At 43.2% G+C, this 136,559-nt stretch overlaps 1 protein-coding gene across 1 annotated transcript; it reads right to left on the bottom strand.

The window, feature by feature from the left end:
- Window positions 1-30,699: 30,699 nt before the first annotated feature.
- LOC124712516 lies at window positions 30,700-116,079 on the bottom strand. The gene is made up of 6 exons (XM_047242826.1): window positions 115,990-116,079; window positions 98,015-98,107; window positions 90,552-90,696; window positions 51,794-51,927; window positions 41,792-41,947; window positions 30,700-30,938 (listed from the first exon to the last, which is right to left on the bottom strand). Exons 1-6 carry the CDS (start codon window positions 116,060-116,062, stop codon window positions 30,787-30,789), a joined length of 753 nt encoding a protein of 250 aa, XP_047098782.1. The 5' UTR covers window positions 116,063-116,079; the 3' UTR covers window positions 30,700-30,786.
- Window positions 116,080-136,559: the final 20,480 nt, after the last annotated feature.

The following is a 136,559-nucleotide window of genomic DNA, read 5'->3' as shown; positions in this document are numbered from 1 at the left end:
TCATTACCTCCCTTTCCTGTTCCAGTCGCGTATGGTTCGCGGGAAGAACGACTGTCTGAAAGCCTCCGTGCGCGCTCTAATCTCTCTAATTTTACATTCGTGATCTCCTCGGGAAGTATAAGTAGGGGGAAGCAATATATTCGATACCTCATCCAGAAACCCACCCTCTCGAAACCTGGCGAGCAAGCTACACCGCGATGCAGAGCGCCTCTCTTGCAGAGTCTGCCACTTGAGTTTGCTAAACATCTCCGTAACGCTATCACGGTTACCAAATAACCCAGTGACGAAACGCGCCGCTCTTCTTTGGATCTTCTCTATCTCCTCCGTCAACCCGACCTGGTACGGATCCCACACTGATGAGCAATACTCAAGTATAGGTCGAACGAGTGTTTTGTAAGCCACCTCCTTTGTTGATGGACTACATTTTCTAAGCACTCTCCCAATGAATCTCAACCTGGTACCCGCCTTACCAACAATTAGTTTTATATGATCATTCCACTTCAAATCGTTCCGTACGCATACTCCCAGATATTTTACAGAAGTAACTGCTACCAGTGTTTGTTCCGCTATCATATAATCATACAATAAAGGATCCTTCTTTCTATGTATTCGCAATACATTACATTTGTCTATGTTAAGGGTCAGTTGCCACTCCCTGCACCAAGTGCCTATCCGCTGCAGATCTTCCTGTATTTCGCTACAATTTTCTAATGCAGCAACTTCTCTGTATACTACAGCATCATCCGCGAAAAGCCGCATGGAACTTCCGACACTATCTACTAAGTCATTTATATATATTGTGAAAAGCAATGGTCCCATAACACTCCCCTGTGGCACGCCAGAGGTTACTTTAACGTCTGTAGACGTCTCTCCATTGATAACAACATGCTGTGTTCTGTTTGCAATGTGACGTTTGTATGTGACGTAGTGGTTCACAATTGATTTTAAATGGCGTACGATATGTTTTATCGTTCTGCCATGCAACTCAATTTATTTCCAACGTATGATACGATCGTTCGGCTACGTAATTCGGAAGCATGGGGTCACCAAATGCAGTGTTACAATGCAATTTATTCAAGCACACAGCATAACAGTTAATTATAATGAGTAATAGTAATCGTAAGACTGCTAAGACGTCTATATCCACACCTTGATTTTAGCTTGGAGGCAGCACAGAGAATCAAAGAGTTTAAACTGCACACTTGAAATATTTAGCAGACGATTCGATGTTCATATAACTGCCCACAGTTTCACTGAGAAAGAAAAAAAAAATAGGAAGCAGTTCTTAATAAGTTTGTTCCATGTCAAGCTCAGGTTTTACTCATAAGTACAGTTGACGAGAACAAAACACTGTATCAAGTTTTGCAACTGAAGAACTCAGACAACAATTGAAAAGTTTATAATTAGGTCACAGATCTGTCACTACCAGATGGTTACATGCTCAAGTGATCGTGACTGTTGCTGTTGTTCATACAGTAAGTAGTGCTTTCAAATAATTTGGAAGTACATAGTTTTTTTAAGCCTCAAGGTATAGATAAGTTCAGTAAATAAAATAGCTCAGTAATATAGTATTTCCATATCTAGGATGTAATACACTTTCTCATGAATCTTGTTAAATTTAACAGCTTCTGTTCAAGATAATATTGAGAAACTGTCTCACAAAACAATGATTGGAAAACTGAAAAAAATGAAGAGATGATCAAACAATATAAAGTCTGTATGCATCTTCAAAGTTTACTAGGATGTAATATGGTGTGATTTAAGAGTACCATTTATTTGGAATTTAAAGTACAAAAACTTTTTTAGAGGTGGTGACAAATAAAAGTAAAAATTCTGATGTTCCTGGAGCACTTTCACATAGTAAAAATTACAATTTTAATGGTGACATTCTTGACTTACAAGTAGAAAACAGTATAATAAGCCTAAGATATGCATTTATAATTCCCATACAGGAAGAATTCTGGTAAGAGTAATATTGAAATTTGTAGAATAGGTAATATTTAACATAGGCCGAGAACTATTCTACCATATCTGGTGGCAGTAGTCTTAACACACAGAATAAATGACAATAGTGTTTCATGAGAATTGCACAAACTATTAGTGTTCTAGGTTTGTTTATCTACAGCTGTATTACGGTCTTCTCTATTATGTTTTGCAATTACTTCAGCTGCGATCCTATTTACTGTTTTTCCATTCAATTTCTCATTAGCTTATAACAGTTCTTTACAATATCCATTGATTATAGTAACCTTCTGTACTCATTTTATATATTTCGTTAGCCAATCTGAATGATTAAATTTTTGTGCCTTCACTCTTACTGTTAAGCACTACTCCATATACATAAGTACAGAGATCAATCTGCAAAGTCTTACTACATCTCCTGGCAGTAGATAAACTCAATGTACCATTCATAAATTTGTTATATGTAACTAAAGGCTCATTTATGAATAAACTGAGCCTTTACTTGAAATACTCGAAATGAAATTATGGAGTATGTTCACAATTGCTACTATCATTCACATTTAATATGTCTCTCTCCTATAAATTCAGCTTATATTCTGGATACTTGATCCACTGAAAGTACTTGAATGAGGAAACTGAAATACTTCTTAACCATTTTTCATGTTAAAATATGTCAATCTCATTGATTGAATCCAGTTGTTTACCTCATTCTTTTCCATGTCTTTAGAGTTTTATTTACATTACGCTTAAAATTTTGAAATAATTTATTTCTTGTTTCCAATAATAGTACTGTTTTAAACAATCAGTATTTGCACTGGTTACTTAATTACTGCCCTCATTATATCAGAGCAATCAAAGTATTAGCATATCCAACCTTCTTGATAAATAAGCATGCATAGATCCAAATAATTTATTGTGGTTGTATGGAAAAAAGTGAAACTCTCATTTTGAAATTCCCATCACTGGAGAGTGAAGGCATAAATTTTCAGTTATATTTCTGATGTACTTTTTTGGTATGTGTTGTACATGTACTGTACCAAGCTTCCCTACTTTCATATTCATTGTCCCAGCAATTGTGGTTGACCACTTGATCCATAACATGAAGCAAAAACACTGTTATATATATATGATTCCAAACAATGTAACTAAATAATGTTAGATAAATGTTTATGGTATTTTGTCATAATGCTCTGTCTTTTCTGGTTTTCGCCTGTATCAGTTTTTCTTAGATTCTCTCGAAATAAGCATCAATGTTGAAAACTAGATCTTCTCTGTGTTTTAACAAACACTCTACAAGGGTTTTATCAAAATTTGCTTCTAGTGTAAACTAGTATTATCAGGCTTCATATAAAGTGCCTCAGTATCGCTTTTAAATAGCGCAACAATATATCAAGCATGAACTTCACCCTTGTTTGTTCTTGTATTCTTCCATGCATGTAATTTATTGCACAGGTACGTTTTTGCTAAAAGACAATAGTTAACTTCCATTTATGGGTGAGCTTATCAAGCAAGACCAGATGGCACACTAAGACACAGCGTGTGTCATAAACCGATGCATACAGATTTGCACTTGCATACCTTCACAACGGGAAGTGCAGTAAAGAAAATGGTGCACAGAACCCGCGAAATTTCGATCCAAGGAAGTATAGCAGCCGAAATGCAACACCTGCAGCCCGTGTTCGTGTGAACGTTTACAACAACTGCCAAATCCAACGTGCCAAAGACCTAAGATGCCGGGACCACAGCCTACTGATAATTAAAGTTTGACGTCTCGTCAATTAGATAATTTTTTTATTGAACGACCTCTGCCAACAAGCTGAAACACGCCGCCAGCATCCCAAGGCTCCACATAAATTCGCTCATCAAATTAATTTGATTGATTTTCTGCTACCAAATCTGCCAGACAAAAATGTTTGCCATTGACTATGTACTTGGTAAGCCCAATAGTGCCTATCTTATTTCATCACATTATACATCGCTTCTATTTTCTCCAATTCACTTTATAGTGTAGGTATGTTCCTTCGTAACCGTTGCACAGAATCCATTTGGTGCGCCAATTCTCCTCTTCTGCATCCTAAGCTGCCAAATTGTGTCCTATCACAATACCATTCGCAATTTTCGTGCAGCACCCGATCTACAGTTGCATCTAAATCTGTATAGATACTCTGAAAATCACACTTACGTGCCTGCACAATAATTCTCTATTACTCCACTCTCCAAGAGAACGCAGAAAAAAGAACACCTATATATCTCCGTGCGAGCTCTGATTTATCTTATTGTACTATGATGATCGTTTATCCCAAAGTAGGTCCCCCGTCAACAAAATATTTTCGCATTCGGAGGAGAAATCTGGTGATTGAAATTTCGTGTGAAAGTCTCGCCGTACCGAAGGACGCCTTTGTTTTAATGATGTGCATCGCAAATCCTGTATCATGTCAGTGACACTCTCTCTTCTATTTGTCGATAATACAAAACGAGCTGCCCTTCTTTGAGCTTTCTCGATGTACTTCGTTAACCTTATCTGGTAAGGATCCCACACCGTGCAGCAGTACTCCAAAATAGGACGGACAAGCAGTCTCTTTGGTGGATCAGTTACGTCTTCTAAGTGCTTTGCCACTGAAACGCAATCTTAGGTTCGCCTTCCTCCACAACATTTTCTCTGCTTTCTTTCCAATTTAAGTTGTTCAGAATTGTAATTCCTAGATATTCAGTTGAATTTACGGCATTTAGATTTGATTGATCGTGTAACGGAAGTTTAACGGATTCCTTACAGCACTCATGTGGATGACCTCACACTTTTAATTATTTAGGGTCAATTGCCAATTTTCACACCATACAGATTTCTTTTCTAAATCTTTTGCAATTTTTTTGATCTTCTGATGACTTTTCTCGGCAATAAACGACACCATTATCTGCAAACAATCTAAGATGGCTGCTCACATTGTCTCCTAATTCTTTTATGTAGATAAGGAAACGCAGAGGGCGTGTAAGACTACCTTGGCGAACGCCAGAAGTCACTTCTATTTTACTCGATGACTTTTCGTCAGTTACTACGAACTGCTACCTCCCGAGCAGGAAACCACTCATCGAGTCGTATAACTGAGACGATATTCCATAAACACGCAATTTGGTAACAAGCTGCTTGTGAGGTACGGTGTCAAAAGCCTTCTGGAGATCTAGAAGTATGGAATCGATTTGAAATCCCTTGTCCATAGCATTCAACACTTTGTGTGAGTAAAGAGCTAATTGTGTTTCACAAGAACGATATTTTCTAAATCCATATTGATTCTGTCAACAGACCGATCTCTTTGAGATAACTCATGACGTTCGAACACAATATGAGTTCCAGAATACTGCTGCGTATCGACGTTAATGATACTAGCCTGTAATTTAGCCAAAATTGGTGTGACCTCTGCAACTTCCCACACATACAAACATTCTTCGAACTCTCCTGTAATTGCTGACACGTAATCTCCTGCTCTACTGCTTAGTGTTCGTTACTGATGGTCTCTGCCACTTGATTACTAAGCTGTTTTAAACAAGTATTGTTTGCCATGGCAAATGAAGTGTGTTGATTCAGTCACCTTTGCTTTGGATCACGTATTTTTGACATCGATTACGAGAGAGCTCTTTGCCTTTGTTTTCCTACACATGATGATCGATTTCGACATGTGTCTGTGCTACGTGGGAAGTACTTAAGAGCTATTTGCGGTGTTTGTAATCGGTAGCTCGGCCACTGAACGACCAGCGCATGATCGTGCGGCGTGAGCACGGTGAATTTGAAAGGAAGAAAGGGAGACATTCGTACATTGTCAGCCTGTTGTGGTCAGAGGTGGGAAGTCCTACGTCGTTTCGCCATGTAGTACATTACATTTTATTGAGAATTAGTCGGTGCTGAGCAGTTTTACTTACAAAGTGCCTCTTATTATGAGTTTGTGCGGGTAGGAAGTGCTGAGCCGGAAAGGACCGATTGAAAATTATTTGTATCAGACAAGCTGTGGTCAATTTCTATTGCTGCTCAGTTAAAGAGGAGGAGTGCATAATACTGGAATGGGTACTGCAATGGCTGTTATATCTTGAGAGAGCGAGCTATATTTTTCTGAACTGATTATGACAAGCACATGTTGCTCCTTTCTTTATTCTGCTCAGTGATACGAGATAAGGTGTTACTGTATTCCTCACGGTTTGGTGTGTTATGTAATGGCAGTGTGGCTGATTGGGCTTTCCAACGGAACGTGTAGCAGAGTGACGATTAGACTCACATCAATACACAGCATCTTTATTACGTTCGCGTCCCACGTTTAAGCCGTAATTGGGAGTTAGTAAGTCGTTGTTTCATTCGCCAAACGAGATTGGTAATATTTCTGTGTTTTTTTTTTTTTCATGTTGCCAATTCAGGAATCGAGAAGAATGTGAATGTGGTAAGTTTGCGTTGTATTAATATATGTGAGGGTTTGTCACAGTAATTATTCTAATAAATCAGAAGTTTATTTGAATTTTCCATTGTCATTTCATTAGTCAGACTGATGATCCCATCTCATGCCTTTCCGAAGTAATAACAAATAAAAGTTTTGTGATTAACGCTATTTCTGATTTTTTGCTTATTTCTGCCTAAGTAAGGTGTCACCGTTGTATAATAGGAAACAATTCTGTAAATGTGTCATAAGCCAGGCTCCAGAATGACGAAACTGGGCCTGCCGAGCTCTTATGTTATTCTTTTCAAGTAATGTGGCATTGTCAGTCCCTGTTTGAGAAAATGTATTGCTGGGGTTCAAAAATAGAGCAACAAGCGGAAATTTTGGAAGGTTCCCTTTATTTTGCCATAAAACAGTACAAACAAGTGATAATAAAGTAGAAACAATGTAAATAATACAGAACGTAAAGAAATGCAATATTGACAACGATAGACAAAATCGCTCTTTTTTTCCAACTTAACGGATTTGCACACACATTCAGAGAACTGGTTAATGTCCGCCTCTGGCGGAAATACAGTCATGACAACGACGGGGCGTGCTGTGAATGATGTCATCGACTTCATTTTGAGGCAGCAACGCCCGTTCCTCCTGCAGAGCTGCTCGCAAGTCCTGGAGAGTGGTTGGCTAAAGGTCAGGTAATGCAACTCCTCTTCCCAAGCAACCCAGACATGCTCTATGGGATTCAAATCGTGAGAGCGAGCAGGGTACGCCATGCGTGCAGTATCTTCCGTTTTCAAGAGAACATCAACCACCCATGCTCTATGAGGTCGAGCGTTATCGTCCATCGTACGAAGTCTGGACCCACAACACCTGGCAACAACCGCACATGAGGTCCCAAGATCTCGTGACGATATCCGACAGTAGTTAAACCTTGCCAATTTACCCGCACAAATTCGTAAAAAGGTGTTAGTGTGGTTAACATAATCCCCGCCCACACCATTAGGGACCCTCCTCGATATCGATCTCTTTCCACAGTGCTTGGCTTCCGAAATCGATTTCCACATTACCTCCAGATGCGAATCTGTCGAGAATCACACTCCGGGCCATATCAAGTGCTGACAACGTAAATTTATTCCAACAGTTTTTGAAATGTAAAAAAGTTTAGCTTTTTTATTTAATTTGAGAATATTCAACATTGTTGTAAATTGTTAACTGCACTGAAATACTGCAGGATGTTTATAACTGCGTTCTTGTACACACGGTCTGCTGTTGACTTTTTGATATGGCAGTTTCAAATATGTAAATTTGGACTCTTCCTACCTGAGGTAGTTGTAATTGCTGGCTGCGGAAGATAGTTTCTGCAACCTCCTGTGGTCAAGTTTCACCATTGCTCAGGGTTCTGGCAATGTGGTGATATATCCTATCAAAGATCAAATAATTTTGCTGAAAATTAGCATAACTCAAAACGTCTCTCGTCACACTGTCAGCCAACAAGAAACACTTTAAACACTTTATGTAGGACATATGGATGGTATGCAGTCAGTTATTTTGTAAAACAAATGACTGTTGTAGTCAATAATCAACACTCACACAACTATATATTTTAACTGGTCGGGCGTGACTTTATTAAAAGAAACTTTCACTTTCTACATTTGTGTGTGCTATGCACTTACAATAATGGTTTTGACTTGCTTGCACAGTTCCGAATTCACCACAAAAGTTTATGTAACAGTCATTTTTCTATCGCTATCGGAACGTTCACTCATTTGGCGCAGTCAGACTATGCTTTTCTTCTCTCCATTGAATAAGTAACTATTAACTTCTCTACTCGTTGTCTCTTCTATTATTCCGCTCACCTACACTTCTTTAACGAAAGTCCAAATAATTCTTGCCATTCTGACGTCTTCTTTGCTTCTTTTCTAACATATAAACTCCTGCATTGATAAATGTTAGCTAGTTCTTCTTTATTCCATCAGATGCTGACCTTCTCTCCTGTTCTGCACTTCCCTTCATCAAATACTTCAGAAAATTAATGTTCCATCGAAAAGTTCATCCACTTATCATAATATGAAGCCGTTACACCATCTAAGAGTACTGCTTCGTTACGCTGATACGCTCACCGAAAAAATAACATCAGTTCTGTACATCTACTGCCACAAAATACTTCTTCCTCCCAGTTAATACAACCAGTTCTTCTCTTAACAAACTTCCATGTCTCAGTTTTTTTACTTAGTGACATGCCGACAATCATTGGTCCCTCACACGTTTCGCGAACGCTACAGGGAAGAGGGAATTAGTACCCCTCTGGCACACACTGTCAAGTGGGTTACGGTGTATTGATATAGCTAGATGTACTTCCCACTCTAATCTTCAACTGACTTTCGTTTCATGTTTAACTACAGAGATAATTTTAATTTTTACTTTTATTTTTATTTTTTTTGATTGATACATAAAATTTACATTCAGTTTAAATAAAACATAACAAAAAGTTTATTTACAGATTACATTCATAGATATATGTATTCTGTGTGGGAATTTCGATTTTTATAATCACAATAGGCTTTCGTGTGTGTGTGTGTGTGTATATATGTGTGTGTATGTATTGTATGTGCCTTCGTCTTCAGATAATCCTATTACAGCTGAAAACAGGGTTCCATTCCAGAGTTGTGTGTGTGTGTGTGTGTGTGTATGTGTGTATTCCTAAGGGACCAAACGGCTGAGATCATCGGATCCTAGACTTACACACAACTTAAACTAACTTATGTTAAGAACAACACACACACCCATGCCCGAGGGAGGACTCGAACCTCCGGCGGGAGGGGCCGCGCAATCCGTAACATTGCGCCTCAAACCGCGCGGCCACTCCGCACGGCCCAGAGTAGCGTATATTCAGCCTTATTTCTTTTACTTCTGGTACAGTGTTTTTGTATGTAGTAAGTATCTTCTACTTTGAGTTTCTGTCGACGCTTGTAGCTGTATTTAATAACTTTTAGGTCAATGTTTATGTTTGTTGATCTATGTTTCGTGTCCAGCATATAAATTCACTGGCTTAAAAATACTTAATTACAGCCCTCCACGGTAACTTACATCAGAAGAAAATTACAAAAAGCTATAGTAGAAGGAAAAGAAACAGTGAATGAATACATATTATCTTGCAATGGAGGAAGCCTGTTCTCAGCTCTAAGAGAACTATCAGAAGATCAGCGCACATATCACACGCACACACACACACATACACACACACACACACACACACACACACAAAGACGCACACTCTGAAGCCTAATGTCATTACAAAATTCGAAATTTCCATCTACAACACATAAATAAAAATGGTGGAACAAGTGGACTTATGATAATCAGTGATAGTGCATATTAGAGAGCACAGGTTACGTACCTTGTAGAGGCATGAAAAAGTGTAATCAACAATTGGTAAGCACACTCAATTTACATACAGGGTACCCCTCCCCCTCTTGCACTCAGCAATTTACAAAGCAAATTCATAATCAACATATCCCCACAACACATTCCAAAACTACTGCTTTAACCAAGTAAACGATAGTTAAATGATGAAAGTACGGATCAGTGTTGAGAAAAGAATATAATGTAATAAGAATACTATAATATAACGTTAGAAAACTGGAAAAACGCATTAGTTTATTTTAGGCGTAACATTTTTGTAAAGATACGTAACGTAATGCTGAAAAATCATCGTTAAATCCAGACGAAAAACTGTAGCAAAATACCAGCTGTAGTGAAAACATCAGTGCGAACTGCTAACGTATGTATTTTTCTGTTAATTCAGGGCTACTATACATAATTCATTCGTTTTGATAGCTCTATATTTCCGTGGTATTACATTACAAACATGATTAATGCATGAGTAGAACAGTTAAGTCACCAAGTTTACATTTTAAACTCTACAAATATTGTAGGGGTGTCCCTCAGATCAGGCGACACGCGTTCGGGCGGTAGTGAAGTTCGTTCCCTATGTAGCAACATCTTGTCAGTGGTCATCACAGCAGTATTCTCTGATCTGTGCTAATTTTCTTAGCATTGGGGGTACGTAAACACGATCCTTAATGTAACCCAAAAGGGAAAAGTCACAAGGCATGGGGTCAGGCGACCTGGGGGCCCAAGGGGACAGAGCCACATCATCTTCACCACGCCCAATGCAGCGATGCGGAAGTTTGTCGTTTGGATAGCGACGAACATCGATGGTCCAGTTAGGCGTACCGGATCTTGTCGGAAGACGAAAACAACTACAACTGCGACGTATCAAGGTAAGAGATACCCGTAACAATCTTCTCATAGAAGAAAAACGACCGACACACGTTGATGTGGGCCATTGCGCAGAAAATATTAACCCTCGGCGGATCTCGTTCATGCACCACGGTTTCACGAATATTTTCAGTGCATCACCCTCTCACATTGTGGTGGTTTATCTTTCCAGACACATGGAACGTTGGTTCGTCGCTGAATATCCGCTTGGAGGAGAAATTTTTAGCCTAAAGTGCTTACTGAATTGTGATGCAAAAGTGGAAGCACCGGCCATAGTCTTCCGATTTTAATTGTTGCGCGAGTTGCAGACAGTATGAATTGAAGTGTAACCGTAGTCGCTGAATCTTCCACACAGTTTTATGCGGGTTTTCGAGTTCGTTGCTTGCGCGGACCGTTGAATGCATCGTGGCACAGCTGGTTGACCGGTACTTTCTGTTTACAGAGACAACAAGAGCTCCTAAATTGTCGACAACAATGCACAGTGCTCTGTTGACAGGGCGTTTTTTTTTCATAATTCCTCTTGAATGCACGCCGCATTGTTGTGCCAGATAGAAATATCGCATACACAATATGTCCCAGTTCCATTAGGACCGCTTGTGTGAAATTTCAAACTGCAGCACTACATTATCTTGTGGCTAACTGCGTCCTTACGACCCTCGAAGTTTCAAAAACAGCCGTTAGAAGCTTAAGCTGGCGTCCTCGCCGCGAATGTAACAGTATGTGTCTTAACACTCGTCGGAGAATGACGATGGAGCAATGCGGCAACGTGAAGTTTTTTAGTCCTCCACCGTTTATGGGTGAGAACTCGTCGAATTCGATCCGAATCCGAAAGGCAGTTTCCTGGACACTCTTCCACGACAAGTCCCAACTCACAAAGCGAAGACCGTGCGCGAGTGTTTGGACAGTAAAAGAATCACAGTCCTGGATCAGCTGCCGTATTTCTCAGATTTGGCCATAGCCGACTTTTGTTTGTTCCTCAAATTCAAGATGGCAAAGAAAGGGCACCATTACGATGCATTTAAGGGCATCCAAGAAAAGTGTACTGCAGTACTAAATTGCAAAGAAGGACTACAGTGACAGTTTCAAAACACTCTTAAAACGATTTCAACTGTTTATTAATTCAGGAGGAGACTATTTTGAATAAATACAGTGATTTTGGGGATATAATCCATGATCTTTATTTTCCATAGCCACAGTCCTGAAAGAACTGAGACGCACCATGTAGTCTAACACAAAAAACTCTTATCTCGCTTTTTCGCCATACTGTCAAAGCAGTGTACTTGGAATGACAAACGGTGGGCACAATGCAAAATCAGTGAGGTTTGTAGATTTAATATGTTGGAAAACACAGAACTTTGAATCATTTATAATAGCCTTGTATGTTTCTATTAATAACTTTATAAATGTAAATACCATAATCAATAATATATTTTGTCGTGCAAAATTTCTTTAGATGTAATTTTACAGAGAAAACATATTCAGCCGTTAATGCGACACATTTTTCCCAGTGATGAATAACTTGGTAAAGACGTTGGTTGCAGGCATCTGTGTTTTGGTCATTCCGGAAGCGATCCACCCCGAAAATCACCGCATCGTCATTCCGGAAATACCTACCACCATAATGTCTCCTTCATCTGTGCATAAAGCAAGAACAGGGAAGCAAGAGGGAGGGGAGGTGTGGTACAAAACGTGAGGGCTCAGGGAAGCAGCCATGCGTAACAGCGTCATTTGCATAATGAGCTCAGGCGATGCTGTAGAGCAAAAACACTCGCTATGCTTCATATTGACAGCCTCCCATTGACCAGAGATTGCAGTAGTGTACTCCTATTATGGATGCCTCTTATGGTTATTATCTGTTGTTAGTCCTAAAAAAACTTGGCATCACCTTACCTGACGATTTTTGTATGTCCATCCTTTTGACAGGAGGTCTTTGGGACGACGGCCATTTACTATCGTGAGAAAATGAAGCGCCTGTAGCCGTACTTGTAGTTTTATTTCTTTTGTTGCAACCAGTTCGGCGCTTCACTACACCATGTTCGGGCTGTAGTTGATGCGGAAGGTCCCTATATATATCGCATCAGTGGCCAGCATAACTGGTTACGCATACTGTCTGAAAACTTTGCTGTCAGCACTCTGACCATCAATTGATGATTGAAGTGTGATACAGGTGCACATTCAGCCTGTTCGGCAATATGTAAAGGCCCAAAAGCTCTCCTCCCACTATACCAATCCACAGGTTTACGCAGAAGCGTGCCTGAAGCCATGTTCACAGATGACATGTGGGCTGTGTTTTGACAAATAATGGCTGTTGTGGAGTTTGAAAATGTTTTCATGAGTGAAGCTAAATTCGTCAGTCCATATCACGTTATTTATAAAATGTTCGTCATTTTCCACTTGGTGCAAAAGCCATTCACAAAACTGTAGTCGTCGAATGCGGTCATCTGACCAATGGTGTTGACTTGTGTAATGATGTGGATACAGTTCTTCAATGTGCAACACTCAACAACCAGTCTCTGAGAGATCTTGCGCTATCACAGGTAGTTCAGTGACGTTTTTGTGAACGGTTTCAAGAATCATGTCCTCTGTTTGTGGAGTACGCCTACTCTTTGGACGACCTCTGTCCATTACTTTTGAACGAAGATTACCTGTTTCCTGAAGACTTTGCTCCAGGAAGCGAAGAACACTCTCAGCGCAATGAGACCTTTAAGAGCACCGTGAATCATACGCACGGGCAGCAGCATCAGTTTACTAATCAGATGTACCCAGCACCAAAAGCATACCAACGTATTCATCGTGTTTTTGTATCCCATCAGGAAGCCACCCTACATGAACTTGACTGGACTAGTTGTGCAGTTAGCAGACACATCCATGCGGCCTAATGGATCGCATTGTCATGTAATGGGCTACTGTCAGGTGAAAAAATAATGAACTGCTTGTAAACGATGAGAACTGGGGAACGGACGTCTAAGAAATAAAGGAAACTGATGAATATTCGAACTGTAGCTCCATGGCGAGTGTGGGTTTGATGGCCCAGCAGTCTACTCAGTGATCTGTGACGGCTGGTACGGTCGTACGGTAGTGCACCGTGATAAAGTTTCTCTGTACATTCAGACGTGCAGTATCAGAATGCACCCAATCTGATTTTGCTGGCTAAACTTTTGTCTTGAAGCTGGATGAGGAATCGCATGCCGACCTCCAAGTACGGCACTTTTCTTCAAGCTATACAGGGTGGTCCATTGATAGTGAACGGGCCAAATATCTCACGAAATAAGCATCAAACGAAAAAGCTACAAACAACGAAACTCGTCTAACTTGAAGGGGGAAAACAGATGGCGCTATGTTTGGCCCGCTAGATGGCGCTGCCATAGGTCAAACGGATATCACCTACGTTTTTTTTTAAAAAGGAACCCCCATTTTTATTACATATTCGTGTAGTACGTAAAGAAATATGAATGTTTTAGTTAGACCACTTTTTTCGCTTTGTGATAGATGGCGCTGTAATAGTCACAAACGTATAAGTACGTGGTATCACGTAACATTCCGCCAGTGCGGACGGGATGTGCTTCGTGATACATTACCCGTGTTAATATCGTGTTGATGTATGGCTATTGTAATCAAAATGCCCAAGGGGCGTGTCCTATGTATGCTGATCGGTATCCTGGACGACGTCATCCAAGTGTCCGGACCGTTCGCCGGATAGTTACGTTATTTAAGGTTCAAATGGCTCTGAGCACTATGGGACTTAACAGCTATGGTCATCAGTCCCCTAGAACTTAGAACTACTTAAACCTAACTAACCTAAGGACATCACACAACACCCAGTCATCACGAGGCAGAGAAAATCCCTGACCCCGCCGGGAATCGAACCCGGGAACCCGGGCGCGGGAAGCGAGAACGCTACCGCACGACCACGAGCTGCGGACGTTATTTAAGGAAACAGGAAGTGTTCTGCCACATGTGAAACGTCAACCACAACCTGCAACAAATGATGATGCCCAAGTAGGTGTTTTAGCTGCTGTCGCGGCTAATCCGCACATCACTAGCGGACAAATTGCGCGAGAATCTGGAATCTCAAAAACGTCAGTGTTGAGAATGCTACATCAACATCGGTTGCACCCGTACCATATTTCTGTGCACCAGGAATTGCATGGCGACGACTTTGAACGTCGTGTACAGTTCTGACACTGGGCACAAGAGAAATTACGGGACGATGACAGATTTTCTGCACGCGTTCTATTTATCGACGAAGCGTCATTCACCAACAGCGGTAACGTAAAGCGGCATAATATGCACTATTGGGCAGCGGAAAATCCACGATGGCTGCGACAAGTGGAACTTCAGCGAACTTGGTGGGTTAATGTATGGTGCGGCGCTATGGGAAGAAGGATAATTGGCCCCCATTTTATCGATGGTAATGTAAATGGTGCAATGTATGTTGATTTCCTACGTAATGTTCTACCGATGTTACTACAAGATGTTTCACTGCATGACAGAATGGCGATGTACACTCCTGGAAATTGAAATAAGAACACCGTGAATTCATTGTCCCAGGAAGGGGAAACTTTATTGACACATTCCTGGGGTCAGATACATCACATGATCACACTGACAGAACCACAGGCACTTAGACACAGGCAACAGAGCATGCACAATGTCGGCACTAGTACAGTGTATATCCACCTTTCGCAGCAATGCAGGCTGCTATTCTCCCATGGAGACGATCGTAGAGATGCTGGATGTAGTCCTGTGCAACGGCTTGCCATGCCATTTCCACCTGGCGCCTCAGTTGGACCAGCGTTCGTGCTGGACGTGCAGACCGCGTAAGACGACGCTTCATCCAGTCCCAAACATGCTCAATGGGGGACAGATCCGGAGATCTTGCTGGCCAGGGTAGTTGACTTACACCTTCTAGAGCACGTTGGGTGGCACGGGATACATGCGGACGTGCATTGTCCTGTTGGAACAGCAAGTTCCCTTGCCGGTCTAGGAATGGTAGAACGATGGGTTCGATGACGGTTTGGATGTACCGTGCACTATTCAGTGTCCCCTCGACGATCACCAGTGGTGTACGGCCGGTGTAGGAGATCGCTCCCCACACCATGATGCCGGGCGTTGGCCCTGTGTGCTTCGGTCGTATGCAGTCCTGATTGTGGCGCTCACCTGCACGGCGCCAAACACGCATACGACCATCATTGGCACCAAGGCAGAAGCGACTCTCATCGCTGAAGACGACACGTCTCCATTCGTCCCTCCATTCACGCCTGTCGCGACACCACTGGAGGCGGGCTGCACGATGTTGGGGCGTGAGCGGAAGACGGCCTAACGGTGTGCGGGACCGTAGCCCAGCTTCATGGAGACGGTTGCGAATGGTCCTCGCCGATACCCCAGGAGCAACAGTGTCCCTAATTTGCTGGGAAGTGGCGGTGCGGTCCCCTACGGCACTGCGTAGGATCCTACGGTCTTGGCGTGCATCCGTGCGTCGCTGCGGTCCGGTCCCAGGTCGACGGGCACGTGCACCTTCCGCCGACCACTGGCGACAACATTGATGTACTGTGGAGACCTCACGCCCCACGTGTTGAGCAATTCGGCGGTACGTCCACCCGGCCTCCCGCATGCCCACTATACGCCCTCGCTCAAAGTCCGTCAACTGCACATACGGTTCACGTCCACGCTGTCGCGGCATGCTACCAGTGTTAAAGACTGCGATGGAGCTCTGTATGCCACGGCAAACTGGCTGACACTGACGGCGACGGTGCACAAATGCTGCGCAGCTAGCGCCATTCGACGGCCAACACCGCGGTTCCTGGTGTGTCCGCTGTGCCGTGCGTGTGATCATTGCTTGTACAGCCCTCTCGCAGTGTCCGGAGCAAGTATGGTGGGTCTGACACACCGGTGTCAATGTGTTCTTTTTTCCATTTCCAGGAGTGTACTTCCAACATGATGGATGTCCGGCACATAGCTCGCGTGCGGTTGAAGCGACATTGAATAGCATATTTCATGAAAGATGGATTGGTCGTCGAAGCACCATACCATGGCCCGCACGTTCACCGGATCCGACGTCCCCGGATTTCTTTCTGTGGGGAAAGTTGAAGGATCTTTGCTATCGTGATCGACGGACAACGCCTGACAACATGCGTCAGCGCATTGTCAATGCATGTGCGAACATTACGGAAGGCGAACTACTCGTTTTTGAGAGGAATGTCGTTATAAGCATTGTCAAATGCATTGAGGTTGACGGACATCATTTTGAGCATTTATTGCATTAATGTGGTATTTACAGGTAATCACCCTGTAACAGCATGCGTTCTCAGAAATGATAAGTTCACGAAGGTACGGTATATGTATCACATTGGAACAACCGAAATAAAATGTTCAAACGTACCTACGTTCTGTATTTTAATTTAAAAAACATACCTGTTACCAACTGTTCGTCTAAAATCGTGAGCCGTATGTTTGCGGCTATTACAGTGTTATCGCAAAGCGAAAAAAGTGGTCCAACTAAAACATTCATATTTCTTGACGTACTACACGATTATGTAATTAAAAAAATGGAGGTACCTATTTAAAAAAAACGTAGTTGATATCCGTTTGACCTATGGCAGCGCCATCTAGCAGACCAACCATAGCACCATCTGGTTTCCCCCTTCAAGCTAGACAAGTTTCGTTCTTTGCAGTTTTTTCGTTTGATGCTTATTTCGTGAGATATTTGGCCCGGTCACGATCAGTGGACCACCCTGTATATATAAGAGACGAAGATGCTATGTAATCACAAGGCACAGACGTCACTTTAACTTCAAGTTTATAATTACACTACTGTTTGGAAAAAGTTAAACACAGAGACCAAGAGATGTGATCAAAATGAGATTTATGACACTGAATAGGGACATAACACTACACAAATGATTTGCATTTCAGACTTATACATGCACTGTGACTGTGGGAATTCAGTATGGATTTGCGCCTCCATATGGCATGGAGCGCCTGAATTTGCTGTTGGGGAATAACTTGCCACACGGTTTGTACGTGCGTTTACAAAGCATCAACTGTGGCGGCAAGAGGACCTGAACATCCCAAACATTTTCGATGGACTGACAACATCTCAGGCGAAAAGGCAGGCCAGTGAAGCAGTTGTATCCATCGTTCTTCACAGAAGGCTTGCGTATTCCTTGCTATATGTGGCCCCACGTTGTCTTGCTGAAATATGGCATGTGGAACGGTCTGCAGGAGAGGCGGCGCCTCGGACTCTAAAACCTTCCTAATGTAGCAGTAGCTGTTCGGACTTTCCCTCAAGACGGAGGAGGCGAGATCACGTGTTATAGGGAACGGTGCCCCAAATCATCACACTTGGTGTTTGTCCGCTATGCTGCTCAACAATATAGCCCGCCAGATTACATTCACCATGGCGTCGTCGAGCGTGTATGCGGCCGTCACTGCCTAACAAATTGAAGCGGGACTCATACGAAAACACTTCATTTTGCCACTCAGTACGCCAGTGTCGGCATTAGTGGGTTCTGGTAAATGCGAGCCAACGCAATGGCTTCCGTGCCACCAGTCCAGTCCGCAGAAGGCGTTGACGCAGACCTGCCCAAACCTGTTGCAGTGCTCCAATGTCGCTCCAACACTATGTACGAAGCTGTTGTGTTCGTTACGGCCACGTGGACAAGATGGCGGCCTCCTCGCGCTGTGGTCATATTGCGCCTGTCTGCACTGTGCACGGCCCTCTTCTCCCCATTGGTGCCACATACGCCTCACTGCTGAAGCAGCGTGTCCTGTACGAGTCATAATGTCACTGGGCAACATACCCTCCTCCAAGAGAAAAATCGTTATGCCCCGTTTGAACGCACTCGAGTGCAGATACTCCATTCTGTGTTGTCAGCAAGGCATGATGGCACTTGGTTACGCGATACCACTTCGTATGACGGTTCCTTGCCGTAACACCTGTCTGGTCAGTCAAAGGACGGCCCACGTTTCTTTCTGTTTTGCACGTCCTCTTACTGTGACGTGCTGCAGATCACTGCTTCTGAATTTTTCACGTTTTACGAACAATAGTGTATTTAACACTATTGTAAATTGTGTGCCATATCCACTATTAAACTGGAGAAACATTCTTCGGCACAAATTAACACTATTTTGTAGTGAAATACGCGTCACAGAAGACACGCATCTGCCCTACTCACAAGGGGAGCACCGCAACTGGAACAGTTAAAAGCGAGGAAAAACTCTGCTAACACCCACCAAAGTTATTTATCTGTGGTTTTCTGTACAGTCGGTATTTGAAGGTTAACGATTCTAAAGATTGAAAAAGCACAGTCGCTAAATAAGCAGTATCGGTACCGCCTTGCACGCAACTAAAGCCGACGAATTCACAGCAACGGTAAATGAGGTCCTATTTGGCAAAAGGCTTGTCCACCTTGTGTCTGTTTCATTCTGCTATGTTTTAATCATTTCGTTGAGGCTGTGATGTACACGTCGATGACACAGAGCCTTGACGCTATGCACTACGATGCCGCGCCGTGGTGCAGGCGAGGGCGACTTTGACACATAGCACTCACATGTGTCCGTCTGCGCATCTGTGTGAAGCATAACATTGCCCAGCAACACAGTTCTGCCGGATAAACACCTCATACTCATAGCATTGCACTCCACAGTGTCACACCACGTCCTGTGTTGACCAAACCAGTTTTCATCCTATCCCGTCTTATATCGACAGTCAAGTGTGATTATAACATGCATTCAATGACAGTTGCGTCAAATAGATGTCCGATGTTGCAGTACCTATGTTTTCCAGAAATAGGATACAATGTCCTTCGGACATGCATACATGTCCGAAGGAACAGGCACTACAGCGATTACAGCCGTTATAAAATATAAGAAATGTATTTGTAGTTCCAAATATGGCATCAGCCGTATGACGGAATGACGACAGTGAAAACTGTTGCCGAACCGGTACTCGAACCCGGATTGCCCGCTTATCACAAGCGGTATATACTCATTATGTATACTGCCATACGGGGGAGACGTCACAGTAGGAAGTCGCCTGCTCGGTGTCCGCTGATGAAGGCGATATTAAATTTTTAGACAACATTGTTGTATGGAGATAAACAGCGATTAATTTACTTATAATCAATTATTCAAAATGACAGTTACCAAAGATGCACAGGCAGGGTGACGACTCCAGCGAGCGACCAAATGGTGTAAATTGCCCTGAAGATGACCCCATCGCGCGTTCGAACCGGTTGGCGGCAAAATAAATAATGCGATTGTGACTGTCATTTTGAATAAATGCGGTATTGCAGTTTCTGTCTTGTTCGGATATACGATGCAGTCTTCCCTCGGTCATGCACGTATGGCCATGAAGTGTTCTCGAATAGCCGAATGGTAAGACTGCCGCTCGCGGTAAGCGGGAAATCCGGGTTCGAGTCCCAGCCCAGCACAAATTTTCATCGTCGTCATTCCGTTATATAGCTGACGGTTGTCCATATTAGCAACTACGAATACATTTCATGTAAAAAGATGCCCTTCAGACAAGCTCTCCTCTGAGCAACAAATGTTGATAGCACACACTGAGATAACAAAAGTCATGGGGTAGCGGTATGCACATATACACACGGCGGCAGTATCGCGTACACTAGGTATAGAAGGGCAGTGCATTGGCGGAACTGTCATTTGTACTCAGGTGAGTCATGTGAAAAGGATTCCGACGTTATTGTGGCCACATGAAGGGAATGAACGATTATCCAATGGCAGTTAGAGACAGGCGCATGCTCCCCAAACAGCAAAACTCCTTTACTACTTTAAGCGTCTCATTTCTAAATCTAATTTCCTAGGCATCACCCGATTTAATTAGACTACATTCCCTTATCCTCAATTTGTTTTTATTGATGTTCATCCTATATCCTCCTTTCAAGACACTGTCCATTCCGTTCAGCTGCTCTTCCAGGTCCTTTGCTGTCTCTGATAGAGATACAATGTCATCGGCGAACCTCAAAGTTTTTATTCCTTCTCCATGGATTTTTAATACCTACTCCGAATTTTTCTTTTGTTTCCTTTACTGCTTGTTCAATATACAGATTGAATAACATCGGGGATGGGCTAAAGCCCTGTATCACTCCCTTCCCAACCACTGCTTCCCTTTCATGTCCCTCAACTCTTATAACTGCCATATGGTTTCTGTACAAATTGTAAGTAGCCTTTCGCGCCCTGTATTTTAGCCCTGCCACCTTCAGAATTTGAAAGCGAGTATTCCAGTCAACATTGTCAAAAGCTTTCTCTAAGTCTACAAATTCTAGAATCGGAGGTTTGCCTTTCCTTAATCTATTTTCTAAGATAAGTCGTAGGGTCAGTATTGCCTCACGTGCTCCAACATTTCTACGGAATCCAAACTGATCTTCCCCGAGGTCGTCTTCTATCAGTTTTTCCATTCGTCTGTAAAGAATTCGTGTTAGTATTTTGCAGCCGTGGCTTATTAAACTGATAATTCGGTAATTTTCACATCTGTCAATACCTGCTTTCTTTGGGATTGGAATTATTATTCTTGAAGTCTGAGGGTATTTTGCCTCTCTCATACATTTTGCTCACCAGATGGTAGAATTTTGTCAGGCCTGGCTCTCCCAAGGCTATCACTAGTTCTAATGGAATGTTCTCTACTCCTGGGGCCTTGTTTTGACTTAGGTCTTTCAGTGCTCTGTCAAACTCTTCACGGAGTATCATATCTCCCATTTCATCTTCATCTACATCCTCTTCCACTTCCATAATATTGTCCTCAAGAACCTCGCCCTTGTATAGACTCTCTATATATTCCTTCCACCTTTCTGTTTCCCGTTCTTTGCTTAGAACCGAGTTTCCATCTGAGCTCTTGACATTCATGCAAGTCGTTCTCTTTTCTCAAAAAGTCTCTTTAATTTTCCTGTAGGCAGCATCTATCTTACACCTAGTGCTATACGCCTCTACATCCTTACATTTGCCTTCTAGCCATCCCTGCTTAGCTATTTTGCACTTCCTGCCGATATCATTTTTGAGACGTTTGTATTCCTTTTTGCCTGCTTCATTTACTGCATTTTTGTATTTTCCCCTTTCATCAATTAAATTCAATATTTCTTCTTTTACCCAAGAATTTCTATTAGTGCTCGTCTTTTTACGAGCTTGATCCTCTGCTGCCATCACTATTTCATGTCTCAAAGCTACCTATTCTTCTTCTACTGTACTTCTTTCCCCAATTCTTGTCAATCGTTCCCTTATGCTTTCCCTGAAACTCTGTACAACCTCCAGTTCTTTCAGTTTATCCAGGTCCCATCTCCTTAAATTCCCAGCTTTTTTGCAGTTTCTTCAGTTTTAATCTGGTGTAACCAATAGATTGTGGTCAGAGTCCACATCTGCCCCTGGCGGCTTCCTCTTTCATTCCTTACCCCCATTTCATATTCAGCTACTACGTTTCCTTCTCTTCCATTTCTTCTATCGAATTCGTCACCCATGACTATTAAATTTTCGTCTCCCTTCACTATCTGAATAATTTCTTTTATCTATCATACATTTCATCAATCTCTTCGCCATTTGCGAAGCTAGTTGGCGTATAGACTTGTACTACTGTGGTAGGCGTGGGCTTCGTGTCTATCTTGGCCTCAATAATGTGTTCACTATGCTGTTTGTAGTAGCTTACCCGCTCTTCTATTTTTTTTCATTTTTAAACCTACTCCTGCATTACCCCTAATTGATTTTGTATTTATAACCCTGTATTCCTTATTCCTCTCCCTCCCCCCCCCCCCCCCGAACCACGGACCTTGGCGTTGGTGGGGAGGCTTGCGTGCCTCAACGATACAGATAGCCGTACCGTATGTGCAAACACAACGGAGGGGTATCTGTTGAGAGGCCAGACAAACGTGTGGTTCCTGAAGAGGGGCAGCAGCCTTTTCAGTAGTTGCAGGGGCAACAGTCTGGATGATTGACTGATCTGGCCTTGTAACACTAACCAAAATAGCCTTGCTGTTCTGGTACTGCGAACGGCTGAAAGCAAGGGGAAACTACAGCCGTAACTTTTCCCGAGGGCATGCAGCTTTACTGTATGATTAAATGATGATGGCGCCCTCTTGGGTAAAATATTCCGGAGGTAAAATAGTCCCCAATTCGTATCTCCGGGCGGGGACTACTCAGGACGTTCTTATCAGGGAAAGAAAACTGGCGTTCTATGGATTGGAGCGTGGAATGTCAGATCCCTTAATCGGGCAGGTAGGTTAGAAAATTTAAAAACGGAAATGGATAGGTTGGAGTTAGATATAGTGGGAATTAGTGAAGTTCGGTGGCAGGAGGAACAAGACTTTTGGTCAGGTGAATACAGGGTTATAAATACAAAATCAAATAGGGGTAATGCAGGAGTAGGTTTAATAATGAATAAAAAAATAGGAGTGCGGGTAAGCTACTACAAACAGCATAGTGAACGCGTTATTGTGGCCAAGATAGACACGAAGTCCACGCCTACTACAGTAGTACAAGTTTATATGCCAACTAGCTCTGCAGATGACAAAGAAATTGATGAAATGTATGATGAGATAAAATAAATTATTCAGGTAGTGAGGGGAGACGAAAATTTAATAGTCGTGGGTGACTGGAATTCAAGCGTAGGAAAAGGGAGGGAAGGAAACATAGTAGGTGAATATGGATTGGGGCTAAGAAATGAAAGAGGAAGCCGCCTGCGCAGAGCATAACTTAATCATAGGTAACACTTGGATAAGAATCATGAAAGAAGGTTGTATACATGGAAGAACCCTGGACATAGTAAAAGGTATCAGATAGATATATAATGGTAAGACAGAGATTTAGGAACCAGGTTTTAAATTGTAAGACGCTTCCAGGGGCAGATGTAGACTCTGACCACAATCTATTGGTTATGAACTGTAGGTTAAAACTGAAGAAACTGCAAAAAGACGGGAATTTAAGGAGATGGGACCTGGATAAACTAAGCGAAGCGGAGGTTGTACAGAGTTTTAGGGAGAGCATAAGGGAACAATTGACAGGAATGGGGCAAAGAAATACAGTAGAAGAAGAATGGGTAACTTTGAGGGATGAAATAGTGAAGGCAGCAGAGGATCAACTAGGTAAAAAGACGAGGGCTAGTAGAAACCCTTTGGTAACAGAAGAAATATTGAATTTAATTGACGAAAGGAGAAAATATAAAAATGCGGTAAATGAAGCAGGCAAAAAGAAATACAAACGTCTCAAAAACGATATCGACACGAAGTGCAAAATGGTTAAGCAGGGATGGCTAGAGGCTTATCTCACTAGGGGTAAAATAGATACTGCCTACAGGAAAATTAAAGAGACCTTTGGAGAAAGGAGAACCACTTGCATGAATATCAAGAGCTTTGATGGAAACTCAGTTCTAAGCAAAGAAGGGAAAGTAGTAAGGTGGAAGGAGTATATAGAGGGTCTATACAAAGGCGATGCACTTGAGGACAATATTATGGAAATGGAAGAGGATGTAGATGAAGATGAAATGGGAGATATGATACTGTGTGAAGAGTTTGACAGAGCACTGAAAGTCCTGAGTCGAAACAAGGCCCCCGGAGTAGACAACGTTCCATTAGAACTACTGACAGCCTTAGGAGAGCCAGTCATGACAGAACTCTACCATCTGGTGAGCAAGATGTATGAGACAGGCGAAATACCCTCAGAATTCAAGAAGAATAATTCCAATCCCAAAGAAAGCAGGTGTTGACAGATGTGGAAATTACCGAACTATCAGTTTAATAAGTCACAGCTGCAAAATACTAACGCGAATTCTTTACAGACGAATGGAAAAATTGGTAGAAGCCGACCTCGGGGAAGATCAGTTTGGATTCCGTAGAAACGTTGGAACACGTGAGGCAATACTGACCCTACGACTTATCTTAGAAAATAGATTAAGGAAAGGCAAACCTCCTATTCTAGCATTTGTAGACTTAGAGAAAGCTTTTGACAATGTTGACTGGAATACTCTCTTTCAAATTCTGAAGGTGGCAGGGGTAAAATACAGGGAGCGAAAGGCTATTTACAATTTGTACAGAAAGCAGATGGCAGTTATAAGAGTTGAGGGACATGAAAGGGAAGCAGTGGTTGGGAAGGGAGTGAGACAGGGTTGTAGCCTATCCCCGATGTTATTCAATCTGTATATTGAGAAAGCAATAAAGGAAACAAAAGAAAAGTTCGGAGCAGGTATTAAAATCCATGGAGAAGAAATAAAAACTTTTGAGGTTCGCCGATGACATTGTAATTCTGTCAGAGACAGCAAAGGAATTGGAAGAGCAGTTGAACGGAATGGACAGTGTCTTGAAAGAAGGGTATAAGATGAACATCAACAAAAGCAAAACGAGGATAATGGAATGTAGTCGAACTAAGTCGGGTGATGCTGAGAGAATTAGATAAGGAAAAGTTACACTTAAAATAGTTAAGGAGTTTTGCAATTTGGGTAGCAAAATAACTGATGGTGGTCGAAGTAGAGAGGATATAAAATGTAGACTGGCAATGGGAAGGAAAGCGTTTTTGAAGAAGAAAAATTTGTTAACATCGAGTATAGATTTAAATGTCAGGAAGTCGTTTCTGAAAGTATTTTTACGGAGTGTAGCCATGTATGGAAGTGAAACGTGGGCGATAAATAGTTTATACAAGAAGAGAATAGAAGCTTTCGAAATGTGGTGCTGCAGAAGAATGCTGAAGATTAGGTGGGTAGATCACATAACTAATGAGGAGGTATTGAATTGAATTGGGGAGAAGAGGAGCTTGTGTCACAACTTGACTAAAAGAAGGGATCGGTTGGTAGGACATGTTCTGAGACATCGGGGGATCACCAATTTAGTACTGGAGGGCGGCGTGGAGGGTAAAAATCGTAGAGGGAGCCCAAGAGATGAATACACTAAGCAGATTCAGAAGGATGTAGGCTGCAGTAGGTACTGGGAGATGAAGAAGCTTGCACAGGATAGAGTAGCATGGAGAGCTGCATCAAACCAGTCTCAGGACTGAAGGTCACAACAACAACCACCATTCATAAAACAGAACATAAATTCTACGCAAATCATACTGTATACTCCTGCAATGATTTAACCTTAGTTACTGTGCTGGGATTTCACAGGCCCCGGTTGAAGTATTTCTCGACGTTGTCATGCGATGGTGCATGATTTGTACTTGAACGCTTCGGAAGCGTACTTTCACAAGTTGTAGATGGCGTTATTGTAATTAAGATCAGTTAAGGTTAAGCCTTAAGCTTGGTTTGTGGAGAAAACAGACGCCTTTTCCGTCACCGGGTGTTATCAAACGCCACAACAATAGTGCAATCTCTCTGTTTCGACAAATATGGTAAGCTGAAACTGTAAAATAAATTGTATTGTGTGTAGTTTACAGCTTGATTACTTGAAACTCAGTATGTACTTTTCAACCGCTGACATCTCAGAAAAGTTGTGTTCCACGAAATTTCCCTGGTATACGAAATTTACCTCTAAATCTTCAACTGAAATTGAAACGGAAATGTAGGTCAAGTTTGAATGAAATTGCCGCCTCCTCCCCCCCCCCCAAAAAAAAAAAAAAAAAAAAAAAATCAGCACAGTGCGGGTGCATGATATCTGCTAGATACAAAGATACGAAAACAAAACTTCGGTGTCATAAATGTGGTGAATTTTTGTGCTTACAATTTCAACGAGTGAATGAGGTTTCAACTATGATGAAGACACTGATTGAACATCATTTACTCCAAATATTACGCTCAAACAAGCTATTCATTACAGATAAAATAAGGATACTATAAGTGTAATACTATTTCGATTATTCCTGACAATGTGAACCTTATGAATGAAAACTAAAAGACTTTTCAGAAATTAAGGAAAATTACGAGCATGTTGTTATGGAAAAATCGAAACTTTTGTAATTGATGTACGCTGTCAGGGTAACTTCTCACCAATTTTTGGAACAAAACGTGTCATTTTTTAATTCCAGATAAATTTAATATGGGGTTACACAAACTCTGCCACACTAATAACGTGAAATAGGTTGACCACAAGAAGGTAAGGTAAAAGACGACGACACTTTCCCGTGCACTACAGCGCAGAAGTAAAAAGCCGCAGACCGCTGCTCACATCATGCTTCAAACAGTGTATGTGTATACAGAACAACGGCGGTCTAGCACACTCCCTTAGGACACACCGATTGACACTTGCCATCCAGGCCAAAGTAATGTGTTCAGCTACTGAAGAAGTCTTCCAGCCACTCACATAGCTGACAACCTGTTCCGTTTGTCCGGAACTTCGTAAACATTGTGCAATGTGGTACTGTACCATATAGTTTCCGGAAATCTAAGAATACGGAAACTCCTTGATGCCCTTCATCCATGGTTCACAGGATACTGTGGGAGAGAAGAGAAAACTAAATTTCACATGAGTGATGCTTTCTAAATCCCTGTTGATCTGTAAATATAAGCTTCTCTATTCAAGGAAATTTCTTATACACTGTGGGTCAAAAATCAAGAAGAGATTATAGCAGAGAATATTTTTTTTATTTAATTCTCTCCCTTTACTTCTGTTTCAAATTTTGGCACACATAAGCGTACACAATCTTCGATCACTGGTCTTGAAGCTTGTGAAATATGAATGGAAACTAATGACAAACAAGGAAGTTATTTTCAGTTACAGCTCCTTTCTAACTTTTGGCCCACCCTGGATTATTACATTGTCGTCAGAACCAGGAGAAACGAGATAATATTGTACTTCAGACGATGTTAACGTTATATGTGTTGGCGAATCGAACCGTACGTTTCTGAACGCTACATTTCTATACGGATAAGTAGAGGTCTCTGCGGAGAAAGGTCTGCACCGATGCAGACATCATCTAATATTCGCAATAATACTTACTTTGTGGTTAAAAGTTAAGAATAGTGTCAGTATTACGAGTTTCGTCGTTCCGCGTAACTTTAATATCTAATAATAACTATTTTTGTTTTGAGTGACTATTATTACTTATTGGAGACGAAGTGCTACTACATTAGGTTGAATATACAATGTCCTGGATGGCGTAGATACGCGTTGTTGTCATCTGCAACAAATAGGGATAGCGATATGCCCTTCCTCCTAGTTTTCTTTTCCGCAACTTTCACACATACATCATGCTTCCGTTCTACCGAAAGCTGCCTTACGCCTGTGCCATTACTGTGTCGTATGCAGCAGCAGTAATCTGAACGCTTTTCCAGGATACTCCATCCATTAGCTTCGCTTCATTCTGTGACTACTGTTTGTGTATCACATACGACACCAATAAAGCTGGCCCTGAAATCTGTAAATCTATCAGCGATCCTCTAAATATATTTACAAGTGCTGAATAGAATGATTATAAACAATATGCAAAATGTGACGAAAATTTGTAATACCATTTCATTTCCCTTGCTAATGTTGCGGAAATATTCTGCAGAACATTTCACAAAATTCTTTCCAATAATTACGACAAACAGTCGATACTTAAGAACGTATAAATAATATGAGAGGCTGTGTTGTAGAGTAAGCTGTTAACGGTCAGATGTTGCCTCCCTATAATCTGTGGAATGTTTTATTACTGCATTAGACTTCACTAGACTAAAATTCAGGCTCGGGGAAATCCTACTGTCAGAGTTCCGGCGTGCCAAAAAGGTTAAAGTGGTGTACAGTATTTTAATATCTACGGGTGTGCACATGGATGCAACTCGTTGTTGTTGTAGTGTTCAGTCCGAAGACTGGCTTAATTCAGCTACCTATACTACTCTATCCTCCGTAAGCCTCTTCATCTACGAATAACTACTGCAAAATGCACCCTTCTCAGTATGCTTACTGTACTCATCCCTTGGTATCCCTTTACAATTTTTATCCCCCACACTTGCCACCAATACTAAATCGGTGATCTCTTGACTTCTCTGATTGGGTCCTACCGACCGATTCCTTCTTCTAGTCATATTGTGCCACAAATTTCTCTTCTCCCTCTTTCTGTTCAGTACCACCTCATGTGATCAACACATATAATCTTTATCATTCTTGTGTAGCACCATATATCGAAAGCTTCTTTTCTCTTCTTGCCTAAACTATTTATCGTCCATGTTTCACTTCGGACATGGCTACACATCAAATAAATACAGCATTATCAGAAATGATTTCCTAGTACTGAAATCTATATTTCGTGTTATCAAATTTTTCTTCTTCAGAAACGCTTTTCTTGACATTGTCACTCTACATTTTAAATCTTCTCTATTTAGGTCATCATCAGTTAATACCTACGGATATGCATATGGATGCTACTTGTTGTTGTGATCTTCAGTCCGAAGACTGGCTTAATTCAGGTTTCTATGCTGCTCTATCCTACTCATCTACTACTTATAGTGTCTCGTTTCCGTATCTAATGCCCTCAACATCAAATTATTTTATTCGACTAAATTCCATTATCCTTATTTGCTTTTGTTGATGTTCACCTTATATCCTTCTTTCAAGACACCATCCATTCCGTTCAACTGTTCTTCCAAGTCCTTTTCTATCTCTGACAGAACTGCAATGTCATCAGCAAGCTGAACTTCAATTCCTTCTCAAAATTTTTCTTTTGTTTTCTTTACTGCTTGCTCATTGTACAGATTGAATAACGTAGGGGATAGGCTACAACCCTGTCTCACTCCATTCTCAACCACTGCTTCCCTTTCAGCCCCTCGACTATTGCAACTGCCATTTGTTTTCTGTGCAAGTTATAAATAGCCTTTCGCCCCCTGGATTTTACTCCTTTAAAATTTCAAAGAGAAGTGTTCCAGTCAATACTGTCAAAAGCTTTCCCTACGTCTAAAAATGCGATAACCGTGGGTTTGCCTTTCCTTAACCTGTCTTCTACGATAAGTCGTAGGATCAGTATTGCCTCGCATGTTCGTACATTTCGCTCGAATCCAAACTGATCTTCCCCGAGGTCAGCTTCTACAAGTTTTTTCCCGTTCCTCTGCAAAACATTCGTGTCAGCGTTTTGCAACTATGACTTTTTAAATTGGTAGTTCGGTATATTCACACAGTCCGGCACCTGATTTCTTTAAAACTGTAATTATTACTTTCTTTTTGAAGTCTGCGGGTATTTCACCAGTCTCATACATCTTTCAGGCCAGATGAAAGAGATTTGTCATGGGTGGTTCTCCAAAGACGGTCAGTAGTTCTGACGGAGGTCATCTGCTTCCAGGGCTGTGTTTCGACTTTGGTCTTTCACTGCCCTGTCAAATTTTTCACGCAGTATCAAATTTTTCCCATCTCATCTTCATTTACATCCTCTTCTATTTCTTTAATACTGCCTTCAATTTCTTCTCCCTTGCATAAATCCTCTATATACTCCTTCCATATTTCAGACTTCCCTTCTTTGTTCGGTACCGGTTTTCCATCTGAGCTCTTGATAGTCATTGAGCTGCTTCTCTTTTCTCCAAAGGTCTCTTTTATTTTCCTGTAGGCGGTATCTATCTTTCCCCTAGTGGAATATGCTTCTAAATCCCAGATGTACGATTCAAATTCTTAATCCGCGCAGTCTTCTAACTATGGCTGAAAATCACCATAGGAAACCTGCGATCGATGAAAGAGTGTGATACCTTTATATATTCAACCCACGTTTCCAATAAGCATTTGACGATATGGAACATAAAAATATTAATGATCTTTCTTTTTTCTTTTACTGGAGCAACAGACATGCAATATCATCCGACTTGTGTGAAGTACAAGTCATCATCGAAAAATACATATCAGGTTAAATAAACTAGTTGTCTCGTAAGTACATGTAAATATGTTTTGAACGTCTAATTTACATCACAGCTTCACTACAGGTGTTTGGACGTCTAGTTTACATCACAGCTTCACTGACTACACGCTTCCAATAAGCATCCGTCGATATTAAACATAAAAATGTTATGTTAACGGAATCTTCCGACGCTTCTTGGTAGAACAACATTATAATAAATGAAAAGCACCAGTTTGCTTTTCATTTATTATAAAAATGTTAGTTACAGAATGTACGCCTTCTGGTGGGTTTCACGCGATCTCAAAACAGTAAAGACAAACAGCTCGGAAATTAGCTTTATTGAAGATACGTACAGTGCAGGAGCCACAGAGGACCTGTTACACTTGGCGCTGCCAGTCGGCTCCTCTTACCGCGGGCAGACGTCGTCCAGTGGGACTTTCTGGAAGACCTTGACGGCGAATTCCAGGAAGAGCAGTCCGAACCTCTCCTGGAAGGTGGGCTTCAGCACCGTCCAAAACTCTCTCCAATTGTCGTTCACCAGCTGGCTGAAGTTGGAGCCTAGTCGAAAGAAAAGGCGTCGTTACTGATTATCGGAAAGATCTGCCTCTTTGTAATATGAGGTGAGTGCTCACTCCCTCTGCCTCACTACATCACAAGAAGCATCTATAGGATGTTCCCCAATGCGGCACCGCCCATTCCATAGCGCGTTTTTTAAATTAGTGGCAGTGCAGCGTTCAGATACTCCCAGGAGTGCATATTTTCCACACAGAAATTAGTAGCTACACTAACTAAAGAGAAGTATATCAAGAAGTTCTACATATATCACCGCTTGCTGCAGTGTACTGCTGGACGGGACACAGATCCTTGGTCATCCTGTTCGACAGGTAAGGCGTTCTTCCGAGAAATGTCACTTCCACCACCACAAGCACTGCTGTGTCTTCAGTTTGTACTCAGACTGCTACTTGATGTAAGTGATATGAAAGCTCACTAATATTAGTACTAATGTTCAGTTAGAAATATAACTGCTGTTCATAAAAGGTAAACATTACGTTTCTCTGGTGGCTCCCCATTACCAGGCACCTCTCTAAATGAAGTCACAAATAGTAATAAAGTTGTTGGCATGGCAATAACCTGCCACGATGTCTGCCGTAGCTTGGATTACTCATAGACTATCCTTTTAGCTCGTCATTTCTATCGTTGCACAGCTCTAGCTATGTAGCTATATTCACGTGTCTGAAATACATACAAGACGTCATATCGTTAAAATATTAGCTCTTGAACTTTTCTTCCACCGTTTTGCAATAGATGGCAGCATCGGCAATTGGTGGTGCAGAAGATACGTAGTAATTTCCATACAATAAGCTTACACATTTGTAAATTAAATCCATCAGAATATTAATCGACTTGTGATTGCGTCGTAAAGTTATTCTAGATTGAATGTGTCAACTTACGAGCCCAATTCTCATCTTTTGTGCAGAGTTTTAATTTTCTGCTTTAACATGAAGAAATCTGCGGCTGAGGCTCATAAAATTCTGTGTAAGATCTATGGTGAGGAACCTATTATCGTATTTTACAGACTATAAGACGCATTTTTTCCTTCGAAAAATTGACTCCAGAATTCACATATATCTTAGACTCGAAATTAATATAAAAATGTCCACTGTTTGATTTAAAATTTCCACCAGTATTAAAAATGGACAAACAGGGTGTTTCACTAAATGTGTTTGCCTCTGTAAGTTACGAAGTAATAGGCGACGGTAATATTTACTGCGGTAGGTCACCATAAGAAACGTTACACTGTCTGTGGGGCTATGAACATAGTTTATTGTTATTATCCAAAGAGTTACAGCAAAAAGATACAATTTTTAAAATGGAACAATAGTTGTTTCTATCATGCACTGGAATCAGTAACACCAGCTGTATATACATCAGTTTAAATTACATTCCTATCACTTTTAGTTTGGGAGCTACAACCCTTCAAAGTTTCAGGGACAGATACCACACGCTGTACATAATATATGGCTGTGTGGTGGGTGATGGATGTTCTGGCGGTGGGAAGTTGATGTAAATGAGATGTTCAAATGTGTGTCCATGTTTCTGAATGCACAGTGCAATGCACCATCTAAAAGGTCTGCGGACGAGGTGTAACATCGCCGGTGTCACGGAGCAACATGCGCCCTCGATGCGCCGTTTTCATCTGGGGATGTGATCTCAGTGACATGCACACGGTCCTTTAGATATCCCCACATTAAGAGATCCAATGGTGTTAAATCGGGCGACCTTGAGGGCCATGAATGAGGAACATTGGCGCCCCAACCACCTTCCTGCAAACCTGTTGTTTAGTTCTTCCACAACAGCACGCGCAGAATGGGCTGAGTGACCATTGTGATGCATCCACATATGGAGTCTCGTGTGTAGACACACATGTTCAAGGAGACCACCCAAACTGTCTACTATAAGCGCGCGATGTAACTCACGTGTCAGTGTATCTGGAAAGTAGTGTGGACCGATGATTTCATCCTCAAGGATTCCACACCATACATTAATAGACCATCTACGCTGACGGTCGACAGGTCGTACCCACCGAGGAGTGTCTGCGGCCCAATAGTGCACGTTATGGCGAGTTACTGCACCATAATTTGTGAACGTGGACTCATCAGAGACCCCAGCGTGAAATTACGCATGACCCATTCACAGAATGTAGCACTCGCACGGAAATCGTTCCCATGCAGCTCCTGGGTCAGTGACAGGCGGTACGGGTGAAACCTGTGGCCGTGTGCTATACGCCACACAGATGCGAGACTGACACCAGCGACTGCAGCAACAGCTCGTAAGCTGACATGAGGATCGTGGTGTACTGCAGCTAAAACAAACACCACCGTTTCCTCACTTTTTGCAGTTTTTCGTCTGTTACTGCGGCGCATTACCAAGCTGTCTGTTTTCCGGAGTCGTTGTTCGGCACGTAAGAACGTAACGGCTGCCGGAGCTCTTCGCCTAGGATATCTCACGGCGTACGCCATGGCTGTGTCTTGTTTGGGTTGAAAGTTAGCCACCCAGTCGCCAAGCTGATTTATCACAATCTGAAGTGTTCGTTCGAGTATATGTGCCTTATGAGTTTTGGTGCGCAGGGCTGTTAAGTTAGGAAAATTAGCGAGGTCCGCAGAGAGACGTTCTTGAAATAGTTCACATTTGGTGTTCTTTGTGTTAGTGATCGTCCTTGCAATGAAGACGGCTTCGGCGTCAATACGAAATCTTACCGATAAATGGTCAGATCTGAAAACGTTCGTTACTTCCGCTGTGATGATGTGCAGAAGCCCTTTCTTTGACCATGCACACATGGAGCACTTTTGGTTGTCTTCGAGATGCGCAGAATGTTGGCTCATGGAGGCCAACAACAGTCAATTGTTGTTGCTCCAAGACATATAGTAATCTCCTGCCACTGGCGTTCGTAATCCCTGAATGCCATGCAGCAGTTTTGCTTTGAATTTTCTCCGATAACAATAATGCATGGAAGGGATAACAACACTGCAAAATCGTTGATCTCGAGTTTGTCATGTGGCGCCTTGAAAGGGACTAAAGATTTTTCGTCTCGGTGTGTTTCGACGTTGCCGCAGCAGTCATCAGGACGTAAGTTTAGCTGATGATATCGTAGGGTGCGGTGTGTGTAACAATCAATACAAGCCACACGGTGATGAGTTCCCCATCACCAACTGTTGCTGGCTTTCAGACTGACCCCTGGGGCCAAGTGTGTTTTCCCTAAAAAGCACACGTAGATGTAAAACTAAAATAATAACAGCCCTCGGTCGCAAAAATGTAGTCTTTTGGCCTAGGTTTCGGCAACTACTAAGTGTGCCTTCATCAGAAGTAAAACATTCAAACTGGCATGTCCCGTATAAAATAATATCAAGCGATAAAGCTTTAGTCACAAAATTTTAAAACAGAGGAACAATCGAAAGTATTCTTGCTGTGTGTGCATGCCGTGTATGATACACACCCGTACCCTGAGATGTGATTCGAGGTCCAGGTTTTAGTTGACTGGGTTTTGGGTAACGGATCTGGGGTCCTTTCAGTGCTGTTGATGCGATGAGCTGCAGCTGTCAGAAGGGGAGGTGTCAACCCGGCAGTACGAGACCCGTTATCAGTATGACACAGCACCCTCTCTAGTCCCGATGCACGACTTGATCCAGTTCGGAAGACTATCACGAAACCATTACTTCCTCTTCTGAGGCAAGCAGGCTTACAACTGTTCTAACTGGCCCTGGAATGCTGAGACCAGAACGGAGTTGACGTCCGAGCTGATACCACACATTTTCTATCGGGGACAAATTTTGGCATCTTGCTGGTCATGAGAGGATCTCATCATCATGCAGCCTCTTCATAGAGACACGATCTATGTGTTCTAAGTCTGCGTAAGCAGAAGAAACTAACGATCAAGTCCAAAAACAATTTATTGGACTGGTCAATTAACCAAAACAAATTCTCCAAGTATAACACCGACACAAAACTGTGATCCGTCTTCGAATCACAACTACATACAAGAATAATATACAAAACAACTGAAATAATTTCCTGCTAGTCTCCGCCAGAGACTTCTCCGATATACCAAGCCAAATCCAGAGATCAGCGAGAGGATACAAGCCGGGCTGCCGGGGCGGCAGCTATCCAGGTCTGCTGGCGATCGAAGAATTGCCGGTGTGCGGCCGGGCGCCGGCCTTTATAGCGCTTTGGCGGATGAGTACCTCGGAACTATTTTCCATCACGTGGTTTGACGTGTGAAAATAGTTCCAGGATCTTCAGCGACCTCTTCCTTATGTTTACGTGGGCCGGTAGTGGCCCCTGGTGGCCGCTGGTGTCTTTGCTGTTGTTGTTGTGGTTGTTGTTGTGGCCGTTCATCAATATTGCCTGTCGGTTGTGTAGTTCTTCGGTGTGCCTGCGAGGCGGGCAACCCACGGCTGCAGGCTGTCAGTTTGGTTACTGATACTTTAGGCGCCGTGATGTCTGGTGGAGAAGGCCACAGCACATGTGTGTACTAGACTAGTTGTACTGGAAAACAGCAGCATGATACAGTCTCATGAAAGATAGCAGCATGAGGACGGAGGAGTTCTGTGATGTACCGTTGCACCGTCAGAATTCTCTGAATTCCTGCCACCCCTAACTTGAAGTATCAAGGCATGCCCAATGCTTCACCACACCAGCGCCAGGAACTACGCTGCTGTACCTCTCCAAAACACTGGAAGAATGACTCATTGCCGTGGACGCCGACGACGCTCCTCTGTATTACGTTTCCATGCTCGTCGTCAAATATGTGGCGTCTAGGAAACCTGCCTACTCGGTTCGTAGACAAACACATAAAACAAATCGTATTAGTGAGTTTTATTACAATAATAATAGATACAATACTTAATTTTTGCAACTGCACAGATGTGTCGCAAGCAAAGTGCGACATATGAAATAAGCAGTCACAAGTTTGTGCTACGTAGACAGCGCAAGCGTAGTATCTAGGGTTGATGCTTCTATACAAGTGCCTAACCTGAAGCTGCTTTTCAACTGGGGCGTCGCCAGTGGGTCGCGGCGCTCATGTCCTCTTCACGAAGGGGCCGCTGCTGTTGCGTTGTCGTCCTGGAGAGTGGTCGGTCAGCGTGCGATTGGCTGAAGTCTTCTCACAGCCGTCTCTTCTCTATCGTTCCCGACTGGCGTGCCGGCGCTTGACTTTACGCCGTAAACACTCTGGGGCTGTGCAGAAGTGCGATTCATCACTGAACACAGTGCGACGTTACTCATCAGCAGTCCATGCTACCCGGTCATCGCACGACTCCAAATGCAGGCGTTTGTGTTGTAGTGTTAACAGCAGCCTACACGTGGGACAGTGATTCCCTAGTGTGGCTACTGCTGGTCTCACACCAACGACGCGGGATGGCACAAAATGTTGCACCACTGGTCAGAGACTGGCAGTAGCCACACTACGGACTTACTGTCCCATGCTTGGGCTGCTGACAGCACTACAAGTCAAACGCCTCCGCTTCTCATCAGGCCAACGACTGTAATACACACAGTTCTTAATATTGAGATTCCTGGCTTACACGTATATTCTATTTTATTGTCTGGAAAATGAAGATTTCCTTAATAGTTGCCTATATGATTGCCTCAGATAAAAATGCTGTAATATTAAGGAATAGAATGAGAGCCTGCTATTAGTCGGAAGTGGCACATGAGTCTTACAATTATTTTATAGTCAGTATTCACACTGAAACAGTAGATGCAGCAGTTCTATGACACATCATGATACAACGCTACTAGCCACAATGATAGTTAAACTCCTCTGATTCAGTCTTGAGCTTAAATAGAAACAAAAATGTTACCGGTATTCTTTACTTTTATTACTTTTCGCCGCTTAACACGTGTAACGATAACTCCTAATTACATGGTAAATGCGTGACTCACTGCACTTAAGAAGAGTTTAAAGAAAGCGTTGGTTTAGAATTATTCTAATTAATCGTGTGCTTCCGAGTGTTCTGCCAACTTGTCTTTTTCATTTTATGCATTCATATTTCGACACCCGACTCAAATGCTGAGAGTTGAGCTATTTGCGTCCTTTCTGCCTGGATGGCCTCCAGGCAACGAGTACAGATAACTCCAAAGCAGCACCTGGATCGCCTGTGGAAAAATGAATGCGTAAATCTGAAACAATAACACGGCAGCTCACCCGACAACACACTATTAATCAACTGCGCCGAAAAAACCTGACAGATAACATTATTATAAGCATCTGAGTTGTTGCAATACCGCTTTACTCAATAGCACCGCAAAGCGTGATTTTCTTATAAGGCAAGCGGCCCTGTAGTCACGTTGAAACGCACAATGAAATTCAAATCCGAAGGCAGTGTCGTGAGTGAAGTACAACACTTAGAATTCAAATGACGTTTTTTACAAAAACTACCGTACAACCACAACAAACATCGAATACCCCAGAATACTGGTCTTTAGAGACACTTCGAGTACTTCTGAATCAGAAAACTTTGCAAACGTAAGATATTTCAACAACAATGTGGTGGTCGGCTTTACACTGGCTACCCGCAGCACGTCAGCCAGCGGTGGCAACCAGCACACCGCCCTGCGTTCGGCGTAACACATCGCACGTTACTCCTGCTGCGCAAGCATCAATCCGTTGTTTCAGAAATTCTCATTGGAGCCGACTGCAGCACCAAGTCAAGTGGGTGGGTTTGCTATAATACCGAGAAACAGTGCCTTGCAATTGTGTGGACCATCACAAGCATGTCCGAAGGAGGACTCGAACATCCGATGGGGGTAGCAGCGCGAACCGTGGCAAGGAGCCTCAGACAGCGCGGCTGCCCCGTGCGGCCCTGTGTTGACATGGTATTCTACCAAGGGCTGCTTGGTCTGTCGTTTCGCCACTCCTGATCTGAAAGCATCTGATAATTGACGCAGTGCAGCTGTCATCCGCCGACGTTGCTCCTCTGTCAGGCCAGTTCCTATTGGCAGTTCGACTCTAGCTTCCTTCCTTGTATTGTCTGTTGTGGTAGCGGAGGACAATTCTTTGTTGATGACACTAAGTTACCCTATCCGGCTTTTTCGCCTGTCACTACGCACAAATGTTTAGGGATGAGTCGTGGCTGTTCACCTTCTGTCACGGAATGTAGTCTGGTTTATCTGGCGACAATAAGCGTTCAATATTATGCAAAAATAAGCCCCGGAATCAGCTAGGTTGCGCGTCGACGATGACATCAGGCCGATTTAGTGAGATGTTGGTGACTCTCGCCCATGGGGGATTTTCACACAGGTCAATATCACCTTCATACGTTGTAGCCTCTCTCAGTTTTCTTGAAGTCGGCGAGTGACTTCTACCACAGTACAGTGTCGGGAAATGACTGTGACCTTATTGGGAGCGAAATCATCCAGGGTACGGCAGTGGACTTTCTCCCACATGGTGACTATAATCGTCTGCAGTCGACTGGCATGGATAGGACTGTTGTGATGGTTGACGTCTAGCAGAATAATAGTCGTCAAACACTCGTCTCGTCTATCTGGAGTGGCGGACGACGTGTCCAGGATGCCTGCAGTGAAAACGTATCAGCCTGTTGTTATCTGTGCTACAAATCCGTATTCTTTTGCGAGCGTTTTACTCGATAGGGGAGTTGTACCTGAGTTGGCCGACGCTGGGTTGTCATTTGATGGCGCTTTCTGCTAGTGGCGGAGATTGGTGTCATAGATCGATACCCTTCTTCAACATTCTATACAGGGTGTTACAAAAAGGTACGGCCAAACTTTCAGGAAACATTCTTCACACACAAATAAAGAAAAGATGTTATGTGGACATGTGTCCGGAAACGCTTAATTTCCATGTTAGAGCTCATTTTAATTTCGTCAGTATGTACTGTACTTCCTAGATTCACGGCCAGTTGGCCCAATTGAAGGAAGGTAATGTTGACTTCGGTGCTTGTGTTGACATGCGACTCATTGCTCTACAGTACTAGCATCAAGCACATCAGTACGTAGCATCAACAGGTTACTGTTCATCACGAACGTGGTTTTGCAGTCAGTGCAATGTTTACAAATGCGGAGTTGGCAGATGCCCATTTGATGTATGGATTAGCACGGGGCAATAGCCGTGGCGCGGTACGTCTGTATCGCGACAGCTTTCCAGAACGAAGGTGTCCCGACAGGAAGACGTTCGAAGCAATTGATCGGCGTTTTAGGGAGCACGGAATATTCCAGCCTATGACTCGCGACTGGGGATGACCTAGAACGACCAGGACACCTGCAATGGACGAGGCAGTTCTTCGTGCAGTTGACGATAACCCTAATGTCATCGTCAGAGAAGTTGCTGCTGTACAAGGTAACGTTGACCACGTCACTGTATGGAGAGTGCTACGGGAGAAGCAGTCGTTTCCGTACCATGTACAGCGTGTGCAGCCACCATCAGCAGCTGACTGGCCTCCACGGGTACACTTCTGCGAATGGTTCATCCGACAATGTGTCAATCCTCATTTCAGTGCAAATGTTCTCTTTACGGATGAGGCTTCATTCCAACGTAATCAAATTGTAAATTTTCACAATCAACATGTGTGGGCTGACGAGAATTCACACGCAATTGTGCAACACGTCATCAACACAGATTTTCTGTGAACGTTTGGGCAGGCATTGTTGGTGATGTCTTGATTGGGCCCCATGTTTTTCCACCTATGCTCAAGGCAGCACGTTATCGTGATTTCATACGGGATACTCTATCTGTGCTGCTAGAACATGTGCCTTTACAAGTACGACACAACATGTGGTTCATGCACGATGGAGCTCCTGCATATTTCAGTCCAAGTGTTCGTACGCTTCTCAACAACAGATTCGGTGACCGATGGATTGGTAGAGGCGGACCAATTCCATGGCCTCCTAGCTCTCCTGACGTCAACCCTCTAGACTTTCATTTATGGGGGCATTTGAAAGCTCTTGTCTACGCAACCCCGGTACCAAATGTAGAGATTCTTCGTGCTCGTATTGTGGACGGCTGTGACACAATACGCCATTCTCCAGGGCTGCATCAGCGCGTCAGGGATTCCATGCGACGGAGGGTGGATGCATGTATCCTCGCTAACGGGTGACATTTTGAACATTTCCTGTAACAAAGTGTTTTAAGTCACGCTCGTACGTTCTGTTGCTGTGTGTATCCATTCCATGATTAATGTGATTTGAAGAGTAGTAATAAAATGAGCTCTAACATGGAAAGTAAGCGTTTCCTGACACATGTCCACATAACATATTTTCTGTCTTTGTGTGTGAGCAATGTTTCCTGAAAGTTTGGCCGTACCTTTTTGTAACACCTTGTATTACCTGCTGATGTCTGGTGTCGACGTTGGTGACTGTTATCTCTCGCGTACTCGGTCCGACATTTCTGGCGGCCATACACTGGTTGTATCTCTTCCCTTTCCATCTGAAGTCAGAGAGGTGAGCTCTTGGTAGTCGTCCACAACTGCCATAGGGGTCACATTCGGCAGTCCGTAATATCTCAAAACAAAAAAGGTTCAAATGGCTCTGAGCACTATGCGACTTAACTTCTGAGGTCATCAGTCTCTTAGAACTTAGAACTAATTAAACCTAACTAACCTAAGGTCATCACAAACATCCATGCCCAAGGCAGGATTCGAACCTGCGACCGTAGCGGTCGCGCGGTTCTAGACTGCAGCGCCCAGAACCGCACGGCCACTCCGGCCGGCCGTAATATCTCGTTCATGGGAATGTCTTCTATTGTATTTCTGCGATTCGCTGGCACCACTAGATGAATTCTTCTGTCGTCGTGCCGTACTTTACCAGGAAAGCTTGGTAGACATCTTCTGTGACTCCTTCCACCCTGCGTGAAATTTTGTCGGTTTCTTTCATACTTCAAGACGAGGCAAAGTGCCGAACCACTGTGCGACTGTGTCGTTTGCACATGATGTTGGGCTTTGTTCTTCAACTGTTCTTCCGTTAAGCGGACTTGCTTCTTTCTTCATTGTTCTCGAACCACTGTTGGGCTGTGGCGTCCAAGTTGAAGTATACGTCTGGTAAACAGATCATGTCATCCAACCTGTCATATTTGACAACTTGGTCGACTTTCAGTCATTTCGTTGGATGCTGCCGAGTATCCGCGGAAAACACCGCTGGATGCCTGATGTGAAACTGACTTACTGTCTTGGAATGCACAGGTCTTCAGAGTATAAGTATCTCAATATTTCGGCTTTAGTCCATGTAGGCGACGGCTTTCACATAGCCTAACTGGAATGTAGATAGTAATGTAGATGTTTTGAAGTACCTGGCGTGTCGAGCAAACAGTACTACGCCGAAGCCGGCCGCGGTGGTCTCGCGGTTCTAGGCGCGCAGTCCGGAACCGTGCGACTGCTACGGTCGCAGGTTCGAATCCTGCCTCGGGCATGGATGTGTGTGATGTCCTTAGGTTAGTTAGGTTTGAGTAGTTCTAAGTTCTAGGGAACTGATGACCACAGCTGTTAAGTCCCATAGTGCTCAGAGCCATTTGAACCGTTTTGAACTACGCCGAAACTACAAGCAAGTCAGAATCCGAAGGCAGGGTCGCCAGTGGAGAACGACACTTAGGACTGAATGCACGTTTATTACTGACACCAAGGTACCGCCAGAATAGAACTGAGCTCCTGGATGTTTGCAGCTGTTCATGCGAACATCGAACATTCCCGAATGCTGGTATTTAATAACTTCGAATATTTCAGAACAAAGAAACTTTACAAATGTAAGAAATTCAAGAGAATTCGAGAAACGATGAATAGTAGTTAGCTGCTGGTAATCGGGTTTGAACCGGCGACCCGCATTACGCCGCAGCAGTATCATTGTGAAGTACAGTTACGTTGCGTTGTACGAGGATGGCTGGATAATTGAGGGTGTATGAAACGTACCCAGACTCAGTGCGCCGATCATGAGGGGGTCGCCGAAGTTGAGCTGCGCGGAGCCCAGGCTGAGGACCTCCAGCGCAAAGCGCTGGGGTCTCCAGTGGACGTGGCACTCCCTCTGCACGCGCTCTGACTCCAGCCGCAGCTGCGCCGTCACGTTACCTGCCAACAGCAAAGTCCTGAGTGCACGAGCGGCCGGGGCTACAGCAAACTAGCATAAAGTACTATCAGCGAAGCTGAACACATATGGCAGGGACACCTGTGGCGTGAGCGTAGCGTACAACGGATGACGCCATCAAACGGAAATTGTGACATCACTTCACCGTAACGTTGTTCGTTTGGGTTCTGCACTCACAAGAAAATATCACCAACTTCATATTTTAATGAGAATAAAGCACACTAGCAAGTTACCTTCTCCTGCAGTCGCTGCCCCGTAAAAAATAATTGTCACAGTACGGAGTTGTGACCTTCTGAAAGTACAGCTTTTAAACTTTCGTGCCCAAAGTTTGTTTGAGATGCGCTCCACCCCACTGCTGCCACCCGAGCGCGAAGTACTGTACAGCCGAACGAGTAAGAGTTTTGTGCAGCACTACCTACAGTGGTCAAAATAAATGATGGATATGGCTTTATTGTCAATACTTGACACGACAGGTAACAAAACTGATTTTGTCTGTCGTCATAGTCAACTAAGAAGACAAAAATAACGAAAATAAACACATTTACATTTGACAGAAAAAAAAACACAAATGGCTCCAGGGCAAACACGACAGTTTCTTCTGTCACCTAGTGTGATACATTGGTTATGAACCAATTGGCCTTCCTTGCAACTGGATACATTTTTGAACGCAGCTAGGCATTCGGTTTACCAAATTGTCTAGATAAGCCTGTCGATATTGCCCGATTCATCCACAACGGCCTCTATGAGGCACTTGAGGTCCTGGTGGGGCAGAACGATTGTAAACAGCTCGGTTTATATTTGCGCCTATGCAATCTCAATGCATCTACGATCTGGAGGATATGGAGCCCGTTCGTCCTACTTATTCTGTGCTCTACTAGACAGGTGTCCACAATATTCTGACGATGGGGACGTGCACTGCCGTCCATCAGCGTGTATCCCGCTCCAATATATTCACACCATGGAGCCACAACCCGTGCAAAGATGTCGTCCCGATACTTCACACCAGTCATACTCCAACGTATTGACACAAGAGGAATGCTGCGGCCATTAGTGATTCCACCCCAAAACACGACTGAACCACCTTGATAAGGGCACCACTCTACCAAGCTTGTCCTCGTTGCTCTCACACATGAGTATCAGTAGTGTCAGGGAGGCCCCCCCCCCCCCCCTCCCCATGAACCATGGACCTTGCCGTTGGTGGGGAGGCTTGCGTGCCTCAGCGATACAGATGGCCGTACCGTAGGTGCAACCACAACGGAGGGGTATCTGTTGAGAGGCCAGACAAACATGTGGTTCCAGAAGAGGGGTAGCAGCCTTTTCAGTAGTTGCAGGGGCAACAGTCTGGATGATTGACTGATCTGGCCTTGTAACATTAACCAAAACGGCCTTGCTGTGCTGGTACTGCGAACGGCTGAAAGCAAGGGGAAACTACAGCCGTAATTTTTCCCGAGGGCATGCAGCTTTACTGTATGATTAAATGATGATGGCGTCCTCTTGGGTAAAATATTCCGGAGGTAAAATAGTCCCCCATTCGGATCTCCGGGCGGGGACTACTCAAGACGACGTCGTTATCAGGAGAAAGAAAACTGGCGTTCTACGGATCGGAGCGTGGAATGTCAGATCCCTTAATCGAGCAGGTAGGTTAGGAAATTTAAAAAGGGAAATGGATAAGTTAAAGTTAGATATAGTGGGAATTAGTGAAGTTCGGTGGCAGGAGGAACAAGACTTTTGGTCAGGTGAATACAGGGTTATAAATACAAAATCAAATAGGGGTAATGCAGGAGTAGGTTTAATAATGAATAAAAAAATAGGAGTGCGGGTTAGCTACTACAAACAGCATAGCGAACGCATTATTGTGGCCAAGATAGACACAAAGCCCATGCCTACTACAGTAGTACAAGTTTATATGCCAACTAGCTCTGCAAATGATGAAATAGATGAAATGTATGACGAGATAAAAGAAATTATTCAGGTAGTGAAGGGAGACGAAAATTTAATAGTCATGGGTGACTGGAATTCGTCAGTAGGAAAAGGGAGAGAAGGAAACATAGTAGGTGAATGTGGGTTGGGGGGAAGAAATGAAAGAGGAAGCCGCCTTGTAGAATTTTGCACAGTGCATAACTTAATCATAGCTAACACTTGGTTCAAGAATCATAAAAGAAGGTTGTATACCTGGAAGAATCCTGGAGATACTAAAAGGTATCAGATAGATTATATAATGGTAAGACAGAGATTTAGGAACCAGGTTTTAAATTGTAAGACATTTCCAGGGGCAGATGTGGATTCTGACCACAATCTATTGGTTATGAACTGCAGATTGAAACTGAAGAAACTGCAAAAAGGTGGGAATCTAAGGAGATGGGACCTGGATAAACTGAAAGAACCAGAGGTTGTAGAGAGTTTCAGGGAGAGCATACGGGAACAAATGACAGGAATGGGGGAAAGAAATACAGTAGAAGAAGAATGGGTAGCTCTGAGAGATGAAGTAGTGAAGGCAGCAGACGATCAAGTAGGTAAAAAGGCGAGGGCTAATAGAAATCCTTGGGTAACAGAAGAAATATTGAATTGAATTGATGAAAGGAGAAAATATAAAAATGCAGTAAATGAAGCAGGCAAAAACGAATACAAACGTCTCAAAAATGAGATCGACAGGAAGTGCAAAATGGCTAAGCAGGGATGGCTGGAGGACAAATGTAAGGATGTAGAGGCTTGTCTCACTAGGGGTAAGATAGATACTGCCTACAGGAAAATTAAAGAGACCTTTGGAGAGAAGAGAACCACTTGTATGAATATCATGAGCTCAGATGGCAACCCAGTTCTAAGCAAAGAAGGGAAAGCAGAAAGGTGGAAGGAGTATATAGAGGGTTTATACAAGGGCGATGTACTTGAGGACAATATTGTGGAAATGGAAGAGGATGTAGATGAAGACGAAATGGGAGATAAGATACTGCGTGAAGAGTTTGACAGAGCACTGAAAGACCTGAGTCGAAACAAGGCCCCGGGAGTAGACAACATTCCATTAGAACTACTGATGGCCTTGGGAGAGCCAGTCATGACAGAACTCTACCATCTGGTGAGCAAGATGTATGAGACAGGCGAAATACCCTCAGACTTCAAGAAGAATATAATAATTCCAATCCCAAAGAAAGCAGGTGTTGACAGATGTGAAAATTACCGAACTATCAGTTTAATAAGTCACAGCTGCAAAATACTAACGCGAATTCTTTACAGACGAATGGAAAAACTGGTAGAAGCGGACCTCGGGGAAGATCAGTTTGGATTCCGTAGAAATGTTGGAACACGCGAGGCAATACTAACCTTACGACTTATCTTAGAAGAAAGATTAAGAAACGGCAAACCTACGTTTCTAGCATTTGTAGACTTAGAGAAAGCTTTTGACAATGTTAACTGGAATACTCTCTTTCAAATTCTGAAGGTGGCAGGGGTAAAATACAGGGAGCGAAAGGCTATTTACAGTTTGTACAGAAACCAGATGGCAGTCATAAGAGTCGAGGGGCATAAAAGGGAAGCAGTGGTTGGGAAAGGAGTGAGACAGGGTTGTAGCCTCTCCCCGATGTTATTCAATCTGTAAATTGAGAAAGCAGTAAAGGAAACAAAAGAAAAATTCGGAGTAGGTACTAAAATTCATGGAGAAGAAGTAAAAACTTTGAGGTTCGCCGATGACATTGTAATTCTGTCAGAGACAGCAAAGGACTTGGAAGAGCAGTTGAACGGAATGGACAGTGTCTTGAAAGGAGGATATAAGATGAACATCAACAAAAGTAAAACGAGGATAGTGGAATGTAGTCAAATTAAATCGGGTGATGCTGAGGGAATTAGATTAGGAAATGAGACACTTAAAGTAGTAAAGGAGTTTTGCTATTTAGGGAGTAAAATAACTGATGATGGTCGAAGTAGAGAGGATATAAAATGTAGACTGGCAATGGCAATGAAATCGTTTCTGAAGAAGAGAAATTTGTTAACATCGAGTATAGATTTAAGTGTCAGGAAGTCGTTTCTGAAAGTATTTGTATGGAGTGTAGCCATGTATGGAAGTGAAACATGGACGATAACTAGTTTGGACAAGAAGAGAAGCTTTCGAAATGTGGTGCTACAGAAGAATGCTGAAGATAAGGTGGGTAGATCACGTAACTAATGAGGAGGTATTGAATAGGATTGGGGAGAAGAGGAGCTTGTGGCACAACTTGACTAAAAGAAGGGATCGGTTGGTAGGACATGTCCTGAGGCATCAAGGGATCACCAATTTAGTATTGGAGGGCAGGGTGGAGGGTAAAAATCGTAGAACGAGACCGAGAGATGAATACACTAAACAGATTCAGAAGGATGTAGGTTGCAGTAGGTACTGGGAGATGAAGAAGATTGCACAGGATAGAGTAGCATGGAGAGCTGCATCAAACCAGTCTCAGGACTGAAGACCACCACAACAGGGAGGAGACCGACATTGGTCTCATCAGGAAAGAGCGTTGTGCCCCACTGCTGCCTAGTCCGAAAAGACTGGTTTCGTGCCGATGCGACACGAGGCATTCTCCGAACCCAATGTAGAGGAGAACCCTTGAGAGACGTTCTGGTACGTTATCCCAGCTCATGGAGCCTATTTCGCACCGTTTATGTTCACGCCTGCACTCCTGTTGCTGTTTCGAACTGCTGCCATAGACGTGTCGCATTGTGTTGAGGGTGTCTATTTGCTGTCATACGCAGATATCGGTCCTGCACACCTAGTCTTTTACTTCCGTGGCCACTTCTGTAATGATTCTCAACTGATTCTTTCGCTAGAAATTTGTTCCGTTGTTCCATTGATTCATAGTGAGATTCCCTGCTCCTATTACAATGGGTATACGGAGTCTCTGGTCGTACGTTATTGTTTTCAGAACCATCCTATTGCAACACAGCTCTCGAAATGAGACACAGCACAAGTGCTGCAATGTTTTACAAGTGACACGGTTGCCACAGACTGCACATACTGCCCCATCACCGTGGAAACATGGACTATTTCTGCAAGAATGGCATTGCAAACAAACCGATATATTGGTATCATAACATATTTCTGGTTCACAACATTCAGTATTAAGTTTCGGCAATATCCAACGTTTATTCTGACTATTGTATTTTTACACCGGTAATATGCTTCATTTAATTATGTAAAGTGCGTGGTGTCTAGCCTGTGGCTGGTGCCAGAGATTTATTTGCTCTGAACATGTTTGTGTTGGATTCACAAATGCAGTGTAAATGAATGAAAAAGGCGACTGTGTCATTAAAGACGTAGGATAGCGCTACTGAATTATTAACATCGCTGTAGTGCTCTATTTTCTGTTTGGGTTTTAAAGGTGGCGCTGTTAAAGTGAAGTACATTTGCAGCAGATGCTTCATCGTGTTTGGCATGATTAAATTATAAATCGGAAATCGTTAACTTCATTTGATGATAATTCTAAAGTTGCTGAAGTTTATCCATTTCGATTTTGTAGTTTATATTGAGCGGTCAGGAACAATGTGGACAGCTTGTAAAGGTGCTGCAGGGCAGGTCGTGCTGCAATATAACGGTTAAGAAAAAAATTCTATACGGTACGCTGTTTCTGAGTTGATTAGCATTGAAGTTAGCCAGTCAGGCCGTTGCTTGTGCAGGTTCAAGCGGCCCGCCAGGGACGGTGTCGCCAAACCTGTTCTTAGCTTGGTTTCCTAAGACAGAAAAAGAGACCGATACAAAAACTGAACGTGAGGCGACAGCAAAGATGGAGGACGAGCCAAAGGCTGAGCAGTGTCGTGCGTTTGTCATCTACGCTATCAGAACAACTGACACAATTGTATCTGGCTGGCCGCTTGAAATTTCAGGTGCAATGGCCTGACCGGCTGACGTCAATGCCAATTAACTCGGAAACGGAGCACCGTATCGAGTTTTTTCTTAACAACTATCTTTCAGCATAACCTACGCTGAACACTCTTACAAGCATTTCAGGCGTTTCATGACCATCGTGTGTTCAGGGTGGTCCATTGATAGTGGCCGGGTCAAATATCTCACGAAATAACCATCAAACGAAAAACTACAACGAACGAAACTCGTCTATCTTGAAGGGGGAAACCAGACGGCACTATGGTTGGCCCGCTAGATGGCGCTGCCGTAGGCCAAACGGATATCAACTGCGTTTTTTTTTTAATAGGAACCCCATTTTTTTATTACATATTCGTGTAGTACGTAAAGAAATATGAATTTCGCTTTGTGATAAATGGCTCTGTAATAGTCACAAACGTATAAGTACGTGGTATCACGTAACATTCAGCCAGTGCGGACGGTATTTGCTTCGTGATACATTACCCGTGTTAAAATGGACCGTTTACGACTTGCGGAAAAGGTCGATATCGTGTTGATGTATGGCTATTGTGATCAAAATGCCCAACGGTCGTGTGCTATGTATTCTGCTCAGTATCCTGGACGACATCATCCAAGTGTCCGGATCGTTCGCCGGATAGTTACGTTATTTAAGGAAATAGGAAGTGTTCAGCCACATGTGAAACATCAGCCACGACCTGCAACAAATGATGATGCCCAAGTAGGTGTTTTAGCTGCTGTCGCGGCTAACCCGCACATCACTAGCAGACAAATTGCGCCAGAATCTGGAATCTCAAAAACGTCGGTCTTGAGAATGCTACATCAACATCAATTGCACCCGTAGCATATATCTATGCACCAGTAATTGCATGGCGACGACTTTGAACGTCGTGTACAGTTCTGCCACTGGGTACAAGAGAAATTACGGGACGATGAAAGATTTTTTGCACGCGTTCTATTTAGCGACGAAGCGTCATTCGGCACATAGTTCGCGTGCGGTTGAAGCGGTTTTGAATAGCATATTTCATGACAGGTGGACTCGTCGTCGAAGCACCATACCATGGCCCGCACATTCACCGGATCTGACGCCCCATATTTCTTTCTGTGGGGAAAGTTGAAGGATACTTGCTATCGTGATCCACCGATAACGCCTGACAACATGCGTCAGCGCATTGTCAATGCATGTGCGAACATTACGGAAGGCGAACTACTCGCTGATGAGAGGAATGTCGTTACACGCATTGCCAAATGCATTGAGGTTGAAGGACATCATTTTGAACATTTATTGCATCAATGTGGTATTTACAGGTAATCACGCTGTAACAGCATGTGTTCTCAGAAATGGTAAGTTCACGAAGGTACATGTATCACATTGAAACAACCGAAATAAAATCATCAAACGTACCTACGTTCTGTATTTTAATTTAAAAAACCTACCTGTTACCAACTGTTCGTCTAAAATTGTGATCCATATGTTTGTGACTATTACAGCGCCATCTATCACAAAGCGAAAAGAGTGGTCCAACTAAAACATTCATATTTTTTACGAACTACACGAATATGTAATAAAAAATGGGGGTTCCTATTAAAAAAAACGCAGTTCCAACCATAGCTCCATCTGGTTTCCCCCTTCAAGCTAGACAAGTTTCGTTCTTTGTAGCTTTTCGTTTGACGCTTATTTCGTGAGATATTTGGCCAGGTCTCCATCAATGGACCACCCTGTTTATACAAGGGTATGCTGTAAAGTAACGCCAATTTATTTGAAAACTCTTCAAGCTTTTTAAATAAGACAAACATTATTAACAATCTACTTCTTCATTCTTCATGTATGAATACATTCACCCCGGCGACGAATACATTTCTCCCAACACGATGTCAGTTTGTCTAAACTGTCAATATAGAATGTTTGACTTGTTGACGGACCCACAACCTCACCTCTGCGTGGACCGCTTCATCAGTAGAGAAGTGAGGTCCTCGAAGATATGTTTTCAGTTTTCGAAACAGATGAAAATTAGTTGGGGCGAAGTCGGACTGTATGGAGGATTGGCGATGACAGTGAAACCCAGCGCGTTGCATTGCTGGAGATGTCGCACATTACTGATGTTGATACAATCGTCACCGTACACAGCGCTCATCCTTCTATGGATTTCAATTGGAAGCACGTTTTCTGAAGTTAGAAACTCGATTACAGCGCGATGTTTTTCACGCACCGACATAGTTACACCAACAATTCGGAGACCTCTAGCGTTAGATGATTGCAACCTGAGCCAACGAAGCGAAAAAATTGGCCAAGTAGCAGTGTAATACATCAACTGACATTGAAAACAGTATAAAAAATTCGAAGGCATCACATTTCAGCAAGCATGATGTCAGTGCAAGACTATGGTTCAAATAATATTGAACATATAAGTGTGTGGGGTTGACATAGTAAGTTCTCATATTACGTACGAATTTTCACGTAAAATAACATGTGTTCTCAAATAATATTTCAAAACACCTTGGAAAAATGTGTCCATCTTCCCCCTCCTCTTCCCTAGCCATCAATATCATTCGAATCGGAGGCCTCTGGTTGTCATCCTAAAGTAGACCCATTTCCCGCTCGGGCATTAGGCGGCTGCAGTGAGGAGGAGTGAGTGACATACAACCGGTGTGCGTGAAAGTCTGGAAGCTCTACTTCTAGAAGATCGTATTTCCTTACTGATAGAATCTGGCTCATATTTTCGAGCGATATCCGTTGCTAGGGCTGCTATCAAGTATATGTGTCTGTGGTTTTTTTTCTCGTTAAAATATGAATTTAAGTTGGTGATGTTACCTCGTAAGACTGGAACTAAAATATTGCATGTATGCCTTGTTTTTACAGATTTATCAGCAGGGATAGTGAATAATCGTTGCTGCTACTGATGCAAATAGAGATAAGGCAAGGTATGAAAAATTACATTACGTAGTTAAGTAACACGAAGCTCACAAAGCTCTGCTTATAATCATACTAGATGCATGACCTCTACGTGTTCCCAAATATGGAGATGCAATGCAAGAAAGAGATAAAGTTGTAGGGCTGATTTACAAGACTGCACGTATATATGTTTATAGACAAGTGCCAGACAAATTCTGTTGCGTGCTGCCAGTCTGCACTTCAATCTCTATACGTTTCTAGCAATTTTATCTGCAAATAAGATTTATACGTGACAGTCTGAGTCATTTCCCCTACATTACACAGATTTCCAAACTCGAACCCGGTAATGGGTGGAACAGTTACTATCTTCATATATAGTTAAAGTCTACCCGGCTATTGACCTTCGTGTGTGCGAATGCGCACAGGTTGCCAAAAATCTTACGGGAATCGTCACCTTAGTGTGCACGAGTAATGAGTGGATCGGCAAATATCTATTAGGAACATTACGTATGTACATTGTGGACAGTTGGGAATGTGGGTCTCACGGGAAGCGTGCAAGGGATAAGTCTCTGCAGTTGCGCTATTCATCTGTGTCCTGGGTGGCTCAGATGGACAGAGCGTCTGCCATGTAAGCAGGAAATCCCGGGTTCGAGTACCGGGCGGGGCACACATTTTCAGCTGTCCCCAACGAGATATATCAACAACACCTGTCGGCTGCTGAAGGTTTCAATGAATTATCACTTGAAACGTTTAGGTTGCGTATTTTACTTATTCTTTACGTATTTATTACAAAGTTTGTTCCTCAGCGATACTACTATGGATGTTTAAAGTTGGTGTGTAGGATACGTCTGGCCGATTTCCGTAAGAGTTCGAGCCTGGTGTGCATCTGAAGAGATTATTGGCTGTCATGCCTTATATTTATGTATAAAGTTTCATAGCCTTGTTTAATTCATTCTTTTGGAGCCATATTAAAATTTAAGGCGGTGACACTCCCCCTTCCCCCCCCCCCCCCCTCCCCGTCGCCACCTAGAGCCGGTGTTGGCTGGTACAGGAATCCACTTACAACGATCAAGAACCAAAGACAGCAGTGCTTACCGAAGACGAACTTGCACTTGCCGGATCCCACTACAAAGACCTCGATGAACTTGCCAAGCATATCGTAGTCGCTCTCGAACAGGATGTGCGGCGCTTCTCCCACCAGCGAGAGCTTGTCGGTCTTCACGTCGGCTCTGGAACAGCATGGACCACCCTTAATACCACGGCTCCATCCTTATTACGTAGGCGGGATTTCGGACACAAATCCTGCTTTTTTTCTTACACAGAGAAACTATATTAAGCTAAATTCATTCTAATACATTTCCAGTAGAAAACATATGGAACTGGTAGATCTTCTTTCTGTCCAATCGCCCATCCTTTGACGTAATGAACGACACCGATTCCTGTGTCTTCCATTCCAGCACAGGAGTGCCGCAGTGCTCTGTTCTCTCCCTTCTTCTATGCGCTTCACACTGTTGACATGAGGAGGCCACCACCTGCTGCCCCTTTGCTGCTTTACGACGACAACACTGGATTTCTAGCCCTTGATCCAAACCTTAAAGAAATCTCACCAGTCTGTTCATGTCTACCTCAAACCATTTAATTTTAAGTACTGGCGCAACCAGTGGCTCCTCAAACAAACTTGTCCGAAACCCAGGCAATAATTACAGCAGGAACTACTCACAGCTTTTGTTTCCATGACCTTTCCCTAATCGTTCATCGCCGTCCTATCCAATTAATTTACTAAAAATACCTCAGACTAATTTTCTACTAAAAATCAAAGTCAAATTTCCACCTACTAACCATTTAATGGTAAGCCCACAGTGCACTAAAACTACTAAAACCAACAACCGGCCAACTGTGAGGATTGCATATCTCCATCAACCACCACATTTATCAAGGCTTCATGTGCCTCGTCCTCTGCTAGTCCAGTATGTCCTGGATATCCTCTCAACCAATCTTCTGTCACTCTTTTCAAATCCTTGAACGCCATGCACCCCACCTCGCTTTCCATATCCGCTTACCCTCTCCTATAAGAAGCTTTTACTAGCTCATACTTTCCCTTCCCGCATCATGCACAATGGACACCTCTGTGTGCCCTATACACTGACCTAACAAATGTCGTGGGATATGTGTTACGGCGTAAAGTCAAGCGCCGGCACCCCATTCAGAAACGACAGGGAAGAGAAGGCTGTGAGAAGAAGTCAGCCAATCGCATGCGACCAACTTCCATTCCCGGACGACCACACGATAGCTGCGGTTCCGCGCAAGAATGGTGGCGGCCCACTTACATAGCAGTATCTATAAGTTTCTTATTGTAATAAAACTCATTAATACGAGTTGTTTGATTGTTTGTCTAGCGAACCTAGTAGGCAGGATTCCTAAACACAACAGTATGCAACAACATGCACCTAATATCGCGTGGAGCCTCCTCTGGCCCTGCGGATTGCAATGAGACGCCGTGGAAGTATGTCTGCAAGTTTCCTCTGGAAGCAGCTGACACCAAATCGCAATTCTCGTCTATTCGTGGGTGCTCGATCCAAGGCACGAAAGCCTACATTCCATGAGATCCCAGATATGCTCGGTGGGGTTCAAGCCTGGGCTACAAGGTAGCTACTCAGTCCTTGACGCTCCCCTGCATGTTGCTGGAACCATTCCTGGGTGACGTTGGAGCGATGTGGCGGCGTGGTGTCATCTTGAAACACCGTAGAACCGTCAGGGTATTGGAAGGTCAAAAGTGGGTGGAAATAGTCCCCGAGCCACTCAACATACGGCGAACCATTCAAAATCCCATCCAAAACAACTAGGAGCCCCATTCCACACTCCATACCAGGAAAATATACCTCAGACCATAGCAGAGACACCGTCGCCTTGGACCACACCTTCTTGGTAGGCGGGATCCATCGACGCATGTGCCCTGCGCCACACAGGATGCCGCCTCTTATAATGGTGCACTTGAAATCGTGATTCGTCCGACCATATCACATTACGACATTGTTGTAGTGTCCATTTCTCGTGACTGGCGACCCACTACAAGCCGTTGCGCCCAGTGACGTTGCATTAACAGTGGAACCCGTGTGCGGTGCCGGCTCCCATACTTCATGGAACCCATTATCTTGCTGACTGCCCACTGGGAAATGTGTCTAACACGTTCTGCATGAATTCAGCCGTGATTTGTTGCACTGTGGCCCATCCGTCGCAATTGTCGACCCGTCTCAGATGTCGTCGGTCACAATTATCGAGGCCAGTAATTCGTCTGTTGTGAGCTGTGACATCCTCATTCAGCAATTCACGATACATCCTGGACACGGTTGAACATGTGAAGCAGAATTCCTGCACCACTGCCAAAATCGAAAGTCCCATCTATAGGGCAATGATCGTCGTACCCCGTTCGAATGGCGTCAGCTCGCGACGACGTCATGTGTTACACAAATCACTTGGAGAACCACTTTTCAGAAGGTCTCCTATATAACTTCAGCTGGCACAGGGGACGTTTGCTGCACATAAAACACACCTGCGACATCTGTACCCCGCTGTTCCATGACATTTGCTACGTCAGTGTACATCCTTCTAATTCGATTTTATCAAATTCATAGTTTTGCCTCTAATTTCCATTCCTCGTACACTGGTGCGTCCATACGAACACACCCGACCAAACAAGCACTTACACACTCCCCATATCGTCTCCCCACGCTACAGACTCCATGTCCTTCCTGTGGTGATGAAATCCACCCAGACATTTATCCCCCTCCCCCTCCCGTCCTACCAGATTCAACCCACTCCATATCATCCGCCATGTCAAGGCTACTTCTTCTCTGCTCATTCTCCACTGCTCTTTTCTTCACATGGTCATGGCCTGGCCTCCAACCTAGTGACACATATCCTATATCCCATGTTTCCTATCACTCAGTTTTCTACATTGCACTCATTCCCCAGTACCAACCTACTGCATCCCTGTAGCCTCTATGCCAGACATTTTGATGATACGTTTTCAATCTGGTCGCCTGGTGGCGAGGTTCAGTTGCAGTTCATCGACCATATGAACAGTGTAAAGCCAAACACAAGACTTACAGCGGAGATGGAGAAGGACTTGTCTTTTGTAGATATATTGTTCGAACTGAAACTAGATGGACAGTTCAGCCATTCTGTGTATTGAAAACAGACGCATACGGACTTATATCCTAACGGCGTAATTTTTCCATTCAGCTCAGAGGAGAAGTATGCTGAAAACCTTATACAAAGAGCTCATGACATGTTTTTAATAACGAATAGATATTCAGTCCATGACGTTAAGAAACGAATACGTGATGTCGCTCAACCAGTGTAGGAGGACCAACACATGATGCGACTTCTTTCGTGAGACAACGAATAGTAAGATAGGTGGAGACCTACTGGCAAGGAAAGATACCGAAATGTAATAATACCGTACAACAGCAGTTATTTTGATATTGTTTCATTAGGCAACCGCTTTCGACTTTCAGATCACGTCATCTTCCGGGCTATCGTATAAATGACACCAAGTACCACTGATGCATGTATAAGGCACTAATATTCGTATCCGGTTCCATAGACATTCGAACTTAATGCTCATTTTATATATGTGATGTATAAGTTTGAGAAATCTTACCTGCCAAATTGATTCACAGAGATATTTACAGTTTCCATAGTCCATTGAACAATCCCAAGATCCTACATTTCATGATATAGGTGAAGATATTACTAAGAGCTTTTCCGAAGAAGACTTACAGAGAAGCTCAAAATATGACGAGTTTCTAATAGCATAAGACATTGAGGAAACAGGGCTTTAGTTAAATGACTCAGATTCCCTTTTATTGCTCAACATCAGAGTGCATGCTAAAGATGTGCCTTACATTAAGGCATGAAAACATTCCAAGCATGCAGTACCAAAAAACTTCTCGTAGAATTAGCACCATACCTTGTGAAGGTATTATTCTCCAAAAGCTGCCCGTAGACGTAAAACAAAGCTGCAAAAATGACTGGCAGTTGGCGCTGAAGGGATTAATGTGTCGGACGAGGCCTGCAAAGATAAATGATTTAGTGTAGACTGCAAACAGAGGTTTGGCACAACGTCACGCTGCAGATCGAATTTTAGCTCTTAAAGCCAAGCAAATATATGGCAGAAGGGGCAGCGGTATTCGCAATTGATAATGCAATGTGCACTAAACTGAAATTCGGTGCTGGCATAAGTTTCTGTCAGGTTATGAGTGCTGCTCGTCGCCCACGTAAGAAGAAGAAATCTGTAGGATGTTTAAGAAATTGCATCCAACCATCGTTGTTGGCAGCTATGAGGGAACTGAAATGGAAATGAATAAGAAGCAGATGGGTTAAAACACAAAGGGCTCTACCAATACCTAAGACATGGGGTGGGGCTATCCCATACCTAGTTCCAGCATGAGCTGTATTATCAGCTGTTGACTATTTAGCTGGAGGGGTGGTAGCTATAGCCCAAACAGTGAATAATTTATACAGTGAAGAAGAGCAACTTCAGGAGGTGAAGAGGCATAATAGGAACGTGCAATATGTCACTTCGAAGAAAGGACTTAATTAAAACCATACAAGAAAGTACGACAGTGAAGTACCTGTGTTGTTAAGAAGAACAATGCGATAACCTCTCAGACGGCCATGCATGTCTGAAGGAGCAGGCACTGCGGCGACTACAGCCGTTATAAAATACATGAAACGCATCTGCAGATGCGAATACGAACAACCTTCAGCTGTACAAGGGAATGACGACAATGAAAACTTGCGCCACACCGAAACTCGAATCAGCATGCATACATACATGTATGTCTGAAGGCCCACTGCGTCATTCTCCTTAACAACACAGGTAGAGCAACATCGCATTTATCCGCCGATAGCAGGCATCGACTTTCAATTAAAACGTCCTCGCCGGTACGGGAATTACATATTGTGTGTACGAGTACAGGTTGTGATGCAGGAATGGAAGTTTGGGTTGGCCGTGGGTCATCGCACAGATAGCCGAAGCAGTTAAGACGACCGCTCGCTTAAAGCAACAAATCCAGGTTTGAGTTCCAGTTGGGCGCAAATTTTCATCGTCGCCATTCCGTTATGAAGCTGATGATTGTTCGTATTCGAAATGTGAATATATGTCAACACAGGAAAGGATTTGGGCTGGTCAGGAAAAAATCCTCATAGCTGTATTACTCAGATACCACTATGAATACAGAATTGCTTAAGTTCGTCAAAAAGTTCCACATATTTAGGTTTTCTGGGATGTCTGTCAAAGACAATGTAGAACTATAAAGAATGTGGGATTGTAGGACAATAAACATAGATGTTGCAAGAGATGCTGTAACTCACTGGGTCGTATACAATGAGGTTGGTTGGTTGGTTGGTTTGAGGGATTGAAGAGGCAAGACTACTAGGGCCATCGGTCCCTTTTTCCACGAACGTGAAACACCTTCAAAGAATAAAAACAAACAATAGAGATGACAAGAGACCACACAGGGCAAGAAAGACACAGACAAAGACCAGACAAAGGGAATTAAAATCACACTGAGTGTGACAGTGGTTGGCCGACCATAGAAACAAAAAAGAAAAGACCACCACCAAGAACAGCACTAAAAACCTGTAATATTAGTAATTTTCGCCTCACAAACATTAATATACGCTCAATAGTAAACGCCTGATGGCCTAAAGTTATCGAAAAATTGTAAAGCAAAAGAAATGAATCATCGCATAGCAGCGACAGAATCTATTATTCTTTATCTTTGCCGTTCTTGCGCGGTGCCAGTAAATCTCTATGTACATGTATCGATTAATGGTATAAAAAAGAATTCTGTTGTTTCAAGACAAATGAGGCTTTTGGCGCCTCACCTTTTACTGTTTGTATTCCATGAGAGGCGGACGCGGACTTGCTGCGTTCCACAAATGTATTTTATATTTGATGTGAAAATATTGAGTGAATATGCTAATTGCTATTTTTTTTTAATCAGAAAGGATGTAGTTTCTTGTAACTGATATCGAACAGACAGCATCCAGAGGACATTTTGACTGTTATGTATAAAGTATTTAACCACAATGGTCATCTATTGTAACTTAATATGAAAAGGTACGTAGCATTAAAAAAAACGTGTGTTAAAGATAAGTGTGCTTATTTTCGTAAATTAACCTTGATGATTCCATCTCCTGATTTAACTGAATGATAATTATTTTTGTGTTACTTCATCAGAAATTACGATCACGCTGATGAGCCGAACGCAGCATGAGGCAGAAGGAACATTATCGTTTTCCTATTATTTCTGAACCAACTTTTTCGTGTAGTGTTGCATTTCTTTTAAAGTCTATAAATCTTCTGGTCCCTTAGTGTTGATCCGGGTATGACTACATCGCGACTATAAAAATGCACAGAAATGATAATGTTTCTTCCGAGCAATCTCAAATATATATATATATATATATATATATATATATATATATATATATATATATCAATATGCTGCTCTTATTCAGGTATTTAATGGTCAACGTATGTTACTATAATAGCGTAATAAATCCCTGATTCTGTTGCCAAGTGGCCCACCAAAATATTCACTTTTACGACATTAAAAAAAAAAAGTAACAGTTCTTTTTATTTTCGTCCCCCAAGAGCAACGCTACACTTGGCGCCCGAACAGGGACTTGATCAAAAATCATTTCATGTATGTGTTTAAAAATTTTCAGTGCTTGTTCTAGTAATTGTTTCATTTTTTCATGTGGATGCAATTCAACCGAGAAAGAGAAGTGGGAAAACCTTTTAATTAATTCAGAAGAACGATTGATGAAATTACCAAAAAACGCGAGTATCCAGCTGTATCATTATCAAGACAGCCATAGTAAGTCAAATTTTTATACGCAGTAGCCAAGCTTTCGTAGTGACGTAGCATCTTTCGAGTTGATCAGAACGTAAACCTGTCTTTCCTTGCCTTGAAACAGCTTTATTTCAATTTGTCCATAGTCCATTCTTATGTAGTTAAATTCAGTGAAAGTGTACCATTGTTGTCAGTGCGTAAAAAAAATTACGATATGGCGGATAACTACGCTCAAAACTGGAAAGCGTGTGATATTTCATTTGTTTGTAATTAGTAGGAACCATCTTGTCTTCTTGGCGTAAATGAACGTCAGTTGTTACCCAGAGTTAAAATTTTATCTTAGGTCCCAGTAAGCCATAGCACTACGTCACAGACAAACGACTGACGGCAGTGACAAACAATATCTGTAGCATTTTGACGTTTGACAAATAATTCGTGAACATGGCTGACGGTAAACAGCGGACACAAACAAAACCAGACGACAGCGGTGATGCGAATGGACCTCACTATCCATTACGATCACGCGCGATAGGTACACGAGCGGAGGCAGAAGCAGCCTCGACCGAAGTTTTAGAAGCTGGTCCTAGTGTGCAAACTATTCCCGCTTTTGAAAAAAATGACTTGGCTGCAATGATCGAAGCAATAATGGAACGCAAGTTCGAAAGCCAAAAACAGGAAAGATTAGATGAAAAGGCCCGCGAGGAAAAAGAGAAGGCCGAAAGACGGGATAATAAAAATCAGGTCCTTACAAATTTGTGCAATTCAGTAAAAGCAGACATAAATTCAGTAAAAACAGATCTGCAAACGGAGATAAATGACCTAAATACACGGTTAAATTCGGTAAAGGCCGAACTAAAGGCAGACATAACAGCTGATTTAAATGCCCTGTTGGGTAATGTCCAAAGCCAAATCAGTAGTCAGATCACGACCATGAGGCTAGAAATTAACACACAAGTAGAGTCAAAAATAGAGGATATTTCAAAATGGTTAGATGAAAAAATCGAAGCAGCCAAGGGAGAAATAAATTCAAAAGTGATGGAATATCAAAAACAAGCTGCGACCTTAAAAGAAGATTATACTGCAATCTCTGATGAGGTCAAAGGAGTTAAAACCGCAGTAGACACGATCGAGAATGTTGTTGATGATCTTTCCAAACAGATTGAGACTCTTAATGTAGAGGATCAAATAAAGAATACTGTTAAGGCACATGCTGAAGCATTGTCCGACCACTACCAACAGTGGATTAGAAACAAAGACGGATTCATAGAAGACAAGGTCAAGAGCGAACTCTGGGAAACTGTCAGAAACGTGACCTTTGAAATATTGGCAGCCCCTGGAAAAACAGGAGACACGGTGATGTCAGAATTAGGCCAGATAAGACGAACGTTAGCTCAAGATTTACCTGAATGGCGTCAACAGATAGTTGATGAAGTTCGTACACTAAAATGTCAAGTTGAAAATTCCCTGCCACCCGTGTCAGGAGACTGGAATAATTCACCACGAAGTAATGAACAACAGCAGGTACATTACCGTTCACCATTTGTTAACGCTCAAACTCATAGTTCTATAGAAGCACAAGTTAACCAGACTACCAGCTCACCCACTTTTGTCAGTTTGATGCAGGAGGAAAGCGTGATCAAACATCGTATTTTTCCGACCTTTCACCCACAGAAAAGAGAAATTCATCCTATAGTGTTCCTCCGAAATTTTTCAGGAATTTTCCCGAATAGCTGGAGTGACCGCCAGCGAATTCAATTCGTTAGTGGATTTATCGTAGGCGATGCTGCCTTATGGGGAACCGAAATGGTCGACTCTTGTAAGAGTTACAAAGAGTTTGAACAGATGTTTTTAGCTAAATTCTGGAGTTCTGGTGTGCAGCAGCGCCTGAGAAAAGAGGTTTACAACGCCGAAGTGTTTAACAGTAAGCGCGGTAGTTTGAGAAAATATTTTGAAAAGTATTTAGCGAAAATCAAGTTCTGGGATTCGCCGATCACCGCCAAAGACGTTATTATGATACTAAAAACTAAGCTCCCGATTGCGATCAGAGAAAAGTTAGTAAACGTGTCTGAGGACGATACGGACACTTTCCTATCTGTGTTAGACTCGTTAGATCTGATTTATGAGGACGCTACAGTTGATGTTGGCAACGCCCACTTCAGTGCAGGCGGCCAGCACAATACAGAATACGCAGGCAACAATGGTGGCCGAGCGAAAGCGCGTCACAGCGACAGCCAGTACCAACCCCACAACGGTTTCAAAAATAAACACACTACGTACTCCAACAGCAAATACAAAAATAAGTACAATAACGGCCAGAGATACAATCCAATATATAATTCGTCACCACCTCAGTACGAAAATGCACATTATAACACACAGCCCCAGCAATATGGAAACACGCAACCGATCAACGGTAATTATCAAAACGATCAGTCTTACGATTCAAATCGTCAGTGGAAAAGAAATAAATGGCATAATCAAGGTGGAGACCAATGTACACATTTCACTAACGGCTACAATCAACACAAGCCACAGCAAAATACTTTTCAGCCACAAGCGAACGGACCTTCGGGAACTCTGAAGCCTAAACGCCCGCATAATACGCAAATTTATTATGCGCAAGCGAATACGCCAGGACAACAAGATCCGTTTCCAACCGAGTTCGTACCACAAAACCAACACCAGTTCCAGACGGAAGAAACATTAAGAAATATAAATCAGCAGGAAAGTAAGCGTCGAGCGGAAAATTAAAAGCAGCACCTTTGAGCCTCCTAGAGGATGCTGCAGGTTTGAATGGGGGCACCCTGTCCCTTAGTCCACACGAAATTAAAGCAATTAGGTATGACAAAGAGACAAACTTACGGGATGATCTAGTAGCAGACACTGAGACGAAAGACAATGATGACGTATGGGACGAACAAGTTCAAGCTTCCATAAGGGTATCAATTGCCAACATACCAGTAACAGCTATTGTAGATACAGGAGCTAATATAAATGTCTTATCTTTATGTTTATTTAAGCAAATATCCTCTGTATGCAAAGTTTTATCACTTCCAATTCAAGGTTGCACCATATCGGGAGCAATTGGTCCACTAACACAACGTGTAAATCTTCAGACTCAGCTTCAAATCCAGATAGAGTCTATTTCAGTAACGTGCATTTTTCTTATTGTTAAAAACCTATCAGTGCCATGTATCCTGAGTATGGAATTCTTGAGGCAGACGAAAGCTAAAATTGACATCGAGTGTGGAATCTGTACTCTAGTAGCGAGCCAGCAACAAGTAACTGTAAATTTGTTAAGAAGTAAGGTGAAGACAAACTTTGGGGTGCTTCAAATAGCAGTACGGCCATGGACTAAAAGACAACAGTACAGTCAGACAGAAGACATGACAGATCTTGAAAGTGTTAATGACGATGAGTATTAAGACCTAATTCCCGGTCAGAATGAATTATACGGTAAAGCTAGTGAGTCCATTGAATTATCCAAACAACAGAAGAATGAGCTTTACAATTTGTTAACAGATTACGTTCAAGTATTTTCTAAGAAACCTGGACTAATAAAAGGCTTTGAATATCGAATGGATGTCCTGCCCCATTCAACCTACTGTAGAACAAGCTATTCCATTCCATATGCGAGACGCAAAGCTGTCAAGTGCGAGATCAAGAAAATGTTACGCTGGAATGTGATAGAAGTATCTCATTCACCTTATTCCGAGTCCTTTATTGTCTGTGCTAAAATCAGATGGTAGCGTAAGGCTAGTCCTAGATGCAAGATTAATCAATAAAATTATAGTACCCATAAGAACGAGACCAGAGGCTCTTGAAGAGCATCTGCAGAAGTTTCATGGAGTTAAGTATTTGAGTACCCTTGATTTGAAAAGCAGTTACTGGCAAGTAAAACTTGCGCAGGAGTCAAGGAAGTACACTGCGTTTATATTTGCAGGTAGATCTTACCATTTCAAAGTTGTACCGTTTGGACTAAATGTGAGTTCCGGAATTTTTATTTCTGCCCTTGACTATGTACTAGGTCCTGAACTTTTAGATGAGGTAACAGTCTATGTGGATGACGTTCTTGTAGCATCGAAAAATTGGGAAGATCATGTGGCCCTTCTGCAAAAGATATTTCAACGATTCAGAGAGTATGGTGTTACAGCAAATCTTAAGAAATCCAAGTTTGGAAAAAGTGAAATTAAATTTTTAGGACACATCATCACCCCTGAAGGAATTAAACCCGACCCGGAAAAATTGTCTGCTATAAAAAACTTTCCAACCCCTGTTACAAAAAGGCAACTGAGAGGATTTATCGGTCTTACGTCATTTTTCAGACGTTTTGTTCCCAATCAGGTATTGAACAATCCCGCTCTTCACAACCTTTTAAAAAAGAATTCACATTGGAATTGGACGCCGGAATGCCAAGACGGATTTAAGAAAATTAAAGACAGTCTGGTTAACAGTAACATTCTCCATCATCCTCAGATGGATAAGGAATTTTGTATTACTGCAGACGCTTCCTTTGTGGGTATCGGCGCTTGTCTTTTCCAGATTCAATTAGTAAATGGACACGAGCAAATCCAAGTGATTAGCTTTGCGAGTCGAGTGTTATCAGAGTGTGAGAAGTCTTATTCGGTTACGGAGTTGGAGGCACTTGCCGTAATATGGGCTTTTAGGCGATTTAACTATTATATCTATGGAAGAAAAATTAAAGTCTATTCAGACCATCAAGCCTTATCATTCCTCCTTACATGCAAGTAGCAACACCCTCGTCTCACTCGATGGTGCTTATTCCTGCAGGAATATAACTTTGATATTGTATATATAAAAGGTAAAGATAATGTTATAGCAGACGCACTTTCTCGCTCACCTGAGGGCTTACTAGAAACCAGCGAACTGGTGGAACAAATGTCTAATTATAAAGTTTTGTTAATGAAAGATCCAATTCACAGAAAGTATTTTCTTCAGTTATGTAGGCAGATTCAGATTCTTCAAAATACAGATCCAAAATGGAAAAAGGTTAGACAAATTCTTCACGAAAATCCAGCCCACAAGTTGTCCAAGTTTTATAAAGTTCATAACCAAGTGCTATTTCATAAGACGTCTTAGTCATCTGAGAGGTGGTGTGTTTGCATCCCTCGAAATTTCATTGAACATCTTCTGTGGTACACTCACATTTCATGGGGTCACTACGGACCAGAAAAATGTAAAAGGAAAATCTCGACTTACTGTTATGTTCCGAATCTACACCAGAGAATTCATAAATTATTGAGAAACTGTGTCATCTGTCAAAAGGCAAAATCATTAAACATTTCCACTTCAATTCCACTAAATCCAATAGTTGCTGAAAGGCCGAACCAGCTTCTTAGTATTGATTTAGCAGGTCCACTACCCACCGGTAGGGGAGGCGCTAAATACTTAGTAGCAATCCTGGACAATTTTTCTAAGCACATAAGACTGTACGCAGTAAAATCTTCTTGTGCAAATCCAATAATTCGTCGCATTGAAAATGATTATTTCCCACGATTCGGACTTCCCGAATCAATCTTGTCTGATAATGCTTCAAATTTCACATCACGCCCGTGGCGTGCATTTCTTGCTCGCCATGGAATCAAACAAATTTTGATATCCCTGTTTCGACCGCAATCGAATCCGACAGAAAGAATCTTCAAAGAATTTAACAGATTTATAAGGAGGTGCATTCCGAATAAGCACCCTAAGTGGGTAGACTTCGTAACACCATTCGAACAGATTGTAAACCACCTTCCTCATCTGTCGACCGGATTCACGCCACATGAGTTAATGTCAAGATCAAAAGAGAGGAATGAATGGATAGACCCCCTTCCAAAGTTACAAGACAACGAATTGGACCTAGACGCAAAAATCAGGCAAGCTCTCATATCATTGACAACGTATGCTAAACTCCGAAAAAAGGCATTTGATAAGAAGGTAAACAGAGTTATAGATTTCAAAGAAGGAGAAAAGGTATTAGTCAGGACTCACTTTAAACCATCCCTGTTGTTAAAGAAGAATCGTAAGTGGCAACACATTTATGAAGGTCCCTTTGTGATAATGAGGAAACCATACATTGGTAGCTATTTGTTATCTGACCCTGCCACGAATAAAATCAAAGGATTGTTCCACCATCAAGATTTAAGAAAATTTTATAACGCCAGGAATTAAGTTAATTTAAGCTGTAAGAAAATTCTAAGGTATTGGAGATCAGGATTAACCAATGAGTAACAAGAACGGAACAGAACTGACTACGGACGTTAACCGGTGCTAAAAGGAAACCTTATGTATTAAAACAACCGTCTGGAAAATAAAATACAGAATAGGTTGTAGACAAGTATTTACATGAATAATCTTTATGCAAACAGGAGGACATGTCCTAGAGGCGATTTTCAATTTTAGTTATAAGTTAGTATGTAAGGAAAATGATGTACTCGAGAGGTATTAATTAGCCCCGAGGTACTAAAATGAGGAAAGAGGAAGGAGCGAATAATGCACTTCTCTCGCTAAATAGTAATTTGAGAATGAGCAGGAAGGAGCGAATAATGCACTTCTCTCACTAAATAGTAATATGAAAATTATGATTATATGTGCTTAGTATTAGTAAGTGAAATTTAATCGAGGACAAATTAATGATCTGTTTTAAAAGGAAATACTTAAACGTCCAGACAAAAGAGGAAAGTTGTGTGAAAGATTCGATTCCATGAGGTTATTTCCTATTTTCAAAGGTGACGTAAATAAGGCACCACCTGTTAGCGTAAAACAGTCGGTAGATTTAACTTGTAAATTCCAGCACAGTGTTGTGCCAGCGATAAAATAACATCTCTTTGAAGTGAACAGATACCTAGGATTAAGCAGGAACAGATTGATAACGCAGTGCAATTGTTCTAAAAAGGCCTGACGTTAACCTTAAGTAAAAGCGTGATGGAATAAAAAGGAAGTTTATTATATAACGCAAAGTAAGATGAGTCCAGACTATAAACAAGCTGAGTAAAAGAAGATATGAGTAACATGGTTTATTATGGCAACTTCACGGTACTATTGAGCATTAGCGATACTGCAAATTCACAAGCTAGCAGCACATAGAATAAGGATCTCGCCCAAGCTTCACAGGTAGCGACAGCAGCAAACAACAACACTCTAGTGAGAGGCTTATATATACAAATGATAATTAATGCCCAAATGCGTAATGCATAAACTTGACTTAGGCTAAGAAATGAGCAAAGAGTAGTAAGCAAGCTGCAGCAAGATACATATTAGATATACATGCTTGAAGTGATAGATTTTATTTTAAGTGTGCACTGCAATATTTATTGTTTTCTCTGTGATTGTGTGATTATTGAATCCCTTTCCTAAGTGCAAATCCTTTAAGATCCTTGATCCTATCCACTCCTCAGGATCAACTTGTAAAGATGCACGTGTGCTTAGGAAGTGAGGCACTACATATAAAAATGAGTAGGTTCGCGACGCGCATATTGCTTTTGTAATGCGCAATGTAAATTAAATTTTCGACCTGGTTGAGGAGTAATTTAAATTCTGTCGACGATCAGCGAGTAGACCCGCTTTTCCCACCTTTCTTTTTTCGACTGTTTGTATTTCTACACGAAACTCAGAGGCGGAATTGCTATTTTCAAATCTGTCCTCGAACTTTCTTTAAAGACAAGCACATACGAGAAAAACTTTTGACATAAATGAAGCTCCCCTCATAAGTCACTAAATAAGATGAGCACTAAAAAAATTTATTGGGCCTACAAAATGAATAAGCAAGCGTGATAAAGATTACTATGAATGAAATTAATTTGTAAAGGAGATTGGAATGAATTTGGTCAAAGAAAAAGGACTCATAATAGCCTACCTGTGACCGTAGGCATAAATAAAAAAAAAAAGACTAATTGAGAAACAATTGTTTTGATTCAAAGTGGTCAATTAGATTATTTATCGATTTAAATGAACTCTTGTAAATATTAGTATGTAAATCAACTTGTAAACACCGTGTGATGTTATGACGCGAGAATTTCTTTTAATACACCGTTCACGCAGACGCTCACCACAGTGCAAGTGAAGTTTTAAAGTTCGACGATTTTCAGTGGCAGTATTCTACTGCACCGTATTTGTGAAAAATTCATTGATGTGTGCAGTGTGTAATAATCAGTGTCATTCCACACATGCAGTTGCAGTGGTAGCTACCACTTACCTGTGAATCCGTAATTGGATAGTGGACAGGAAGTGATGTGAGGCAGTTTCGGTGGCATTAGCTCCCTCCAGCAATCTAAAAATCACAAAGCCACGATCCGTCGAACAAAAGCGACGCACGGCACCTCAAGCGCGAAATCAACGCTCTGCAAGAAAGCTCCGGTCACGTGCGCGCGCACAGACTGAATTTCAAGATTGCTCGCAACAGTGGAGGCGGACAGCCACCACGTGACGAAATAATGTAAACGTTCAACCGCCAACACAGTTGCTGTGCGCTACATTCTGTAGCAAAAACATTCACACCCAGTACTGAAAACATTTTGTATGTATCATAAACCTTCCGAGAGACTCTAAAATAGAGAAGTTAACGTAATTATTATAATGACTGATTGTACACAGAGACAAGTCACAAGGTCACCTCTGACACTGTTGAAATGTAAACTTTGACGAGAGGTCACGATACGAATGAAAATAAGCACACGAAAATACGTCAAAGGATCCGATCCTTCCTATATCCCATCCCACATGTATATAAAATTAGTTTTGTAAGCTATTCTAATATAAGATATTTTATCTGTTTCATATGGGAAATAATTCGGAGAGCCACACTCGAGCCCTGAAAGTGAAAGATATGGACTTCCTTGTCGAAGCCATCACCAGTGGCCGCTCTACAATCAAAGTCTATCATAAATAGTGTATGTGCGACGAAAATAAATGTATAATTAAGTGCGACGACGGACAAGGCAATCAATCGACAAGACGATGACAATGTAATGAATACTGTCAAAACAGAAAGTTGTGTACCAGTTGTGATAGTCAAATTACTTTTGCAACGATGAAAAATGAAGTGTGACTCTATTTCCTTATAAATTTTGTAAATATGTGTACTTATAGCCTTAATTTTAAGAATCATCAAGATAGACTGAATCCATACAAACACAGATAGAAACACAGAACAAATTCACAATGATCCACCGTCAGTAATTACAAATTGAAACGTTAATTCTTTTGTTATGGAATGAATATGAAATGAAACTTCTAATAACCTGTATGTTACATCCGAAAATTACAAATATTCCAATGGGCATGAGGATGAAAGTAATACCTTCGGTATTCCTTCCCTCCTCATGAGAGGCAGTGTAATATTAGTAATTTTCGCCTCACAAACATTAATATACGATCAATAGTAAACGCCTGATGGCCTAAAGTTATCGAAAAATTGTAAAGCAAAAGAAATGAATCATCGCATAGCAGCGACAGAATCTATTATTCTTTATCTTTGCCGTTCTTGCGCGGTGCCAGTAAATCTCTATGTACATGTATCGATTAATGGTATAAAAAAGAATTCTGTTGTTTCAAGACAAATGAGGCTTTTGGCGCCTCACCTTTTACTGTTTGTATTCCATGAGAGGCGGACGCGGACTTGCTGCGTTCCACAAATGTATTTTATATTTGATGTGAAAATATTGAGTGAATATGCTAATTGCTATTTTTTTTTAATCAGAAAGGATGTAGTTTCTTGTAACTGATATCGAACAGACAGCATCCAGAGGACATTTTGACTGTTATGTATAAAGTATTTAACCACAATGGTCATCTATTGTAACTTAATATGAAAAGGTACGTAGCATTAAAAAAAAACGTGTGTTAAAGATAAGTGTGCTTATTTTCGTAAATTAACCTTGATGATTCCATCTCCTGATTTAACTGAATGATAATTATTTTTGTGTTACTTCATCAGAAATTACGATCACGCTGATGGGCCGAACGCAGCATGAGGCAGAAGGAACATTATCGTTTTCCTATTATTTCTGAACCAACTTTTTCGTGTAGTGTTGCATTTCTTTTATTAAAGTCTATAAATCTTCTGGTCCCTTAGTGTTGATCCGGGTATGACTACATCGCGACTATAAAAATGCACAGAAATGATAATGTTTCTTCCGAGCAATCTCAAATATATATATATATATATATATATATATATATATATATATATATATATATATATATCAATATGCTGCTCTTATTCAAGTATTTAATGGTCAACGTATGTTACTATAATAGCGTAATAAATCCCTGATTCTGTTGCCAAGTGGCCCACCAAAATATTCACTTTTTCGACATTAAAAAAAAAAGTAACAGTTCTTTTTATTTTCGTCCCCCAAGAGCAACGCTACAAACCCCAGTCTAAAATCGTAGCCGAAAGGCCAGACTCAACACAAAAAAAGGACAAACACTTAGCTCAAGCGATAAAAACCCCCTGCACGAATAAAATTCAAAACTAAATCTGCCATCGCAACGTCATCTGATAAAAGTGCAGGAAGCGTATCAGGCAGCGCAAACGTCTGCTTAAAAGCGGGCAGTCCAACAAGATGTGGACCACCATCAAAGCTGCCCCACAGTGACATAAAGGTGGGTCCTCGCGGCGCAATAAATAGCTGTGCGTCATCCAGGTGTGGCCAATGCGCAGCTGTCTTTGTGAGAGACCTGCAGGGAGGACCGCCACGCACCACTAGCCTCTTTGATGGCCCGAAGTTTGTTGGGTGAAGGAAGGGTGCGCCATTCTTCACCCCAGGTGCGAAGTACCTTCTGCCGCAAAACTGACCTGAGGTCACTCTCCAAAAGGGCAATCTCCAAGGCTAGTGCACCAACAGCCTGTTTGGCCAGCGTGTCAACACCTTCTTTTCCCGGGATGCCGACATGACCTGGGCTCTACACAAAGACCACAGAGCAGCCCCAAAGGGCAAGAGTATGGAGGGACTACTGGATAGCCGTCACCAGACGAGAGTGAGGGAAACATTGGTCAATAGCTCGTAAGCCACTCAGGGAGTCAGTACAGGTAACGAAGGGCTTATCTGAGCAGGAGCGGATATACTCTAGGGCGAGAGAGATAGCGACCAGCTCGGCAGTGGAAACACTGCAGACAGCCAGCAATGAGTGAGAGAGCATAACCAGCATGACCAGCAACCATCGAACCGTCAGTACAGACAATGTCAGAGCCTTGAAACGCGGCAAGGATTGAAAGAAAGCAGCGGCGGAGGGCCTCATGAGGGACTGAGTCCTTCAGGCCCTATACCAAATCGAGCCTAAGGCATGGGCGGTGCACACACAATGGGGGTATATGCAGAGGGACCTGGAATAGAGATGGAAGAGGGAAAACCTCAAGCCCAGAGAGAAGAGCTCTGACGTGAACTGCGATTGTATACCCTGACCTGGGCCGCTGCTCCAGAAGATGACGACTGACTGAGGGAACAGGAGACGATAATTGGGATACCTGGGCAAGCTACAAACATGTGTAACATAAGCGGCCAGTAATCTTCGGAGCCGGAACCGCGATAGAGTGACACCTGCCGCAACAAGTATGCTGTTGACAGGTCTTGTCCGGAAAGCTCCAGTGGCGAGTCATATCCTGATGTGAAGGATGGGGTCCAGCAACCGCAATGCGGAAGGGGATGCCGAACTGTAAGCCATAATCTAGACAGGACTGAATTAACGCCTGGTACAGCTGTGGGTGGGTAGACCGATCGGCACCTCCAGCTGGTGTGACTGAAGCAACGAAGAGCGTTAAGATGCCGCCAGCACGTCTGTTTAAGTTGCTAAATATGAGGGAGCGAAGTCCACTGGGTATCAAAAACCAATCCCAAAAACCGATGCGTCTCCACCACAGGAAGAGGTTCGCTGTCAAGATATAGCCATGGCTCAGGGTGAAAAGTGCGTCGCCGGCAGAAATGCTTAACCCTGGTCTTGGCTGCCGAAAACTGGAAGCCATTTGCTACAGCCCAAGACTGCACCTTGCGGATAGTGCCCTGCAGCTGCCGTTCAGCAACTGCAATTCCGGTGGAGCTATAGTATAGTCAGAAGTCGTCAACATACAAGAAAGCTGAGACAGACGCTCCCACCGCCACAGTGAGCCCATTAATTGCAATTAAAAACAGTCAGACACTTAAGACAGATCCTTGTAGTACCCCATTCTCCTGAACTCGGGAGGAACTGTGGGAGGCCACAACTTCGATGTGGAAGGAACAAAGCGACAGAAAATTTTGTATGAAAACCGCGAGTGGATCCCAAAGACCCCAACCAGGAAGCGTAAAGAGGATGTGATGTCGCCATGTCGTATCACATGCCTTCCACATGTCAAAAAAGACGGCGACCAGATGCTGAAGGCGGGCAGAGGCCATACAGATGGCAGACTCCAGGCAGACGAGATTATTAGTGGCAGAGTGGCCCTTACTATACCCACCCTGAGATGGAGCCAGAAGGCCCAGAGGCTCAAGTAGCTAACTCAACCTCCACCTCACCATGTGCTCGAGCAACTTGCAAAGAACGTTGGTGAGGCTAATGGGGCGCTAGCTGTCCACCTCCAGTGGGTTCTTGCCAGTTTTCAACGCAGTGATTACAATGCTTTCCCACCATTGCGACAGGAACTCACCCTCAACCCAGATATGGTTGGAAAGGTGTAGGAGGCTCGCTGGCAGTCCACACAGTGGATGTGATCTGGCCCGGGAGCCATATCAGAACAAGTGGCTAGGACACTTTGGAATTCCCTATCAATGAACAGAGCATTGTACGATTCAGGGTGGTGCGTGTGAATGAAAGACTCTGACGATCCAACCGCTCTTTCAGGGAGCGGAAGGCCAACAGGTAATTCGCAGAAGCAGAACTCTGAGCATAATGCTCCGCTAATGTGCCGGAGTCAGTACAGACTGCTCCATTCAGGGAAAGCACAGGTATGCTGATGGGGTTCCGATAGCTATAGTGTCGTCTAATCTTGGCCCAAACCTGCGATGGAGAGGTACAGAGGCCAATAGTGGAGACTTACCATCCCCAGCACTCCTGCTTTCGTTGGCGAATGAGGCGGCGGGCTTGCGCACGGAGCCATTTAAAGGCGATTAGGTGTTCCAATGATGGATGCCACTAGTGACACTGGACCTTTAATCACCTTAGCGATCTCGGACGACCACCAAGGCACTGTCCTCCTCCGAGGGGACCAAGAAGAACAGGGAACGTCAGATTCTGCGGAAGTAACTATGCCAGTGGTGACAAAGTGGACCACTGCATCAATGGCGTCATTGGAAAGAGGCTCAGTAGTGGCAATGAAAGTGAACAAGTCCCAGTCAGCCTTATTCATAGCCCATGTGCAGGGGCGCCTAGAAGAGTGACGCTGTGGCAGTGACAGAAATATTGTAAAGTAGTCACTACCGCACAAGTTGTCATGCGCACTCCATTGGACAGCTGGTAATAGGGCTGCAGATCGAAAGGTCGATGGCTGAGTATGTGCCATGCACCACACTGAAATGTGTGAAGGCACGATTATTTAAAAGAGAAAGGTCGAGCTGTGCCAGTACATGCTCAACAGTGGCCACTGATCCACCCGACAGAGGGTAATGGGCATTGAAGTCGCCCGGTAACAGCCAGTAACAGAAAAGGTGGCGGCAATTGGGCTATCAGTGCAGCGAGGACATGCTGTGGGACATCACCATCCAGTGGAAGATAGAGACTGCAGGCAGTAACAGCCTGAGGCGTCCACACCCGAACAGCGACAGCCTCTAAAGGTATTTGTAGAGGGTCAGACTCGCTGTACAGAGAGTGAAAGACGTAGATGCAGATGCCACGAGATACCCTCTCATAAGCTGCCCGGTTCTTATAATAACCCTGATAGCCACGGAGGGTGGGGGTTCGCATCGCCAGAAACCAAGTTTCCTGAAGAGCAATGCAGAGGAAATGGTGAAGGCAGAGAAGTTGTCAGAGCTCAGCAAGATGGTGGAAAAAACCATTGCAGTTCCACTGGAAGATGACATTGTCCATGGCCAAGAAAGACGTGAAGGGACCGAGGAGGCAGATTATGCCACTGGGTCACCTGCTGCCACAGACTGAGTACTGACAGGAGTGACATCCATCATGTCTGAGGACCAGCGAGATCTAGGTCCTCAGCGGACGCCAGAATCTCCACGTCATCCTCAGACGCAGAGCTTGTAGGTAGCGGTGGAGTGGGTGCCACCGCAATTTCCTTGGCCTTAGGGGGTCTTCAATTTCGACATCTCACGCTGTTCCTTTGGTTGCCCTTGCTGGGAGGGCTTGTTTGATTCAGTTTCCGGAACTGAAGAGGACCACGAAGCCCTACAGCCAGCTACCTGGGGCTTCTTCAGCCCCTGGCGGGTATCTGGTTTGTCACTGGTAGGAACATGGGAATGGAGTGACCCAAAGGATCCCTTCTTTGCGAGAGAAGCTGAAGAAGACTTACACTTCTCTGGCTTAGAAGTGGGGACTGGTGTCGTCGATAGTTGGGGGAGTGCTGCTCCCAAGGTAGGAGGTGCAGGAGGAACAGGGAGGGAAGTGCCCCCCACCATCAAGGGGACAGGTGTAGTCCTTTGGCTCTGAGAGCTGACTGTATGTGGTGCAATGGATGGAGCTGTAACAGGAGTGTTCCCTACCACGTTTAAATTTCTGACATTTCACACTCTGATTCATAATGTGTTACCCTTTCATTGACTGTTCAATCTTCTGCTCCCCTCTTGGCAGTTAACTCCCAGAGCCTAATGGAGAGATCAACATTACACTTTTTCAATTGCACGCCACATGTCTTGTGGATAAATACTATGTGTCTTTAATACAGTCTTTTCCACTGCCTTCTGCATCATTATGCTGTTGATTATTGTCTTTTAAGGATGGTTCCCCCTACCCCCCCCCCCCCCCCCCCCACCTAGAGCAAGGAAGTATCCTGAACCTTTGCCCACTCCTCTGCCCTCTTTGACAATGCCGTTGATAGCGTGAGGGTAACTTCTTATGCTACAAATTTTCGGCTACCATTACTGATTCTTATTCGAAATTTCGAGCACTGGTGAGGTTTTAACCAGAGTCCCAGAACTTTAGATTACTGTTCAAAGATGATACCCCTACACCAAGTGTTCAGTGTTACACGTAAGTCATCTGTCATGAATATTACTCCCACAAGTCTTTTACTTCAGCGATGTTTAATAATAATGATTGGTTGGTTGGTTGTTTCGGGGAAGGAGACCAGACAGCGAGGTCATCGGTCTCATCGGGTTAGGGAAGGACAGGGAAGGAAGTCGGCCGTGCTCTTTGAAAGGAACCATCCCGGCATTTGCCTGGAGCGATTTAGGGAAATCACGGAAAACCTAAATCAGGATGGCCGGACGCGGGATTGAACCGTCGTCCTCCCGAATGTGAGTCCAGTGTCTAACCACTGCGCCACCTCGCTCGGTAATAATAATGAGCTGATGAGGATTTTCATTCACCATCGGGATTCATTAAAAATTCTGACCAACAGTTTCCTGTACCTAGAAGGAAAATTTGGAAAGTACCATGGACAACCTACATCGACATCGTGATTTACATATAATGCATTCATATTTCTGTTTCAAGAAACAAGAAGGAAGGAAGATTAGGGTTCAAGAAAGAAGATACGAACTAAATGGTATTGAGACCGACCATAAAGGAATGTTGGAACCACATCAACCATGAAAACATATGTCCCCACATCAGCTTCATGGCTGAATGGTTTACTAAGTGCAGTGCCAGCTGAGGTGGCCGAGCGGTTCTAGGCGCTACAGTCTGGAACCGCGCGGCCGCTACGGTCGCAGGTTCGAATCCTGCCTCGGGCATGGATGTGTGTGATGTCCTTAGGTTAGTTAGGTTTAAGTAGTTCTAAGTTCTAGGGGACTGATAACCTCAGAAGTTAAGTCCCGTAGTGCTCAGATCCATGTGAACAATGTACTAAGTGCAGGATGGTTCATAGATGTATCAATAAGTGAATACGACTGTTTTAGTGTATGTTTACACTTAAGATGCTTATGGGGTACTTTGAGGAGGTGAAACGAGTGATCATGAACCCTAAACAAGAAGTGATTTCAGAATGAAGTGCGATGGATAATAACTTTTATGTTCAGTTAGATCCTAATACTGTAGAGAATAAAATAATTGTGCTGGATAAATTAGTATGTAAAATGCCTCAAATTACTATTGTAGGTCAAGGGTATCCGAAAATGTTTAGGGTACTGAATTCCAGTGTTGAACTGCTTTTAATTTTCCTTTCATGGGTACTGTATGAATATTCGGCTGTATCGATTACAGCCAGACAGACATGGGCCACTGAATCCAGTTCAAGTACGTTTCATTCGCAAAGACGGTATCTTGCAGCTAAGTGGGATGATAATGTAAACAGTATATTGTATGACTAGTGTGTGAGGTTTCATCCTTTCTATTATGAGGGAGTGACAGTTTTGGATGCACATTCAACATAAAGAGGTTCATGAAATTAGTGCCCACCATTACCATACATTACTCAAAGCAGAACAGAAAAATAAAATATAGGTCGGTGGTTATATGTACAGAATTTGAATCATCAGAAAATTTCCATAAATAAATTACTGCATACACATTATTACTACATGACTGTGGAATCAATTATTCCATTTTCACTGATATTGTGAAATAAGTTGTATTAATGAACAAGTGATGTGTCACATACGGGACAATTCATGAAGACACCTCACACTGCAGACATCATCGCAGACACTCAAGATTTCTACAACAAATGTGGAAGTTTTGTGTTTAAGGATGTTGCTTTCACTGCACTCGCAAATATTGGACCGGCCGGTGTAGCCCAGCAGTTCTAGGCGCTTCAGTCTGGAGCCGCGCGACCGCTACGGTCGCAGGTTCGAATCCTGCCTCGGGCATGGATGTGTGTGATGTCCTTAGGTTAGTTAGGTTTAAGTACTTCTAAGTTCTAGAGGACTGATGACCTCAGATGTTAAGTCCCATGGTGCTCAGAGCCATTTGAACCATTTTTGAATCACCCTGCAGGTTCGGGGGTGAGAATAGGCCCGCGGTATTCCTGCCTGTCGTAAGAGGCGACTGAAATGAGTCTCAACTGTTTCGGCCTTTCATGTGATGGTCCCCTATGGGGTTTGACCACTCCATTTCAAAATTTTCCGTTAGTGCGTACCATTTGGGGAAGGACGCCTTACGTGGTGCATTCTATATCCATCTTGCCTAAGATCTGGCATATTCGTTTTTGCCATGGCGTTGGATTTACACTGAGCTTCCGGCCACATTGGCTGCAGTGAGTTCCAGGTAGCCTACATTCCCTCCATTGTGCACTTCCACCTTTGCCCTCGTGATGTACATGGATATTTCGACACCCGACATCCAGCACCGTAGCCAGTCCGTTGTGGTGGGGTCGTCATGTACCCTCTTGGTGGTAGCCCTCTGACTACACAGGGATCGCACTGCTGATGCCTGAGCTGCTACCTCCCCATGTGTGCCGAGGAGTAGATGCCTATCCCTCTGGGGCATCAGGACTCCCGGCAAAGGCCATCCTGCCAGGTGGTCTTTGCTGTGGCTGGGTGGCGCCCGTGGGGAGAACCCCTGGTCAGAGTGGGTGGCATCAGGGTGGATGACCCAGAATGAAGCGTGGTACATCATCTCTCGCTGGTGAGCCTCCACCAGCAGTCTCTAAGCGATTGAGGTCTAACCTCAACGGTAAGAAGTACGAACCAAGATCATTTCCCTCCCTGGCCACTCCATGGTAGGAACGTATGGCTAAAGAAGGCAGTGGAGAATATTCACCCCGGTACCTCGTGTGTATGTGAGTTGATGGGGAATCGTTTATGTCGAACAAGCCACAGTTTTTTGTGGAGCATTTAGAGGACAAGTTCGGGGAGGTGGAGGGCTTGTCCAAAGTGCGCTCTGGTTCAGTGCTCATCAAAACAGCATCCTCTGCCCAGTCACGGAGGTTGCCCCTTTGTGACAAGTTGGGAGATGTTTCAGTTAGCATCACGCCCCATAAGAGTCTCAACATGGTCCAGGGTATTATATTCCACAGGGATCATCTTCTGCAGTCTGACGATGAACTACGCGCCAACCTAGAACGACGACGTGTTCACCTCGTCCGGCGCGTCCATTGGGGTCCGAGGGATAATGAGGTAGCCACCGGTGCCTTCATCTTGGCCTTTGAGGGTGATGTCTTACCCGAAAAGATTAAGGTGATGGTTTACCATTGTGATGTGAAGCCATATATCCCTCCTCCAATGCGGTGTTTTAAATGCTGGAAGTTCGGACACATGTCATCCTGCTGTACTTCCGGCATCATGTGTCGCGATTGTGGACGTCCTTCTCATCCCAATAATCCATTTGTTAACTGTGGAGAACACCATTCCCCCTGCTCACCGGACTGTAGGATATTCTAGAAAGAAAGGAAGATAAGGAATATAAAACCCTGGACAGCCTGACCTACACCGAGGCTAAACGGAAATACGAGACGCTCCATCCTGTGGCAATGACGTCGACCTACGCCGCTGCTGCAACAACGGTTCTCCTGTCATCACATACAGTTAGCTCTAAGATCAGTCAGCATCCACCGTCCCCCTTGATTGTGGAGGGCACTTCACTCCCTGTTGCTCCTGCTCCATCTACTTCAGGAGCAACACCCCCCCCCCCCCCCCCGCCAACCATCGGGGACGCCTGTCCCCAAATCGAAGCCGGAGAAGCGTCAGTCTTCTTCGGCTTCTCTCTCTCGGAAGGGATCCCTTGGGTCCCTCCCTTCCCAGGTTCCTACCAGCGGCACAGCAGACACCCACCAGTGGCTGAAGAAGCCACAGGTCGCTGGTCGTAGAGCTTCGCGCTCATTTTCGGTGCCAGAGACTAACTCCAATAAGCCCTCCCAGCAACGGCAACCTACAGAACAGCGAGAGAAAGCGACATTGAAGACCCATAAATCCAAGGCACTTGCGGTGGCACCTACTCCACCGCTACCTACAAGCTCTGCGTCTGAGGATGAGGTGGAGATTCTTGCGTCCGCTGAGGACCTCGATCTCGTCGGTCCCTTAGATGCCATGGATAGCACTAGCACCGGTGCTCAATCGGAGGCAGCAGGTGACCCAGCGGCGTAATCTGCCTTCCTAGTCCCATCACGCCTTTCTCAGACATGCACAATACCATCCTCCAGTGGAACTGCAGCGGTTTCTTCCACCATCTAGCTGAACTCCGCCAACTTATCAACCTTCACCCTTTCTTCTGCATTGCTCTTCAGGAAACTTGGTTTCCAGCAATGCAAACCCCACCCTCCGTGGCTATCGGGGTTATTATAAGAACGGGGCAGCTTATGAAAGGGTGTCTGGTGGCGTCTGTATATATGTCCTTAACTCTCTTCACAGCGAGTCTGTGCCTCTACAAACAGCTTTAGAGGCTGTCGCTGTTCGGGTGTGGATGCCTCAGGCTGTTACCGTCTGCAGTCTTTACCTTACACCGGATGGTGATGTCGTGCAGCATGTCCTGGCTGCACTGATAGCCCAATTGCCGCCACCTTTCTTGTACTGGGCGACTTCAACGCCCATAACCCTCTGTGGGGTGGGTCAGTGGCAACAGGTCGAGGCGCCAACGTTGAGCACTTATTGGTGCAGCTCGATCTTTCCATTTTAAATGATGGTGCCTTCACACACTTCAGTGTGGCGCATGGCACATACTCCGCCATTGACCTTTCGATCTGCAACCCTAGCCTCTTACCGTCTGTCCAATGGAGTGTCCATGACGACCTGTGTGGTAGTGACCACTTTCCGATCTTTCTGTCACTGCCATGGCGTCACTCTTTTGGACGCCCCAGCAGATTGGTTATGAATAAGGCTGAATGGGACTTATTCTCCTCCATTGCCGCTGTTGAGCCTCTGTCTAATGACGACATTGATGCGGTAGTTCACTCAGTCACCACCCGCATCGTTACTGCCGCAGAATCTGCCATTCCCCGTTCTTCTGGGTACCCTCGGCGGAGGACTGTGCCTTGGTGGTCGCCTGAGATCGCTGAAGCGATTAAAGATCGCTGGCGGCCGCTCCAGCGTCACAAGCGACATCCCTCCATAAAACACCGCATTGCCTTCAAGTGGCTACGTGCACGGGCCCGCCGCCTTATCCGCCAACGCAAGCAGGAGTGCTGGGAGCGGTATGTTTCCACCATTGGCCTCCATGTCTCTCCATCGCAGGTCTGGGCCAAGCTTCGACGCCGCTATGGCTATCGAACCCCTGTCAGTGTCCCAGCGGTCTCACTGAATGGAGCAGTTTGTACTGACTCCGACGTCATTGCAAACCGCTTGGCAGAGCATTTTGCTCTGAGTTCCGCTTCTGCGAAGTACCCCCTACATTCCACTGCATTAAAGAGTGGATGGAACGTCGGAGCCTTTCGTTTCCCACCCACCATCCAGAATCGTACAATGTTCCATTCAGTGAGTGGGAATTTCGCAGTGCCCTAGCCGCTTGCCCTGATACCGCTCCTGGGCCAGATAGCATCCACTGTCAGATGCTGAAACACCTTTCAGTGGACTGCCAGCGACGGCTCCTCGACCTTTACAACCGTATTTGGGTCGAGGGTGAGTTTCCGTCGCAATGGCGGGAAAGTATTGTTATCCCCATTCTGAAACCAGGCAAGAACCCTTTGAAGGTGGACAGCTACCGTCCCATTAGCCTCACCAACGTTCTTTGCAAGTCGCTTGAACGGATGGTGACCCGGCGGTTGAATTGGGTACTGGAGACTCAGGGCCTTCTGGCTCCGTCTCAGGGTGGGTTCCGTAAAGGCCGCTCCGCCGCCGACAATCTGGTGAGCCTGGAGTCGGCCATCCATACTGCCTTTGCCCGCCATCAGCACCTGGTCGCTGTCTTTTTCGACATGCGGAAGGCATAGGATACGACATGGCGTCATCACATCCTTTCTACGCTTCATGGATGGGGTCTTCAGGGCCCTCTGCCGATCTTTATCCGGAATTTTCTGTCGTATCGTACCTTCCGCGTGCAAGTCGCGGCCTCCCATAGTTCCTCTCGAGCCCAGGAGAACGGGTTACCACAGGGATCTTTCCTCAGTGTCTGCCTGTTTTTAATTGCACTAAACGGGCTCGCTGCAGCGATGGGAAATTCTGTCTCCACTTCCCTGTATGCTGATGACTTCTGCCTTTACTACAGCTCTATTGGCATTGCAGCTGCTGAACGTCAACTACAGGGCGCTATCCGTAAGGCGCAGTCTTGGGCTGTAGCTCATGGGTTCCAGTTTTCGGCGGTCAAGACCTGCGTTATGCATTTCTGCCGGCGACACACTGTTCATCCGGAGCCGCGGCTTTATCTTGATGGCGAACTTCTTGCTGTGGTAGAGTCACATAGGTTTTTGGTATTTGATGCCCAGTTGACTCGGTTGCCTCATATTCGGCAGCTTAAACAGATGTGTTGGCGGCATCTAAATGCTCTGTGATGCTTGAGCCACACCCGCTGGGGCGCCGACCGATCTACCATGTTACGGCTCTACCAGGCGTTAATCCAGTCCCATCTGGATTATGGGAGTCTGGCTTATGGCTCAGCATCCCCATCTGCGTTGCAGATGCTGGACCCCATCCTCCACAGCGGGATACGCCTTGACACTGGTGCTTTCTGGACCAGCCCTGTGGACAGCATACCTGTGGAGGCAGGTGTCCCTCCACTGCGGTTACGACGCCAACAATTACTGGCTGCTTATGGTGCCCATGTTTTTAGCTTGCCTGGGTATCCAAATTATCGCCTCCTGTTCCCGTAGTCAGTCGTCCATCTCCCAGAACGTCGGCCTCGATCAGGTTGCACAATTGTGGTCCGAGTCTGAGAGCTTCTCTCTGGGCATGGGGTTTTCCCAGTTCCACCTCCTTTCCGGGCACCTCTGCATAGACCCCCGTGGTGTGTGCCCCGCCCTTGCCTTCGGCTCGACTTGGCACAGGGCCCGAAGGACTCAGTCCCTCCGGAGGCCTTCCGACGCCGCTTTTACTCCCTCCTCGTCACGTATCAGGACTCTGGCATTGTTTACACTGACGGTTCGATGTTTGCTGGTCGTGTTGGTTTTGCTCTAACTCTAGGGGACCATTCCGAACAACGTTCATTGCCAGCTGGCTGCAGCATTTTCACTGCTGAGCTGGTTGCCAGCTTTCGAGCCCTGGAGTATATCCGCTCCTGTATATCTGCTCCTGCTTAGGTGAGTCCTTCGTTATCTGTAGCGACTCCCTGACCAGACTCTCGTCTGGTGATGGCTGTCCAGGAGTCCCTGCATACTCTTGCCCGTTGCGGCCGATCTGTGGCCTTTATGTGGACCCCTGGCCGTACTGGGATGCCTGGCAATGAAAATGTTGACCGCCTGGCGAAAGAGGCCACCAGTAAACCATCTCTGGAGATTGGCCTCCCGGTGACTGATTTGTGGGCATTCTTACGCCGTCAAGTTCTCTCACTTTGGGACACTGAATGGCGCCATCTGCCCACGCCAAACAAACTCCGTCCAATCAAGGCGACGACGGGTGTGTGGCGGTCATCCCTGCGAGCCACTTGCAGGGACTCAGTAGTCCTTTGCCGGCTCCGCATTGGCCACTCCCGGCTGACACACAGTTATTTACTGTGCTTGGAGGACCCTCCTCTCTGTCGCTGTGGGGCGGTTTTGACAGTGGCCCACATTTTGTTGGCCTGCCCCATTTTAGCTGTGGTCAGGCAGACGTTAGCGCTGCCTGATACGCTCCCTGCCCTTTTAACAGATGACCTGCCATGGCTGGCTTGGTTTTGCGTTTTATTCAGGCAGGAGGTTTTTATCATTTACTCTGAGTGTTTATGCTTTATTTTATTGTTTTGTGTTGATTCTGGCCTTTGGCCTACGGTTTTTAAAACTGAGTTTTTAATGTGTTCTCAGTGGTTGGCTTTTCCATTTTTATCTCTATGGTCAGCCAACCACCTCTACACTCTGTGTGATTTTATTTTGTTTCGTCTGATCTCTGTCTGAGTCTTTCTTGTCCTATGTCGTCTGCTGTCTTTCCTGTTGTTTGTTTTTTATTCTCTTTGGGTGGTTTTAATTTTTTTGGAACAAGGGACCTATGACCGTAGCAGTCTGGTCCCTTTCATCTCCTAAACCAACCAACCATTTTTGAACAAATACTGGACAAGTAGTAATGACGTTCTCCCAGACCATTCAGAAACTTTAAATGTGACAGACTACGAGGACTGTATTATGATTAAGTCATTGCTGTGTCGTCCGAACAATACACAGCCAAGCAAAAAGCACCACAGGTGCAAAGATGCGAACTGGCGTCAGTGCCGTAGACTCGCCACTTGCGCGAGTTCCACCAGCGCCACGAGCGGCGCTGAGGATGAAGATATCGACTTCGTCTCGGCCGGGTATAATCTGCGAATGACCGGACGACAACGGACAGAAACGCACTGGGAAGATAGAAGAGCAGCTCTCGGCCACTTGGTTGTAGATCAACGTCCAAGGCTGACTAGAAGTTACACAGTCAGTTGTTGTAAATTGCATTTGCTATGTACCGTGAACTTTACCTACGGTTATATGCACGTAGCCATTGAGGGGCTTTTTTGTGTTGTAATACATGCGGTGTTTCAGACTTCAGTATTCGACAAGTCACAAAGATAAGGAAACCTTTTTAACTCAATTGTGTGACTTTGTTTCTAATTTGTCGGTTTATTGTAGTACCTTCGTTCTCATATCCTGTTACATGACACTGGGGTATAGCTGTGTAATAGTGGCAGGGAAAAATTGTCTTAGCGGTGTACTGCATCAGAAACCATTTCATGAACTCACAAACTCGGTCTACCGTAACAACAGTGACAACTCGGCCTCCACAGCTGTAGCGGCGAGGCCTTCACAAAGCTCATAATTTGCTTTCAGTCTGCTAGGACAATCCATGACTGGGTTACAAAGATATGCCGATGTCACTTTGGAGTCTCAAACACACAGACAATGCTGTTTACATCAAAGCTTCTGAGAAGATGTCCTGCATGCAAGAAATTTACAAGAAAACTTCTATTTAGAACCTGGAATCATAGAAATCTCCATATCCCTACAAATCAAACAGATCTATGGAGCAGGAGAAGGAAGAAATGATTTTATGTGCACTTTAGATTATGAGCCATTAATTTTAAGTTGGTTGACCAACAAATGATTTTTTATCAAAAAACAATGCATGTATCTTTATTCAAAATCCTACCTCCATCAACAGGTTTCAGCGTGTATTCATGGTAAGTATGTATTTTTAGCCACAAATGTTCTCTATAATCTGGATCTAGTATGAGAGATAAAATTTCATACATCTCCCAAATACATCTTTTGAAGTGGCATCAGTCGTGCGCTGTTTGCTCCCAAATCATACAATACGCGAAAGTTCACACGATCATTCAGTGAACTGAATTTCTTCATCTGCGAACCAACGAACTTTGTCCTTTCCATTGTATCTCACAGAAGATGCGTCGGTGAGTGCAATGCCCAACCTGGCTTGGCCCACACCACACACGCGTGTTTATACTTGAGAGTTATTGAGGTGGGCAGCTACTTGGTCTGTTTATTTAGGGCGAAACGTGGGCTGTGCCACAGATACAGTTTATCAGTGACATATCTAGTAGGGCTGCCATACTGAGACCGCATTTGCTTTTGCTCGTTTTTGGTGACCAGCGCCAAGGCGAGATAGTAAAGTTTAAAACATTTGTCTGTATCATAGACAAGCATATATGTTTGTAGCAGTAGTAATTCATATTCTTCCACAATAATAACAGTTCATACTTGCATGCACTGCGTATGACATGTTCTTGTTCCTAGGTGCTATCGGCAACAGTGAAGCCAAGGGGGAATGGGTCGATGCCACAGTAGTAGCAATAGAGTTGAATGACACATCCCAGGTCATGATACCATTTTCCCTCAGGAGCTTTTAGGGGTAGGTCCACCCGATTACAATCAAGCAGACACATTTTTATTCAACAGTCATTTGACATTTACGTAAAATGTTTCTTTTTTTCTAGGTGTACTCGTTAGTGACATTGTGATGGGGGACGATGATATGGTGCTAAGAGATAGTTCAACTGAGGATGATATGAGGTCCATATTTAATTTTGTGAGCGTCCACCCTGCCAGTGACACACCCGCTCCATCGGACTGCTTCGAACTGTCGCCGTCACATCTAGGGCTGTCAGCTCGCCTGCGGCTGTCAACCACATACTCCCTGTGTCCAGGCCCGTGAACGCTTTACTCCCCACACCTGGGTTCATCAACGCTGTTCTCCCTGCGTCTGGGACCGTCAATGACAGCTTCAGCTCGTCTGGGACCGTCAACGACCAATAATGGTCACCAGACAGTTAGCAGCAGCTCCCTCGCACATCCGACTGGTTAAAGACAGCACCAGGTGAGTCCCATACCAGCTTTAAACTAGTCTGTACCAGCACCAGCGAGAAGTTGTGTGCCGGCCGAAGTGGCCGTGCGGTTCTAGGCGCTGCAGTCTGGAACCGCGAGACCACTACGGTCGCAGGTTCGAATCCTGCCTCGGGCATGGATGTGGGTGATGTCCTTAGGTTAGTTCGGTTTAAGTAGTTCTAAGTTCTAGGGGACTAATGACCTCAGAAGTTGAGTCCCATAGTGCTCAGAGCCATTTGAACCATTTTTTGAGAAGTTGTGTCCCTGGCTGATATATTTTTTCGACCCCAATAAACCGACAGATGGAAGTAGTATTAGTAGTAATAACTTTGTCCTCTCTTCTCACAGTAGGGATTTTTTTTTTTGTGGGGTCCAGATCCTTCCGTGCCACCTCCCTGTCGATCCAACTGCGGTGAAGATTTCGGGAATGCTTCCGCAAGTTCGCTCTACTGCGCTACTAAATAAATAGCCACGCTTCTCACAAACCGGGATATATTTCTCCCAACATTTTCAGTATTACTGTTTAAAACATAACTAACAACTGCTACCGTAATACCGCTCTCTTGAGTACAATCAAAACGTCCGTACATGCGTACTGTAGGACCTGAGAGAGCAAAACATTGACAAAACATTGACTAACCATTGACAGCCATGTTAAAAACCTTAAAATCAACTACCGCTCTTCAACTGTTCATTGCGCTCTTGTTGGTGTGTCCTTTACTCCATGGCTCTCGGATTCAGGCACTTGCTGCACAGTGGCACAAATGACTCTCGGACGACCAGTGGTTGTAATACCATTTTCACTGGTCCCCTTCGCGCAGGCTCCACCACTGCTCTACATTCAGTGCGCACAAGAAAGGAAAACACACAATTTCCCTTTCCCACTACATTTATTCTTATTCAACTTACTCACAAGCATCTCTTGTCGACGGCTTTCCAATACTGTTGGGATGTTTACAAATATCCCGAAAGTCTACAGGAGCAGAACATGTATGCTCACATATATAACTCTACTGCAGGCTACCCATACCCAGTTTTTTTCCTTAACATTTATCAAGCCATTCTGGGAAGAGAGTTCCGCAAACTCGTCTATGATCGGCAGTTTCCCACCATTAAGTGCAGTACTTTACTATGCTGTGAGCTAACATACTCCCAAAAGAAGGTGTGGAAAAGAAATAGTTTGGGTTGCGGGTGGAGATTGTAGGATATTGCAGGGTGACTCAAATCGGTGGTTGCTTGACTTGAATGTCACAGAAGGCCAGTTTTTCAGAATGCAGGGAAGAGGGTCTGGTAAGCCACTCAGCTGTGGATTTCACTTATATATGCACTTGCATGTCTTTGAACCATTAAATGGTGGTCCAGCTATATCAAGCTTCCAAAGAATGTAACTGCTAACAATGTCTGAATTAATCTCCAAAATATTGAAGACTAATTCTGCTTCACTTGGCCAATAGTGGATTGAGAAAGAAACTGTACGAAACATGGAGCCAATCTGGGAAAATGCGAAATAGGTGATATTTAGGAATTTTATATCTCTGATGGCATCAGTTTTCACATTGCTCACATCATTTTCGCCATAGGTGCCGCAACTCGTTTACTTCAAGCTAGCATTTAACAAAGCATATAATAGATTGCTTTAGTCAGGATCTGGCACATGTCGAAATGTTCGCTGAGGGAAACAAGTCATTAAATTTTAAGAATTTCCACTACCATGAGCGTTGGCTCTTTGAAGTGTACACAGATTACGAGTGCCTCCTCGCCCCTGTGATGTGATGTGAGAGCAATCCTACTGCCTCCCACGAACCTTCTCAGAGAGGCACATACCCTATGCAGATGTGTATCAAGTTGTATGCTTTATGACATGAGTCCCTTTTGTTTCGAATCATACATCAGGGAAAATTCCCAAGATGATTGCTCTCTGAGTCCGAACAAACTGCATGACATTTTGATTACATTCATTGTACCAACATGCTCATGGCTGCATCACAGGAGAATGGTGCAGTATACAAGAAAGCTATTGATTGTCGAATTTGCGGGCTATCATTAGACAGAAATTGGAAATTCCAAATAAACACCACAGCGGTCTAACGGAAAAGTTATGCGACGCAGCACATATGCAACTTGAACTAAGAAGTGCCGCAACACATACCTGAATTCTTCCACAATTTCAGTGTTCATGGTGCCCATTTCATCTTTGAAAACGGGTGATTTCAGATTGCCCACAGATCAGGTTGACGTCCTGCCTGATAGCACTGAAACATACATTTTACTCTCCAAACAGATCACGCCAAAAATTATTTTGCGGTTCCTGGACACATTATGTTTTGTGCATATGCTGCGTGATGAAGGAGGTATCGCGATACGAATAAATGGATTCAGTGGAGAGAATCAAGGAAACCACTCAGCATAGCTGCGTTCACCAGTAACCTTACAGGCTATGCCATAATGGATGCAGGGTATGGCCATGCAGTGAATATTGGCAAGAAATCATCATATCTAATTTAGATGAGTGTGTGAGGTTTTATATGGACACAGATGTAAGGTTGCTTGCGGATATTTTCGATGAAGTCCGGAATGTACGTGTGACTGCATGAATGCTGGAACCACACCGCAGCTTTCATGGGACTTCATGTTGCAAAAGACACGTGTCAACACATTATTGTTGACATGCTTCTCATTTTATACCATGGGATTAGTGTGGGACTTTGCCATGTATCTATAGGCATACCAAGGTAAATTTCCTGCGAATGGGTGGACAGCTCAGAGCATGTGACTATGTAAGTTGTATCATGTTAACAATTTACACAGGCGCAACATGTACCAATCTCTGCTTGTTGTTGGAGGGTTTCAATGGCTGTCCGATAAGGAAATCATCAGATTAGATAGATACACGGATTCTGGTGTAGAATATGTCTTGGACACGGACCTGGTATAACCTAACAGCATAAATCAGGCACAGTGATTTTCCGCTATGTCTGAGTGCCTAGTTTCACGCAATGGTTCCATCCACATGCTGAAGTCGACGCTGAGGAGTAAACAAGAGATACATTATGCACGATGGAAACATCAAGCAGTGTCTCAGTTTGGGAATGAAACTAATTAGAACACCTGCACTATCTCCTTCTAGCCGTCGTGCTGGTTCAAGGGGTATATTTGTCTCAATACCAAAAAGAGAACTTCAGCGATGTGTGAATTTGAAAAAAAAAGTTAAAGAGTAATACTGTTTTATGAAAAAGGAGATTTTGAAAAATCACCGTAAAATTCACCTAGTTTACCGCAGGGAGGGGTGTTACAGTGCAAAGGATTATGACGCCAGGCCAAATTTTAAAAGGGTCACAATCTTCGGTACAGAATTAGTCACTTTGAAGAAGGCTAAGGTTTCGGTAGAACGCATGAAACCTGTTTATGTAGGTATGTGTATAGTGGACCTTTCCAAACCCCATGGGTACTAATGTCACTGCAGGTTTGCAAATACTTATTTTTCAGATCCAAGATTATTTAATTGGATACAGACAGCTACCTCTATTAGGTTAACGGTTGCAATTCATATGAAGTAATAGATAGTGGACTTTGTTGGCCTTAAATCTAAAATGTATTTGTACCTTGCAGAAACAGCTGCCTGCAAAAGATGGGTGAAGGGGGTGCATCAGCCGCCCTCAATGGCTCTCATGATTGACAACTACAAAAATGCCCACGTGGTGGTGTAGATGCTTCTCCGCATCTGGTGCTCCAAGAAAGCATTCGATTGCAAGACCGTGTGATACGGACTGTATCACATTTGATAGTCGGTCTCCATGTAATGACAAATGGATCATTTGCAAGGATGGGATCGAGACCATCCCAATGGGTTACATACAGTGGACTCCTTTTCTGAACACCTGTAACTGTTTCCCATTGCGACACAGAAGTTTGAGATTTGACTCAATGATGCTTATGACCTTACTCTGTACTTCTGCACCCTGCAAGGTCAACTACGGTCTCATTGGTACAAAATTTCATCACAGTTCTGCCAAACGCCACCGCGGACGTGCCACACGATGAGAAGGTCGTCACAGCCCCCGCTACCACATTTCTCCCCTTCTTTTGACGCCTCCGCGATGGAGGTGAGAAAAACGATGACCAGTATTGAAACTGAGCAGTTTTATTATGGGTAGCCAAAGAAAATATATCAGACACATCACCACTCAGAACAGATAAGAAAAGCTCTTGGTCTCAGGAGGTGGCATAACAGATATCAATAAAACCATCCCTTCTCTTGGGGCGTCCAAAACGACAGTTCGCAGTGCTATGAGCGTTAGAACAACTTTCTGCTGACACTTCCAGGACGATTGAACTCTTCTCTAAGGACATTGTCAGGCTGCAGTCCTGCTGACCCCTGACCCTCTCGAGTGCAGTGCGACTGAAATTTTTGCTTTGATATACACGATGGAACCACTAGAGACAGCTTACAGCCATCCGACGAAAATTGACTGTGGGCCGAAGCAGCAAATTATGTTTATGCTCTTTCAGACCTCCTGTTTCTTTGGCGCGATCACGGGAGAGGGGGGGGGGGGAGGAGGGGGAGACTGCACTGCAGGAGGGAGGAAGGGCATTGACACATGCTTGAATAAAACGGTAAGAGGTACATCTAAAACGCCCACAGTTTGGCAACACCCTCATTACAGAGGTTTCGTCACCCATTCAGCTGAGTGGCACTCCTCTGCTGGTATAGTGCCTGCTTGCAGACATGCAGAATCTAAGGGATGTTGAAGGGGTTCTTTGTCCTCAGGCACTAGAAATGGTTCAAATGGCTCTGAGCACTATGGGACTTAACTGCTGAGGTCAACAGTCCCCTAGAACTTAGAACTACTTAAACCTAACTAACCTAAGAACATCACACACAACCAGGATTCGAACCTGCGACCGTAGCGGGCGCGCGGATCCAGACTGTAGTGCCTAGAACCGCTCGGCCACTCCGGCCGGCTCAGGTGCTAGAGCAGCAGCGGGATGGAGTGGAAGTATTCTACTGACTGACTGTAACGGCTGAGCATCTTTACCTATTTGGAACAAAGCGGAACATTTCAGAGGGAAAAACAATCATTTATTATCTTCTTTAATACTAGTAACATTGTGGGATACATGAACATATGCATTTTTTTAACGACACGAGATAGAGATGATTCTTCTTACATACTGCATGCAGAATAAAAACTCATAGAGCAGTTATTAGCGAAAACATCGTTCGAAGTATGCTCATGAGTGACCTCTGTAAGAGCATACCACACATTCTCGAAAAATCCATAAACGTACTCCTACCACCTGAGACTGTCATTCACAGCACACTGGATGGCAGAGTTAGCACACATCAAATTTCTAAACGTTAATTCCTGAAAGTTAGTGCACTCTACATTATTATCGTCGTTGTACATTTTAATTGTTTTTGAGTTCTCCCCAACGCATGAAGTATGACAGTCTATTAACACTGGCCCATTTGAGAGCTGAACGGTAAGGTCACTTCTGAAAAATTCTGACATAACTACTGTCATTCATGTGACGAAAGCACAAGCTTCATACTGCTAAATTTTTGAACACTTCCACCATGCTGAACTTTTCACTAGAGGATATGCCCCACAACCACATGCTTACTGCCACTCACATTTACATCTTATGTTACTGAGAACAGCTTCACCTTAATTGGTGAAGTATACCATCGTAGCTCACTGACGAGTGATGCCGATGTTGGTGGTCACAGGAACTTAGAGTCCTGAAAGGAAAGTTCCTTTACGCCCTGCTGCACTGGTGCACTGTTGGTGCAGCGCAGTGCACTGGTCCACTGATAATTTTATTTTATTTTGTCGCTACCAGTTTCAACGCTTCAGTGCGTAATTTTCAGGCTGTTTTTGATGCGATACAGATTGATATGATCCCCATGCATTCAGATAATCTGAAAACTTACTTGTCAGCACTGCAGCCATCAACTGGGTATCCAGTAATGCTGGCAACAGATGTGGTATGCATGGGGATCATATCAGCCTGCATCGCATCAAAAACAGCCTGAGGACGACGCAATGAAGCGTTGAAACTGGTAGCGACAAAATAAAATAAAATAATAAGGACGGCTGTAGGTGTTTTTATTTACTTGTCACGAAGAAGGATCAGGTGGTGAAAACCTAAAGGCTGATAGATCCTGTGGAAACTCTATTGGCTCCCGTAAATATGGTAGGTTAACTGCATAAGAATTTCCACTTTTGGCTATGTTTGTTGATTTTCTGCTCCACAACTACTTATCTCAATATTCAAAGTAATTACGGACTTGCAGCTAATCGTCGTTCGCTTGGGTTCACCTATGGATGACTGAGAGGTGCCTAATCGACATATTGTGAAGCAAAGTGAATGACGACCGACTCGAAGACCGATACTGCTACGAATGTTTAGCTTACCAGGAAAATATTTAAAATTCACACTTATCTCAGTGTCTGTCATTTTGGTGCTCATCGGATTGTTAAAAGGATGAACCGTATTACAATATTCCGCAATGAAAGTATTTCGGGAAACCTTAACGCTTTTGCTAGGCTGTATCCCTTTGTATTCGTGCCACTAAACTTCCAGCTGTACTCACGTGACGTTGCTGACGTCGGCATTGGCGAGTCCTGTGAGGCGCACATTCCTGAACCTGATGTTGAGGATGTACTTGACGACGTGATGGATGTTGATCTGCGGGACCTGCAGGGGGTCGAGGGGAACGACGCCCAGCGACAGGGTCCCTGTCCACAAAGTTATGATTCGTCATCCACGAATAAGAAATATTTGATTCTAACAAATGTTTTGTCTTAATTGAAATGTCGACAATTTGAAAACGGCAGCCCGCATATCCACCATAATTTTCAATAACATTCATACTCTTGTTAAAGACAAATGTGTAAAATTTTATACGATGAAATAATAAAAAAAGCATATAACCAAAAATTAATATATTTCGACAGCACATTCCTGTTGTGATGTATAGAAATGAAGCGTTTCGAAAGCAGCTCAAGTGCAATTTTTTACAAAAAAACTATAAGAGATAAAAGAAAATTTTTAGGCATTCATTTCATCTGCTTTCTATATTCCTAACTTTCAAAATCTTACATTTACCGTTGGACAAAGATCCTCTTCCAGAAAAACTGTTCGTGGAATACACTGAGGTGACAAAAATCATGGGATACCTCCGAATATCGTGTCGGACCTCCTTTGCCCGACATAGTACGATAACCTGACGTAGCAGCGACTCAACAAGTAGTTAGATGTCCCCTACAGAAATACTGACCCATGCTGCCTCTATAGTAGTCCGTAATTGCGAAGGTGTTGATAGTCCAGGACTTTGTGCACGAACTGACCTCTCGATTATGTCCCATAAATGTTCGACTGGTTTCATGTCGCGCGATCTGCGTGACCAAATCATTCACTCCAACTGTCCATAATGCTCTTCAAACCAATTACGAACAATTGTGCCCCGGTGATATGATCCATAAAAATTCAAGTAGCTGAACTTCCAAAGGAGCCAGTCCATTCCATTAAACACAGCCCACATCATTATGGAGCCACTACCAGATTTCACAGTGTCTAGTTGACAACTCGCATCCATGTCTTCGTGGGGTCTCCGCCACACTTGAACCCTACCATCAGCTCTTACCAACTAAAACCTGGGCCCATCTAACCACGCCACGATATGTATAGGGTCCAACCGACGTGGCCACGAGCCCGGGAGAGGCGCTGCAACGAAGTCATGTTGCTAGCAAAGGTACTAGCGTCGGCCGTCTGCTGCTATGGTCGATTAACACTAAATTTCGCCGCACTGTCCCAGCAGATTGGTTCCACGTACGTCCCACATTGATTTCTGCGGTATTCTCACGCAGTGTCTGTTAGCACCAACAACTCTGTGCAAACGCCGCTGCTCACGATCGTTAAGTGAAGGCCGTCGGCCAGTGCTTTGTCTGTGATGAGATGAAATGCCTGAAATTTGATGTTGTCGGTACAATGTTGTCACTGCGGACCTCGGAAAATCGAATTCCCTAACGATTTCCGAAATGGAGTGTCCCTTGCGTCTGGTTTCAACTACCATTCCATGTTCAAAGTCTGTTAATTCGCGACGTGCGGTTGTAACCACGTCGAGAACCTTTTGACATGAATCACCTCCGCCAATACACAGCTCTTTTATCCTTTCGTACGTGATACGAAAGCGCTCTGAAAACGTAGATATCGGTATACCATGACCTTTGTCACAGTAGTGTATTCAACTTTTTGGAGACGAATTTAAAAAATGTTTGATAAACGTTTTACGCAATCCTCATGACTTGCACAGTTTGTGCTTCTCTTACTGGGGACCTTCTTGCTGAATACGCTTCAGATGACAGGGAGTGACTACGTACAGTGGAGTCGAGCAGAGTGCGTCATGCCTCCTACCGTGGACGGGACGACGCGTCTTGGGTCCGCTGTTCAACTTGCCAGCATACCTCGATGGGCCACACGCCGACCGCGCCTCCATCGCCATCGTATGGCAGGGAGGGCTATCGGTGCAGTGAGTGGACCAAACTGGCGTACAACGCGGCTGCGTCACTCAAACATACAACTCCTATCAGGAGACACAAAACAACTGAAGATCTGCCTCGCAGTGGTCGCCCGCGGCCGGCATCACCAGCTGTCGAGGACTGCCTTATAGATCATAGCTACACACAGGACAATAGAATAGCCGACTGAGAAGGCTATACCACCCCAGGAATACGTAAGCATCTCATCAATCTGGCCTCTAGGTAGCAGCCAGCAAACAACGAAACAACCTCGCAACACGGTGGTGCACGAGGAAATCGAATTAGACCAGGAAAAATGGCATGTGGACATCTCCATGGAAGAGTGGAGGGTCTGTCTGACACTTGATTGTCACAGAAGAATGTGGAGGCGACTGGTTGAAATGCACATCCCAAACACGCAGTTCCCCAAGAATGTTGAGGTGATCGGCTACCAACGCACATCTCAGACAGTCAGTCCCACGTATCCAGCACACAACTGGGTCTGTCTTGTTTTGGGCCAGTATCATGTACGTATTTCGAAAGCTTCTCAAGGACTGTGCTCTATCGCAGCAGGATCCTCAAATCTACTGTGAAGCTCTACAGTCAACTAATTGGCACCTACATCGTGATTAACTTTCCCCAGCAGGCAGGGACCAACAGAATGAAATGGTATGCAGTATCTGCTGTCACGAACAGCGTTCAGCACACTTGTGACCGCATAAAACTCACACAGCGTCGTCGCAGGAACCCTCCGCTACACACTGGATGACCTCAGGAGAGGCTGAGGAGTGGCGCAGGCTTGAGTTGCGACGCCTCCACAACCTCGTGGACACCAAGCTAAGTGTGTCAGAATGCAGGGGATGGGACCACAAGGTAGTGTATGGTACCCACAACAAGATCTAGATTTGAAAATGTGCAAATATGTGCGTTTTAGAGCAGACTGCCTTTATTTTGGTCATTATTTCATTTCGTTTTGGTTTTCATTCCTCTGTCGGTAAAAACGGAACTCTTACATGTCAAATTTGCTGTCCATCTCTCTGATTGGCTGTCTGTCTGTCCGACGGTTAAGACCACATTTTCTAAGTAAAAGGCTGACATATCTGTTGTGTACTACTTCGTACATAACATTAAGGACAGGTGTGCTACAAAGTGGTACCACAGCTCTCACAGAAAAGCTGGACAGAAGCAGAAATGGTTAGCGAGCACGTAAATGCAGTAAAAAGAAGTTTACTTAGCTTATAGCTTTCTCCAAGAGTTGTGAGGAAACGTTACAAAAGAACAAACAGCAAATAAGTCCATTACAAAGAACTAGATAAAGAGCGTCGTGCCATGTGAGACGCCCACTAGTAATGCACGAGTGAACTGTCTAAGGCTGACTAAGACTGAAGACTGCACTTGTAACTGGGCCGTGTAACTGTCGCCGGCCATCCTGTATCGCAGCGGCGGACGGCGCCAGTAGCGAGAGCCGCTGAAGGCGCGGCACGGCGGGCGTGCGTCATTGGATCCTCCAGCTCCCTGCGCGACCACTATTGTCGTCTTATTGAAACATGCGTTTCTATTGCCAACTGTGAGATGTGATGGAGGTGGTATTAATCTATGACATCACAACATCAAGTTAATATTTATGTCACATGGTAAGATCTACAGTTCCTTGCCGGTGTAAAAAATTTAAATTTCTAAGTCAATGCAATCGAAAGATATGTAAATTTCTAAGTAATGCAATCGAAATATGTGGCCATTTATGCCACGTACTCGTATTTTGCAACTCCTAAACTCACACATCAAAACCTACAGGGCGTTTCGTGTAGATCATGAAATTTGGCAATAAGTAAGGCTTCACAATAAAACTAAAGGGAAAAATCCGAAAATGGTTAATTTTTAATTATATCACACGAAAAAAGATTTTTTGTCCGCTTTTATCCGACTGTCTGTACATTTATTCGTCTGTTAACACCCCTTTTTGTCAGGAATGGACAGACGTATCCAGTTAATATTTATGTCACATACTACAGCTTACAGCCCCTTTGCGATATAAAATCCTTTAACTTCTAAGTCAATGGACTCAAAAGATATGACCATCTACGTTACATGTATTGATCTCGCAACTCACTCATCAAAACTCATAGGGTACTTCTCGCTCATATATTATCATGAAATCTGGCAAGAAACAAAGTTTTACAGTCAAGTAAAGGGCAAAGTCCGAAAATTGTTAATTTGTTATTATATAATTAAAAGAGCAAATTCGAAATTACACAAAAATTTTAAAGTTAAGACTTAAAATTGAAATATTCTCGAAAGGCATGGAATTAGCAGGACTGATATCTTGCCAACACTGACAGGGATAACAGACTCAAATCGCCCAGATTATCTGATCCTGGGGGAATGTAGTATCCATACACATAATTAAATCTATACGGAACCCTCAGAGAGTGGAGCCTACTCGCAGTTTACTAATTTTCTTTAGTTTAATTACGATTTTACTTTCACTCCTTGCTCTGCCTGAACGTGAGCCCAACTGGTTTGAAGGACTTTCTGGACAACTTCTTAGAGCAGTTTTAATACCCGTACCATGTAGAGTACGTTTATTTAAATGTGATTACAAATTCCAAATTTTGTGATGGATTGGTTACTTCCTTGAAGCAAAATGAGATTTGATTCCTTAATGACTACTCTAGTACTTAAGACTGTTTAGTTACGTCAACAAAACTTCCGCCCTCTCCCCTCCCCCCCTTTCCGCGGACCCCTCTCTCTGTCCTCTGGCGTTTGGAAGCCTCTGGTCCGCGGATTGAAGAATAATTCGTGGCGCTTGTTACCTGAACGATATTTATCTTTAATAATCATGAAATTAGCAACAAATCAGAAATCATTCACTGTTGACTGAAAACTTACATTTAAGGAAGCTCCTTTTCTAAAACAACAATCTTCGATTGATATGTGTTTGCACTAAGACGTGAGAAAACGCAGAAGCGGTATTACTTGTTTACTCTCAGAACTGTCATATAGCCAGCTGAACAACCCTTATGTCCAAGTTGCTGAACAGAATATTGCACAGAAGACTTGGGCATCTTATAGACGATTCTGACATTACGGTTGATAAAGGAAGAAACATTTGAAAAATCCAAAACTTTCATAGGTTTTTTCGCCATAGAAAATATATTTGACAACATAAAAATGGTGCGACATGATTTAAATTCTCAGAGAAACGAAGTATAGGGGAAGACGGATAGTATAAAATATGTACAAAAACCAGTAGTGTAAAATGAAAATGTAGAACCAAGGGAGATGTTCGGATTAAAAAATGCATTGGACAAAGATGCCATTTTACTACGCTACTGTTCAGCCTTCACTTCTAGTAAGCAATGACTCACTCAGAAGAAACCTTCATGAATGGGATTAAAGTATGGGATGAAAGGATTCAATGATAAATTTCACTGATGTCATCAATCGTCATTGATAGTGAAGAAGCGTTTCAAGACCTGTCGTAGACAACGAACAGTTTATGAGCAGAAGTAGTGAATCGAGAATAAAATGGCGAAAGAAACTATGAGCAGCGGAGATGGAATTCGTCACAAACATAACATCAGAATTATGGACTGCGTAATGTACGAAACGAAAGCTATCTGCTGCCTTGGAAGCAAAGTAACGCATGGCGGACGACACTAGTAGAATACTCGAAGCTGACTAGGATACGCAAAGATGGTATTCCTCTTCAAAAAAAGAAGTCTACCAGTGTCAAACAGAAGCTTCTGAGAATGTACGTCAGAAGCACAGTATTGTTTGGATGTGATTCATTGGCTGTGGGCTAACTGGAAGAATGGGGAACATAGCATTTGAGATGTCCTGGTTCACAAGCATGCTGAAAATTATGTTGACTAATATAATAATAAATGAGGAGATTATCCGCAGAATCGACGAGGAAACGACTATGTGGAAATACTGATGAAGAGAGAGAACAGAATGATATGGCATACGTTATGATGCAAGAGAATAATTTCCATCATGCTGGTGCTAGCCGTACAGGGAAAATAGAGATTGGAATGTACCTAAAACATAATTGCGGACTTCAGGTGTAAAAGCTAAACTGAAATAAAGAGAATGACACAGGAGGGGAATTCAGAATACTAAAGTGAGGAATGAAAATTGTACAACAGCTGTGGTTTTGATGTTGAGGTGCTATTCTTGTCTGCAATGCTGTTCGAGTTTAGGGGGAACGCCAAGTGGAGAGGCGCGAGTGGGAATTTGCGTTGAGGAGGGAGGTGGGCCAGGGTAGTCCCTGCTGTTGCTCGGAACCACCGTGCCAGGGTGGCGTAGTGGTGATTAGCACATCTGCCTGTTGTGTAGGAGACCCGGGTTCGAATTCTAGCCTTGGTAAAAATTTTCATTCGTCACTTCAGTCTGCTTATATACATCATAGATGTTTGAAACTTCAGAAGGTCTCTGAAGCCACATTGTTTCAGTCAGACGACTCATGATGAAAAAAGTGGGTAAAGGGATGAATGTAGAAATTGTTCAGCTGGCCTGAATTTCATGGAGAGAAACAATTACATTTTTAGCGATCACTGTTTCTGACAATGACAAACTGAAAATAAACGCAACAAGACTAAAATAATGGTGATAAGTAAATCGAACAGACAAGTAAGAAAAACATTAAGATAGGAACTACAACAGTCTTACGTGTAAATGGTTTTTTTTTCTTGAGAAGTAAAATAGCAGGTGACCACAGAAGTGTAATGGATATCAAAGGAAGAATTCTAACGATCAAGCAAGTATCCAGAAATAGGTTACTTGTTGACAGACAACCACCTTAACACATAAAAAGAAATGAATTTATCAAGACATTTATTTGTAATATTGTAATCCATCACTGTGAAGGGTTGACCTAAGTGAAACAGAAACATAAAAAGTAATTAGTAATGGATAAGAAGAAGATCTCAAAAACCATCCTAAACTTTGAGAAACTGCAATTAACAAATACTAAAAAATTCAGAGAGAAAAGGATATTGATCGAAATTATATAGAGAAAAAACTAATTGGACGCCTAATTCGACACAATAGCTGTTTAAAAAGTATCTTAGAAGGAGAAATGCTGGAGAAGATCAAGAGGCAGGTCTAGATCACCCGTATCGGAAAGTATTATTAGAGAAATCAAGTGCACCAACTACAACAAAATGGTCAAGATGACGAGATACAGAGGAGAACGGCTGAGACAGCAAGACGTCGTCTTTGGTGTCCGACTTTGTGGGTTTTTCGGTTTGTTTCTATAAAAGTTCATTCGGCAAACATTGTGTCGAAGCAATACGCACAAAAATGCTTTATGATTAAGGCAAACGTACGCGAGGTGCGTCTTAATCAAGTAGCTGAATAAAACAGGTGGAGGGCAAGAAAGAGAATACTTACAGTTGAAGTTGCGCGTGAGTTTGGTAGACAGGCCTGCCCCACTCTTCCCCAACAGGCCTCACATCAGTGCTGTGTCGAACTCAGATCTGAAGACGTCCTCCAGTTTACACAAACCGAGAGATATGAGCAGATACGGTACCTGCCGAGAGATGACTGGCAACATCTTGCAGCGCTGCCTGGACACATTTCTCCATGTTGGCAGCGTTCCTCTTGCACACTGAGAACTCGGCGGCTGGAAAGGCGAAGAAACTGAGTAACTACAGGCGTCTAAAATACTGTAACATACGCTAGCACATCTTAAATACCTTGACACAACTAGGCTTACATCAATTCCCACTGACCTGCGTGCCCAGTCGTTAAAAGAGAGGACTCACCGAAGACAGCGCAGCATCAACGTCAAAGCACTCCCAATACTTCACAAAAAAAAATCGAAATATTGTCAGCAGAAGGAATGATGGACAAGTTACAACGTCCAGATGGAACAACACTTCAAGGCACACAGATCAACAGATGCAGTCCCACCAGGAGACGTTTTGTTACTGTCGGTGTTCAGGAACAGACTGAAATGCTTGTAAAGGTATTTCAGGGTAGCTTGCTCTGAAAAATAACTGTTCAGAAAAAAATTCGATACTTTGCTCCGTTTCCGAGTTAATTAACATCGTTGCGAGTGCAAATTCAGGCGACCTGTCAGATACAACTAGTGTCAGTTGTTCTCATAACGTTAGATGACAGCGGACGAGCCTGCTCAGCCTTTGGCTTGCGTTCGATTCTTACTACCGTCCCATGTCCAGTTTTTGTATAGCTCTCCTGTGCGGTTTTAGGAAACCAAACGAAGAACACCTCTGATGACACCGTCTCTGGAAGTCCCCTTGAATTGGCAACGGTCTGATTGTCTAACTTCAACGTTAATTAACTCGGAAACAGCCCAACGTATCGGATTTTGTTCTTAACAATTATTTCGCAGCGAAACCTACCCTGCAACACCATTACAGGCTTTTTACACCTTTCCTGAACACCCTGTGTAATGCCGAAGTGGATGTTTATGGTTTAGCGGATACCGCGTAAGGTATATTGCTCACAGTACATGCCCCTGATGATGTTTAAGTAACGACTTCATTAGAAAAACGCTCAGGAGTTTCAGCAGGGGAAACGAACAGAAAAGGCTCTCAGGGAGAAGGCGACATGTTCGATACATAATTTCAAAGCTCCGCAAATCTCCTGTAACGACTGTAGGCAGAACTGCAAAACCATCCCAAAGAGGCTGGCACGTCGAAGTTCGTTGGGAACGCGAATCAGGATCGATAAAATTGTGTGAAATCTTGTGCTTACTGTCTCATTACCCATCCTATAAGATCTTGTTTCAAATCTGCAACATGCTTACATTGTTGTATGAGGAGCACAAGTAGAACCAGCCGTCAAAACCATCAGAGGAACATTCAGTAGTCTATACTGAAGGAGGATATTGAGAATTCTGAGGATGAATTCGAAAACAATTTGCAAAGTAGTGTCAGTTGGTACTGAAGCTGTTGTGGTGGATATCGAACTTAATGGAAGCAATGTGCAATTAGAATTAGGTACAGCTTCTTGTAATTCCATTATCAATAGGAATATGCATGACTTTATTGGCTCACCTCAGTTAAAACAAATTTCAGGGTACATTGACAAGCTACAGCCTCAAGCAGTTCGAATAAATGACCGCTGTACACTAAACGCCTAGGATTACAAGGCAGTGCAAGCAACGCTGCTGGTGACTGAGTCTCTGAATGCTGCCATTATCATGGGACTTCAAATTTGTTAAAAACTAGGGTACATAGTCTAGAATTCAGTCATCCAACTGCAGCTAACGGACCAAGATGTGGAATACGCACAACTCTGAAAAAAGTACAGACAAGTTTTCTGTGCCCCTACAGGAAGCGTCAAAGACTGCCATGTGCATACAAATTGAAGCCCTAACGTGATTCCAAAGCTTTATGATGCCAGACCCGTCGCTTACGCATTGCGTGACAGGGTCAAGCAGGAATAGAAGTAAATGGCATAATTTACCCCGTTTCAAGGAGTCGTTCAGCCACGCACCTGATCGTCATGGAGAAATTTTATACAAAGGTCCGGCTGATGGTGGCAACCAGTCATCCGTGAATTCAGTCATTCGTTGGTTCCTATCGTCTCCTGGGCGCTGAGATTCCTTAGGGCAGAAACATGAAGAATCCACCGTCCTTCACTGAACCTCGCAGACATTAAGGAACAATCGCCAGAGAACGTGGATGTAGGAAAAGGCGTTTTGTCATTGATGCAGAATATCTCATTCAGAGATACATCATGGAATGAATGCACTCAGGTACTGTGATCTCCAGATTGGGAAGCAGTGTATGTAATGAGGACTGCAGATAGGGATACCTACCGACAACACGTGGAGCAGTTCCAGCTGTGATGTGCACTATTCAGTTCAGGAGACTACAAACCGTTCTCTGTTACAGGCATGGACAACTCGTCAACCCTGCAGGGGGGATGATGAGCTCAGAACCACATCTGGACACCAGCGCTGAAGCCATGCCGCAACCAGACCATATGTAGTGGAGCCTGGAATGGACAGTGCGGAGGTCATCGTGGAGTGGATCTCATATGCCCACCCCAGTTGCTGCTGAAGACGACGATGCTCCGCTTATTTGGGGGGGGGGGGGGGGATAGGAGGTTGGAGAGGGTGTTTTCGACTCTGAGTTGCAAACCTTGTCCCAGAGACTACCCTTCAGGCATGAGAGGCGAACCGAGTGAGATGGTGCAGTGGTTAGAACACTGGACTGGCATTCGGGAGGACGACAGCTCAAATCCGCGTCCGGCGGTCCTGATTTAGTTTTTCTATGATTTCCCTAAATCGCTCCAGGCAAATGCTGGGATGATTCCTTCGAAAGGGCACGGCCCTTCCCCATCCTCTCCTAATCTGATGACCTCGCAGTTTGGTCTCCTCCTCCAAATAACCCCGACCCCCATGGGAGGCGACCAGGGCTGCACATACGCCAGGCAGTACTAGTACATTGGTAGCCTATAGTAGGAGCCACGAACGAAGGTTGTCGCGTTTAGGCTCCTTCTACGCATCTGACGTGACGTCATCCTCCGACAGCCAATGAACGTTCAGCAGTTTTCACAGCACTCTGCTATGAGCGTCTTGGCCAGTGCGAGCGTTAAATGTGTCTGTGGCATTTATTCAGTTTGTTGCGATCTGTCATGACTGATGGTGAAAGTAAGCGACAAACTCTCCATAAGCAAAAGAGAGACATAATTAACAGGATACACGCTTTCTTCAAGGGCGAAGCGCAAAACGGTGGACCTACCATAGATGTTGCCAGATGTCAGGAATGCACAGCAGAAGCGAATGGCGTCAGCTTGAGAACTGTTCAGCGGATTGTCAGTGAGTGTAATTTATCTGTCTAGACAAGTGGAAGCCCAGTTTTCAGATCGCCAGGGAAACATCACAGTGGAGAAGAGCCTGTAACAAATTTAGACGATTTTGACATGTTCTAAGGCGAGTTGTATTAAGTATGTACAAGGCAGGCGAATTTCTGACTGTTAAAAAAATTACGTTGAAGATGTGTGGAACTATAAATTTTGAAGGCCGTGTTACCTCAATGCGAAGAATACTGAAAGACACTGGGTTCAAATATGTACATACAAATGATGGACCAAAATGTTTAATGGAACGTTGTGATATCGCTGCTTCAAGGGCGCAGTTTTTGAAAACCATTCTTGAAATAAGAAAATCTGGCAATCAGACCATTTTTTACTTCGATAAAACATGGATAAACCAGAATTATAGCCCGCATCTCGTGGTCGTGCGGTAGCGTCCTCGCTTCCCAGGCCTGGGTTCCCGGGTTCGATTCCCGGCGGGGTCAGGGATTTTCTCTGCCTCGTGATGGCTGGGTGTTGTGTGCTGTCCTTAGGTTAGTTAGATTTAAGTAGTTCTAAGTTCTAGGGGACTGATGACCATAGATGTTAAGTCCCATAGTGCTCAGAGCCATTTGAGCCAGAATTATACAAGGAAAGCGTGTTGGAAACTGAGTGATGGTTCGGGTGATTTTGAAGTACCAGTTGGTAAAGGGGGACGAATAATTATGCTTCACGCTGGTTCTGCTTCTGGAGTCATTCCAGAAAGCAAAAGTAGTGTTACGTACAAAAAAGGGCAATTTGGGTGATTATCATTCTAAAATGAACTCAGAGACATTTATATTATGGTTTAAGAAAAAGTTTCTCCCTTACTTGCCTGCAAACTCAGTGACTGTTATGGACAAGACTGTTATGGACAATGCGAGTTACCACTCAGCTCTTGTTGACAGGGCTCCCGCTCGACAAGCACGAAGAAGCCGATATCACGCTGTGGCTTGCAAGGAAGAAGATTCCGCACACTGCCAGTCAGACTCGGGCTGAACTGTTAAATCTTGTAGGCTTCATAAGTCTCGTGTGAAAATGTACGAAATAGATTGAATTGCACAGGAATATGGACACTTGACAGCACAACTTCAGCATCGGCTGAAAGTGTTTGACACGCACAACGGCTACAGGAGGGGAAAATGGAGAGGGAAATTTTAATTGATAATACACTCGATTCCGTCGTCATCACTCTAAGACCAGATGAGTCAGACACTGACATGGACCGCAGCGATGTACATGACGGCGCTCGCAGAGATTGGAAACAACAATAGGCCAGCCACACATACAATATTCAAGTTGTCTTTTCCTTTTCTATAGCTTCTCTTCCGCAGTTGGACTATCACCAGTAATATTGAGATATATTCTACGTTTTGAGACTAATAAAAGTCGTATTTTTTCCAGCCGCTTTTTGTTTTATTTTGAAGCATCTTCAGTGGACAGTATTTTGGCTTTTATACTGCTATTTTATTACCTGCCGTAGTTTTGTGTATCGCTGCGGTTGTAAGATGATATTCAACATTTGTCTCGTCTGATCTATATTTTAGCAAATAACTGCTGTTTGTATAAGACAGACACATTCAAATAAGTTCTTTTTTTGGTGCATTGCTCTCCACTATATAACACTCAATAGATTTTAGTCTTTATTTTTTCATGAGCCCACAACTGATATTATTTTATCAACTTTGTTTTAATTGAGGTGCTTTAAAAAAAGCGAAATGTGTCTAGTATAAATAAAACGTTTGTCTCAGTCGCAAAAGAAGGAAATTATTATGATGTTACATACAATATTTTTGTGATAGTAAAATTATTTCATTCAGAATGTAATATACCATGTGTTTTGTGGTAGACTGTGTCCATTTTGGAAGTAGTTAAGCACTGCACATGACAGAAATTGTTTGGTATTTTACGAAAATAATTACCTGTAAACGTTAATTTGTTCAAATGGTTTAAATGGCGCTAAGCACTATGGGACTTAACATCTGAGGTCATGAGTCCGCTAGACTTAGAAATACTTAAACCTATGTAAGTCTGCAGGCTTTCGTGGCCGTTGTTACTGAAGTTAAAATCTTCTGGGTTATTAGGCCGCGTCATGTTCTAGCAGTAGTGGACACCAAAAGATCCTGAGGAAGATCCCAGCACAGGGGTCGAAACGTCGAACATTTTGAGAAACATGATGCGGCCTAATAACCCAGAAGATTTTAAATACTTAAACCTAACTAACCTAAGGACAACGCACACATCCATGCCCGAGTCAGGATTCGAACCTGCTACCGTAGCAGCAGCGTGGTTCCGGACTGAAGCACCTAGAACCGCTCGGCCACAGCGGCCAGCTCTTTAATTTGTCAATGGACACAAGCACTCGTACTTAATTATACGAAGATACTCTGGACGAAGCGTCGCAATTTGCTGTGCCAGACGGCATTGCACGTGTCATTCCTATCGATACGACTATCTCACAGTGGAAGTCATGTGGTGGTGAGAACTCTCTGGCAAATCGCGTCAAACTGGTTAGAAGTTCAGTGAATAAGTTTCCCCGCTGCTCCTTAAAGACAAATTTACGAACTGTTTGGCGCCTACATCTCTATGTGAGCACCGCAGCTGTTGTCTGCAACCGGAACGCTGCAATCCCCGTCTGTGCCTCCACACTGCGCGGCCCGCCGTCGTTCATGGATTCAACTATAATTGTCCTCTGGACAGGTCACTCACGGAGAGGGAATATTTTGCACGCCACTGCTCACTTCCGGCCGATAGGTTGGAGTAGTAATATCACTGTGTGCTATTACACACGTCACGCGCTGTGGCTTGTCCAGCAGTGTGTGTTATCCAGCCCATAGTTACCTGGCAGTGACAGACAAGGCGTGTGTTTACAGCAGTACAGGCTAAATCCACACTGTGCATCAGACTGAAGTGGAACTGGTGTTCACAACGGGACAGAGACTTCATTGTCTTTTTCCAAAGCTGTTTCACAGAGGAAGACTGCACTGTAGTTCCTTCTCCACATTGTAGCACAAATGACAAAATGGTAGATATCAAAATAGACGACAGAGGGACGGAAAAACAATTAAAAATGCTCAAAAGAGGAAAGGCCGCTGGACCTGATGGGATACATAGAAGGAAAGCTCCTGTATCATTTAGCTACAATATAGCGGGTCAGCAACTGGAAGCAGTTAATTCCACAAATTATCTGGGAGTAGGCATTAGCAGTGATTTATAAGGGAATGACCATATAAAGTTAATCGTCGGTAAAGCAGATGCCAGACTGAAATTCGTTGGAAGAATCCTTTCTTTCAGGAGTGCTAGTTCTGCAAGGTTCGCAGGAGAGCTTCTGTAAAGTTTGGAAGGTAGGAGACGAGGTACTGGCAGAAGTAAAGCTGTGGGTACCGGGCGTGAGTCGTGCTTCGGTAGCTCAGTTGGTAGAGCACTTGCCCGCGAAAGGCAAAGGTCCCGAGTTCGAGTCTCGGTCGGGCACACAGTTTTAATCTGCCAGGAAGTTTCATATCAGCGCACACTCCGCTGCAGAGTGAAAATCTCATTCTACAAAGGGAGTAGGTTACAGTACACTTGTTCGCCCACTGCTTGAATACTGCTCACCGGTGTGGGATCCGTACCAGAGAGGGTTGATAGAAGAGATAGAGAAGATCCAACGGAGAGCAGCGCGCTTCGTTACAGGATCATTTAGTAATCGCGAAAGCGTTACGGAGATGATAGATGAACTCCAGTGGAAGACTTTGCAAGAGAGACGCTCAGTAGCTCGGTACGGGCTTTTCTTGAAGTTTCGAGTACCTTCACCGAGGAGTCAAGCAGTATATTGCGCCCTCCTACGTATATCTCGCTAAGAGACCATGAGGATAAAATCAGAGAGATTAGAGCCCACACAGAGGCAGACCGACAATCTTTCTTTCCACGAACAATACGAGACTGGAATAGAAGGGAGAACCGATAGAGGTACTCAAAGCACCCTCCGCCACACACCGTCAGGTGGCTTGCGGAGTATGGATGTAGACGTAGATGTTGATGTAGATTGTGTAATTGGACTCAATTGCCAACAGGACAGTTACACAATTGCATCGCAAGCCGATTCTAATGTTGTTTATTTCTGTTATTTCAGTGAAGTGTAACTTTGAAGCTTTATATTAAACATTTTAGTAGTTATGTTGTTGGAGTGCACGCCTTATGCGAAGTTGGGGGCAGCGCCCCAGTGATTCTGATACCAATGGAAATTCAGTGTCTGTTGTAGATATCCTTATTGGTAAAACACAACAGGAGTTGGAACGAGGTTTGAAGGATATAAAGGATATAGGGTAGTCTATTTTCTTCATTTTGGGTGCTACCATGCTGGAAATTAGCAGGAAAAGCTGTGAATCCCTCCCCCCTCTTCCCCCCTATCTGGAAAAATGGCAGGAAACGCTCAGTCTGTGCTGAGCTGCTGGACTGGAATGTGCAACTGTTATCTTGTCCAGCAACTACATGTGCTAATTACGTAATTACAATGGTGCAGACTGGAGGTGTTACATTGCTGGAAGATATAAGATCACACGCCCAGGTGTGTCACCAATGTGATCAGCAACCAACTTATAGCTTTTTATAAAATGTTCTTAGTTAAAAAGCATTGTATTATCGGCTTGGGGGCTGCAATATACAACTACAGAATGGATCGCATGTTTGATCCTGTGCAAGACTATTTACATGTTTTAAACTCTAACAAACATTGTTCAAAATGTGGTTCACTGTACTCACTACCAATCACAACCGTGTGGTGTCACCTAACAAACACCTTCCCGAACAGATGCTGCATGGTTTTTCACTACATTCTGCTACATGTCTATTGAGGTGATAGGGATACATAAAAGTTGACGTCTTTGTTGCTTTCCTGGAAAAAATAACTATCTGCTTCCAAATAGTCATGGATCTGCAGCAGTGAAATTACATAGTTAGGACATGTAGTTGCTGGACAAGATAAAACATCCACCTTCCAATACAACAGTTCAGTGCAGACAGAGCGTTTCCTGCCATTCTTTCAGATGGGGGAATGGGGGGCAGAGGGAAGGGGCTCAGCTTTTCTCATCAATTTCCAGCAGGGTAGCACTCAAACTAAATAAAATAAACTATCCCATGTCCTTCCTCTCCAGCAAAGACTGGGTCTTCTTCTCATCATTTTCCAGATGTGGTGGATTTCCCAGACGGTTAATTAATTTGTCGATTTAATTAAACAAATTAATTCGATATCAAAGGTGTGGTAGTATTGGCGAGGTTGAGGATTGGAGATATTCCAGAGGGGCAGGGGAGGTGGAGAGGGAGGGGTATGGATGTGCGGTTTCTCAGAAGGATGTAATATCCCCATGTGATCATAAATCAACACCCAGTGGGTCATAAATAAATTAATTCCCAGGGGTTCATAAATCAGTCGACTTTGCCCCCAAATGTATGCAAACCATACAAACAAAGTGGCATAGAACAGACAATGCCCTAGTACTAGTCAGCATTTGCTGGTTCAACGTTAACAAGTGTGTGAATAAAATGGCAGAGGATCCATTTAAGCCCTCGGAGTCCAGCGACACCCTCGGTACCACCCATACATCTTTCTTGATCCTGTTACAAATGATTGTCTCAGAAACAATGTGACACATTCAGCATCAGAGCTGCTCTAACGCCTGAAGGCAGGTAAACGGCACATAAAGGTTGTCGAAGGGGTTGCCTAACCATCAGACGCAAGAGCAACTGTGAGGTTGAATACATGTCGAATTTTCTGAAAGGGTCATTTGTAATGTGCGTAGGTGGCACTGAGGGTGTCATCGAACTGAGTGGGGGGAGGGTGAGGGGGGGGGGGGGTTCATAGCTGGAGTACTTTTCACTTTATTCATATTAATGTTGCACTCCCACATGATCACACCAGAGGAGGAAAAGCGTAAATACCCTTTGCTGCTGCGGATCACTTTCAGATTTCGTTGAACGGTTTTGAACGGTCCCAAGCAGTTCCACCTTCTGTACTAGAGCAAAAATTGCGGTCGCACTACACTCCAAATGAATCAGATCAGTTTTACTGCGGTTGAAGTCCCATGATGTCGTTAGAGTAGGTAGAAACTCCCAGGCGTTGGTAGAAGTGTCGAAAATTGTCAACAACATCGTCCTGTTGGTCATCAGACTGAAAACTGTTGTTTTTTCGATTGCGAACTGTGTGGCAACAATGTCCCAAGGGGAGGAGTGGTTTCATTGCTGCCCTTTTATGCCACCAGATGAGACCTTTTGATGTTGATTGTGAGCAGCGGTGTGCTTGAAATGTTTTCATCGGCTACCCATAAGACAAACCGCATGATTTCAATGCTGGGTGTCACAGATCGGACCTCAATTGCAGAGGCAGGGCTGTACAAGCTTCCCATCGTGTGTCATGTGACAGTGGCGTTGGACAGAATTGTGATGATATTTAATGTCAATGTGACATCACTAACCCACCTCACAGTTCACACGAGCTTCTGTGCTGTGGTCCTTCTTTCAGATGTGTCAACACGTTGGTTATCCTTTAATTTTCTGAGCAGTGTAGTTACAGTGAAGTGTATACTAAATATGAGGGCCAAAGAGAACCATGTGAGTGATAAATCTTGTAGTGGAACGCAAGGCATGAAGTCAGCATGTGGTAACACGTTTCTCATCTGGGGAACTTCATCTTGGAAGTCGACGTAATGCTGGAATTAGGTACAGTATGAGTAAATGGTAGCTTTGCATCATGTCCTCAGCAGTTTACTCAGAGAAGCATGGAGTGGAACAAGTGGATACCTCGACTATCGTCCAGTCAGTTCACCCATTTTCAAGAATTTATTTTCTGTCACATAACCCGCCTCTGTAGCTCAGCTCGCCTACGCAGACATATGTGGATGCCTTCAAATTAGAGGTATCGGGTTTACATCCTGACGCCAGAGACATTTTCATGAGGAGCATTTTGCTGGCAAGGGAAGGAAATGTCATGGTGTAAAGCTCCTGATTACCAGAATTTGAGCCAGTCTTCCGGATAAAATTCCAAACCTTTTCAGAGTCTCCCACTAGATTTTGGCTTGCAGGCTGTATCTGGGCACAGAGTGCCAAGACGCTCAGCCTCGCTGCACATTTCCCCCACCGCCGCACCACGCTGTCCGAGCACTAGGAGGGGGAAGAAGGGAACACTGTGAATGCGTCTTATATACGTGGGAGTGTAGTTGCACTGCGTACAACTTCGATTTACATTTCACATTTCTCAACAACATAGGTTACAACCAAAATAAATTTCAGTACAGTTTAATTATTTTTAGTGTGATGAAGACATAATTTTCATCCGGTATAAACTATCGGCATGCAGATAGATGCAGATAATTTAAAAAGTTTTTGGGCCCAAGTTGCAATGTAATCGTGATTTATGTTGTTTCAAAATCGGAAAAATGTCTTTTACACAAATATGTGGATCGAAATATTGTACCACTTTTGCAATCTCAGTAAGGAGACGAAACTTTACTTGAGGAACACAATATGGACGTCCTGGACAATTGTAACGTGAAAGAATTTGTCATTAAAATGGGAATTTTCCTTGCAGATCAATTAGTCATATCTGCACATACACAGGGGCTGTTTCAACTGAAATGGCAGACGCTTTCGTAAACAACTCGAAAACAGTTGTAAGACTGACGATGCCCTCAAAATGTTTAGTAGACTACACTTGTAAGTCTTCCAAGGTCACACTGAATTCTTCGAACTTCGCGTTTTCTTTGACGGCATTGAGCTTAGGGAACTGGACTGTTTTTGTCAAACTGTGTCCCCTCTATAACGCGATTTTCTTTTTAAATGGTTCAAATGGCTCTGACCACTATGGGACTTAACATCTGTGGTCATCAGTCCCCTAGAACTTAGAACTACTTAAGCCTAACTAACCTAAGGACATCACACACATCCATGCCCGAGGCAGGATTCGAACCTGCAACCGTAGCGGTCACACGGTTCCAGACTGAAGCGCCTAGAACCGCACGGCCACACCAGCCGGCTCTTTTTAAATGCATCTCTATCAAGTCAGAAAGACGTTTACGAAGATCAAGCATGCTGTAGTAGCTGTAGGTCAGCAATTTCTGTTCAGTACAACGAAAAACCAGTCCAAAGTAGCAAATTTTACTTTACTATTCAGTCGATAACAAATTTCGGCCCTAAACTAGTAATCGAGGAAATAAAAAAGTAAATTATGCAACTTTGGACTGGTTTTTCTTTATACTCAGAAAGAATTTTTTTTTCGCCTTGCAGTACCGTACTGTGAGCAGTGTACGCTCAGGTCCACTTAGAATGCGAGGTCTGCCGTCCATTCTGGATGTTCTACTTGTAAGAAAGAATCTTCCACTCATTTTTCCTTCATAAATTTAATATTAGCGAGTTTTAAAGCGAAAACCGTTCCGGGCATGCCCGTTGCCTTAGCCAAAGTACTTTGTAGTAATACATAAAGTCTCCTTTCAGTTCCATCGAAAATTGTTGCAAATGAACGTGGAATAATGCATGTGACATAATAAATTTTACTATTTTTGCCGCCATTTTTTTAGGTGCTGTATGGCTGCAAAATTAACACAAAGTGCTTTTTGGTGTATTGAACAATGAAGGCCCTCTTCCATCGTTGTAATATTTTGCTTTTTCATTGGCAGCTAAATCTTTAAATTCTTTCTGCATGGTATTGTAATTTCGTTTCATAGCAACTATGCATTACCCGTCGCTTATGCGATTGCCTAATAGGTATTGAGAATTATCTTTCCTCTCTTCTTGTGGCGATAGATCACTAGTGCCTCTTTTTTGTGCGAACATCCACTGAACTTGTGAACAGTCTTCATATCACAAACGAAAAACGAATGGTAAATATCGCTGACATCACGACTCTGCTGAACTAAAGAGAGCTGTGCCGACCGAAAAATGCCGCACCGCAATACTAAATGAAATGTCGTGCTGTACCGAATACTTCCGGGAAGCCACGAGCAAAGCCGAGACACGCCGAGCCGTGACCCGCACACCGCAACTGCGTCAAGTTTGGCACGCCATGGCTGGCCCTGTTGTAGAACGTGATCCGTCAGTCGGATGGGGACGTTAAGTCCGGCTGGCCGATTGATACTAATGGACTGTGCGCCAGCATTGGCTTTCACGCTATCTCTTCTCATATCACCATACAACGCGTTCGTGACACCACGCAATTCAACAGATACACTTAACCCTCTCTAATACACTGTGTAGAAAGGGCCATTGCGAGAAGAGAAAGAAAATCCTTTCCGATAAACAGCTTGAGCTAAACAAGGTCTTAGCCAAAGGGGGGTGTGGGGGCGGGAGATTACAGGCGACCTAGCTGCCGTGTAGTTATATCGCAAGATTTTTTCGATTTCCAATCACACGACGAAAAAGTGATACCCACTATCGATAGTCAGCACGGCTAACGATAGATTTAAAGTATGCATACATCCATAGTATTGTCACCTATCTTCCATCCCTATTTTAGCCACAGTCCGACCCCTGAAGCTGAGTGGTTAGAGCGACAAAATGTAAATCCTAAGGGGCCTGGTTCGATTCCCGGCTGGGGCGGAGATTGTCTCCGCTCAGGGACTGGGTGTTGTGTTGTCCTAATCGTCATCACTCATCCCTATCGACGCGCAAGTCGCCGAAGTGGCGTCAAATTGAAAGACTTGCACCCGGCGAACGGCCTACCCGATGGGAGGCCCTAGTCACACGACATTTACGTTTATTTTAGCCACGACCAATTCTTGGTCGTGTTTGAACTCAGCCGTTCTTTTGTTAGTTCAGTTCTTACTGGCAGCTGAATTTAATGTGCTACCGTTCATTCTTTTTGTGCTGTGTGCTGTTTTATAATCAGTCAGAGCAGAGTCAGGAGAGTTGGAATCGAGCTAAATTTTCCAGATGGCCCCAGAAGTGGATCTGCGGCCGCAAGATGACAGCCAGTAACAGAGGATCGTGCAGGAGTTTGCTCGCTTGAAGGAAGTAGCACCAGTTAATAGCTGCTATTTTAAGGAATGGACTTACTGATTAAGTTAGCTGAAGATAGAGGTTTCAGATCAATAGCCAAATCTAGACAAACATAAAATTCCTATTCATGGATGACTGTTGATTACGTTAGACGGGAATTTTCTGTGATGTTTACTGGGTAAGATTTGTTGATTTAAATCAACAACGTACATTAATTTGCTAAGATAATCAGCTATATTGCAGAAACAGAACTGCAATAAAGTAATGAGCTTGGTGCTCTAGAGTGTGAAGTTGATAATAATGAAATATAAAAGAAAGATATTTTAATTTTTGCTAATGTACACATACCATAAATGAATTTTCATTCTAAGAATTCCAGTTATGAATTTTCATTCTAACAATTGCAGTGGACCAATAACTGTTAACTAACAGAAGGGAAAAAATCAGAAATCAAATTTTAAACTCTTTTTTTTCCGGAAATCACATTTTTGACGGCATATTCCAGCAATTAACGGCTTCAACTTCGCAACGAGCTCAGTTGTCGATTTTGCGTTACTTTCAGGCTCTGAGGTTATTAAGATTTCTTTCACCCTGTACGGCCTAGTTGTACGGGACAGAGAGTGTAACAGAAATGTTGGAAAATGTTAGGTGGCGGAAACTCGAAGAAAGACTGCGCACATCTTACGCGTACCTGCTTAGAAACTTGATGGGGAAAAGTCCTCTATGGCAGTAATTCCGAATATCCATTGATAAAAGATGTGACATGAAGTCACGTAACAGGCATGTGCCCATTTTTACGTCATTTGAAGGGTGTATGAGTGCTGTATAGGGCGGTATAAAAAATACATGGAATTCATAAGTTGCGTGGTGACCACCGTCTTTACTAACGCGTTTTCATTTATACATCATTATCAGATCAATCAGAGTTTGGGTGAACAGATCATATGTATGGAGTCATAACCATAAAGCAATACTATATTCGTGTTATCTTAATGTTAAGATACAGGACTCCATACTATATGTATGATGCCTACACCCATATCCTGATTAATCTGATAATGATTTATAAATAGAAATGCGTTATTAATGCAAATAGCCACCACACAACCTGTGACATCCACACATTTTTATAGCGTTCATTATAGCACTGACATAGCCTTCAAATTCTGAATATCGTTCAGGCCCCTACTCATCTACCCCGTAGAAACTGCGGGTGCAAAATTCAGAGGCGTTCAGTCGTTCTTGCAACGCTCCTTCCCTGACCAGAACAAAAGAACAGTTAATACTTGGTGGGATATAACTAGAGGTCCGCGCAGGCGTGTATGTATCCATGTATTCGCAGTAATTTTGACTTTGCGGATAAAAGCCGGCGGTGACGTGGACAGCGATTACTTTGTGCTTAAAAATCAATCCCGTTATCTCCTACTCTCCCAATACACCTGATCGGTAATAGCACTCATTATTGTTTGAAGTCAGTATTATGACCCTTTTGAGGTGTAGCGCCGCAATGCTGGCTTCAGTGAGCGGTGTTGTGGAGGCGGCAGATGAGTTGTTGACGTCTGCAGGAGCCAGAGATGGCGACGTGCGATTTCCCCCACAACCGCGCGCGCATCCTGCTTCCCTCCTACCAGCAGCTGCCTGACGTCTGAGTCATCCCTGCTTCGTTTACGCCAACAGCGACCACTTAACGTAATTACCCAAAGCTGTCACAAACTGAGAAGAAGGCTGATCTAGGATGCGCCATCAATGGAATCTTCGTTCATTCCATGCCACCTGTTTGTGTAGCGCACACTACGTAAATACATAAATAACGTTCTGTGTAAAATCAGTGAGAGTGTGAAAGCTTCTCTTAAATGTATTAACAAGTACTTAATGAACACTGACTACGCTGTGAAGTGTAGCGCGTTAACGTGATTTAACAAACTAAGGCCCATTTGATAAATGAATAGTTGGTCCAACATTTAACAATATGCAAGACGTGACACAAGTTCTAGCATAGCTTCGCTTGCGTTACCAATGTCGCAGAAATATTTTGCAGTAAACTTCACAAAACCTGTTTGCACACATACCAGACAAGGCTGTAATTTAAGGATATACAAGCATATGACAGACCACGTTGAACTAAAATATGGTCGCCATTGGTCTCTTAGTTCTTGGTTAATAGAATGTAAATCACAAGGTCTCATTTCAAGCAGACGAAAATTTAGGATTGGTGCTAGTTCCAAAATTGTTCAAATGGTTCAAATGGCTCTGAGCACTATGGGACTTCACTGCTCAGGTCATCAGTCCCCTAGAATTTACTACTACTTAAACCTAACCAACCTAAGGACATCGCACACATCCATGCAGGGGCAGGATTCGAACCTGCGACCGTAGCGGTCGCGCGGTTGCAGACTGTAGCGTCTAGAACCGCTCGCCACACCGGCCGGCCCAAAATCGTTTATAATATTTTAATATCCGTAGACACAGATAAGGGCCTCGTAAAAGCAGTGGGAAGGCAAATAGTATTTTTCTTATTCGAAGATACCTCTAGGTATTAGGTATCTCGCACCTAACAGCAATCCGCAGAGGGCAGATGTAAATGAAGTAGATCTACTTATAAATGATTACTCTCGATCCACCCTTGTATATTATGCACAGAGTTTATAGCACCGCTTTCGTACCATTTTTCTACACTTGCACTATTGAATAGCACATGGGGAATCATACTTCTTCTTCATCATCAATCGCTGGATTGTTTCTCTCCATCCGGATCTATTAGAAGTCAACTTTTTCAATTCTGCACAACTACGGTATTACGTATAGCTCGCTTTAAAACTGTCAGTGACACTGGACTCGCATTCGGGAGGACGAAGGTTCAATCCCGCGTCCGGCCATCCTGATTTAGGTTTTCCGGGATTTCCCTAAATCGCTCCAGGCAAATGCCGAGATGGTTTCTTTGAAAGGGCACGGCCGACTTCCTTTCCCGTCCCTCCCTAATCCGACAAGACCGATGACCTCGCTGTTTAGTCTCTTCCCCCAAACAAGCCAAGCCAACCCAAAACTGTCAGTGGCTGTTCTTTTCGATCTAGCTTTACTTCTGATATCCCTTTTACACGTGGAGGAAATGAGCACCTGGCTTCTCTAAATCATTTTGTAATTCCTTTAGATTTTCTGCAAATGATATAAGAGGTCTGCTGAAATAGTTTCCTAAATGATGAATATAGAGAACAGCACAGGGCCTGTATCACTTCCTTGGGGATACACACATATAACTTGAATTTCACTGCATAACTTACCTTCAATTACTACGACCTCTGACCTTTCTGAAAAGAAATCACGAACCCAATTGCAAACTTGACACGATACTCCTTAAGCACATATTTTAATTAGACGTTGCTTGTGAGGCACGATGTCAAAAGTCATTCTACAAATCTAGAAATACGAAAATAACCTCAGATCCCCTGTAGATACCATCCACAACTCGTCGTGAAAGAGCTTCTTGTCTTTCACGAGAAGGATACGCACTGAGGTGACAGAAGTCATTGGATACCTCCTTATATCGTTTCGGACCTCCTTTTGTCCGGTGTAGTGAAGCAAGTCGACGTGGAATGGCCTTAACAAGTCTCTTGCAGAGATATTGGACAATGCTGCATCTACAGCTGTCCACAACGGCGAAAGTGTGGCCGGTGCAGGACTTTGTGCACGTGCACGAACAGAACACTCGTTTTTGTGCCACAAATGTTGGACAGGATTCATGTCGGTGGTCTGCATAGCCGTATCATTCGCTAGAATTGTCCAGAATGTTCTTCAAAGCACTCGCGAACAACTGTGGCCTGGTGACATGGCGCATTATGATCCATAAAAACTCCATCGTTGTTTGAGGACATGGAGTCCATGAATGACTGTAGAAGGTCTCCAAGTAGCAGAACATAACCATGTCCAGCCAACGATCGATTCAGTTGGATCAGAGCACTCAGTCCATTCCCCACGCCATTATGCAGCCACCACAAGCTTGCACAGTACCTTGTTGACAACTTGTGTCCATGACTTCGTGGGGCCTGTGCCACACTGGAATCCTACCATCAGCTCTTACCAACTGAAACTGGGACTCATATGACCAGGCCACAGTTCTCCTGTCGTCTAGGGTCCAAGGATATGAACGCGAGCATAGCACAGGCGCTGCAGGCGATGTCGTGTTGTTAACAAAGGCACTCGCGTCGACCGTCTGCTGCCATAGCGCATTAACACCAAATTTCACCGCACTTTACTAACAGATACTTTCGTCATAAGTCCCACACTGGTTTCTGCAGCTATTTCACGCAATGATGATTGTCTGTTAGCACTGACAAGTCTACACAAACGCCGCTGCTCTCGATCGTTAATTGAAGGCCGTCGGGTACCTCGTTGTCCGTAGTGTGAGGTAACACGTGAAAATTGGTATTCTCGCTACACCCTGGATGTCGGAATATTGAATTCCCTAAGAATTTCCGAAACAGAATGTCCCATGTGTGTAGCTCCAACAAAAGTTGCACGTTCAAAGTCTGTTAGTTCCCGTCGTGTTACTATAAACTGGTCGGATGCCTTTTCGTATGAATCACTGCCCTTTTATACCCTTTGTATGCGATACTTCCGCCATCTGGTATATGTGCGTATCGCTGTCCCATGACTTTTGTCACCTCATGTACTACGAATACGTACGGGTTACACACCGTCAGGTAGTTTGCGGCGGCAGCAGCCGGACTGGCAACTCACGCAGGTTTGCGGTGTCCACGGCCAGCAGCAGGAGAGACGCGGCAGCGACGGCGGAGGCGGCGGTGGGCGGCATGTCTGGTGGCGGCGGCGCGCTGGAGGCTTCTGCTGGCCGGGGGCGGAGGCGGAGGCGGCTGTGGCCTGCCGGCCCCCACCCTGGCCACTGCTCACTGGCTGTTCCGCCACCCCACGCCAGCCGACCTCGCCAGGCCCAAGAGCGACGTCTCCTCACCAGTTACACTATCCTTCCACAGCCCTCATTCTGTCTTCCATCTGCTCCTCCCTTGCTCTAATTTTGTCACACTTTCAAATAATTTATACTCTATCATCGAAAACTTCAGCTTCAGTATCGCTACCATCGGCACAACCACCACCACTTGTGTCCTCAACACCTCCAGTGTCACCCCCACCACCAGTACCAACGCCACAATCAACTTGAAAACCGTGAATTGCTTAAAAATAGTTCCTTATACTCGTCAATCTGATTTTGCATTTCTTCCTCTCAACACATTGCTAATCTACCAAAGGTGCATTTTGTCTTTGAGTTTCTCTCTATCACAAGTCTGTGTATTTCATGTTCAGACATCATTATCACATAATGGACTCACTGAATGTGCTTGGTTCTCTCACTATCCTAGCGAATCCCTGATACTGCATTATTATCATCACCGACCAATCACGGACCCTAAAGATCATGAACTGACTTAAGAATCTGGCTGCGTTCTTTTGATCTGAAATGCCCATCAGGTTGAGGCCGTTCTCCACATCCTCTTGCAAAGGAAGTCTACAGTTACCAAGTGGATGTAATTTCTGTATGTCTCATTCCGTCACAACTCTGGGAATTCCATTTTCAAATGGCCTTGTCATTTGTCAGACTAATTGATCTGCTCTCTTCACACTGCTTTCATGGGGTCTTACATTTCTTCCTCCTGTGTGTTAATGTTGTCGTCCCAGCATATTCCTAACACAACACCACTTTCACCATCATCCGTGATCACAGATCCTGAAACCATGAGCTGCTTTAACAACTAGCATCCATCTCTTTCGATATGGAACACCCACCTGGTTAAGGTCATCTGTCCAGTTATTATACTAGTACGGTGTTCGTCGAGGGCTCACGTTTTCTATGGATTTTACTCCATCACAGGTCTTGGTATTTCATTTTCAGACAATACTTTCCACATGCGGGTAGTACCGCATCTGTTTGATTCTCACTACTTTGATAAAGATCCCCATCTGATCCTCCTTTGTACTAAGTTATCCCTATACATCATCTCTGTCATCAACATCCACTGATCTCAGTTGCTAAAGGCGACGGATTTCTTTAACAAGTAGCCTCCGTCTGTTTCGATCTGAAACACCTGTCTGGCAGATGTCAATTCCCAAATAACTCTGCCAATGCAGTTTCCGACAACTGAAGGAATACAGTTTCTGTGGGCCTCTCCCGTAATTTTCGGACATCCTTGTGGAGCCCATTGGATCAGCTTGCTTCACGTCACATTCGTGACTCGACGTCCACTCATCTTACCAGACACAGCTCGCTGCGTCCATTGTCTCCATTCTCCTCTATCCAGAGCACGTCTAAGGCTTGTCCTCATCACCTCATCTATATCTAGATTGTTCTTTCTTGATTTCCTAGCTTACGATATTTTTATTTCTTCTTTCTGAAATCGCTTTGCATATTTCTCCTGGATTTCCTTTACTACTTGCTCAACGTACGGACTGGTTAACATTGGGGATAGGCTGAAACTCTGTCTCACTACCTCGTGACTACTGCTTCCTTTCCATGTTCTTCGAGTATTCTAACAGCAGTTTGAAATTTGTACTGGTTCTAAAATCAAGTGCTTCAAATTTAATATTGAAGCTATGCAACAAGCATTTTACAAAGCGGAGATGTACTGAACAATTTTAGAAGTAAGTACAGTTGTTAGTCGTTTGGTGATATGCCAGTCTCAAATTAGTTTGCAGACATGTTACTGCTTGTTGAGTACTCGTGGACAAGAGCAATTGCAGTGCACGAATGGCAGAAGACGTGATTTAAATACCAGAGCACGCCTGGCCGAGACCGAAGGAAAAAGCTCACAAGACGAAGCATTTTACAGTTGGTATAAGCAGGACTATGTAGTATTCTCAGCGTTTCACTTCCCCCTTTGCGCCAGAAAACAGAAAAACGGTATAAACTATGCACCTCACCTTGCCGTTCCACCATCTCTACATGCAACTTCCTCAATAAGCATCTTTGTCTGCCTCAGTAAATATTCTACATCTGTAGTTTTCATTGGCAAGTAAACTGTTATGTGTTACGACAACAGACTATTGTACTATTCTATTGGGCAAGACCATCCGCTGATATTTTTCTTCATGCTTGCAACAACTCATTATATCATACTTCGATCGTTTATTTTTAACTATTGTGGGAGTGCAGTTCGGAAACTTCAAGTTTATTCCTCTCCGTTAGCCTAGTCAGGCACGGATTCACCACCAAAGAAAATTTAGTAATAGCACTTATATTTTCACACATACCAATTTCCAGTTTTCTGAATTAATTCTCGGGAAATAAAGAAACATGAAAACTAAGAGTCTAAAGAATCATTAGCTATGTTTAACAGTGAGTATACATTTCTGCTGTTTTTTAATGTTGATGTGCTTGCGGCTTGATAGACTTCAGAAATAATTCCAGCCAGGCAGAAGCGGCCATGCACGGGCTGATATGCTGCCGACAAGTCCGAGACGCTTCGAGAATCCTCAGGTGTGACCGATGTAGTGGGACGAAATTAAGCGTCACCCATCCACCAAAGTCAGCCCAGTTTGCAGGTGACTATAAGTTTAATTTAGTTTTGTTTATGTGTTTTCTTATTATTTGTAATAAATGTGAATTATCTAAAAGTTTGTATTTTTTTTTATGTGTTTCATGTACGGAGAGGTCGGCGCAACGAACGGGGACAGCATCTTCGTTGCCGCGACCAGAGAGGAAATTGCTGGCCGCTATACGTCGCGGGTCGACAGCCAAGGAGCAACAGAAGATCCTGGAACCGAGTTGTTGCGTCGTGCTTCTAAAAATTAAAAATGAAGTTTTATACTCTTTTTGTACAACAATGACATCGTATAGATCTTAATCTTATTGAAATGTTAGTCACTGTCTGTCAACGCTCAAGTTCACATCTGTATGGGTAGGAAGCTAATAAAATAGTGTATGCTACTAAAGTTGAAACACGTGTCTTGAAGATTTATTTATGAAGAATTATGTGAATGAATTAATAATATATTTGACAAGATGATTGAATTTTGACAGCGTTCATCGCGACTTTGAATCTAAAAAGTTTATTTAATGTGTGATTCTGATATCGATTAGATCAAGATAACGTGTGTCAATATAATTTCTGAGGAGAAACAAACGAAATTTAAATTCGGAAAAGTTACAAAAACCAATTGGCCCAAGTGATGTAATTCTTTGCATACGACTCAACGGATGTTTTACAGTTTCGTTCAAGAACCATCCTATGACAATTTAAAAGAATATGAATCATTTTTAAAGTGGGTTGTAACTGACGTAGGTGACGAAGTCTGCACATGGTCATACATATATCAAACGAAAACCTAAGGCGTCGTTACACCGCACCGTGGCGACCTTAGAAACAGGACTTGTGTGCAACTAAGGCACACAGGTACGAAACAAAGCATCAAGAGTCCTTCGGAAGTCAACGCGAGTTTCTTGGAGCCTTCACCAGCCAGCGGCGACTTCGCGGGTGTGGGCATCTGACGGAGTGCAGCCAAGCAGTACGGTCACGCAGTTGTTCCACGAGAAGGCGCATCTGTTGGGCAGCAGCTGAACGCTGCAAACCTCGACAACCCTTTTTCTCCCTAAACTAATAGGCCCAGTACGTCAGCTGCGAGGCGTTCCTCCGGCTGGTATTAGAGGTGTTGCTGAGGGCTTCGCCTGTCTACGGCGGTGCCGGGCGTGGTTGCAGCTAGCGACGTTTCCGGTGTTCGACTCAGCGTCCTGCCGGTTGCGGAAGCGGGGTCGCAGCATCTCAGCGGCTGCATCGACGGCTGTTACATCTGCAGCCCATAGCAGCACACTAATCATCGAGAACTACAAATTACAATATTAGTGTCCGGTGAGTTTGTTTCAAGTTGGAAGTGGAGTGTTGTACATAGGAAGTGTGCTTTTACAGGATTGTTGATTACAAGTCTGCGTGTGTAAATAGTTAATATCTTACAATAATGTCGGGAAGTGAAATGTCAGACGAAGAGCAATCTATGTCCGATAGGAGCATGAGAGCCCTTTTTAGGGCGATCGCTAAATTAAAACAATCTAACGAGGAATCTACTGCTAGATTAAAAGAGGAACTAAAACAGGAATTAAAACAGTCTAACGAAGAATCTACTGCTAGATTAAAAGAGGAACTAAAACAGGAATTAAAACAGTCTAACGAAGAATCTATGGCTAGATTAAAACAGTCTAACGAGGAATCTACTGCTAGATTGAAAGAGGAACTAAAACAGGAATTAAAACAGTCTAACGAGGAATCTACTGCTAGATTGAAAGAGGAATTAAAACAGGAATTAAAACAGTCTAACGAGGAATCTACTGCTAGATTGAAACAGGAACTAAAACAGGAATTAAAACAGTCTAACGAGGAATCTACTGCTAGACTTAAAGGGGAGCTAACAAAATCTACAGACAGGTTGCAGGAATATCTTAATGAAACCAGTCGAGAATTAAGTGATAAAATAGAGTCTTCTAAAGTTGAAATGCAGGAAAAATTAGTAGGACTTAGTAATAAGATTGCTGATAATTGTAAAAGGTTAGAAGAACATATCCAGGAATCGCGCGAGGAAAAAGCTCGCATGCGAAACGATATTACTGACTTAACCGAGAGACTAGATAGTGTCAATATCTTAGTTGTAAATGAAATACAGAAAAATAACAACATGTTACGAGATGAATTTTCTATGCAAACGGAAACTGTTCGTAGAGAATTATTGGAATCTATTAAAGAGGTCTCTACCAAACCTGTAGAGATTTCTTCAATAGATAATGTAGAATTAGAGACATTAACTCATCAAGTAGAAAAGGACCATACCGAAATCGAAAACATGAAATTTTTAATTACTGAAATATGCAGTAATCTTGAGACTGCCAAAGATAATAATATTGACGAAGGTACAGAGCGTTCACATCGTGAGCACAGTGAAGAATCGATATTAGCTAATCGAGTATCCAATACAGAAATGCGGATACAGGAAATTACTAAACGGTTATCGGAATTAGATAATAACGAGAACATTTCAGGTAGCAGAGGTAATAACATAATCAGAGACAACAGTCGCATCGAATTTGCTAGCTCGGACGACAACAATATGAATAAAGCAATCACGGCAAGCCAATCCGATGCAACTCCGTCTCTGCAATCTAAACAAAATCCGACTATTTCTCTCGCAGAATGTCTGGATGACATAACGACAAATTCAAATGTAGCAAGTCGATTTCCTGTATTTAAACCAGGAGGCGAACTTCACTCTATAATCTTTATAAAAGCTTTTGAAACATCATTATCTCCTAAATGGAGTAATGAAAAACGCATTCAATTTGTAATAGGACATTTAGAAGCAGAAGCTGCGGAATGGGCAGTACTGCATAGAAATGAATTCAGGGATTGGGATGATTTTGTTAAGCAGTTTAAACAAAATTATTGGTCAAGAGGAAAACAACAACACTTAACTTTAGAGTTGTTAGACCCTCCTCCATATTCTAAACGGTGGGGAGGTTATAGGAATTATTTTGAATGGCATTTAAACCGTGCTAAATTAATTGAAGAACCAATTATTGAAAGTCATTTAATACGAGTCCTAATTAGTAGGTTACCGTATTACGTAAAGGAAAGAATGATAGAAAGAGAATGGTCACAGCCGTGCGAATTGTTAGGGTATTTAGAGCAGTTAGATATGCTTAATAGAGAAAGGGAAGACGAGAAGTTTAGATTTGGTAGAAATGACAATCCTCGAAATAATAATAATAATTCAGAACCACGAAAAGCTAATAACAACAATCATAGCCGGTTCTGTTATATAAAACGTCAATCTAAAGATAAAGAGAGCCAACAAAATCGTGGTAATAACTCTAAAGTGCGGAAATTATACAATAACGATCATGAGATAAATCATCCTCAAGTAATTAATGAAGGTCAAGTGGTAGGTGACGTCATCATAGAAAGTTCGGAAAACTAGTGAAGTCCTTTAGTACGGGTCAACTAAAGGGAACTATTGGTCAAGATTATACAAGACCCAATTGCAATTTATCATTAAGCTGCCAAAAGGACGGTGACTGGCAACAAGATTTACTTCAGGAAGACAATCAGATAAGGGAGAATGTAACTTATAAACCCGTTATTAAAGGTTATATTAAAGATACCGAAGTAAATATTATAGTTGATTCGGGTAGCGAAGTAAGTATTTTATCCAAAGAATTATTTCAGCTTAAAAGGAAATATTGGAATTTCCCGACTTTACCTGTAACTGGGGTGAAAATTATAGGAGTTACTGGTAAAAGAAGTCAAAATATTACTGAAGAAGTTTATGTAACTTTTGAAATTGCTAAACAATTAATTGCTCACTCTGTACTCGTCGTAGCCAACTTAAATGTGGCCATAATTTTAGGTATAGATTGGCTGTGTAAATATAAAGCTATATTAGATTTTAAAGATTCTTCCTTAATCATCCATAAGGAGGCATGTACTTTTAAAGTGAGGTTCTCTAATAGTCAAGTACCTGAAAATTGCTACGAATCCTTACAGATTAAGTACGCACCGACCGTGAATCTATTAACAGATTTTAGTGATCTTGGGTATGCAGTATACCAATGTCAGGCTAGTAATAGTATCGAAACCGAAGTGAAAGAAAAATGTTTATCTACGAATTGTCTATCCGAGCAAGAAAAGGAAGAGTTGGAATCTTTGATGTTAGAATTTAGAGCCGTCTTCTCAGATGAACCGGGGAGAATTAAAGATTACGTTTGTAAACTTAAGATTAAAGATAAAAAACCATTCTTTAAGAAACCTTATCCCATTCCAGTACAATTCAAAGAACCGGCTAGTAGAGAAATAAGTAAGATGCTAGAACAATACATTATCGAACGATCATGTAGCGCTTTTAACAGTCCGTTGTGGGTAGTTAAGAAAGCTACTGGTGGGGTACGACTGGTTCTGGATGCCCGTGAATTAAATAAAATTATAGAGATGGAAAGAGACAGACCTATTCCTATGGAGGACGTACTTCTTAAGATCGCTGGTTCTCGTTATATGAGTACAATGGATCTAACCTCTGGCTACCATCAAGTAACATTACACCCGGATTCACGGCAATATACGGCTTTTCTTTTTGAAGGCAGATCATATCAGTTCCAAGTTTTACCTTTTGGACTTAATATATCAGTGTCAACTTTCATTAGGGCATTAGATTCTGTTTGGGTCAGCAATTGTTACAAAAGATTATTTTATATGTAGATGATATTTTGGTAGCTACTAAAACGTGGGAAGAACACGTAACAATATTACGGGAATTGTTTAACCGTTTAATTGACAGAGGAATTACTTTAAAATTATCTAAGTCTTACTTCGGAAAGGAGGAAGTGAGATTTTTGGGGCATATAGTGGACAGTAAAGGTATTAGGCCAGACCCAGCACGTATTGAAGCTATTGCTCGATGCCCGAGTCCTAGAAATCGGAAACAATTGAAATCATTCTTAGGAATGGTAGGATTTCTGAGAAGATTTCTTCCAGGGCAGGATATTGTTAATCCTACATTACTAGATTTATTGAAAGAGAAGTCAGTATGGCTCTGGGGACAAAAGGAAGAGGAAGTTTTTAATAAGATAAAAGGAGCGTTAACCAAAGCCAAAATGTTATACCACCCAGATTTCGATCAGGACTTTGGTATGTGTACGGATGCCTCTGATTATGGTGTGTCTTGTGTAATATTCCAAGGTGATCTGACCAATGAAGAGGGATTATATCGGCCTATTGGATTCGCTAGTCGAACTTTAAATAAACATGAAAGAAATTATTTTGTATCCGAGAAGGAAGCTCTCGCAGTGGTATGGGGTTTTCAACGATTTAGAGGATTATTAATGGGAAGAAAAACAATTGTATATACTGATCATCAGGCTTTAATCTTTTTGAACAATTGCCGGTTACTTCACCGTAGGCTATTACGTTGGGTATTATACTTGCAAGAATTTCAGTACGAAATTAGGTATATAAAAGGATCTCAGAATGTAATTTCAGATGCTTTGTCAAGGCTTCCCGTAGGAATGGAGAATATTAATATTGCAGAAGAACCAGGAACAAATTATCATGTTTATTTCCTTTTAACTAAGGAGAACGAACGTAAGGTTAAACGGATAGTAACTGCTGTTAGATGCAATCAAAGAAATGACGATCAATATAGGGACCTTATACAAAACCTTAATAATGGGGACGAAACAGTTAACACCCGGGGTGTGTGGTTATATTTTAACGACTTGTTGTATTGGAAAGCACAGAGGGAACACCAGAGATGGAAAATCTGCATTCCGAAAACTGTTGTGGACGAGTTAATTACTTATATTCATGAAGGTTACGGGCATTTTGGAATTCATAAATGTATTAAACATCTAATGAAGTATTATTATTTCAAAAATATGTCACGTATTGTGAGAAGTATTATTAGGGCTTGTGAAACCTGTCAAAAGGTTAAAGTTAATAACAAATCCAAGCGTTATAAATTATATGCTGTAATTCCTCGAGGTTTGTGGGATCTACTATCATTAGATTTTTTCGGCCCTCTGCCTCGGAGTTCAGGAGGATTAACATATGTGTTTGTTGTAATGGAATGTTGGTCCAAACATGTGAAGCTATATACTTTGAAACGAGCGAATACAGCAAGCGTTATACGCTGCCTCACCCGAATTTACTTTGTTAACTGGGGCATTCCTAAACGACTTATGTCTGACAACGGTAGTGCCTTTATTAGTCAAAGATTTCAAGATATGATAAGACAATATGGAATCAAACATATCTTAATTTCGAAATATCACCCTCAAAGTAATTTAGTAGAAAGAGTCATGAAAGAATTAGGACGATTATGTAGAACTTATTGTGCACATAAACATACTCGGTGGGCCAAACTAATGCCTGAATTCGAAAAGATATTAAATGAATTGCCTCACCTAACGACGGGATTATCACCTATAGAAATTTTAGGCAAACGAATTATAGGTGAGCCTTTACTAGCTGCTTTACCTTGGCCACCAGTAAATGAGATCCAACAATGTATCCCAGACGAAAAAGTTTGCGAACAGATTGTAAAAAATGCCGAACGGAGAATTAAAAGTTATAATCAACAGGCTATAGAACCCTCATTTCAGGTAGGAGATCTTGTGTTAGTACGATCTCATCCTAAAAGTTCTAAGATCGGTAAGGAATGTAGAAAATTCTTCTTGATCTTTGAAGGTCCATATGTTGTACATAAGATTGTACATCCCAAAGCATTACTTCTTATGGAACCTTCATCAGGTGTAATTAAAGGATTATATAGTGTTGATCAAATGAAACCCTTCATTCCTAAATAAGTTAATATTTAGTATATGTTACACACGGAAGAGCGTTCATAGTTTATTCATGTGAAGTTTTTCGTGATAGTTACGTGTTATTTTAAAGAAATGACAGAAAGCTTAAACATGTGTTCTACAATAATCTACTGGTACTTCAAAAAGAGAAAGATAACCAAAAGAGGGATTTATATGGAGGAAACTTTGCTCTTAGGTCTAAAGGAATTTTGCGTATTTTAAATTTACTCGGATAGTAGGAACCAAAGGGGATGGTTAATAGTTTTAGGGACCATGGGCGTCCAGAGCTATATGGCTCACGAGAACATAGCAGAGTGCCTTTAATAGAGGTTTGTAATAGTGTTAATATAGAACACACCAAATGGGGCTCTCTCGCTTGTTTCTCCTAAATAAATGGCCATTACCCAACAAGGTGTCCGAAGGTAAAGAAAGCCGTGCCGAGATTCCAAAGAAAGTTTTGCTTGATTTCTTCTTGACCTCAGGCATAAATAAGGCATTAGGGAAGAGAATGACGTAAAGTAAATAGTACTATTAGTTATTGTGAGAAACTTATTAGTAATATACATTCTTGAAAAGAATAACTCTAGTAAATAAATGAAACTGGAACTAATCTATCACAATTTGAACGCTCTGTCCTAATGTACAACGTTAAAGAACGTACTAAATTAGTATTTATTAGCAACTATTAACTGAAGAGGAGCAATCTCCCTATATTCGGTTACGAATTACCATAAGAGCACAATTAAGAGTAAATGACAAATAGTCACAACGATATCGTATTAAAAGGATTGAATCTATCTAATAGCAAGGACTCTAGGTTACGTAAAATGTGAGGAAAATGTATTAACAGTTAAATATTGTATATTGAACAGTTTTAATTCCGGTTAAAACCTGACAAACTGAGCTTGTGGGTGGGGTATGTAGTGGGACGAAATTAAGCGTCACCCATCCACCAAAGTCAGCCCAGTTTGCAGGTGACTATAAGTTTAATTTAGTTTTGTTTATGTGTTTTCTTATTATTTGTAATAAATGTGAATTATCTAAAAGTTTGTATTTTTTTTTATGTGTTTCATGTACGGAGAGGTCGGCGCAACGAACGGGGACAGCATCTTCGTTGCCGCGACCAGAGAGGAAATTGCTGGCCGCTATACGTCGCGGGTCGACAGCCAAGGAGCAACAGAAGATCCTGGAACCGAGTTGTTGCGTCGTGCTTCTAAAAATTAAAAATGAAGTTTTATACTCTTTTTGTACAACAATGACATCGTATAGATCTTAATCTTATTGAAATGTTAGTCACTGTCTGTCAACGCTCAAGTTCACATCTGTATGGGTAGGAAGCTAATAAAATAGTGTATGCTACTAAAGTTGAAACACGTGTCTTGAAGATTTATTTATGAAGAATTATGTGAATGAATTAATAATATATTTGACAAGATGATTGAATTTTGACAGCGTTCATCGCGACTTTGAATCTAAAAAGTTTATTTAATGTGTGATTCTGATATCGATTAGATCAAGATAACGTGTGTCAATATAATTTCTGAGGAGAAACAAACGAAATTTAAATTCGGAAAAGTTACAAAAACCAATTGGCCCAAGTGATGTAATTCTTTGCATACGACTCAACGGATGTTTTACAGTTTCGTTCAAGAACCATCCTATGACAATTTAAAAGAATATGAATCATTTTTAAAGTGGGTTGTAACTGACGTAGGTGACGAAGTCTGCACATGGTCATACATATATCAAACGAAAACCTAAGGCGTCGTTATACTACACCGACAAGCCACAGGAAGGTAAGTAAAGAAAGACAGCAGTGGAAAGAAGGGCTTCCCCCACAGAGAAAAGAGCAACAGAAAGACTGACTTTCCAGACACAGGCAGAAATGACTGAAACAAACAATACTTCCCTCACTTACACAATCGAATAGACACAACTCCCTGACTTGTCTTCACAGTCGTAGGGTTAAGTTAAGTATTGTTAATGGTAAGCTGCATTGTGATTTTATATCTTGTGACAGTTGGTTCCTATCTAGGATGTGATGTACTTACTGCCACAAAAATGTCACAGAGCGTGTAGTGTGTGCTGCCTTTCGTTCTACATGATGTCACAATCCATGATGGCAGTAATTCGCGCCCATCTCCTCCAATCACAGCCCAGCATATGCGCCTCTCATCCAATCCAAGCCAATACTGTACAGGTTCAAATGGTTCAAATGGCTCTGAGCACTATGGGACTTAACATCTGTGGTCATCAGTCTCCTTGAACTTAGAACTATTTAAACCTAACTAACCTAAGGACATCACACACATCCATGCCGGAGGCAGGATTCGAACCTGCGACCGTAGCGGTTACGCGGTTCCAGACTGAAGCGCCTAGAACCGCACGACCACACCGGCCGGCTACTGTACAGGCCAATAAATGAAATACCCAACCTCATCCCAGTATTTCTACTAGCCATTAAAACGAAAGAGCCAATCACATCCCAGTAATTTACAGCCCATTAAAAAAAAAAAAAAAAAACAGCTGCACACAATATTTATGCCATCAGCACTTAAGAAGGCCCATAATTAGATCGCTGTGTCAAATTTGGTATAAGGCACAATGGACCCTCAAATCAAATATTTCCACATCTAAATAGTTTTATGAAATGCATGACTCTCGTCGAGTGTTACTGCGTTTTTTCTGCGCCTTAAATGACTGCAAAAGTACGTCAGCAACACAAAAATGCAATGCTTGTGTTCATGTGTCACAGGTTTATATCTACACGCATGTACTCGGCAATATCAATGCCTAATACAAAACTGTGAACTCACAAATTAAGTGCCCCATGCTGTGTACGGATCTAAATAACAGCTATATTTAATTTTTAGACACGAACGTGATATAAGGCACAATGAACCGTCAAATTAAATATTACTTTTGAGTCCTGCCTAGTTGTCAAAGATGGGGTGTTTAGAAAACCTGCTTCTCGGATCGCTAGACAACAATTCAAGCAAATAGGATTAATGAGTTTCATTACGAAAAGTACATGACAATACTTAACTTTGTGGTAAACAAACGTGTCGCAAGAAGCAAAGGGCGGGAGACAAAACAAACAATGTTCTTCAGTATATACAATTCCTAAGTCGCCGGTCTTGAAATGCATTATCTTGATCCTACTGTAGAAGTTAGCCGCGACCAGTTGGCGCGGAGCTAATGTCCTCTTCGCATAGAGGCCGCTGTCGCCGATTTGTCGTCTTGGGGAGAGGTCGGTCAGCTTGTGATTGGCTGACGTCTTCTTCACAGACCTCTCTTCTCTTGAAAATCAGTTGTATATGGAACTGAATTCACCTAGGGCCGGAAATCGTCCGATATGTATTTATATCAAATTCCGTGAAGGGTACGTAATAATGAGCGGAACTCAAGTATTCGATGTGGTCCCCGACTGGCGTGGCGGCGCTTTCACTTTAAGCCGTAACGATTACCATACCTAATTTCTATAACAAGAGACACGACGTTTGTCAAGTGACAGAATAATTATTCGACGTGTAAAATGTTAGCAAAAATACATGAACTTCACCAGCAACACGATATTTATGTAATGATATTATCGAATCCTGTCGAAAAGAACACACTAAGCGGTTAAGTCAGGTGTCACAACCGTATAACAACGTCTAAAATATGTGTCAGAATACTTGAAGTGTGTCTTCGTTTCAGTCGTATGCTTACTTAATGGTATGTTACTCGCTTCAAAGATGGACCAATGAGTTCCTAATATCACCTCGCCAAGCACCAGTTTGTTTTTATTTGAGGGGGGGGGGGGGAAGGGGGGAGGGGGGTAGGAGATAATGCTGTATGTTCTGCCATAGAAAAAAATGTAACTATAGTATTGATGGGCCAATATTGATTTTTATTACATTTGGTCTAAACATACACAAGGTTATGTACAAAAACGAACTTTCGAGAAAGGCTGTGACATTTACGAGCTATGGTGCGAAGGCTCTCTATATATGTCCACAGTCAATACTAGAACCATTACCTGTTTATAGTACTCAAGAAAACTCAAGTAAACACACAATACAACCAAAGACAAACGAACTTACCAAGCTCTATTTTAGGAAGAGAAGATGTTTTGATGAGATATTTATTGTGATGTACCGCTTAAACTGCTTACATATCTCCTAGATTTTCATACTGCATGAAATATAATCGTTTAAAAACAATATAACCAGATACAATGGTGAAACAAGGTATCACACAGAGATGAAAAATCCATTGTTCGGAAATACAGTGCATTCATCACAAAACTCTGTGTTTGATAATGAGTAGAAGCACACATAACCACATATCGCTTATCATAAAACAGAAGTATCACAAAACAGAAGTATTTCTCAAAATAGTAAGATTTCAAACACAAAACACACATGGTAAGATCGTTGTAATTGAATTGTTCTTTTGCACAGAAAAGATACACACGTGTTGCATATTGGCATTACTTTTAAAACTTAGAATGTGAGGTACACCGGTGACATCCAAAATTGGATAATTATACGACACTTTGAAAGTCGCAATAAAACGCCAAATTACATATTTCTACATCTACATTGTCTGTTTTACAGTACTTATTAAAATAGGTGTGATTCCATTATTGGTACTACTGAAATAAATTGTAATTTAGCTGACAAGCGAAATTCGATCTTTTTAATCGTATTAAATTTGTCAAAATACACACAAAGTTGCCCTAGCATTGCAAAACACTCATGGGCACTACTGACGATCTGACTTCAAGCTTAAAGTGCGCTTGCAAAAGAGAATAGTTTGGTCTTTGTACTAAAGTAAACAGTGTTATTAACACTTCAAAATTTTCCACAAACTCATCTTAATTCAGTTAAAGCCAACAAAACATTGTAGTAACCGCCGCGCTGGAGTATTGACTACATTTTACAGTTCAAAGCATTTGTTACCTTCTGCTACCATACAGTAGAAACTACATGACAGTTTAATGAAATAGCATACTGAACAACAGCAAAACACATGCATATTGTGGTATCACCGCCAGACACCACACTTGCTAGGGGGTAGCCTTTAAATCGGCCGCGGTCCATTAGTATACGCCGGACCCGCGTGTCGCCACTGTCAGTGATAGCAGACCGAGCGCCACCACACGGCAGGTCTAGAGAGACTTACTAGCACTCGCCCCAGTTGTACAGCCGACTTTGCTAGCGACGCTAGCATTGGATGCATATTTCAAGGAATCAGTCAATGTAGTTGCAAAACGGTATGCGTTCTGTTGTGTCTAGACAAGACAGCCTAGACACAATGAGAGGAAGCCGAAAGGCACGCGCTTAAACTCACGCAGGCTGGTGTGAGGTCTGAAACAGGATACGCAATGAATGCTATAAAGAAAAGTACGTAGCTTCTGGAATACTTAACTTTAATCCACATTTGTAGAACATTGCTCTTGATGATACATTAATAGAATCTCAATATCAATTGAATACGGCGCCTTGCTAGGTCGTAGCAAATGTAGCTGAAGGCTATGCTAACTATCGTCTCGGCAAATGAGAGCGTATTTGTCAGTGAACCGTTCCTTGCAAAGTCGGCTGTACAACTGGGCCGAGTGCTAGTAAGTCTCTCTAGACCTGCCATGTGGTGGCGCTCGGTCTGCAATTACTGACAGTGGCGACACGCGGGTCCAACGTATACTAATGGACGGCAGCCGATTTAAAGGCTACCACCTAGCAAGTGTGGTGTCTGGCGGTGACACCACACGTTCTTTCGTACAAAACGTACGACCGGTCAAACTAATCGGGAGTGGGTTGCAACTTTGCACGGCCTTACTAGGGATTGTGCTTTTGAGTCTGAATGTGGACTCCCTTATTCCGATACTATGGTACGTGATGCAATTGCACAGAACGTTTCTGATGTTCGTATACGGGAGCAAATTTTGAAACTAGTCAATCCCTCCCTTCAACAAGTGATAGACATATTGGATAGGCAAGACACTTGACTTTGCTCAGGAATCATTTGCAACTTCGCCAGCCGTGTGTCACGTTAACCGGCCCGCTGGGCGAGCTGCACGGAACAGTAAACAGCCCTCGCGCTCGACCGCGCAGCTGCCGCCAGGCTCTCAGCCACGTGTCCCGCGGCAGCAAGCAAATGCAGTGCTAAAATCATGCCCGCGGAGTGCTACTAGACATTCGCGTGAGAATTGCCCGTCACGCCACGCTATTTGCTTTTTCTGTAATAAAAAAGAACATGTTCAGAGTGTTTGCCAGAAAAAGCTCAGATCGGACACTCACAACCATTCCAGGCCCTTTGCTTCGCGCCGGAATCGAACCAAGAACACTCAGGCTCGTGAACCTTCGCCCATGGAAATTCATGTAGTTAATTCCACTCTGCCCAGTGATAATCTCTCTAACAGTGACTGTGTTCGCCCCACAAAAAGTGTGCGTCGACGTCGCCGGAAATCACGTCAATAAGCAAGTGATTCTGTACCAGTGTCTGTTCAAATTGCGCGAGACAGTCGCTCTTGTCGTCAGCAGGACAATAAACTTTTTGTGGACTTGGACATTCTTGGCCACGTGATACCATTCCAGCTCAATACTGGAGCTGCGGTTTCTTTAATCAATAGAGACACGTACAAACAACTGGGCACACCTCCGTTGCGTGCCGCAAATGTTACGTTAAACAGTTATTCCGGTCAGAATATCCCTGTGTTAGGACAGTGCAGCCTTCTTGCCACATACAAGGGACAAACAAAACTTGTGTCATTTTACGTCCTTCGTTCTTCTTCTGCAGTGAACTTGTTTGGTTTAGATTTATTTCAGTTGTTTAACTTGTCTATAGTAAATCAGGTCCTATCAGTGAACCAGACTGTGCCTTCCGCCAGTGTTTCTCGTCTATGTGAAGAATTTGCAGACATTTTTGCACCGGGCCTTGGTTGCGCTAAGAACTATAAAGCACATTTGGAACTGAAAGTCAACGCGCAACTGAAATTTTTCCGAGCGCGCAATGTTCCCCACACATTGCGTGATGAGGTCGCAAGAACCTTACACGATTTGGAGTCACAAGGTGTGATTGAACGTGTGCAGGCTTCTCTCTGGGCATCACCCTTAGTAATTTTGCCAAAACCTTCCGGAAAATTGAGACTTTGTGTGGACTTCAAGGCAACAGTGAATCCACAACTAGTGATTGCAACTTATCCTTTACCCCGCCCTGAAGATCTTTTTGACAAACTGTGCCCGGGTAAATATTTTTCGAAGTTTGACCTAGCAGATGCGTACTTGCAAATACCAGTGGACGACGAATCCCAGCGCGTCTTGGTGGTTAATACACATCTTGGTTTGTACCGATTCAAAAGATTGCCATTTGGGTGTGCATCCGCCCCTGCATTGTTTCAGCAATATCTGCAAACTGTTTGTGCCTCGGTCCCTACTGCAGCAAACTATCTGGAAGATATTGTGATCTCCAGAATGACGGAAGAAGAACATTTAGCCAACCTCCGAACATTATTTCAGGTCTTGTGACAAAATGGTCTTCGCTTGCGGAAGGACAAATGTGTGTTTTTTGCTCGTGACTTACCATATTTGGGACATGTAATCAATGCCCAAGGCATACATCCCAGTCCCGAGCACCTCCGTGCCATACAAGATTTGCCTTCGTCGCAGAATTTGAAGCAGCTACAGAGTGTGCTGGGTAAAATAAATTATTATCTTAAATCTATCCCCCATGCCTCTTCCATTTCAGCTCCGCTTCATCGCTTACGCCGTAAAGGTGTTCCGTTTGTCTGGACGACGGAATGCGCAGAAATTCATTCGCTGGTCTATTTTCCTCTCGCAGTACCGCTACGATATCTTGTATCGGTCCACTGCTAAGCACGGAAACGCCGATGCGTTGTCCCGTTTGCCTGTTGCTGAGGATAGAGCATGCGATTCTTCCGAACTTGCTTGCATGTTCATTGATGCGGAAACCGATGACGTGGTCGAGTCGTTTCCGATTGATTTTCGTCGTGTAGCTACAGCCACCGCTGCTGACCCTGTCCTTGCTACCGTTTTGCGTTTTGTTGCTACGCAATGGCCCTTGTCGAAATCACGGATCGAGGATCCGTTGGTTCGCCGATTTTTTGCTCTCAAGGAGAGACTTTTTGTTCGACGTGGTGTTTTGCTGTTGCGTTCTGACAATGATCAGTCCAGAGTCGTGGTTCCACGTTCGTTACAGTCCTCTGTCTTACGGCTTCTCCACCAAGGACATTGGGGTATAGTGCAAACGAAACAACTTGCTCGTCAGCACTGTACTTGGTACGGAATCGATGCTGCAATTACGAATATGTGCTCTTCTTGCATGGCGTGTGCCGAACAACAATCCGCACCACCGCGGAAATTCTTTGCGTGGCCGAAAGCCACTTCCCCTTGGCAACGCGTACACATCGATTTTGCTGGTCCATTCTGGAATGCTCGATGGTTGGTTGTGGTGGATTCATTCAGTAATTTTCCTTTTGTTGTCCGGATGTCTTCCACGACGTCATCTGCCACCATCCAAGCGTTATCCGCTATCTTTTGCATTGAAGGTCTTCCACAGACTATTGTTTCCGACAATGGCCCGCAATTCATGTCCGCAGAATTTCAGTCATTCTGCAAGGCCAATGGTATTCAACATCTGCCATCCGCGCCGTTTTCGCCTCAGTCAAACGGTGCCGCTGAACGATTGGTCCGGACTTTCAAGTCACAAATGTTGAAGTTGAAAGAGTCGCATTCTCGGGAGGACGCGTTATTGCTCTTCTTGTCCTCGTATCGCTCTCAGCCTCGAGATGGCCGCTCGCCGGCTAAGTTGCTGCACGGTCGTCCTCCTCGAACCTTGATGTCTTTGCTGCATCCGCCGCATGGACAGGATAGGAAATGAATAGTGATGGTACGAATTGCCCTCCACCGTGCACCATACCGTACCTTGCGGAGTATGTATGTAGATGTATAACTGTAATATATTGAATTATTTTACACTTGGTCGTTGGAACAATGCTCGTGGAGACATGTTCATGCACAACAGAATACAAAACAGTGATATCACGTAGGAAAATGAAGTATAAGTCACCGACAGTGTTTACAGTCGATGATGACACTTGTACAACACAATACTGTAGTGTCAGAATGTGCCAGTAGGTAGTAAACACGAAGTAAGTGGATTAACGCGAGTAGACAGTCATGAAATTATGTACTCAATAGTTCTCTCGTGATGAACGAAGCATTCCAGTAGCAGGCTAAAAATGAACACTTCTTTCTGTCCATAACATTTCCTGTAGACCAGTAGATGCATACCAGTAAACTTGTCAGAGGCGCAGTTTTGTAGGCTTATTGCGATTTCATGTTATGAAGCTTTCTTTCCTTCAGCATCAGCGATGGATACTCTCGTCAGTGCGATGTATGAACACAAAACTCATAAACATCAAGTGATAATGTTGTATGCGAATATTTTGTCACCACTGGAAAATTAGATTGAAAAAATGACAACCTGTGTAATATTAAAGTAAGATAAGATGGTTCTGAGGCATAAAGGGATCACCAATTTAGTATTTGAGGGCAGCGTGGAGAGTAAAAATCATAGAGGGAGAACAAGAGGTGAAAACACTAAGCAGATTCAGAAGGATGTAGGTTGAAGTACTTACTGGGAGATGAAGAAGCTCGCACAGGATAGAGTAGTATGGAGAGCTGCATCAAACCAGTCTCAGGACTGAAGACCACAACAACAACAAGATGACTATAGATTGTTTACAAATGAACATTCAAAATGTGATACAGATTGTAGTGTAAAAACGGAAAAATGTTACGGGACATAGAATAACAAAAAATGTTCCTAACATTGTCTTCTATGTATAATTTCTGTACAGTATTAATATAAATTTTTGTGCAATATTTATGTAAAGAAATGTAAATTACGTATGAAAATATTTCTGGACGGAGTAATAAATACGCAGACCCTGCGTGTCAATATATTTTAAAAGGTAAATACTTAAGTTATCGTAACATAACAATGATAAAGTGTAAAAACTATCTGTATGAGGCAATGTAAAGCTGAATATGTTTTCCAGGATTGCGTATGTGAACTAATGACTGTAAATGTGCTACGAACATTTTGTGAAGGTTTGAAACCCGTAGTTCTCTGTGTGTTCCCGCAAATAACGTGTGCCAGTGTTGGTCAGTAATGAACATTTATATCCACAGTGGACTAGTGTTTCGACAAGATATTCTACTACAGAGATGGTATGCAAACGAATGAAGGCACTGGACTCTTACCTTGAACCCATTCAAGTGCCTTCGGGATGATGATAGCGTGGTTTACGACAGGAGCAAATGCCTGGGCCGTAAACGACGAACCTTATCGCCTCAGCTTCGATGGTTCCACGATGCACAAGCCTCAGCACACCACGCTGCACCAATGAGATGAACACCTTTATCGACTTCGGGTAAAGAAGAGAAATTGTAGCACACTCATGGACATCTCAGTTTAATCACAGCGTCCACAAAATCAAGTGTGTGCGCAGCGTACGTCACGTGAGGTGCATGCACTGGACAATGCTGCAATAGCAGCGGTTCGATTCCAATAATCAAACTGCAGACGCTGAATTTAAACGCACCTGTTGACGCATTCCTTAAATTTTTTTTATAAATAGCAGTACTATTAATCTGTATGGTGTACGTTACACAAAATGTTTATATTATGACACGTTCCGGGAGTACACGAGGTAAACGTGGCTACCAATAAAGGTCTCAGTACGCTGACAAGCCAAGAGTTTAAAGTACAAAAAGAGGTGCAAATAGTGTAATACACCACCACTGTATACTGACGTCCATTGATATGGATCATGCGGGGGGGGGGGGGGGGGGGAGACGATGCCTTGCAGGAGAATTCGTCGCCATTCTAAACAGACAGTCTATAAAACCATCGAGAACGTCGAGTTCGCCACAACAGCTGGAGATAAGAAGAACCG

The sequence above is a fragment of the Schistocerca piceifrons genome, chromosome 8 (genome assembly GCF_021461385.2).
Source record: "Schistocerca piceifrons isolate TAMUIC-IGC-003096 chromosome 8, iqSchPice1.1, whole genome shotgun sequence".
NCBI classification, from domain to species: domain Eukaryota; kingdom Metazoa; phylum Arthropoda; class Insecta; order Orthoptera; family Acrididae; genus Schistocerca; species Schistocerca piceifrons.
This window is presented reverse-complemented; position numbering and strand designations above follow the sequence as displayed.

Bases quoted from the DNA above. Each gene is read 5' to 3' on its own strand.
- LOC124712516 (XM_047242826.1), bottom strand. From the start codon at position 116,062: ATGCCGCCCACCGCCGCCTCCGCCGTCGCTGCCGCGTCTCTCCTGCTG. The intron at 41,948-51,793 runs GTAAGCACTGCT...TGCTGTTGGCAG, and splicing joins CAAGTGCAAGTTCGTCTTCG to GTAACGTGACGGCGCAGCTG. The intron at 30,939-41,791 runs GTACGTTTCATA...TCTTTCGACTAG, and splicing joins GATCGGCGCACTGAGTCTGG to GCTCCAACTTCAGCCAGCTG.